The sequence below is a fragment of the Nymphaea colorata genome, chromosome 10 (genome assembly GCF_008831285.2).
Source record: "Nymphaea colorata isolate Beijing-Zhang1983 chromosome 10, ASM883128v2, whole genome shotgun sequence".
Classification (NCBI taxonomy): domain Eukaryota; kingdom Viridiplantae; phylum Streptophyta; class Magnoliopsida; order Nymphaeales; family Nymphaeaceae; genus Nymphaea; species Nymphaea colorata.
The window spans coordinates 7,930,115-8,074,293 of record NC_045147.1 but is presented as its reverse complement, the minus strand read 5'-3'; the positions used below and the strand labels follow the sequence as shown (position 1 = coordinate 8,074,293).

The 144,179-nt window shown below is 39.1% G+C and overlaps 2 protein-coding genes across 11 annotated transcripts; both read right to left on the bottom strand.

The window, feature by feature from the left end:
• Positions 1–55,131: 55,131 nt before the first annotated feature.
• Positions 55,132–96,745, bottom strand: LOC116262245 (uncharacterized). 10 transcript variants are annotated; one of them, XM_050080114.1, is made up of 9 exons: positions 96,419–96,745; positions 95,858–96,027; positions 94,640–94,726; positions 85,441–85,875; positions 76,716–76,831; positions 76,500–76,599; positions 76,350–76,403; positions 57,162–57,913; positions 55,132–56,297 (listed from the first exon to the last, which is right to left on the bottom strand). In XM_050080114.1, the coding sequence occupies exons 4-9, from the start codon at positions 85,477–85,479 to the stop codon at positions 55,790–55,792; spliced, it is 1,569 nt and encodes a 522-aa protein (XP_049936071.1). In that variant the 5' UTR covers positions 85,480–85,875; positions 94,640–94,726; positions 95,858–96,027; positions 96,419–96,745; the 3' UTR covers positions 55,132–55,789. The 10 variants fall into 10 exon arrangements, with proteins under 10 accessions (XP_049936071.1, XP_049936075.1, XP_031497275.1 ...); XM_050080118.1 differs by lacking the exon at positions 85,441–85,875 and adding an exon at positions 83,011–83,380; XM_031641415.2 differs by lacking the exon at positions 85,441–85,875.
• Positions 96,746–100,595: 3,850 nt separating this feature from the next.
• Positions 100,596–116,254, bottom strand: LOC116261942 (uncharacterized methyltransferase At1g78140, chloroplastic-like). Its single transcript, XM_031640897.2, has 8 exons — positions 115,973–116,254; positions 108,409–108,509; positions 108,131–108,271; positions 107,461–107,542; positions 106,594–106,787; positions 106,400–106,511; positions 101,690–101,794; positions 100,596–100,885 (listed from the first exon to the last, which is right to left on the bottom strand). Exons 1-8 carry the CDS (start codon positions 116,210–116,212, stop codon positions 100,751–100,753), a joined length of 1,110 nt encoding a protein of 369 aa, XP_031496757.1. The 5' UTR covers positions 116,213–116,254; the 3' UTR covers positions 100,596–100,750.
• Between the last annotated feature and the right edge of the window lie 27,925 nt (positions 116,255–144,179).

Below are 144,179 nucleotides of genomic sequence, written 5' to 3'. Positions count from 1 at the left end.
ATGTATCCTATTGAAATGTATCTAGGGCTTTGTAATATTTATTCTTTCTAATATATTAGTACTAGTAATGTTCTTTTGTGTTAGTAGATATCCTTCTACATTGAAATCTTATGTTTGAAGTAAAATTCATCCAAAATGTTCTATTGTTGAGGGCTACTTGGCTAAAGAACACATATGTTTTCTTTACAATACCTTGGTAACATGGAGTCAAGGTTGAATAATCTACACAGAAATAATATGAAAGGATAACTATAGATTTGAGAAAGGGTTGTGCATTGGGGAAAATTGATGCAATTACACTAGACAAAACTAGGTTGTGATAAGCACATCAATAGATATTATTTAATTGGAAGAATTTGCTCCTTTTCATAGGTAAAGGAACTGCTTTTGATATTCTAGATGGTTATAAAATCTTGTTATTATATAAAATGATTTTTCATGAAGGCTTCTCCTTAATGAATTAAAAGGACATCATAGAATCTCAGTGCATGAAATGAAGAACATGCATAAGGTCCACTTTCAAGATTGGCTGAGAAAATATGTAAATCTAATGGCAACATTACATTGTCATGCGTTTTTGTTATAATTTTGGTTAATAGTTGTTCTTTATAGGAGGGTCAGTTATTATGTCAACATGTTAATGAATTGAGTGAGGAAGTTAGATGGTTCTCGCAAAGTCCTTAGTCATTAGCAAAGAGATCCATAGTGTTCTCATAAATGGGCTCCACTTTCATACAAAACAAAGAAAAATAGAAAAACTCAAAATAGTGGTGTTGTTGTAGATGCGATCACATCAAGTGTCTCAAGTGCTAGAAATGCTAGGCCCATCAAGAAAAAAATTACATATTATTGAAGACATAATTGAGATGCAATACTATGGGCAATTTAGATATGTGTTGTTCAAATGTCATTGATTCAATGTCCTTAGATCACAAGCCATTAAAAACAATGTTCTCGGGTTTACTCTTGTTAATCAGAGTAGTCAATGTATGCAAGATGAATGTTTTTAGTTATCAAGTTCAACAAGTAAAAATTGATTGGAAAGTTGTCATTAAAAGAAAACCAATAGATTTGTTTCACATGCAACATGATATTCTTGTAAACAACGATGTGAGTTTTAATGTTTTTTAAACGTGTTGAGCTGGTAGACCACTTGTTAACAATGAAGATAATGACATGTTTTTTGATATGGATTGGGTTAGGAGAGGCATGGTTGGAGTATCAATCTACATGCTTTGACTTCAACATAATAGAGGAAGAGAAGGAGAAGACTAGTTTGATGACATGCCAGGACTTCAATGTAACAGAGCAAGAAAAGAAAAATAAGTATTGATAGTTGATAATTTGTGTACCTTTTATTTTTCTAAAAAACATTGTTGTGCATCATTGTTATTCATTCGATGTTGAATATGATGTACAGGGGGCTGCTGAACTCCGTAAGTAGTTGCTCCATTTACATGTTGATTATTGCATAGTATAATTATTGAAATGAGCTTGCCTTTCATCTACTTTTTCATTGTTCTCATCTTGAAAAGACAAACTTTTTTTTACTTAAGTTATCTTATGATTATGATAACTTTTTGATTTTGAAGATGGTACCTCAACAAAGATTTGGAGAGGAAGTTTGCCCAGCAGTTGGTATACCCAACCAACCACATGATGATGTTGCAAGTTCTTATACAGGTATTTTTATTCTATCCTTGTTTTTTTTTATATTTGTCAAGTTCTTCTATAGGCCCACATCGGCTCTTAGTGGTTGCAAAGCTGCCCTTAGGTGAAAAAATCAATGTAGAAATTAATAAGTTTATCACTGTCCTTTGCTCCACTACATCAGTAAAGAATTTGTTAACTGCATGAAATTTGATAAGTTTGGTAAGAGAATCAAACACCATATAGTATGTTGGCAGATGAAGTCAATCCATAAGCAAAATGATCTAAAATTTTATTCCCCAGACATCGTGGGCATGACAGACCAAGTGACAAGCCAGTTTGTGCAATCAATGATTTTGGATCCATTCATGAAACAAAGAAATAAGAACAAATTTTTGACACCTTGGACAAGCCAAAGGCACAAAACTACATTTGGTTGGCCAAGGCATCAAAATAATAGTCAAAGCATCAGCACTACAGTACAATACCAATACATCACCTTTGCATTATAACTAATACTAAGAAAAAGAACTAAGGTTGACATTTTACGCCAAACATCTATTCCATGAAGACCCACCATTCTTCAGGCATGTTTCTTTGTCATTGAAATGTATCAAATGCTAGAAAACAAAGGCTATCAAATGCTAGAAAACAAAGGCCGAGGACTTAAAAATCAAGATACTGATACAACAAAAAGAAAAAACTTGATCCTGTAAAGAAAACTTCCTCAATATATAACCATGTTCACCAAAATCATAGAACCAGTGTCTAGATTTGAAGTTTTAGAACCAGTTAATGATCATTTTTTATAGTACATTCTTAGCTATGCATCTTCACATGTCACTTCCCAATCTCCTCCTACAATGATCATATTGAAAGGCCCCAAAGAATGTCCATGTTAATGTCATGCAAATGATGAACAAGGATTGGGAAAATAAGTGGCCAAGTTCTAAGAAGAAAAGTAGTGTCTAACTCATACTACTAGAATCATGTGCTCAGACATTTGATTGAACAAGTGGTTGGCGTCATGATAGCTTAGGTTTCCCATTCAACATGTTTAACCAAGGCGCTACACTGGCTCTAAGCAAAGTTCAAAGGCAACAAGGTGCCGACAATAACCACTCTAAAAACCTAATTTAAAAGACCAGCATATCATTCCCCAGCCAAGAACCAAAACTGAAAGGCCACTTTTCAAAAGTTCAGCCTAAAGAAGGGGAAATTTGGTTATAGAGTAGGCAGAAACTCAAGATGGAAAAACAATAACAAAAATGAAAATAGATATCCTAAAAATGTCTATGAATTACGAACTGGATCAATGACAAGGAGAGAGGAAGCGGTCACTTACGAGTTCTAAAACTTGGTCTTTTGATGGAAGTGACAGTAGTTGTGCTCTTCACCGGCAGTAACCGACAGAAATGTGGGCACAACTAGGCCTGGGCACCGGGCCTTGATTTACTAACGTCGGGCTTTCGCCTGTTGCGCCCGGCCCGACCCGACATTAAAACGGGCCGGGTCCTGGTTTTAAGTTGGGGCCCGTTGGGGCCCGCCCCAGCGCGATAGTGCTTAGGTCGAACATTGAAACCTATATCTTCTTCTTCTTTCTCTCTCTTCCCAGAACAATGGCAGAAGGCAAGGATACCAACATCGAGATCACAAGAGAATCAACAGCTCCCGTTCCTCCTGCTTCCACCACCCCCATATGGCAGCCTTTCCACCGGTGCCACTGGTGGTCTATTCTGGTCGTGTTTAACGTCTTCCTCCTCCTCGCCGGCCAGACCTCGGCTACCCTTTTGAGCCGCTTCTATTTCGACAAGGGCGGAAACTCCAAGTGGCTCGCTACCCTCGTCCAGATCGTAGGCTTCCCCATCCTGCTCCCCCTCTTCCTCCTAGCCCCCATTGCCTCTACCACTTCCTCATCCTCCTCCACCACCATTACCGCCGCCTCCACCTCCTCCCCCGCCACTTCCACCTCCACCTCCACCACCGTACTCATCTATTTCGGCCTTGGCCTTCTGGTTGCCGCAGATGACATGTTCTATACCTATGGTATTGCTTTCCTCCCTGTTTCCACATACTCTCTAATTTGCGCCACGCAGCTCGCCTTCAACTGTGTCTTCTCTCTCTGCATTTTTAACTTTAGAGTATCATCGGGTCGGGCCGGGCCTCGAACATGGTTGACCCAGCCCGGTACCCTGCCCAGCCCGGCCCGGCCCGTTATTAATCGGGCCGGGTAGCGGGCCGACCATATCAATAATCGGGCCTTAAACAACGGGCATTAAACGGGCCGGGCCGGCCCTGCCCGGCCCGATGCCCAGGCCTAGGCACAACAGCGAAAAGCAAACAGGAAAGGAAAAGGGATCAGGGGCACGAAAACTTATGAGTTCTAAAACTTGGTCTTTTGATGGAAGCGACAGTAGTTGTGCTCTTCACCAGCAGTAACCGACGGAAATGTGGGCACAACAGCGAAAAGCAAACTGGAAAGGGAAAGGGATCAGGGCCACGAAAATAAGGGCAACATTTACTGATGCGAAAAAGCCCATCACAAAAATTTTATTACCAACATCCAGGTTATGCATTTAGTAAAGATAGCTATATTGACGTGTTTTAAGTTAAACTCAGACTTATGACATTACAGATGCCGTTAGCTCACGTCAGTGAACTGAAACATACACTAGAAAGGAAGAAAGAATGTCAGTGATAATCAAATAAATAGTGACAGCCATCCAATGTTTTCAATAGAAGTCTGAAGTTGAAGCTTTTGAATGACTACCAAAATTAACCTAGACGAGCGCTTTGCTTGTTGGCTCCTCCAGAAAACCAAGTTTCCCAAGCATGGGCAATCCGCCCACCTCCTTCAGCTACGGGCCACTGAAGATCTGCTGCTTATTCGCTTGTTTTAGAGAAGTCTAACCCCTTACTGACGTCCCCAACATACAACAATAAAACCATGCCTGCTGGTAGAAGGGAAGGAACACCATTACTGAGGGGCACTATCCACGTCAGTGAACCGGACAAACATTGATGGGTCTGGTTGAACGTTAGGCCACGTTTGATGGCTGGGGGAAACACTGTTGAAGAGGAAAAACATGAAAAAAATGTACGATTTCAACCGGTGTTATCCAACACCGGTAACTTTTCCCGGGTAAAAAGGTTGATCCTGGGTAATTTTTGCCCGTTAGGGCTTCTTCCTCACTCTTGTTCCTCTTTGATCACTTGCCCGACCGCTCACTGTGCTCTCCACCACCGCCGCTGCTCAGCCTCCAGCCGTCGTCGTCGTTTTTCTAACAAGTTGAGTCGTCGTCGTGGTCTTCCGAAGAAGTTGAGGTACGCCAACCTCTCTCTCCCTATTCTGCGTTTTCCCTATTCTATGATGACGAAGATTTTATGTCCAGAGAACAGGGAGGCATGTGATGATGGTGATGAGTCTAACTCCATGCTCGGCATCCCCTTCATGATCATCATCATCATGAAACCGCCCAAAACGCCTTTTATCCTGCTTTCTTTCCATGATTGTCTTTGCAGATAACCCTCGCTATCTCTTCCTCTCTCTGTTCTTGCCTCTTTATATATATCCATTCCCCTCGTTCATTCCCTCCATGTCTTCCACATCCCCCTCTACTCTTTCCCTCTTTTCCTCTCAGAAATTTTGAGCTTGGATTGTTTCAGATAAAAGTAGGTGAAATTGCCATCCCCTCTTTTGCTTCTTTTTGATATATTTTATATTTTAACCGTTCAAACCTCATGGTTCGTTTGTTAACTGCTCTTATTTGTCATGGGCTTTTGTTGTTCACTTATTTTTTTCTTTTCTGATTCTTCATTGAGTTGGGTTGGGTTTCCCTACATGAAGATAATAACTCTTTCTGCCTTTTGGCATGGGCTTTTTGTATACTTCTTTCGTTGGTTTTTGTTTTTCTTTTTCATCTGTCTTAATGTTGGTAAGCCTAACACATGCTTAGCACATAGCTTCACCACATTTATAAAGTCTGTCACCGTGTTTTGGGCTTTTGGCAGATGTAAGAATCTTGTGTGCAAATATTACATAACGCTGTGACAGACTTTATCTAATTTCCCCCGGTGGCATTGGTCCCCAAGTGTGACCCTCTTCTTAAATGAACGAAACTGTCCCCACTAGTATCCATTTTTCTTCTGATAACAATAAAAAAATGTCTCATTCAGCGGTTTGGAGGCCCATTTAATGCTCACTGCTTTTATGAAGAGAAAAGTGCCTTGTTAGAATTCTAATCCTGCTAACTCCCACAATTCAGTTTCATTATAGGCTGTAAGATGTTGTTACAGGGTACTCGAGAAGGTTTTTCTGCTGATATCAAACTAGGTATTTTTTCCCCTTCAAAAAAGTTCCAGACCATCAAACATGGTCTGAAACAAGAAGAAGGGAATTTTACCCTTCTGACATTTTTCCATGGAGATTTTCCCCTAGAAAAAGTTCCCCCTCTAAAAAAATCGGTGCCATCAAACTTGGCCTTAGTGACAATCAACTTCATACTGACGATATGTTCAGCAGTCAGTACATGTCTAGTCTTTACTGATGTCTCTTTACGGAAAGTCAGTAAACACGAAGCATTTCTGACGGCCTTGTCCAGATATTGGTTGAAACTTTCTTTACTATCACCATCATGGTCTCGTTAGGGAAATCGAACTTTTTTTGACGGGTTACCTTGTGCCCGTCAATAAAAGTTGGTTTTTTTGTATTGCTCTAAACAGGTAATATTTAGATTGCACACGCAAGCAGTACTGCTTGGTGTATTGAAGTGTCATGGCCGACATAATGCTTTGGATGTCAAGAGGCCAAAACTAGCAAGCTATTTCTACCCTTATCTAACATGTACGTTCTTCAACATCAATTGAAAACATACTGCAAATGATAGTGCTGGCACGCATTTACATGCATGCACACACATATAAATGCATGCCTGCGCCTTCATAAAGGGTGCAAGCACAACAATTTCTTAATGGATCTTATCCTATTTATATTCAAATATGAAATTTATATAACTGGAGTCGAGTTGGTTGAATTTGCAACTAAAAAATTTATGGTGATCTCGTTCTCCTTCCAGTTTACCTATTACGGCTTCTCGTTTTTGACAGAACTAAGAAACACGGTTTGAGTTTGATGCAAATGGCTAAAATATCAACTAACCAAATCTGCGACCAAAAAATTTATGTAATTACCCAACATGGATGAGTATGAAGACAAATATTTAAAATAGTAATTTGCTTCATTAAACAATTTAAATTGATGGATGTGCTTATCATATTTTAAGCGACTAGAACATGTGTTACATTTGTCAATTTTTTGGTTCATTGAACTGGTTCTGCTATGCTATGACAAAACTAACTACAAGTCAATAAACTATTTTTTGCACAAGTCAACATATTATAGATATAAGTAAATTAACCACTTTTTTGTACAAGTCAATAAACTACTTTTTGTTATTATTTTGCAAAAGATAGAAAACCCAAGATTTGTATTTTTTTCTCTAAAAATTCCGTCCCTTTAAAAATTTCGCATCTTTCCTCGGCCGAAGAAGCTAAAGGGATACTGTTTCAGACTTCACCTTATCTATGAAGAGGTAATAATATCAAACACAGAAATCAAAACCCCCAATTACTTTGACCTTGAGAAAGAGTCCTAGGAAGGCTGAAAATTTATGTCCTGTCTATGTCAGTTTGGTAATTGACACCAAAAGCATTTATTTTTTTTTACATTAAATACCATATTCATTTATTTCAAGCTATTTAATTTTAGTCAATCAGGTTTGTCTTTGACCGAGGACTAAATTCCAAAAGGCTTGTTGAAGCAAAGAGACCACAAATGCGATTGATTGGTCCATCACCATCCCCTTGAGATACGAACGTCGACGTAACTGTTATCTCCAAGCTGTAAGAAAAATATCGTTACGTAACAAATTGAAACCAAGAACATGTTGCCGTCACATGCATTTACCCGGTGGTGAAATTTCACTCTCATTCAGAATCTAAATTCAGCGGCATCTCCATGTAACTTTATGATAAGAGAGTCTGAGTTCCTCCAAACAATGCTAATTAATATTCGTTTGTAACCCACTTCTGATTATTAATTCCCAAACCGATGATATTGGATCAGATGCCAAATAAAAAGGCAACTGAGAAATTTGCAGGAAATTTCAGCAGCTCTATTCGTGCTGAAATTTAAGAAATTTAGGTGTCAGTTAGTGTTCGGTTAGAGTAGAGAATATGGGTTGTTTGGTAGTGACAACAGTTTTTTATTGTTTTATAAATCTGCCTCAAAAATTGGTGTAAATTCATGGACTTTGTGTTATAGCATTTTATGAATTTCTCTCAATTTCTGGGTAGATTGATGAAATAACAACAAAATATTATTATTATCAAACCCCCTTTTAAGTTCCTTTTCGATCACCCCCAAGCCTGAGACTTTTTGAATTAAAAAAATTACAAATCACAGCCTAAAATTCATGACAATAATAAATTTCCGTCCAGTCGATTCAGCCGTTAATGTAACTAAGAGCATGGCCATAAGACACACAAAATAAAACACGCGTCTTGTTTAGTTGACGAACGACTGAACGACGAAGGTATAAATAATTTTTTTTGTCTCGTTCTCTGTTCGGAGACAGAAACTTATCTCCCGCTCCCGACTACCCCGACCCCAACCCCGAGCCCTCGACCTCTGCCCCCATCTCCTTCGCCTCCACCTCCGCCCTCTTCTCCGCTGCCTTTCTCCTCCCCCTTTCCACTGCTCTACGCCTCCCCCTTTCCACTGGTCGACGCCTTCCTCCCCTGCTCTGATTGTTACTTCTTCCTCCATTCCATCGACGACGGGTTGTGCGATCACCTCGTTGCTGCAAGTCCATCGGTGGGTGAATAGCCTTTTCCAGGTGAGGTCTGGTTCTCTTTTTTCTCCCGTTCTCTTGTTTTCTCTCTCGCTCCCTCCTTTTTGTCTCTGATTTGCAGTAACTAGGTTTTTTCCCTCGCCCCATAGCCCCTCCTTGTCTTCCTTGCCCCTCACGCTTCTTCACCCTCCTCAATCTCTCGCCTCCTTCAAGCGTGCAGTGGATTGAATCTGCCCCTCGCCCTACCAACCAAGCAATCTGCCCATTGTCAGGTATGTCCGGGTCTAGTGGCTGCTTCTCCATTGTAGGATTTTGCCTTGACATCTACATTCAAACAAATTTTTTAGGGGCATTTGAATGAAAATCATGTTGTATTACTGTCTACGATGTGTTTGTGTCTCTCGCCTTCGGCATTAGTTTATACTTGTTGTTTTCCTCTTTATTATGTCCGCAAATTATTGCCTGTTCTTTTCTGGTTTTCGCTCTTGGAATCTTGCCTTCCTAAATTGGTGTTGAATGTGGTCTTGGTTCCTAGTAAATTAGGTATTCCTGCCGGCCAACTTGATGGCCAACTTGAGCAGAATAGAAACACCTTTTCCCCCTTTCCTTCAATGGGATTGCATGTGGATTTCTAGTTTCGCCAATCTCTGAAAGTCAAACTAGAACTCCATGTTTCTACCGTCCAACAACCCCCCTCTCTCTATCTCTCTCCCTCTCTCTGATACTCATGGTACTTGTTCATGCCTTGGGAGTTATTAGTTTGTTTCAGTGAAGAACTTCGTATAATTTTTGCTGATCGAATAGTTACGTCGTACTTTAAAACTTTGTATTTAAGTTGTGCTTTAAAACTTCATATAATTTTTGCTGATTGGAATATTTACATCGTGCTTTGAGATTGGCGCTAGATAATTGTCTTCATTGGTGAAATCAAGAGGGAGGTTTGATATGATGCTGTGGCATTTAAACTATTGAGCGCATTGTTCTTTAGATACCGTTACAGGTAGAGTACAGTAATTCCTACTGAATTCTGCAAGTTATACAATTCATGCAAATACTACTAAAATGGAATAATCCCAATTTGGCTCTGGTTTTTTCCTTTAGATATCTCTCTCAGTAGAGTTCATGAAGATCTGAATTGGACCAACTGGTGTTCTTCCTGCATTTCGTCGCCTATATGCAGTTGACATCTTGCCTACGTAATGTGTAGGCTTGTCTTTGGACATTCTATCTATCCGCCTCTGCAATTAATCAATTACCAAGTGAAAGCCCAATTACTTCTTTGCCTAGTTCTTTAGGATTCCCTTGCTTGTCTATGTTGCTCCTACATACGCTTGTTTATGAATGTATCATATTGCATTATGGTACATGCATTCTGCTGTGAACTGATCAAATTAATTCACAGTTTCATTGCAATCACCAGAGAGCAAGCCCATGTCGAAGAGTGTACAACCAATTGAAAGAGATGCATTCATAGTGACTTTTCATTTCAACAGTGGAAACAGAAATGTTGACCTGTTGTTTAAGACTCCATCAATATCGTAAGGAGGCAAGAGGAAGCTTGATCCCGGTTCTAAGGGCAAGAACTTCACCAAAAAAAAAAACGCATCTTTTCTTTCTATACAGGCTGGAGTCTACCAGTTCAAAAGATGGAAGTTTAGGATATATATATATATATATATATATATATATATATTGGTGGCATCTTCTTGTGATGAAGACAGATTCCCTCTGCTCAATTTGCCTAGGAGTGAGAGCAACTTGGTTTGCTGCCCTTCTTACACACGATGTTATCACTTTGTTTCTTTTTGCAAAAGAAAAAAGAATGAAAAAGAGAAAACACACAATAAAGTATTAAATTTTAGATCTCTTTCAACCCAAAGCTTCGAACTTAATTTGCCTTGCCAACCCAAAGAAAAGCAGAATGAATTCGTGGGTACTGCAGATTCAACTCAATGCTGCGGTCCTGCTACATTTTTTTCTGTTAATGATCATCATAGATGACAAACCAATAATGAATTTAACTAGCTAGGTCTTATAGATGGCTTGCTTGGTGCTGATGTAGCTGATTATTCGTATGAATCAAAGGTTCAAAAGGGCTGACAGATACTCCTGACTCCCGTACAGAGACAACCAAGATGCTTTCACATATATTTAGGCCTTTATTGATTGCATTGCATCATCCATTCAGATGAATGTACTGTTGGTGAGCTTTAGCCATCATCTATGTCTAGTTGCAACGGCACTTAAGGATGGCCATTCATGTCATGCTTGAAGTCACTAGAGTCTAGTACTGCTTATATCTATAGATCAGCACGTTTTTCACTTCTGAGATTGAGGCATTTTGTTCACATTCATGATGGATTATAATTTACATTCCAAGATGAGATCCTTCTCCCTGAAGAATGTTGCATTTTTCATATTGATCACATCAGAAAGGTTGTGGACCTGTCCAGGTCATTCCTCCCTTAACTAACGTGTTTTTTTTTTTTCCCTGTTGCGTAGAAGAGGGTGAACACCGATTTTCACATGACCATTTTGTTGATCGGGAAAGAGAATGGAGTAATCAACAATACGGTGGGAACCAGCAAAATGCAGAATCTGAGGATGATATATGAAGGTTGAGGCGAAGGCTTAGACGGGAATGGCATGGTTGGAAAAGGTGGAGCTGTGATCAGCAAGATGGCGATAATGGTGATGATGATTAATCTATCAAACTTCTTCCATCAGACTGGGCTATGATGATTAAAATTAGGGGATGATGGGTCAGACTTTGGGGCATGGGCTATTTGCCGTATTTTACATTCATGTAGAAAACCACCAATAGCATTCTTCTCATTAGACCGTGATCAGGGCATATCCCAACTCAATTTATGAGCTGGGATGATTGGACCAGGTTGTACTACTTAAAATTTTCTTATCTACTACTGTACTTCTAAACTAATTTTCTTATCTACTAGTGTATTTCTAAACTGATAAAGAAAACACAAGCTAAGATATTGATGTTTTACTCTTGAAACTATAGAGGGTATATTACATTTCAAATATAACTTAAACAAATGCCAACAAGACAGAAACAGAACTGACCATGAAAGATACAAATGTTAGATAGGACGGACAGAACACACAGAACAGATATATGTGAAACAAACGTCGGACAAAAGGTATGTATTGTGTAATGAACAAGACGTCCTATCTGTTCTGTCTCAATGAAGAATCTAAGAATAAACACGAGTTACCATAGTGTTTTGATTATCATACGGTTGGATTTTCCCCCAAATCAACGCTCCATCATTTATCCTTTGCCATTCTGAGCAAGCCAACCAGCAAGCTGAGGGTGGACGCAGACACCATCTCTGACGATTTGAGTAGAGATCAAAACCAGCCTTCCTTTCCCCCTACCCCAACAGGGAGATTCGCCCGCTTCGCCCGCTGTATTAGATTTGTCTTTGCTGGCTCTAAGTAATTTTGTTTAAAAATATATTTATGAAATAGCAAATTATGCTTGCAAACTCAAACGTTTATTATTCGTCAAAATAACAAAAATGTATTTAAACTACGTGACACTTTTGTTCAAATGCTTGCATACTGAAGTCACATTTTTATAAAAATTGCGAGTGCGCATGTATACAAGTTTGTAATTACTTGAACTTTTTGCCGAAGAGCACTGACGCGTGATAATAAAATTTCAAACCCTCAAAAGACTTAGACCCTATAAATACAAGGTAAAAAATTGAGGAACACAAAATACAAGTAAACCAAACTAATGTATGGTCCGTGTGAGCAACTGCCCTCACAATTTGACATGTGGCTCTTGCTGGGCCACTATCAATCCTTAATTTGTTACAGTTGTGTTGATGACGTTCTCTCTCTCTCTCTCTTTTCTCATTTTCTCCACACGCGCAGCGGCGCAGATGGACATAATCCATCCAATTTTTTTGGGAAAAAGGGACCAATAATTCCGTCACAAAACTGTCAAAGTCATTAGAAGAGTAACTCCTGTAGAAAACCAACGTGCCCGATAAAACCAACGTGCCCGGTATGCGCCTCCTACCAAATCAATCAGTTAGGCTATGCAAAGAGCAACAAACAATATATATATATATATATATATATATATATATTATACTCCCAGAGCCTTCATCGTCGCTTCTCTGGTGCCTGCTGCCCACCGCTAGCTCCAAGGTATGAGCTCCACCAGAATTGGGAATTGCACCGGCAGTAGGCAATGAAGGAGATAGGGCGGCCCTCTTGGCCTGCCTTGATCAAGTCTGATCCAGGATACAAAGGCGACAGAAGGGGTCAATATAGGCGGAGGAGGAGGGAAACAAGTCGAAGAACAAAGAAGTACCAGAAGCTGCCTGCTGATCGCTTGCGTGGACAGCATGAGAATTGGTTGCCAAGGGCCGCGACAATGACGAAGATCTTGCCAGAGGATCGTCATAGACTTCTTCGGCACCAGCCGACAATAGATATATGCCTCTCGAGGTTCTGATGCTACCAGAGTCCATTAGGGGTCTGAGAATTATGGATGGTGAAAGGTAGCTAACCATCAAGACTAGTGACAAAGACCGCAAGAAGAGAGCGAGAGATAGTGTGAGAGGGGAAGCTTATGATGTTCACGTTCTCAATCGAACAATTTGGTGGAGTTTGGGAGATGGGACGCACAGAGGCAATGAATAAGAGCCTGCCATCGATGGATGCCAAGAATATAAAGAGAAGTATTGGGCCTGCCTTTTTTTGCCCGTTTGCTTGAGAGAGAAAGTGAGAGAGAGAGAGCCGATAAAATGAAAATGCATAACAAAATTTAAGGGCAAGAAGTTCTCCAGATACAAGAACAAACTACAAAAACAAAATAGAAAGAACGAAATATACAAGACAACAATACAATAAAACAAAATAAGAGGGGTGGGGAGAGAGTGGATAGACGGAGCGACATAATCACCCAGCAGCAAATGAAGAATGGCGCGGTAGCCGAATAGCAAAGTGGGCATCCCTTTGCACAAGACTTGCCATAGAATCCAGCGATGAGAATGTGCCCCTAAAGACCCTGTTGTTGCACTCCTCCCAAATGCGCCACCAAGAGGATATGAGCCACAACCTCTAAACACGATCCCAGGAAAAAGTCAGTTGGGAGGAAGGACAAAAGAGAAAAAGAAGGTGAATAGAGGGTGGGTCTGGAAAGCTACTAACAAAAGAACGCGATGCAGAGGCAAAAACACTATAGAAGAAATGCCAAGAGGTAAAAAGGTGAACCTGAGACTCTGCCGCGACAAGACAAAGGGGACATTGGTTAGCTAAACTAATGCCAAGGCACAATAGGTGGTCAAAAGTATTAATGTGGCCAGCAAGAAAAAGCCAAACAAAAACAATGGCATGAGGAACTAAAGAGACTAGGGTGGGAGTGATGCAGCGGAAGAATCAAAAGAGGCTAGGTAGTAAAAAGAAAAAGTGAATCTACTGGAAAGCGAAAGAGGCCAAGATGGAGGGTGATCAATGGGAGGTCAGCAAGGCGAAGGAAAAGGAGAAGGGCAGAAAGCAGGCTGCACTAAAAGTGGGAGGGAGAGGTGTGAGAAATGAAAATATTTCAATCACTAGGGGATGACAGGTCATATTTGGAACAGATGAAAAAAGTGATGGGGGATTTCTCAGTGCCAGATGCCACTACCAAGAATACAAAGAGGACTCACACAGTCGACTAAGGTTGGTAACCCTGACACCCCCAATATGACACAGAAGGACAACCATATCCTAATGTGCAAGACAATCCGAAGGCTGATCACCATCCCAGATAAAGTTACGAATGATATTATCAAACCTTCTTAGTACAACCATAGGAGGTCGAAAGACCGCCAGAGCATGAAGAGGGACAAATGCAAGACAATGTTTAGTAATGGTAATATGACCTGAGAGGGAAAGCAACTTTCTCTGTCAATATTGGAGGTGATCTACAAGCTTCTGCTTCACTTCATTCCAAAAAGAGGATGGAAGATGTGACAACATAATTTGAAGATGTAAGTAGTCCATGGGCAGGTCAACAGCCTTACACCCAATGCAAGCTTCTACAAAAAGTATCGTGGTAAGATTCGCATGAATGAGAGAAATGTGACATTTAGAGGAATTAATAGAAAGGCCCGAGATGAGCTAAAAAAGTCAAAGGATGAGCCAAGTTCTCACAATCTGTTGGCAGGAAGTAGTGGCAAATATGAGAAAGTCGTCAGCATACTGGAGGGTAGAGAAGGCCTATAAGTGGTGAAGCAAATGTGGTGTGAGGAAGCCAACGACTGCAGCGTGACGAAATAAGACTGAAAAGCACTCGACAACTAAGTTGAAAAACAATGGCGATAACAAACAACTTTGACGGAGGCTGCGACCTAGACAGAAGAATTCACCACACATCCCATTGAAGGAGACCGCAAATTGGGCCCCAGTGACAAGCGAAAGGATCCACTATCGAAACGACAGACTAAAAGCAAGGCGGGTGAGGAGGTTAGAAAGGAACTCCCAACTAACCGAATCAAAGACCTTAGAAATGTCCAACTTAAGGATGAATGAGGGAAGACGCAAGTAGTAGAGGGAGTAAACAACATTATTGGATAGGACAACAACGTCCTGCAAACATCGACCCTTGATGAATGTAACCTGGAAGGGGTTAATGATAGAAGACATAACAAGCGCAAGCCACGTGAAAAACAACTTAGCGATAATCTTGTAAGGTGTACCTAAGATGAAGATAGGACAAAAGTGGCTGACGTCCATAAGCAAGACGTAAGTGACTTGATTAAATTCCTTAAGAAAGATAAAGTAAGAAGAAAATTTGTCACAAAACATGAACACATAAACGCTACAAGCCTCCTAAAAGGTGCGGAAAAACTCAATAGGAAAACCATCAATGCCAGGCACCTTCCAGAGCCTAGGGTCTAGACAGTGTTCTTGATTTCTTGGTGTAGGAAGGGCTGCTCAAGAGTAATCGCGCATGAGACAGAGAGGGAAGAGAGGTGAATGTCTGGCAGTGGGGCACAGAAGCGAATAGGCTTAGAGTAGAAATCACGAAAATGAACGTACAAAACCGAGAGAATGTCATCACTAAAAAATACCCTACGCCTAATAACCATGGACTAAAGCAACATCTGACACGCCTTTGAGAGGTGGCAAAATGGAAGAATATAGAATTTTGGTCTCCATACAAAAGCCAACCCAACCTAGAACGCTGCTGTCAGTGGATGAACTCTTTCATCCGCCACTCTTGAGTAAGACACTAGAGACATAGGAGACAAGAAGACTGATCTGCAGAAAAATTGTCAGATGACTGGAGAGAAAAGATCTCCTCATCCCAAACGGTCACCTCAAAAAATTTGCTACTCCAGAAAATATTTTTCTAGGCAATAACCTCCCTCCTGATGTAATGCAGCTTACACGAGTGCCTAAAATAGCTCACCCACCATTGATGGTGCAAGCCCACCACCTAGGGATGACAACCACAAAGGACTTATCTCGGAGCCACCAAAGCTCAAAGCGGAACAATGTGCCCGGTTTCAGCCCTACCCCGAGGAAGTGAAAGGAGCAAGGGAGCATGATCAGACAAGTGTCTCGGTCCTAGAACCAAGGATGACGATGGAAAAACAAAGAACAGCTCAGGCAAGAGGAGACACAGCCCAGCCTTCGGAGAATGGGATGATTCCTATTGTTCAACCAAGTAAACTTTCCATTATTTAAAGACATGTTGGAAAAGCTGTATTCATCAATGAATGAGAGAAAGACAGACATAGATGGATCAAAAGTGATAGGGGAGGAAGAGTCAGTAGGGGTAAGCAGACAATTGAAACCCCCTGCCAAGCCATGGTGAAGAAGCAAGCTCACGATCATGATGAAGCTCAACCCACAACTAGTCACGCAAGGCCCCAATACAAGGGCTATAAGTCACAGTAACTAAGACTGGGCCACTGTGCCAAAGACCATTGAGAATGGACGAGATAGAGTACTTTCTAACATGTACAACAATCCCCATAAAAGGCGGAGACCATGCTAGTAGAATGCCGCCAGTAGCACCATTAGCCGGAAGGTACATAAAAGACGGTTGACACAATAAAGTACGAACGCAGGCATGAGAGACCACAGACAGCTTAGTCTCCACCACGATAAGCAAGGAAGGTCCATGCTGACGAACCCAAGAAAAGGGGTATCTATGCTGATAACGGGCACTCAGGCCACACACATTCCAACATGCAACCCTCATGAGGAAACCATGTGAAACGACGTATGCCTCCGTCCCAGCAACATAGGGAGGGAGGATGGAGGCTACAGAAGCCCTGATCCTATGCAATTCCTACCGCAACCTGGCAAGGCTAGAGTGGGAAACCAACGCAACAATGGAAACAAAAGATGAACACAAGAAATCAATTTGTTCCTGTGAAAGTGAGACCCTAAGAGAGGCAAGTGCATCCGGAAGGGAAATGTCCAACTCAGCATCTAACAAAAAAGAATTTCTATTTGTTTTTGTTTTCAATGAAAAAGAATTTCTATTCAAAACAAAAAAAACATGGAGACAATGTCTTCTCTTTGCCCTTCCTGCTCCAAGACTCACCCCCATCGAGACCTTAGAGCCACATCTTGAGATGCGTCATGTTGATCCAAACATGGAGCAATGTCTTCATTTTGACCACCAAGATGATGTACCTCATGCACCAAGCCCCACTTGTAGAGATGATGTCCAAATCGAACGTAGAGCTGATCAAATTGAATCTGAAATACTTTCTCCCTCTCGGACTCCTACGATGGTTACTTGTTCATAACTAGGAATAGTCAAATCAAAACCAAAGCTACAAGATTTTCAATCATATTCTTCTATCAAATAGTCATTAGCTTTAACATCTATGTTGATTGAGGAAAGTGAACTACCAAGCCACATTGAAGCCTTACAACATGAGAAGTGGAAAGAAGCTATGGAAAATGAATAAAATGCTCTTGTCCGAAATCAAACATGGACATTTGTTTCACCCTAGGATGCCAAGCATGCTATTGGGTGTAAATGGGTTTTCAAGACAAAAAGGAAGGCGGATGGCTCTACAAAAAGGTACAAAGCCAAGTTAGTAGCCAAGGGATATAGTCAAAAGGAATGAATAAACTACATCGAGACTTTTAGTCCTGTCATCAAACCCACCACTATTAGGATCGTTTTGACCATTTCTCTTAAAAACAAATGGAAAATAAAACAACTTGACGTGCAAAACACATTTCTCCATGGAACCTTTATTGAAGAAGTTTTCATGATTCAATCGCCTGGTTTTGAAAATTGCCATTTTCCAAAACATGTGTGCAAATTACATAAAGCTTTGTATGGTCTAAAACAAGCTCCAAGAGCTTGGTTTGCTAGATCGAGTACATTTCTTTACAAAATGGGATTCCAAGAAGCTCGTACAGACACATCTCTCTTCATTTTTAGAAAAGAAAATATCATTGCATATGTTCTTATATATGTTGATGACATTATTGTTATAGGAAATTTAGAAATTTATATTTGAAAACTTATTCTCTCATTTAGCTTTGAATTTGCCATCAAAGTCTTGGGGAGGTTTGCACTTTTTTTTGGGTATCGAAGCCAAACACACTGCACAAGGGTTGATCCTTTCACAACAAAAATACATTGGAGATTTATTGAAACAAACAAATATGATCGGCGCCAAACCCATGTGAACACCTATGCTACAAGTCCTACCTTAACTGTTTCATCTGTAACAAAATTTAACGATCATATATAAAAGTATTGTTGGAGCATTACAATATGCAACCATGACAAGGCCTGACATCGCTTTTGTTGTAAATAAAGTGTGCCAATCCATGCATTCTCCAACTGACCTCCATTGAATAGTTGTCAAGCACATGCTTAGATATCTTATGGCTCACTTCTTAAGAGATCAACCACCATGAATATTAGAGTGCATAGTGATGCTGATTGGGTAGGATGCCCATATGACAAACGATCGATTGGCGGATATGCAGTTTTCATTGGAGAAATCTAGTTCTTGGAATGCCAAGAAAAAAAATGTTGTATCAAGATCTAGCACAGAGGTAGAATATAGATCTATTGCTAACACTACAGTAGAAATCAAATTTCTCAAGAATCAAAACCTGTTCTTTGGCATGATAATGTTGGGGTAGCTTATCTTTCATCACATCTTGTATATCATAAGATATGCAAGCATATTGAAATCGATCTACACTTTGTTCGGGGGAAGTTAGATCGTGGAGAGATGATGATTCAATACGTATCTACTAAAGACCAAATTGCAGATATTTTTACCAAGCCTTTGATGAAGCATTCTCATCATTCAATTCTCCCTCAACTTAATCTAGTCAAGCTCATGTTTTCTTTTAAGATGGTGAACTTGAGGGGAATCTTAAGGAAAGTCACGACTTTACCAAAGAAAGGCTCAATGGTAAAAACAATGAAGATGACAAGCAGCTCCGTGGCAACGGTAAAAGAATTGAAGACAATAAACAAAATGGAAAGAAGACTCAACATCTCCAGCTGATAACAAGAATCCCTCAAATTAAAAACACTGCCGAAAACAAAATAGTAAAGAAATCTGTTTACAACGGTTCAAATGGAACCTTGATAAATACAAATGCATCAATGTATGAAGTAGGATGAAGGAATAAAAATCAGATATGATCTCTCGGGGATGTAAGTCAAATTGACTGAACCACATTAAAGCTGTGTTTGTTATGCTCTTTCTTCTCTCTTTTAACCTCCTCTGATCCCCAGCCAAGAGTGCCTATAGTGTTGGTGTGCCACACATCGCCCAACACTACGTGACTATGCTCGGCCAGTCTCAATTGCTGAGCCATGCTGCGCTGCTCTAGGCTGTGCCATCCCTATCCTAGCTGGCCTCTGCCTTTGCCTCTAGCTCAGCCTTTAGCCACTTGAGGCACTGGCTGTGGACTCTGTCCCTCGCACCTGGCCATCCCTAGCTGTTGCGTTCCTCAGTCCAACGCCGAGCACAGCCCTCGGCCACAACCAAACCATCAGCCTCTCCTAGCATAGCCCGTTCGTCTTAGCCCTACCACCCAAGCCTTCCACTTCCTATGGTAGACCAGCCCTATGGGGAACTGGTAGCACCTCAAGTAGACCAGTTTGAGGCTAACCCCTTGGGACACACTTGCTTCCCTTAGTAAGCAGTCACAAAGCCGATCCCTTTCCTAGCCCAGCCACGGTGCCTACTCAGCCCAACCGAGTATATTCCTTCTTTCCTTCGCTCTCTACGTCCCTCGTTCTCTCGGTAGTTTGCCCGATCACAACATAGATCCATTGCACCATGTAATAGGTTCTATTGTGTTGTGATATCCGTAACGAGGAAGAGATCTTGTACTAGGTATTCTTGCTTCATGGTCCTATCCGATGAGTGCATTGTATTCTGAGACCAACAATAGGATAGTTGTGTACAAGAAATCTTCAGTTAACAAAGAAGACTCATACCAAGAGTGCAATCAGAGCCATCTTGCATGCTTAGCCACCTTATAGCGCATCAGTATGATCGATTAGAGCATGGAGGAACAAGTATAGAATATAGTAGATTTCTTGGAGGTGATGCAAAACACCACTACACAATTGCAGTAGAGAGTAGACAACATGCTCCGTATAGATTACCGCCTCTGTGAATGCAGGCCTTGCAACCTAGCCTGTGCCTAACATCACCACATAGGTACAGTAGGCCATATCACCCATATTGGAACTGATCCACGCTCGACTCTTGTAGCAGCAGTCCATAGAGCAACCAGTGCAGGGTGCTTAGGCCATGACCAAAGAAGGAGACCAAGAGAAGGACAGCCAGGCTTTGGCTGACCAGAGCTCTTCTGGCTGCATGCCAAACTACCCAAGCCTAGAGTGTCAGCACCACAGCCACCTCCACTTGGGCAGCAGCATCCACCAACCAAGCCCTACCCACATTAGTAGGCCACCCCTGGCGAGCACACACCAGCCATCCAAATGACACCTTATCCACCTCCTCGGTAGTCACCACTTCATGAGCACCCGATAGCACAACGGCCACTCAGCGCTGCACACCCACCTTCTCCACACTTCCTTCCTCTACACACACCATGCACATGTAATGCGCACCATCCACCTGAGAATGATATCCATGCACATCATGGGCATCAAACACAAATGCCACCCTTTTCGGTGCTAGGATATCATTGGTAAGATCATGCGCATGGACACGAGCACCCTCTACTCACCCTCCTTCACCTTGTTTCCATGATGCTTATGTGCATGATGATAATGAGTGTGACCTTCAACATGAGTTTGAAGATACCTATGAGTGTCCCTATGTCCCTAGAAGTCACCACTAAGAGAGAACCCCTCCATTACCTTGTGTCAAAAATAGAATTTCTAAAGTTCAATGAGAAAGAGTTCCAAACCTGAACCATCAAGCCAAAACAATATTTCATTGTCAGGCTATTTCCCGTGACTAGTATGTGTCCATTGCTACCCTAACTTTAAGGGAGAAGCCACACATTGGTATAGATGATACTACAACACCACCCCATGCTTTGATTGAGATGATTTGGTATGGGAGATGACAGTTCGTTTTGGTGAGTCTTCCTCTACCATTATAATGTATAGTTAAAAAACCTGAAATAACCGGCTCTCTACAAGAGTATATTGTCGAATTCGAAGACCTAAGCACCATGGCATGAGAGAATCCACAAAGAACCCTGATCAGTTCCTCCATAGGAGGACTCCAAGAAGACATGCAGATCGAGGTCTTGGCCACTCAACTAACCATCATTGAATAATGTTTCCGGTTGACCAGATTTTCCAATAAAAAGATTAAGAAGTTGTCTGCACATAAGAAGTGTTTTTATGAGAGGTCACGCACATACAAACCCAACTCATTTTGGCCTATCACCAGCCACCACCCTGAGTCCAAACCTATGCTAAATTGTCTATTTTGTCCCATCTAGAGAACCAAAGATAGAATATATCTCTAGGAAACAGAGGGAAGAACGATAGTACAATTGCAATAAAAAGTGCTTTATGGGTCAGAAATGCAGAACCCTATGAGTCTTCCTAGTTATGGATTTTGAGGATAAGAAAGTGTTTTCTAAAAAAGAGAGCTCTTCCAAAGAAGAATAGGAGTGCAACAATGGCAAAGAAGGAGAGATCAATGTGATCTATCACACTCTTGCTGGGGCTAACAATCCTGCTTCCATGCAAGTAAATGTTAGAATACAAGCCACATAACTAGTTGTCTTACTATATATCTGGTCTTTACACAAGGACCAGTTCAATGTGGACCTGTATGTGCTCCCAATTAAGGGAATTGATATAGCATTAGGCATGTATTATCTTAGGATTCTAAGAGAAGTCATTGGGATTTCAATAATATGTGCATGTTGTTTCCAATGGATGGGAACAAACATTGATCAAAGCCAGAGTCACTGCTACTCATGTAGAACCCCAAGAAGGCCCTCAAGCTCCTTTAGGCAAGTCTTAAAGTTGCATGCATATATTGTCGATGGTTTGTACAAGTTTATTGAAGAAGATATTCCAGTAGAGTTGGTGCTGTTTTTAGGTGAGTTCTCGCTAGTCTTTGATGAGCCTAACAGCCTAGCATCTAAGAGAACTGAAAACCACCTCATCCTTCTCCAAGTAGGCACCAAGCCCATGAACCTCGTGCCTTACTTCTATGCCCATATACAAAAAAATGAGATTCAACGACTTGTAAACTAGATGCTTGAAAGTGGTATTAACTGATCGTCTTCTAGTCCACTTTCCTCCCATCCTTATACTCAAGAAGAAAAAAGATACATAATGGTTTTATGTCAATTATAAAACCCTCAATGACATCACAATCAATGATACTTGTCATAAATGAGCTCTTAGATGAACTCTACAACACCTGCTACTTCACAAAGATGGACCTTTGACTTGGATACCATCAAATCATAATGGCCCTCAAGACATGGAAAAAATTATGTTTCAAACATATAATGGGTATTATGAGTTCTTGGTCATATGTTGGACTCACAAAGAGCCGACAACATTTCAGATGGCCATGAATGACATCTTTAGGCATTCCTTGAAGAGATTCATGTTAGTTTTATTTGATGACATCTTTGTTTATTGTTCCTCTTTGGATGATCATCCTTAGCATGTTCATGTTATCCTAGGATACTGTAGGACCACCGTCTTTATGCCAAGTGTTCTAATGCAAAGTGTTCTAAATGCAACTTTGGTCAACAGGAGGTGCCCTACATTTGACATATTGTGAGTTTCTATATTGTACAAGTAGACCTGGAAAAGCCTTTGGTCATGGAGCATTGGCCAACACCCAAGGATCTCAAATCTTTGCACATTTTCCTAAATCTTATTGGCTATTATCATCAGTTCATACATCACTATGACCACATTGCTTCCCCTCTCATCAAACTCTTGATTTTTTTTTTAATAAAAAGACCACTACGACTTTCCCAACCTTAAGAAACCTTTGCTGAATGCGTTTGTTGATGCTTTGATTGATTTCTCAAAGATATTTGTTATCGAATAGATGCTAGTGATGTAAGGATTGGAGAAGCCCTCAGTTAAGATGGTCATGTAATTGCCTATTTGAACAAGGTTTTCATGTCCTGACCAAGCCCTTGTCCACTTATGACAAGGAGATGTTGGCTATTGTGACGGTGCTTGACCAATGGATGCCTTATATTTTCAATCTAAGATGGTCATCTAATTGCCCATTTGAACAAGGTTCTTATTTCCTGACCAAGCCATTTCCCACCACTGACAAGAGATATTGGCTCTTGTGATGGCCCTCAACCAATGGAGGCCCTATATCTTCAGTTGTCAGTTCATTGTGTGCACAGACCACTATAGCTTGTAGTTCTTGACTGGGTAACATATCATTATCTCTGTGCAATAGAAGTGGTTCACCAGCATCATGACCTATGAATTTGAGATTTAACATATAAAAGGCCAAGTGAAGAACAGAGTTAATGCTCACTCAAGGGTGGAGAGTGACTATATTTGTGATTGAGCAATCCTAATATTGTCTTGTGTTTTGTTTGACCTATAGCCTAAGATACAGAAAGACTAAAACTCAGACGAAGATAGATACTTGATAGGTCCAAGTTCTAAACCGACCTATTGACATGTCTGAATTACACACTTAGGAATGAAGTTGTTCACGTAAAGGGTAAAATTTGGCTGCCTACCAAACCTGTGCTGATCCGACAATAGCTTGACAATTTCCATTGCTTACACTTAGCAGGATATGCATGAATCCAAAAGACCCTTAAGCACCTCAAAAAATCCTTCTTTGAAAGCACATGAAATCCATGGTCGAGAAGTTTGTGAGAGAGTGTGTACCTTGCCAACAACACAAATATGAGGGCACCAAACCATTAGGCTATTTGTCCCCTTTACCTACACCTGAAAAAGTTAGATGGACTTCTTATGAACTTTGTTGAAGCTTTATTTCACTCTTATCGCAAGAAAACTATCATGACGGTTGTACATTGACTCATTAAATATGCTCATTTTATTTCTTTGTCTCAAACCTTCTTTGCCTCCATGCCGGGGTAAGCCTTTCATGAGCATGTAAGCAAATTACATAGTATCCCACCTAGCATAGTCTCTGATAAGGACTCACACTTATTGAGCAGCTTTTGGTGTTAGCACTTCCACTTAATAGGAGCCAATCTCTATTTGTGTTCAACCTATCATCCACAAAATTGATGAGCAGTCTGAGTGGTAAACAACAGCCTCGAAACCTTCATCTATTGTTTCTAAAGCCATCATCCTAAAGAACGGATAAAATTCCTTGTTTTCATAGTTTGGGGTGAGTGATTGTATCATCATCCTAAAGAATGGACAAAATTCCTTGTTTTCATAGTTTGGGGTGAGTGATTATATAAATACGAGCTTTCACTTATTTATAGGTATGACACCCTTTGGGGCTGTTTACAGTTATTCCCACCAAGTCTAATAAGCTATAAAATGTCTCACAAGATCCCGGTGTGGATAAAAGACTAAAAGAAAAAGAAGAAATTTTGAGGCTTGTAAAGAAAAATTTAATGATGTCATAAAATAGAATGAAACAAATACATGACAAAAACATAAAACAAAAAACAAATTAAGGTTGGTGACAAAGTAATACCCAAGACCCTGATGAGAGGACAAAAGACTTTTGTTGGGCAGCTCTACTCCAAGCTTCTACTAAGATTTCATAGACCTTTCAGAGTTTTATATGTGATAATAAAGGCAGCCTATAGGTTGGGTTTACCTTCACAGTACCAACTCCATCTTGTCTTTTATGTGTCTCAACTTAAGCCTTGTCATGATCAACCCAATCTTAAGAAGTTAAAGGTCAATAGGACGAGCCTTCACCCTTGTGTAATCACCCCAAATTTTTCTAAAAGATTATGATGTTTTATCCAAGCACGAAACTCAAATTTAGATCCAAATTAAATCCAAAATACAACTTCCATATCCAAATTACATTCAAAACCTAAGTTCAGATCCAAATCGATCATTTAAGATTCATTTTCCCCTCCTTTTGACCAAAAAATCTCCTTTTAGAGGGTGATTTTAGTCTTTTTGGGTAGACAAGACCAATTTGTCCTTCCTTTTGACAAAAAAATCTCCTTTTAGAGGGTGATTTTAGTCTTTTTGGGTGGACAAGACCAATTTGTCCTTCCTTTTGACCAAAAAATCTCCTTTAAGAGGGTGATTTTAGTCTTTTTGGGTGAAAGAGACCCATTTGCCATTCCTTTTAACCAAAAAACCACCTTTTAGAGGGTAATTTTAGTCTTTTTGGGTGGACAAGACCCATTTGCCCTTCTTTTTGACCAAAAAACATCCTTTTAGAGGGTAATTTTAGTCTTTTTGGGTGGACAAGACCCATTTGTCCTTCCTTTTGACCAAAAAATCTCCTTTTAGAGGGTGATTTTAGTGTTTTTCGGTCAAAAAATTCAAATTTAGGATTTTGGCTCCAAAATCTTCTATAAATACCCTTCATTTTCCCCTCTCTTGGGTAAGATTGGCCCTTGGGAGGAACTCTAGTGTATTCTCACTTGAAGACTTAGAGTTTCTCTTGAGCTCTCTCTCTCTCCCTCTTCTTCTCTCCATTTCCCTCTCCAACTTGGAGCAAGCTACAACCCTCTTGGAGGCATCATCTTGGAGCTTCACTCAAAGGGGATTTTCAAGTGAATGTGTTTATCTTCCTTAAGTCATTTCTCATTAGAGGTATGTAATCATCATCCCTCTCATTTCTTTTTTTTTTTCTCTCATCTTTATCACCCCATGGCCAAAGGAGATAGCACTCAACCTCTTTTTAGAGACAAGAGGCTATGCTCAAGTGCACCAGGAGCATGAGAAGATGAAATGATATTTTATTTTATGATTAAATCATGTTCTTTCAAGTATTATTGTTGTTGTTGTTATTTTTTACTGATATGTTCTTATTATTATACTATTCCTTTTTCTTGAACATAGTCTTGTTGATTGTTTTCATTTTCTCTTCTCATCTTCATCTCCTCATGGCTAAAGGAGACAGCACTCAACCTCCACCGGGAGCATGAGAAGAAGAGATGATATTTTATTTTATGATTAAATCAGGCTCTTTCAAGTATTCTTGTTGTTGTTTTTTTTCCCTTCATGAATATATTCTTGTTGTTATTGTTATTTCTTTTCTTCAATATAGGCTTGCTCTTGTTATTTTCTTTTCTCTCTTCCTCTTTTCCCCATAGCCAAAGGAGATAATACTCAATCTCTTTTTAGAGACAAGAAGCTATGCTCAAGTGCATTGGGAGCATTGAAGGATGAGATGATCTTTCATTTCGTGATTGAATCATGCTTTCTCTTTTATTAAATATGGCATTGTTTTTCTTTCTACATTTTCTCCTCATCTTCATCTCCCTATGGTTAAAGGATGTAGCACTCAATCTCTTTTTAGAGACAAGAGGTTATGCTCAAGTGCACCGGGAGCATGAAAAAATGAGATGATCTTTCAATTTAATCATGTTCTTTATTTTCATTACTACATTCTTGTTGTTCTTTTGCTTCCTCTTATTTTCCTCTATTCTCTATTTTCTCATGGCCAAAGGAGATAGCTCTCAATCTCTATTTTAGAGTCAAGAGGCTATACTCAAGTGCACCGGGAACATGAGAAGATGAGGTGACATATCATTTCATAGTTACATCATGTCCTCCCTCCTAATTGAACCTTGTACTTTCCGTCATCCTCTTTCTCTTTTTCCTTCATTGAATGTTGTTTATATGTTTTCCATGCATAGTTGGTTGGTTTTCTACTTATATGTGAATGTATGGTGAGAGTGAGAGTATAGTTTGGGGACTCTTTATTTTCATATTAATTTTTGAGGTTGGGACTTGTCCAACCCGGGATAAACCCTCACGAAAATGTACATGTTAAAATGCATTTACATGTCATTTTGTGCTAGTTTCCTTCTCAATCATCCCATTAGGAACCCTAACGAGTGTCTCGTTATATTGCTTGTTTTCTTGCATACCCAACGGTGGAAGAAATATATCCATTACAACAAACCAAATAATAACATTTTATGCTTATTTTCAAAAACATTTTCAAAAGGAACATTCTAACATGGCCTTAGGGACTTAGCTTAGACTCTTACATGAGTCCAAGCTCCCCTCCGGCCCACATAAAACTTGAAGTTGGTAATTTTAAGTTGTTCCTTGATTTCTAATCTTGTGAAGGTATGAATGTATACACATGTTATATACATCTATGCCAACATGATGAGCCCCCATCTTTCTCTCTCTATGCTTTCACTTTCCATTTTATAAATTTTCATATGTGCATGAATACGTATGTACATGTGCTCTATTTCCTCTCTTTCAAATATTTATTCCTCTTTTCTAGACAAATATCTTCTCTTATAAAATTTCTCATACCCATATATACGTATGATATTTTTACTTTCCTCTAAAATCTCTCTTTCTCTTCAAATCAATACATCTTTCTCTCTTAAGCTTTCATATATGTGTATATGTGATGGTATGTATACATATATGCATGTCTTTCTCTATCTCTCTCACTTTCTTTTCATAAGAATGTTTTATCTCTTGTATTTTTTTTATCATTCTCCTCTCACGAACTTTCTATTTACCAACTTCATTAAAACCACAAACCAAGTAATGACCTAATATTGGAATCATGCTTGATGGTCTACAATCCATATCCCTTTTCAAAAACTTTTCCTTCTTATATACAATATTTATAACAACGAAAACTTAGATGTATGTTGTGGTAGGAATGAGTTTAGATGAATGTTGTGGTAGGAATGTTTTACATTCTTTCAATCATATAGGATAAATGCATCCATGCATTCTCACGCACTTTATTTCACTTATGATCACAAGCATCTCTCCAAAAGAACTTAAGCAAGAAGGGATGGAGCTCTAGCTAGGTGGTAACCGAATTAGAACAAAATCTCAAACCTACTTAAAGTCTTAAGAGAACACTAAAGTGATTTCAAAATGATTTTACAAGCTTTTCAAATGATTTACTAGTTCCACTTTTTTCTCAAAACATTTCACATTTTCAAGCAACTCTTCAAGAACCTTTTCAAAAGTTTGAAACTTCAAACTTTCAATATTTTCTACACCGCATATAGAATAAAAAAAGATGTTTAAGTTAAAACGAAATGCATCAATGATAAACATAGCCTTTGGGTTGATTACCCCTGGTGAAGGCGCTGGGAACGGTCGATCCTCGTACCGACGGGCGAGTCCCTTTCTTTCCTCTTTCAAAACAAAAACCTCATTTTTCTGGAGCACTCCAAAACAAATGAAAATTTTGGGATGCAAACAGATGGCGACCGTGATGGGACCTGTCATCGTTTGGCTATGATTATAATTTATGTATTTTCACTCATTTGAACATCTCATATATTGTCAATGATAAAGCATGTCCCCTATTTTGGCCTCGACCTCATTGGCATTTCATTGCATTGTTTGGTGATTGTGATTGTTTTCTTGCACAAAGGACTAATTGAGGAGGATCAATCATGTTCACACATATCTGTGATCACATACCACCCTTCTCAATTTAGGAGTTGTTTGAAAACGATGTTTGCTCTTCTATTTTAATCTTCAAACTTAGGCAACATTGCATTAGAGACAACTCATTTTATATGATTTCTCATATTTCAAAATTCATCATACCTATTTGTCCCGGTCATCATGTTGCCGGGCTTGGTCTTTGGCGGTAGCACAAGACTAAGCCTTACAACTAGACCACACCTTGGGCGGGAAAGCCCCCTCGTTAGTACCATGAGTGGTAATTTATGGTATATCGATGAGTGATCAAGAAGAAGTTAATGAACTCTACCCTTAGTTGCCTAAGGAAGAATCTATGCTCGTACTAAGCCACTTGGCTAAGGTATATAAGCATAACTTGATATCAGATTATCGTGACACAAAATTATCTCAATTAGGTTTCTATACCCAATTTTCTAAAAAAAAAAAAAAATACTTCATGATAGATGTTGATGTGCGTGAAACCTTATGTGATGATTTACAACCTCATTCCTCACATCTACTTCATATTATCTTTGTCAACCTAGTCAATATTTTCCACTAATTCAATCTTTATCTTTTAGAGTCATCATTCAAGATGTATTCTTTCCAACGTAGTGTCACATTCCCTTATGATCACATCCTCTTTGGGGAAGGTCCCGAACGGTCCACCTACATTTCTCTTGAGTCTAAACCTTTGGCTCCCGAATGGTATCGGACTTGGCATCCCACCTTCTCTCGGATGTTTCCTTCTTACTTTGAAGAATGTGGGCTAGAGACAGTGGCAGCTGGAGGAATGCAGTCAATTGATGAAAATTTGGTACATGCAATCGCCGAGCGTTGGAACCCAAGGACCTCCACTTTTTGGTTTCCATGGGGAGAAATGACAATATTACTAGATGAATTTGCCGAAATACTAGACCTCCCTACCCCAACTTGTGACCCAAATGATCTATTGGAAAAACAATTCCTTATGAACCCAACCAAGGTCAATGCAAATGACCTCATTGCTCATTTTACTTGACGAAAAACTTGGCCTTTAGTAGAAAACCATGAAAATCAAAGCATCAACATGAAAAATTTGTATGAAGAATTTGGAACCTATGTTGAACCTTCTACCCTACCTCGAAAAGCCATAGGGAGAATTAAACATTGTATGATGCTCTGCACAGTAGGAGTGACCCTTTTTACCAATGGAAGCGACCTTTTAGATGTCCGTATTACCCAACTTTTCCGAGTATGGGGGTATAGAGGGACCCGACACTTGTTAGTAGTAATGACAGCCTTAGCCTTCCTTTACCCAGGACTCACCCACTTTACCATTGGAGATACCGACTTCATAGAAGGATGCACATATGTTTTACAATTATGGTTCCTCAAGCATGCGGGACCCCAAACCAGTCTATTCAGAACCACTGATGGATCATTGACAACCCTAGAGCATTACCGTCGTTTGATCGAGCAATTGAATGAAGGAGAGATCATTTGGGATTATTGTGATCGTCGGCAGAGCTTACCTCGATACACTCACCATCATCATGGGCGTACCACACTCTTGGGCCCTTACTTCATAGTTGATTATTGTGCTGATAGATGTATGAGGTAATTCTCTCAAAGGCAGAAGATGGTCACTATGCATGCACCAATTGGAGCTATTCCTGAATTCGACCTTAGTTCTCCTCAATGGACGGCATTGTTTGTAGTAGCTCGACAAGAATGGAAGACACAGATATCATACACTTGGTTCACAGGCCCAGTGGTGAAGAAGGAATATCCTGAGTGGTGGGATGCCAACCGACCACCATCTATCATTCCCTAAAAAGTTTTATGTTATCAACTTTGTATTCCTTTTGTCGTTATCATCTTTATTAGTATCTTTGGATGTAACTTTTAAAACTTGTAATGCAATATGAACCTTCATTTTGTCATCATTTCCCTTTAATTACTCTATTTTCTTGTGTCATAAGGTGAATACTTGAAAGCCAACAAGATGGTTGAAACTAGATCACAAGCTAAGCAAGCTCTTCAGAATGAGGCTTCATCTTCTGAACTCCGGCAAGCAGAAAAGAAAGAAGAAGAAGAACAAGTCCTCTCCTACAGATCAGGATGAAGATTATTCGAGTTCAGATTCGGTAATTAGTAAGGAAGAAAAACCTGAACTGCTTCCTTTCAAAAAGAAAAAGACGACAAAAAGAAGCAAAAAGGGAAAAGAAATTATGATAGAAAGCAGCTCACCCAGTCCTAACACCACTGAAAGTTCGGAAGAGAAACCCAAAAGAAAGAGAAAGCCTACCAAGAAAGTCAAAAAGACAAAGAAGTACATCACTAGCAGTAGCTCAGACAGTGAGAGTTCTAAAGAAAAAGTAAAGGAGATCAAGGACAACAAGAAAAAGACTAAGCCAGAATTGGTTGAATCAAGTGACGATGAAAGTCCAACTAAGCGCAAATTCTATGAAATGGAGAAAAGAATGAACAATCTTGAGCTTAGGGGGAAGGAGAAACGTTCATACTCATGTGAGGACTACTACCTTGGCATTGAAGGGAACGAAGACATGAAAGGCTTGCCCAGAGAATTCATCAGATATGATGGAACCACTTGCCCACATGTTCATCTTTCAACGTTTTTTAATGATTGCTACAAAATTCGGACAAATGACAGAGCTTTGTTCCGATATTTTTGAGGAAGTCTTGAAGGCATTGCCGCACAATGGCATAAAGAAAATGTCAATCCAATCGAGCTGAAGGAATTTGACAAATTGATTAACATGTTTGTCAAAAGATTTGAACAAAATGCTCCCATGGCTCCAACCCTCAGTACCATTTGCAGTCTTCATCAGAAACAGGGAGAAAAGGCTCGAGAATTCATCCAAAAATGGAGAATTCAATGCAATAAGATGAAGGAGCCCATTTCTGAGACAAAGCCTTGTCACTCATCAGGAAAAATCTTGCCCAACCCTTGAAAAGTCTCATCCGTAATGCCCCGATCAAAACCTTTGCTGAGTTGATGGAACAAGGAAACTCGATAGAAGAAGGAATTGAAGAAGGAGATTTTGACGGAATTATTGCTCCTAAATACAAAGAAGATGGAAAGAAAGGAGGAAGGGCACAATTGCCCACACACTTCATAGCCAATGCTGGCATTAGAAAGGATCATGGCAACAACAACAAGCATGACAAGGAAGTCAGTTTCAATAAGAACTCGTAGTTTCTCAAAGGCGACGATGAAAGGAAAAACAAACACCCAGGTTGGAGCTACGACCGAAAATTCACTCCTCTCAGCCAGTCTCGTGAGAAGATCCTCAAATACATTCTCGCCAAAGGAACTATCGTCTTGCCAAAACTATCTGAGCCTTCGAGAATGATGGGAGGAAACAAAGAAAAACTGTGTAAGTTTCATCGTGCCCCTAGTCATGACACTGAGGATTGTTTTGTCCTCAAAAATATTATTCAAGACTTCATCAACAAGGATCTCAAGATTGGTGATGATAGTGTCCCTGAGGTGTTGAGGAATCCATTTCCTGACCATGGGAAGGCGGCAGTGGCCATGATCACCACAGGCACTCCACTTCCATATCATCCGTAGGAGCACATCCGACCTTGTGGTGGAAGTAGTTCACATAAAGTCATGGTGACAGATCAAGGTGGGAAACCTTTGGATTTTATTGCTTTGATGAACGGAAAGTTAGAAGGTTCATCCGAAAAACTTCCAATAATCCCAAAGACTTTTATCTTACAAAGCAGTGATGATGAATCATCAAATGACTCTCTGGATGAAGATTCATGCTACTGGGGTAAGGTCCTCCCCTTGGAAGAACATATAGTTGAAGGATATTGGATTCGACCCTCTAAGGACCAGTCAATTACCTTTTCAGAGAAGGACCTCTCAAAATGAGGATATTTTCATGAAGATGCTCTTTACATCGTCGTCCAAGTCAATGGAATGACTATGCCACATGTATTGATTGATGGAGGAAGTGGCTTAAATATTTGCCCCGATCTTAGGGCCAAAGCTTTGGGATTTCGTGAAGACAAATATTGTTTCGATAATACCAAGATCTATGGATACGATGGCCGAGGCATGAACAGCAAAGGTACCCTCGACATGAATGTGATCATTGAAAATACTAGCCATTGCATTGTATTTCACGTGGTAGATGTACCACCATCATACAACTTGCTTTTGGGACGACCTTGGATCCATCAAGTACGAGGGATCCAATCCACTCTTCATCAATGCCTAAAATGGAGTTGTGGTCCATCAGTCATCACTGTCCGTGCTGAGGATCTGGTCGAGAGGTTGATGCAACCCATGCTCCCTAGGCCAATTGATCCGGTGGATGTACCGAGCATAAGAACAACAAAGGACAGAGCTTTGGAAGAATGGATGCAGAACATGGAGATAGGGGAACCATCCGGGAATGCTTATACTATTTCAAGCAATCGTGCAAGTTACCAAGAACACCCATTGTATGTTCATTTCATGAAAAATCCTAAGGGTTTTCAGTTGCTTCTGAAAGGTGGCTACCGTCCATTCACTGGCCTCGGGAAAAATGAAGATGGCATCTTGCAACTGATTAGCATCTCTTTTCAGATGAACATGAGAGGACTGTGATATCATGAAGGAATTTGAAGAAGATCTTGGGGGCTAATAGTATTCACTTTTGTTTCAAAATCCTCCCATGAATTTTGTAATTTTAAACATCTTTTTGTTTGGTCTCATGAGAGGACCCATTCTATGAACTAAGAACCTTTTTTTATATGTATATGCAAATGCAAGTAATCTTTTCTTGTCGATTTTAATTTCGTCCAACTCTTTCCTTTATCCTCTTTATAGGATGTCAGAACTCAATATGTCTCTGTTTATTCTTTTTCCTCGGAAGTCCCCCCAGAAAGCATTTATCGAACAAGCAGTCAGTGAAATGGAACCTATGACAATACCCGAGTCAGAATTACTAGAATTCACTCAGATTCAAAAACAAGAACATCCTTCATCCTTGGTTAATGATCCAATTGAAGAAATTAATATTGGAACCAGTGAAGATCCTAAAATTCTTCAAATTGGCACCAGTTTGTCAGTGGATGAGAAGAAAAGATTGGTGGACTTTCTTATAAGTAACCAAAAAGTTTTTGCTTGGACTTTTGAAGATATGTCAGGCTTAGACCTCCAGTTGGTCGAAAATCGTTTGCCCTTAAATCCTAACTGCAAGCCGATTAAGCAAAAATTGTGCAAGCTTGACCCTCGACTAGAAGGCCCTGTAAAAGAAGGACTAGAGGACTTGCTAAAGGCAAAATTCATTTGTGCCATTGATTACCCCGAATGGTTGGCGAACATCGTGGTGGTCCCTAAGAAAAATGGTAACGTCAAGTTGTGCATTGACTTTCGAGACTTGAACAAAGCCACACCAAATGATGATTATCCTCTTCCAAACATTGATCTATTGGTAGACAGTACTGCAGACCATGCAATGTTTTCTTTCATGGATGGATATTCGGGATATAACCATATCAAATTAGCAGTCAAAGATCAACCTAAGACCGCTTTTACTACACCATAGGGCACTTTTTGTTACACGGTCATGTCATTTGAGTTGAAGAATGCTGGAGCAACCTATCAAAGGGCCATGGCTGCCATCTTCCATGACCAGATGCATAAAATCATGGATGCATATATCGATGACATATTGATCAAATCCAATGTGACAGAAGATCACATTGAAACTCTTGCCCAAGTATTCGAGAGACTTTTACAGTATAAGCTTCGCTTGAATCCTCAAAAATGTGTGTTTGGGTTGAGTCAGGCAAGCTCTTGGGTTTCATGGTCAGTAAGAAGGGGATTGAAATGGATCTTACCAAAGCTAAGGTAATAATCGATATGCCACCACCTACCAATATCAAGGAGTTGCGAAGCTTGCAAGGACGAATCCAATCCATCAGACGCTTCATTTCTAATCTGGCCATGAGATGTGAACCATTCAACCAGCTGTTGAGAAAAGGCGTCAAGTTTGTATGGGGTTTTGAATGCCAACAGTCATTCGAAAGGATTAAGAAATACCTTTTAAATCCGCCAATTCTAAAACCACCAGTGTTGGGTAGACCATTGCTGCTTTACATCACAGTGAATGAGTCAGCATGTGGCGGCTTTTTTGTACAATATGAGGAAGGAAGTCGCATCGAGCATGCAATCTACTACATTAGCAAGACTTTTGTCCAGTACGAAAAGAAGTACTCTCCAATAGAGAAAACTTGTCTGGCATTGGTTTGGATGTGTCAGAAGTTGAGACATTATTTATTAGTTTGTGAGGTCAAGATACTCTTCAAACTAAATCCTCTCAAGTACATCTTGGAACAACCGTTCCTTAATGGGCGTATCGCCAAATGGCAAATTATGTTGATGCAATATGATCTTGAATATGTGTCTCAAAAGTCAATCAAAGGACAAGCAATTACGGATTAGTTAGCAGACTTCCCTCATTACGAAGAAATCAGAACAAATGATGAGTTTCCAGATGAACATGTACTAAGATTGGAAACGGTTTCGACATGGAAGATGTACTTTGATGGGTCTAGAAATGTGATGGAGCAGGCATAGGCATCTTACTCATCACTCCATAAAACGAAATGATCCCGTACTCTTTGAAACTTGATTTTTCATGTACCCATAACATGGCTGAATATGAAGCCCTCATACAAGGACTTCCTTCTTTATTGAGTTTTCAAGTGAAAAGAGTGCATGCCTTCGGCGACTCTCAGCTTATTATAAACCAAGTGAATGGAGAATGGCAAGTCAAAGATGAAAAGTTGGTGCCATATCAAGAAATTGCTACCTCCTTAATCTGTCAATTCGAAGAAGTACAATTGGCTCACGTAAAGAGAGAAGGTAACCCTATTGCGAATGGCCTCGCGAGCTTAGGATCGACCATCACTTTTCGAACCAATGAAGCCATCTGCTCTTTTTGAGATTGGAAGATTAGAACACCCTGCTTTTGAAACGATGGCGCATGTTCATCACATCCAATGGGGGAATACGCCTTGGTACCATGACATCAAAAGGTACATTGAAAGCAGAGAATTCCCGGCTAAAATGCCTAAAAATGAACAAAAAGCAATACAACGTATGTCAGCGAGGTACTTTATCCTAGCAGGGGTATTATACAGACGTGGATTTAGCACTGAATACTCTCGGTGCCTTGATGAAGATGAGGCAAAGGAAGTAATCGAAGAATCACATCGAGGAGATTGTGGGGGCCATGTTGGTTACCAAACCATCACCAAACAAATAATTCGAGCAGGGTATTATTGGCCTACCATGAAAAAAGATTATCACCAATTTGTCAAAACATGCAAAGAATGCCAACTGCATGCTCCAATGATTCATGCCCCAGCCTCTCACTTGCATTCTGTGACATCTCCTTGGCCATTTTCAATGTGGGCCTTTGACGTAGTCGGACCGATATCTCCTGCAGCTTTTAACGGCCATAAGTATTTTCTTGCTGCAACGGATTATTTTACCAAATGGGTAGAAGTCGTCACACTCAGAACAGTGGAAGGACGTCATGTAGTGTCATTCATTCACAAAAAACTTCTTTGCAGATTTGGAGTCCCTCATGATATAATATCTAACAACGGAACTCATTTCAAGAATGAAAAGATGAGACAATTGTGCAGTAGGTACCACATCACGCACCATTTTTCAGCTCCTTATTACCCCCAAGGCAATAGACAAGCAGAGGCTACAAACAAGATCTTGATCCGCATCTTGGAACGAACAGTAGAAACTGGAAGAGATTGGCATGAAAAGATGTAGAACGCTCTATGGGCATATCGTACTACTATGAGAACTCCAACAAATGTCACTCCAGCAGAGCTAGTCTATGGAACAGAAGTGGTTCTACCATTACATGTGTTGAAACCTGCTTTGAAGTTCGCTTCCCTCGTAGAACTCCCTCTTACTCAATATCAGTAGAAAAGGCTAATGCAACTCGATTTGCTAGATAAAAAGAGGCTAAAAGCGGCTGAACATGCTGAAGCTTATCGCCAAAGGGTAGCCAGACAATTTGCCAAGTCAGTTATCGAGAGACAGTTCAAAGTGAATGATTCGGTCCTACGATCTGCAGTGTACCTGAGAGGACGACCACGAGGCAAGTGGGCACCAAATTGGGAAGGCCCGTATGTCATTAAGGAAGCTTTGCCCCACAATTCATGCCGACTAATTGATGTTGATGGGGTGGAACTTGTCGATCCTGTTAATGCCCTTTACCTCAAGAAATTTTATGCCTAGTTCTCTTGTATTCATTTTCCAATCAATGTCAAACATTTGCGTTTCCACATCGACTATTCAATCTAGATTCTTTCCAGTCGTAAAACATGACAATTACACTGGGGCATTTTTTTTATTATTATTATTATCATCGCTCAGGGCTTGAGAGCAACCCATGCAGGCAAGGGGTTAAACCTGCAATGCTAGCCAAAGCAACCTATGCAGGCAAAGGGGTTAAACCTGTGCTACAAGCCAAAGCAACCCACATAGTTAAAGGGTTCAACTTGTGATGCAAGTCAAGGCAACCCATTCAGGGGGGTTAAACCTGAATTTGAAATCAGCAAACCCGTGCAGGTAAGGGGTTAAACTTGCAATTTAAGCTCAAACAACCCATTCAGGTAAGGGGTAAAGCCTGAAACATCTCTATGAAAATGTCTTGCTTGAAAAATTTGTGGCGTTTATCTTTATCACTAAGCACGGTTAACACCGGCTTATTAACAAAGATGGGCATCTGTAATCACCCCAAATTTTTCTAAAAGATTATGATGTTTTATCCAAGCACGAAACTCAAATTTAGATCCAAATTACATCTAAAACCCAAGTTCAGATCTAAATCGATCATTTAAGACTCATTTGCTCCTCCTTTTGACCAAAAAATCTCATTTTAAAGGGTGATTTTAATCTTTTTGGGTGGACAATACCAATTTTTCTTTCCTTTTGACAAAAACATCTCCTTTTAGAGGGTGATTTTAGTCTTTTTGGGTAGATAAGACTAATTTATCCTTCCTTTTGACCAAAAACTCTATTTTAAGAGGGTGATTTTAGTCTTTTTGGGTGAACAAGACCCATTTTCCCTTCCTTTTAACCAAAAAACCTCCTTTTAGAGGGTAATTTTAGTCTTTTTGGGTGGATAAGACTCATTTGCCCTCCTTTCGACCAAAAAATCTCCTTTTAGAGGGTGATTTTAGTATTATTAGCTCAAAAAATTCAAATTTAGGATTTTAGCTCCAAAATCTTCTATAAATACCCCTCATTTTCCCCCCTCTTGGGTAAGGTTGGCTATTGGGAGAAACTCTAGTGTATTTTTACTTGAAGACTTAGAGTTTCTTTTGAGCTCTCTCTCCCTCTCTCTTCATTTTCCTCTCCAACTTTGAGCAAGCTACAACCCTCTTGGAGGCATCATCTTGGAGCTTCATTCAAAGGGGATTTTCAAGTGAATGTGTTTATCTTAGGTCATTTCTCATTAGAGGTATGTAATCATCATCCCTCTCATTTTTTTTTTTCTCTCATTTTTATCTCCCCATGGCCAAAGGAGATAGCACTCAACCTCTTTTTAGAGACAAGAGGCTATGCTCAAGTGCACCGGGAGCATGAGAAGATGAGATGATATTTTATTTTATGATTAAATCATATTCTTTCAAGTATTCTTGTTGTTGTTGTTCTTTCCCTTCATGAATATATTTTTGTTGTTATTGTTATTTCCTTTCTTCAATATAGCCTTGCTCTTGTTATTTTCTTTTCTCTCTTCCTCCTCTCCCCATAGCCAAAGGAGATAGCACTCAATCTCTTTTTAAAGACAAGAGACTATGCTCAAGTGCATTGGGAGCATGAAAGGATGAGATGATCTTTCATTTCGTGATTGAATCATGCTTTCTCTTTTATTAAATATGACATTGTTTTTCTTTCTACATTTTCTCCTCATCTTCATCTCCCTATGGTTAAAGGAGGTAGCACTCAATCTCTTTTTAGAGACAAGAGGTTATGCTCAAGTGCACCGGGAGCATGAAAAAATGAGATGATCTTTCAATTTAATCATGTTCTTTATTTTCATTACTACATTCTTGTTGTTCTTTTGCTTCCTCTTATTTTCCTCTATTCTCTATTTTCTCATGGCCAAAGGAGATAGCTTTCAATCTCTATTTTAGAGTCAAGAGGCTATACTCAAGTGCACCGGGAACATGAGAAGATGAGGTGACATATCATTTCATAGTTACATCATGTCCTCCCTCCTAATTGAACCTTGTACTTTCCGTCATCCTCTTTCTCTTTTTCCTTCCTTGAATGCTGTTTATATGTTTTCCATGCATAGTTGGTTGGTTTTCTACTTATATGTGAATGTATGGTGAGAGTGAGAGTATAGTTTGGGGACTCTTTATTTTCATATTAATTTTTGAGGTTGGGACTTGTCCAACCCGGGATAAACCCTCACGAAAATGTACATGTTAAAATGCATTTGCATGTCATTTTGCGATAGTTTCCTTCTCAATCATCCCATTATGAACCCTAACGAGTGTCTCGTTATATTGCTTGTTTTCTTCCATACCCAATAGTGGAAGAAATATATCCATTACAACAAACCAAATAATAACATTTTATGCTTATTTTCAAAAACATTTTCAAAAGGAACATTCTAACATGGCCTTAGGGACTTAGCTTAGACTCTTACATGAGTCCAAGCTCCCCTCCGACCCACATAAAACTTGAAGTTGGTAATTTTAAGTTGTTCCTTGATTTCTAATCTTGTGAAGGTATGAATGTATACACATGTTATATACATCTATGCCAACATGATGAGCCCTCATCTTTCTCTCTCTATGCTTTCACTTTCCATTTTATAAATTTTCATATGTGCATGAATACGTATGTACATGTGCTCCATTTCCTCTCTTTCAAATATTTATTCCTCTTTTCTAGACAAATATCTTCTCTTATAAAATTTCTCATGCCCATATATACGTATGGTATTTTTACTTTCCTCTAAAATCTTTCTTTCTCTTCAAATCAATACATCTTTCTCTCCTAAGCTTTCATATATGTGTATATGTGATGGTATGTATACATATATGCATGTCTTTCTCTATCTCTCTCACTTTCTTTTCATAAGAGTGTTTTATCTCTTGTATTCTTTTTATCATTCTCCTCTCACGAACTTTCTATTTACCAACTTCATTAAAACCACAAACCAAGTAATGACCTAATATTGGAATCATGCTTGATGGTCTACAATCCATATCCCTTTTCAAAAACTTTTCCTTCTTATATACAATATTTATAACAACGAAAACTTAGATGTATGTTGTGGTAGGAATGACTTTAGATGAATGTTGTGGTAGGAATGTTTTACATTCTTTCAATCATATAGGATAAATGCATCCATGCATTCTCACGCACTTTATTTCACTTATGATCACAAGCATCTCTCCAAAAGAACTTAAGCAAGAAGGGATGGAGCTCTAGCTAGGTGGTAACCGAATTAAAACAAAATCTCAAACCTACTTAAAGTCTTAAGAGAACACTAAAGTGATTTCAAAATGATTTTACAAGTTTTTCAAATGATTTACTAGTTCCACTTTTTTCTCAAAACATTTCACATTTTCAAGCAACTCTTCAAGAACCTTTTCAAAAGTTTGAAACTTCAAACTTTCAATATTTTCTACACCGCATATAGAATAAAAAAAGATGTTTAAGTTAAAACGAAATGCATCAATGATAAACATAGCATTTGGGTTGATTACCCCTGGTGAAGGCGCTGGGAACGGTCGATCCTCGTACCGACGGGCGAGTCCCTTTCTTTCCTATTTCAAAACAAAAACTTCATTTTTCTGGAGCACTCCAAAACCAATGAAAATTTTGGGATGCAAACACCTTGTTGATCCAAATTTTGAATGTGAGGAGGATTACAAGAAGGAATGACGAGGAGGATATTCTTGACAAGTTTCCATTTGTTAGGTCTTGGGGACAAAATTAATTTCTAGGGAGAGGACTTGATACAGACTTCAGTAAGAAGCACACCCTTCCCGTTCTTCAACTTGCATTCTTCAGCTAGCGAGAACCTCAGGATGATGCTAATTCCTTGGTGCCAGCACCAGCAGATAGCAACTTGGCTATCTTGTCCCTGCCCAACATCAACCGATTAGTTTAGTAGGAGCTCAGGCTGAATCCATGAAGCCACCCTCAGCTCAAGCCCACTCATGCTAAGTCCATTGTAAACATGCACCCACCCATGAAGCGGTCGATAAGCAAAGGTGCCATTTCAGTAGCACCCATCTGCAGAGGCGCGCTCTTCACCATGCACACGTAGGAGGCAGCCCTCACTTTGTCAGTGCATGCCAATGAAGGGCAACCACACTTATTCCACATGGGATGCACACAGTTTCCATTCAGTGGCACACCACTTCATCAGTGGTACCTTTAGCCTTCCCTTTTAGTGCATCACCTTTAGGACATGCAGGCACCACCTCAACCAAGTAGGGCCCTACCAGAGTGCACCTAACTTTGGGTAGGCTCCAGTATGGAAACTCCCATGCTTTTAGCTGCCCAAAGGGATCTGGCCAATGGGAGAACTAGATCTAGCATTTTCTTTGGTGTCACCTAGTTCCAGCCGATTAGGATTAGTTATTTGAATTTTATGTGATTTTATTGGTTCAATTTTCATAACTGCACTGGGCGCAAACCATAAAAACTATATTCTTTCTATTTGTTGATTATGCAAGTTGTGGAATGAAAAATTATAGTTTACTAGCCCAAAATATCTCTCTCTCTTCTTCTTCTCCTTCTTCATGCATCCTTCAAGTGGCACCCATTGTTTGCCATGTAGCAGTCACTATCCCCCTATCCCTGCCATTGGTTACGAGTGCAGCCGCTGTGTTGCCTTAGTCACGTCCCTTGCCTCCTTCTAAATTCTCAACTGTGCGCTGACAGACCACCGCCTCACCAACTCCACCCTAGCTGCAAAATTCTCCTGCATGCAAGGAATTGCACAGCCACCTTTCGGCAACCCAGCGCTGGCCACCGGGCTCTCCCACCAGATCATGAATTAGACCCCAATCACCATCTTCAATGCTAGATCCGGCCAATCAGAGAATACCTTGTTTAGCTTCCTAGTCGAGAAGGCAAGTCCCGATTGTCAGGCAAAACCATGGAGACAACAAGCTGGATGCATAGTTCTGGCCCTCCTGTGAGTCTCCCTTATCTCTCTCTCTCTCTCTTTCATCATTTGAACCTTTGCTTGTTGATCCCTGCCTCAACTTGTCTTTCTTGCTTCTTGGCTCCTGTCCCGAGCTGCCAATGCTGGCCACTAGATGCCACTAATGTGAGCCTGGTAGCCTGATGCCTGACTACTGCCAGACTGCTAAAACAGCCCCAACAACCATCCACACCCAGCCATACATGCCCTTGCCTGAGTACTGGCCTCAACCAATCCTCAACTTAGTGCACCTACGGTATTGGACCTGCCACACAATGCCAAAAGCTGCCCAGCCATGCTTGGCTAGACTTGATTGCTGAGCCTCGCCACCCTGCTCCTGGATGTGTCATCCCTGTTCCGGCCTGCCTCAGCCTCAAGCCTAGCCTTCGGCCATTTGAAGCACTAGCCATGGGACTCCAACCCTCACGGCTGGCCACCCCTAGCCAGTGCGTCCCTCACCAATGCCATGAGAAGCTCTCAGCCATGGCCTAGCTGTATGCGTCTTCCATGCAGCTCGTTCATCCAGGCCCTACCGGTCAAGTCTCCCATGGCCTGTGGCTGACCAGCACCTTAGGGAAGTAGGAGCACCTCAAATAGATCAGTTCGAGGCTAACCACTCGGGATCCGCTTCTCAAAGTGCACTGTCACCAAGGCCGTCTCTTTCCCAGCCCAACATGGAGCCTACTTGGCCCAACTAAGTAGCCAATCTTTTTTCCCCATGCTCTACCTCCCTCATTCTCTTGGTGGTTTGTTTGAACACAGATCCACTGCACCGCATGAGAAATCTTATTGTATTGTAAGATCCGTATTGAATTTTTGCTTTGGGGTCCTGTCCATATCAATATGGGTGCGTTATATTCTTAGGCTGATGAGAGTTTAATCACGTGCAAGAGATCCTTGACTAGCAAGGACTCACATCACTAGGTCGAGATAGTTTGTTAGTAAAGTATTTAAAAAATAGAAAAGACAATTGAAAAGAACATGCCCAAAAAATAGACCGAAGGGAAAAAGCCAGGAATTCTACGTATCTTTATAAGATTTCCGTTAAACATGGTCTCACAAGAGAAGGTGAAAAATGTTTGAAAAAATTACAACAAAGTGCCCCAAGAGCTGTTTGGATCACAAAATTCAAGCATATCATTCAAATATTCCTTTTGAAGGCTTACGATTCTATGAAATCCAATAACATGGGTCGCATGTTTAGGAAATATGTACTCATAATTTATTACCCTAAATACTCTTGTTTTTCTCTTAATGCTTTTGAAAATATTACAACACATTTCTGGTGCTTTTACCCTAAATGTCTTTAATGCCTATTATAAGGAATTACCTTCCAATGCATTGTTCTCTCTCTAGAAGGAAAGATTGACATGTTCAGCTTTGATTTTGAAATCATTTGAAGATGCTAAGTTGTCGATCTAACTTAGTAAAGAACATAATAGCATTTCAATATGACATTTCCTGTTTGTGAAGTGAACGTTGTATATGTTTGACTTTGGTGGACAATCAATTGATTGGATTAGAGAGTCGATGTGCAAATAGGTTAGCAAAAGATCTTGGTTTCGACTAGATATATTGTTTCATCAAATAAGTAAGCAGAACGAATGAGATTGTGAAGTAGGAAAAAGTAGTATTTCAAGTAGGGGTGGGATCGATACTCGGTTCCTGGTTTGACAAAGGCTCGAGCCCAAGCCCAAGCCTTAAAATGAGGCACCGGTCCAGCTTGGCTGACTTAGACCGATAACTTATTTTTTAATATTATTTTATTTAAGTATATAAGATTATATATATATTGATATAATTAATTATATTTACTTATTAAATTATATTAAAAATTATTTTTAAATCTTATTGGGTTGGCCAAGCTTCGAGCCCAGGTTGTGGTCAGTCAAGCCAGGCCAAGTAGTGGTCTCGAATTGCGGCCCGACCCGAGCCCAACTTCTGAACAAAAGAAATAAACAAACGAACAGAAAAGCCATTGCCAAGTATGACTACCTGTTCTCATTATTGTGTTTTTGTTCAAAAATTGGGCGCAAATTATAATGTCATATTGTTATTTCAAGTTCAAAAAGTAATTTCCACATTTTCACTATTAGAGATACAATAAAAGGTGCTGGACTTGATGGTTTTCTCATGTGGTAATGCAGAGATAATAAGGCATCAACAACTAGAGGCCAACATTCAACTAACGTTGTCCAACCATGTGGTGGTACTGCATTATGACTTCATATGCAATAAAAATATAGACAACATATTTAATCAGCATTTAAGGAAATTTTTAGAATTCACATCAGCGTAAAGATGACCAAACTTATTGGTCTGCATGAGAACAAATGGTTCACAAGTACAACCTCAAAAATAATATATAATTAGAAATGCTGCATAAATGCAAATGAAAGTGAACATTGACATTTGGGGACAATACTTTTGTACAAGTAAGATAGGCTCCTAAGAGCTAAGAGTATGTGATGCAACACCAACTTGCAGAAGACAACAAACTTTCTAAACTAACTAGTTACACTAGGCGACAAGAAGAAGTAGAAGACGAAAACAGCACAAACGAAAATAAACCTTTTCTTCATTCGACATCAAGTGTATACAAAAACAATCGTCGCCCATTTATAGGGGCGAGAGTAGCAAGGGGTCGGGTCCTGTACAAGTGCCCGACCCAAACAAACCCACATAGATATCACATGAACATACGTAATATCACATGAACATACGTACAAAGTGAATCACAAAATAACATATGTAACTCAAAATTACAATTCAACCCCTGGTCTGCCTCGAGTTTCTACACAGAGGCACCTCCTCTCATGTGTGCTCTGGGTCCACAAGGGATCCCACAGTTGAAGGTTCATGAACTGCACTAATGCCCGAAGGTGGAACTTGAGGCGCAGAACTGGACCCAGGAAAGTGATGGGTCTGATCCTACCCTGCATAAGTATGCATGCAACATTAAATAATTTTCTTTATTCTTGTTTAAAAATCTTTTGTTTGGTGGAATATTATGAATTATATATTGATCATCTAGAACAATGAAGTTGAAGAAGATATGAAAGGCTTGAACACATGCCTCAAAAATGAGGTTATGAAAGTATTGAAGGAAGCTGTAAATTTATATGCCCTAACTGCATTTGAATAGAATAAGAAAAGGATTATTGAAAACATGAATTTTGGGATGCAAGTGGACATGCATGAGAAAAATGAATGAGTACCAGGTGGCATGGGAGGGAGAATTCCCCTCTAAAGGGTAGGACACATACAATGTTGAGGATGAGACATTCCTTTCCAATTTTTGATACGCTTTACAGTTGCACTACTTACAACATCATCCACAAAAGTAGCATTTGTTTGATATGGTGCACCATCCTAAGACTGATGATGACTAACTAATCATCAGCAGAATACAAAAGACACATATTGAGCCCAAAATTTGAAAAGCAATTTCTTAAAAAAGCCAGACAAATGAAAAAGAAAACATGCAAAATAGGATTGAAAATACATGCAGTCTTTGCTAACTCATGAAGGAACTTTAATTCAATTCAATTTCCTTTAATTGTGAATTTTTTATGTGATGAATTTTATTTTTGGAATAATATTTAGAAATTTTAGATATTAAGAAGCACAAATTTAATTCTTGGTTCAATTACCCTTAACAGAAGACACAAGGAGTAGTCAAAACCTCATACCAATAGGATGAGTTTCATCCACTTTAAAAGGTTAATTCCTTCCTTTAAAATGTTTTCATTTTCAAAGGCTGGATATTTGTAGAAGCCTAAAGCTTTTGTACACAAGCAACAGTGGCACTTGTGATGGATGCCACTCAATGTTTTTGCAAAGATCATTTTTGCAAACAAAATTAATTTTTTTTTCAGATGTAAACAAAGTGGGGAACATTGCGACTTGTCTTCAGCTGATTAAGCTTGTGCATCTCTTTATCTAAATTTTCCAAGTATTCTTCTCAATGATTGGTCTTTTACATGATTGACCTTAGGGACCTTAGATGAGAAAACTCAAGCAGTCATTACTTGACCTTAGCAAGATTAAAATTAAGGGGGTTCTTTCCATGTTCACATAGGTTTAGAATCAAATAAAACCCCATTCAATTTAACCAATATATGCAACTTGTTTTCAATCTCCATCTGAGGCAATATTGCAATAAAACCTACCTATTTTTTAATGAGATATTTTTGAAAATTTCCCGTGCCTACTTGTTCTGATTGTCATGACACAAGACTTAAAAATCGGCCCAGAGTCAAAGAGTAAACTTCACAATTGGGTCACATTTTGGGTTACATAGACCATCATATCAGACCATCGGCCATGAAGTTTAGGAATATTGAAAAGCACTTAAGGAGATTGAAGAGTCTGCACCTTTAAAACCCTAGGGAGAAGTGTATCACTATATGTTCAACTTTGATTTGAGCATATAGGCATCCCTTGTGATCTAGACATCAAATTGTTTGAAGAGTTAGCCTTTTAGCGAATTCTATAAAAGCATTATTGCTTGTACAACGTTGCTTGATGTATGTTTGATGCTATTGATATGCATCAGCCGTTCCATTTCTTAAAACCCTTGATGTTTCTAAAACTATTCTTGTTTAACCCTCTAAAACCATCTAATGGTCTTTTGATTTTAAAATCTTTAATGTTTGATGTGTCTATGTACCTTGGTGTGGTTTTGGAGATAAATATAATTTGTAATCTCTTTCAAATCCATGTATATATATATATATATATATATATATCTGTGTGTGTGTGTGTGTGTATAATCAAATATCCTATTGCAATACAACAAGAAACTGCACACCAGTTATATTTGCTGGATTTCACAAGTAGTGAGTTCGGTCGAACTCTAGGGGCAACTGTTGTGTATCAATATATAGAATCGTGAATTCAAATCAAATTAAGATTGACAAAAATTGTAATACTCAAAGAAATACTCATATTGCAACAATTCAACTAAAACAACGAGCACAATAGTGTTGCATGGACACTTTTCACATACAAAGTGTCTTCAAAAAGCACAAACAAATTAAAGAAAAGAAAAGCCTAAACCTAAATGCAGCTCCCTTGAGGATTTAGAGCTCCTTGACCTTCAATGGCACTTCAGTCTCTTCCAACCTATGTAGCCTCCAATCTCGTTGTTGTTGCTCCACTTTCCTCTCAAGTGGGTAGTGAATTATCCAAGAAAGAACATTTTGTTGGACATTACGTTATAAAACAAATTAGCAACTATACAATGTTGCATGTGTACAAAAATAAGGCACTTTCCATGTAGACTCATGTACGTGTATGCTAACCTACTCCTAATACAAAATGCAAACCAATGTTTAGTGTCATACGTAACAAAAGTGTCTACGACTTAATTAATGCCAGCTAACCCAAGCCTAGACTAGTTCTTTTGTTATTTCTTGCATGAACTCAAATGTGCAACTCACTATCATAGGTTGCTAGAATATAAAATGATCTAAAACAAAGCAACTAAAAACTAGAACTAAGTATGCCTAGCTCTAAGCAGCATGAAATGAAAGAATTGAAAGTACATAACTACACTACATGACTAAAGAAAAGGTAGAAAGACGATTTCAAGCCAAGTATAGCAGTTTGATTCCTTACAAGTTCACAAAATTACTAGGAATGCCCTACAACACATCTTACCTCTAATCTAAACTACTGAACACAATACACAATTTAGTGTGAAAACTAGCAACTATGTTGAATTATGGCAAAATTAACTTATGAGGAACCAATAGTAGTTGCTTGTCCATGGCAAGCTAACGGCATGCCATCCTAGCTAAATTAAAGAAAGAAGGGTTCTGGTGGCTTCCTTTTACTTACCTCCTATCCTAGATAACTAAATTAAAGAAAGAAACCATGACAGATAATAAACATAAATGTACTACTATAACCAAGGAAAGTACAAAGAACAGTCTGCCAGCTAAAATTGAATGTCTCCAACTATTGACAAGTAGTTTTCAGTAAAAACTAATTTAACCAATGGATAATTATCTAATCTAATACTTACGACAGAATTTACAGTAAAACAAGCTAAGAAACAAGATAAAACAAGTACGCACTGCACTTAGAACCTGAAAGCAGAAGAAAACAATCTGAAAGCTTAAATCAAGTATAGCTAACAACTAGCAACTACAATTCATACCAATTATAATGGAAGACAACTATTGGTTACAACTAGGGAAGCAAAAATTTAAATTAAACATTGCAATTAACTATTGAAATTAGGTCTATAGTAGTAGACAATCTAGTAAGATTGCTGGCTGAGCTACAACTACAATTTTCTACACTAACTACCAAAAAAAAAACTAAGTATAGTCACAACACAAGAATTTTATGGATATTCTAAATGTTCATGAACAAACTTAACTAAGATTAACCATTTGCAAATAGGCAATTAAACAATAAAGGAAAACTAGGAAAGAAAAGAAGTAAAACATAAACTATTGATAAGCTACACAGCCAGAAAGCTACTGGTGGGTATTCCTTCCCCAACCCCTACACTAAACTGCTTTCAACTGTACAAAGTGCTAAATAACAAACTAATTACATTAACAGACAATTTAATTGCAGAACTAAATACAAAGTTCATGGTAACTGAACTAAAACTAGTTGTAAAAGCTTGTAAATTTATCAAACTACACTAGAACTTATGCTAAGAACAGTCTGACATTTAAACTAACTACAACTCATTAACAACTAAAATACTCTTAAAAGTAATGTAAACAACATTTAGTCATCAAAGAAACTACATAGATATAATTCTACAGTAACCTTACAGATTAACTAAAGCAAAACATGTGTTAAGCAACAAAAAGAGTTCTAAAACTGCTCAATTTTACTCTATCAACTACATCACTATTCTACACATAACCTGTTATATTTACCTAGAATTCAGTAGAGGTCGTCAATTAAAACACTAAGCTACAATAAAGAAGCTAAGAAACATAAATAAACTAAACTAAAACGGCATCAAGAGTGGGATATGTATCCAAGATTTTTTTTTTTCTTTTTTCTTTGACAAATTTGAAATTTAATCTATAAGACATTTTACATTTACTTTTTTCAAGAAATTTTTCTATATTAAAAGACATCTCAAGCTTACGGACTACATTCTAGTAGTTATGCTTGGTCCAATATCAAGTATAATCTAGAAGTCATCCTACATGCCCAATTTAACATAAAATTTGTTCTTCATTCAATGAATAGATGTGTGATGGAATGAAAATTTAATATATGTATGTGAGAGAAAGTAAGAGTGGAGAATGTATGCTCACATGTAGTTTATTTCTTTAACTCATTCATATTCACTTATTTAATCACACATGTGTGCACCATCTTTAGAAAGTAAGTGAATCGATTATAAGTAGCAAAATGTGACCAAATCATATTGCAACAAAGAGTGTTTGCATTTTTACTTACTTTTGAAGAGAAAACACAAGAATCCTACCAATTTTGCTAACAAATATATTTCGAACATGAAAATTTGTTACACCTTTCAAGATCAAATTTTAGTTAGCTATTTCCAAGTTTAGTTAGCTATTTAAGTCGAGTTTAATTTTGTATATGCCTCCAACCAAGTTCAAATCTTTGATCCAAGATCACAAAAAGATTTCAAGTTCATATGAATGAACTAATGCTCTAATTTTCAACTCAAATTCCCAATTTCAAATCCAATTTATCATCCACCAAACAAATTAAAAATCTAATCCAATTTCCCAAAGTTATCAATTTTTTATTTGCCAATTCAGATCAACTTTTGAACAAATATCCAATTTTAAATCTTCAAATTTGGCCAAATTTCTAAAACGAGTTGAATTTTTAAATAAGTTATTAAAACAACTTAAATTGACAAACTACTTGCCCAAAACCCATTCCCATTTATCTAAAAAATGCTCAAGAGATTGCTTGTTCAAAATCAAGTTTAAAATGAACATTGAAATCAACTTTTAAACCTCTATGCATAGCATATAGGATTGCACCAACCGATACATATTTTTAGAAATGTTTAGTCCTTCACCCAATTACCCTTATTAAAGGTGGTAAGAATGGTCGGACCTCATACTGATGGACAAATCTCTTTCTCTTGCAATTTTTTAAACTCAAATTTCAATTTTACTGCTTCATGTGACTCCCGTTTGCAGGAGGGGTGCGAACACGCTGGTAACATGCTGCACGGGAGATGTCTCATCCACACTTGTCTTATAGAGGCTACATCTCAGCATGTCACTCTTTGCATTCTTAGTTTATTGCCTCTTCAGATATGTTGCAGATAACTCTTTAATGTTTTTCTCATTCTAACACCTTCATTGCATGGCGACAAAGAACTCAACTAATTCAAAATTTCTGCAGAAAACTAAAGCATGACACTTTCCACATTGTATATGACAACATAGGCATCTACGTGATATTTGTATATGTTGTCCTTGCAACAGATTTCTCCATGTCACAATTGATGGTTGCAAGAGCTTCAGCACCAATTCGTACAGTATTAGCATGTGCATGTTTGCAGCGTGCATCAACACCTTGATCCAATCTTTACGTGAACTATAAAAAATGCTTTACAATCTTGTTTGAGCTCATTCCCTCTAAGATTCTATATTTCTCAAGAAATTGAAATATTGTTAAACATGAATATATGTTCCTTTTAAGCATTTCATACATACTCTCTGCCCTTTGTTAATTATGCCTATGCATAAATATTGTCGGCCATATGCAAACCCTCATTTATCTTTTTTAATATGTAATTTTCACATGTTACTCATTTCGGTCTACGAAGATAAGACTGACCCTTCATCCTCTGACTCCAAGATGCAGTTTATAGAGGCACTCCTTAAACCTAGATTTCTGGTTAAACATGTGAATTATATTGTTTGCCACACTTTGGAATATGTGCTACAAGAAAAGGCAGTGATGTGTGTTTGGCTACACATGCTATGTAGCATGCTATGGCACCTACAATGGCTTTGTCACTGTCAGTTAATACTGCATATTACTAGACCTCATTCATTGTCTCACTAAACCGTGCAAAGATAATAACGTGTTTTTTATATGTATTAATTGCACAAGTTTCTCTAACAAGTTTTGTTTTGTTTTCTATTATATATATATATATATATATCGTGTGTGTGTGTCACAAGTTTTGTTAATCAATCAATATATGTATATATAATATATGTTGTATATTTATACAGTTATACATTTATAATACTACATATATAACAGCTGCTGATTTAATGCTTACATATTTTTATGAGCAAGATTGTAAAATCTAGCATCACACTCCAGAGTGTGTATGTTACATAAAAGAAATAGAATGCTATAAATTATATCTGCACACACACTTGCACACATCCTCGTACCTACATCCACGTTTTTTTTTTTTAAATTGATGCACCTCACACCAGCCGCTTCCATATGACATAGTATAAAACTTCATTTTTATTGGTCAAAAAATTGAATATCACACACATATCCAAAGAATAGGATGTCATTGAAGATAAAATAATTTTAGTTTGATACTTGATAAAAACGCTAGTTATATCAAAGGCCGACAATCTAACTAGTTGCAAACCCACCAAGGTTAAAAGTAACGGCTTTCAAGTTCACATTGGCATTTGCCATATTCATTGTTGTTTACAAACCTTAAAAACAAGATATATAATCAAGCATTGATACTAAATGCGGCAATTCGCTGCATATGCAGTGCCAACTTAGTGTCCACTTAAACAAAGTTTTTGATGGACATTGGATGATGAAGCATATAGTGAGGTAAGTAGCAGCATAATATAAATGCTTTACGTGAATCTGGAAAACCTGCATGTACTTATGCATCGAGGCCAGTGTTTCCTTGATAGGCAGACCGATGGCCCATTTGGCCAACAGGACCATCAAACTTTAACAAATCCATTGTGGTCCTCATTGTTAAGGAAGAGGAAATTAGGAAAGTTGGAGATCTGCAGCCCATTGCAATTGCTTTGGGAAATCTCTCTCTTTTTCTGGGAATGTAGAGCCTAACACTATGTTTGGATGGAGAGAAAGGAGAGGAGACTAATTATTAGAAAGGACGGGAAAAATAGAAAAGTGGAAGGAATCAATGAGGGGAAAAGAAAAGAAATAAAAGAAAATGGAAGAAAGGTAAGGATTATAGAAGTTTGTTTGGATAGAAAGGAAAAGAAAGAAATCATCAAAATCTTGTTTGTTTACACCACATAAATGAAAAGAGAGAGTTTAAGTTAATTTATAGTTGTGCCCCTATCACTATAGAACTTGAATTATACATCTCTCTCTCCAATCGGCTAAATCAATTGACATGAGGCTACATTTAGTTTTGGCTTATCAAATTATCTATTGAGTCATGAAAAGGATTCAACGAAAGACAAACAAATCCACTATCTGTTTTATGTCAAGCAATACGTGGAGTAACTCCCATTATAGCAGTAAAAGCAAGACGTGTAGGCAGATCGACTCATCAACTTCCCATTGAAATAGGATCTACACAAGGAAAAGCACTTGCCATTCGTTGGTTATTAGGGGCTTCCCAAAAATGTTCGGGTCAAAATATTGCTTTCAAATTAAGTTCCGAATTAGTCAATGCTGCCAGGGGGGAGTGGCGATGCCATACGCAAAAAGAAAGAGACTCATAGAATGGCAGAGGCCAATAGAGCTTTTGCACATTTTCGTTAATCATGTTGACAAAGTCAGGGAAAACCTCTGAAATGATTTCAATATTGGACCTTGGACATATTAATATAATAGTTCTAAATCTCTTTAGAAAGAAGATCTTTTGTCTCATGGTAACCTGCTTCAGTTCCTTTACGAAACTTTCGTTATTGGGTTAGCCATATACTTCACATGTTTCTGGCGATTCACATGGCATCATCATCAAATGATACAAGTCTTGGATAAGAACCTACAACGCACCAGAACGCCCTTGTTGACGATCCTTTACTCCAACAACATCTAGGGTTCCTCGAACAATGTGATATCTCACACCGGGTAAATCCTTAACCCTTCCTCCTCTTACTAATACTACATAATGTTCGTGTAAATTATGGCCAATACTAGGTATATAAGCAGTGATTTCAAATCCAGAGGTTAATCGTACTCTATGTTTGCTTGTAATCAAGCAGTTTGTTCCTTTTAACTTGCCCCATCTATTAGACATGGAAATTGCACCTAGATAAACATATCTTTAGATAAACTAGTAATAAACATTTAACTTTTTGATTTATTAAATTTAAAGTATGATTTAAAATGGTCGATACAAATAGCCCAAAAGAGTGTGTTTTGAAATGAGACAGCAACCCAATGTTCATAACCTAAATTGACAATTTTTTTTATCTAATTCACCTATTTTTCAACATAGATTGACAAATTTTTCAATTTAATTGATCACTACCATTTATTGATATTTTTTTTGGCAAACCTTAGCGAATGCCTTTCATACATCCATTCAATTTCTTATGTTTACCTGCTGCCACTTGACATGTAAATAATTGCTTCCAATAAAAAATGCAGCAACATTATCATCAAAACAAATCTGAGGAAGATTCACGATTGAATATCTTGAGTCCTCTGTGCCATGGCATATCCACCTCCATTGAAATGCCTAAAACTAATTTCATTATCTATCACTGAAGGTCCAGATCATTCGTGAAAAAACATTGATTTTTTTTCCACCCACATAAAACACTACCACCATATTCAAAAACGCATTTGAGAATTTAAGATACGCCTGTCATGTTCAATGAGTTGCATAAACCATCGTGGGGTCACTACCAAAGAGAAATACCACCATCGTGGCTGCTACGTCCTGGAGTACAAAGAGCACGGTGCCACTGGGTAGGTATCATGCAAGCACAAGAGCAAAAAAAATGGTAGCCAGAAATAACTAGACGGCATAGTGGCAACGAGAATATGCCTTTCCTTTCCCTCCTAATCTCTTCATTTTTTGAAGGATTAGAAATAAAATAAGGAGTGCTTTCCCTTCTTCTCCTCTCATTTTCTTTCCTTCACGTCGAAACACAAATTTTCATTCTCCTTTTCATTTCCTCCACTTTAATTAGCCATCCAAACACCGGGCACACCATTCTTTCCATTCCTTTTTCTCCCTTTCCTTCCATCCAAAGGAGGTGTGACTTTAAAAGAAGTGGTTCGGTTGTAAATTCAAAGAAATGTGGAAATCTAGGTGCTAGAAAATTAGTTTCCAAAGTGGCGTGGTGCATATGGAAGGCCCGTAACAGATCTTTGACTGAGGGTAATAAAGTTTCAACAATGGGAATTGAAAAGGAAGTCTGAAGACAATGGTCAGACATCTTCTTAGCCTGCTCATCACAAAAAATGAGTGATCTTAAGAGCTGTAAAATTTGGATGAGGTCTGGACTTTCTATGGGAGATTGGCCAGCAACGAATTAAAGCCAATCTTGCATCCTGAAAGCATCCAAAACAACTGTCTCGCTGCAGTGGAGGTGGATCTTCGTGATGGCCGACGCATGATATTTCCTCCCAAGATTGCTAACTTCAAGGAGACGACCCTGGATCAAATATTGGGGTTAGGTTCAGGTGACCTGATATATAAAATGATCAAAATAGTGACAAACCAAAAAAAGGTGGGTGAAGGTCCTTGCAGCAGGGTTGGAAGGAAGAGGATATCTGCTTGAAGACTTGGATGAAAAGGTTTGTTAATCAATTGTACATCTCGACTGATCTTCCAGCTAGGGAGATTGCTAAACGCTTTTGATTTTCCTTGTACAGGGGTTTGTTCTCCTTTGTTTTCTGCAGGATATGCTGCAGTCCGTTTTTTGGGTTCTTTTAGCAGAAGCAATGGTGCCTCTGTGTTCTTTTATGTGATTCCTCTCTACAGGCATTTTTTTTTCTCTTTAATAACAGGGATGGAGGCCTGACCTCCAGCAGACGTGTTTTGTTCGTCAAACTTTAGCCGCTTCTTCTAGGGACCTTGATCTTTCTGGAGTAGCTAAAGTTAATGCAACCTCCACTTCTTTTTAGTAATGAGTAACCAAATGATCGTCAGAGCACTACCAATGTAACCTTGTATGTAAAACCTTGCATGATCGGCTCGAAAACATCTGTGACGAACAATTTATGATTGGCCAAGGACCTATTTCACACTGTGTCGATGGTTTTCTTCGTCATTTATTAGGAAATAATTGAAAGGAACAAGAGTCCACGAATAGCTATCTGCAACGGAACCCCAAAGTTCGATCCTCCACTTTTAGTGTAGATCTCTCGAAAGTATAACATCAACTCATATCCCAACATCCATACTTAAAGATGGGCGGAGGAAAACCATGCAGATATGTTCAGCTAAAACAGCAGAAAACAGATCATTAATGGCTTCAAAAAGTAGTTATCATATGCTACAAGTTTATATTCCCAGTCACATAAATTTACATATGAGTTGATAAAGCCTGACAAAAGCTACGAATGGGATGCAAAAATTGTTTTTCAGTTTTATCTACAGAAGACTGAAGCTACCTCCGATCAAATACAAGCTTGAACTTTTCATTTCAGGACAATATTACCGTTTATTACATGATAAATGTACAATACAACACAGTAGCCCCGACGCATCCGTATCAGCATTCATTGTTCAGCGACTACAGATGGCTTTGGAAAGGATCGTGCCAGTTAAGGTTTTGGGAAGGAAGATATTATGCAGCAGCGAACCCAAGGCTAGCAGGCATACCTTAAATAGCACATTGTTCACTTAGTCTCATTTTGATGAATTCATATGTAGTAACACCAATGATGCGTTCTCAAAACTCTTCAACTTCTAAAATCAAATTCAAGTAACTACTTCCCCCACATGGATTTATATCAAGGCTAATCAAACTTGGTTGGGTGCATGAGAGAATCCATTCATGCTCAGCAGTGGGACTCTGGCAAGAACATGCGAAAGAATTTCCACTAAGCATAAATTTACCATTTCCTTGATGAGATAGAAATCTTCAGTGAAAGCATGTGGAGGATCATACAGTTCTCACTGCAGCAAGTAAACCCTTCTCATCATTATCATCCTCAAAATTTTCCACTTCATCATATACAAACCTGGATGCCTTGCTTTCCTTTCTGGTAGTCTCATCATACTCCGTTATGCAAATCTCAGAAAGCTCTCCACCCTGAGAATTATCCAACTCAAGCTGCTGCAGTTCAGACTCTATGAATGACTCCATTTGCGATCGGTCACGATCTCTTGGATAGGTGCAGTAGAGGAAACTGTAGATTAGACAGCAAAGTGTCATTGGCGCTCCAATGGCTGCGTACAATGCCTTTGCTAGAGAGGCAGCATTTTCACGGTCAGTCTCCACTGCAGCCTTGCTATTTGATCCTTCAGGAACTGGTCTGTACCCATAAACACGTTCAGCCAAAATTCCAACAACAGGGGGCGCAAATGATGAAAGAATGGACTCAAATGAACGGTCCAATGCATAGATGCTTGTCCTTGATTTTTCTGGGACAATCTCTGCAAATATTGGGCTGCAAGAATCCACCAAGGGGACATCAAATGCTAAATACAGGAAAGAGTGACTAAATTTAAGAGGTCATTCCCAAGCCTGTCCAAATAACAGAAAGATGGCACAAAACAAATTGTAGACAAACAGAACCTCCAAATATTCATATAACAAATTATAAAGAAAAGAAAAAAAATAAGTTCTCCTATGACTTCTACTAGTTCAATAGCTATTTGAAAGATCAAGGTTTTACGTGAACAGAAACCTTTGACTTTCTGAGAACTGCAACACAAAGCGTTCCAGCAAATATGATGCCCGTCAAACCCATGGAAAGCACATGATGAAATTAAAGATCCAACCAGTATGATAATTGCTACACTTGAACATTGAGAAAGCACTGAGTTAACCGGAGCTGTGAGTTGTAGGATATAAGCCCTCACTTCTAGTAACTGCGGGGTTCTGGGTTAGGAACATCTAAATATAGAAGCGCTGTGAAACATGCCACAGCCTGCTGAAGAAGCAAAAGCCAAGAACGTTCCACAATTTCTGCAAAATTTGACCTAGAAGGTTTGTAGTACAACGTGAATACAGGTGAAAATTATTACAAAGTCACCTAGTTTATCCCAGAAGGCTGAATTTGACCGCTGGTAAAAGTTTGAGCACAACAAATTATGCATTATTGAGAACCCTTAAGTCCAACTTCCAAAACAGAGTTGGTGGCTTTAGAAAGTTGTTTTATTATTATACCAGAAAAAAACCACTGCCAATGTCTTCTCAAACTATTAGGCATCGCTGTCAATCACCAAAAATAAGTCTATCTTATCATATCAATCAATCAGGTGACAGATAGCAAACGAGAAATCCATGCAGTTTGTAATAAAGAACATACTTGTTAGTTGCAGGAGCATTCCAAGAAATGCAAAGGCCCATGACGAACAAGACTAAACCATGCATGAAACCCGAGGAGGGATCATCAGGCAGAACAAGCAACAAAATTGCAGCAAGCGGAATGGCTGAACCAGAGCTAATTTGGGAAAGTATTATCCTGCCAGAATTTGGTAATCTTTTGGCAAGAAGATCACCCATGCTGCCCCCAAAAAGCCCGCCCAGGGAGCTAGCAATAACGAATATGCCCATGAGAAGTGCTGTATCCTGGTGAGAAAACCCCATGAGCTCTAACCACATGGGTGCAAATGATAATGCTGACCAAGGGAAAGAACCTGTTACACCTTGAGCTACAATTATTTGGAAGGATGGAATTCTTATCACTCTCTTCGCTTCCTGAATAAGTGCCTTCACTTCCAGCCATGTAGATGAATGTCTGGGTGTGGCATTGCCACTACTACTAACACTTGAATAGCGGGGATCACTGGCAAACAACCGAACCAATAAACCGACAATAACACTCACTAGCGCAACAAGATGGAAGGAAACTCTCCAACCAGGGATGCCCATTATTGTTGTTGAAGCTATCAATACAGAGAGGAAGCCACCCAAAATAGAACCAAGGTTGCCAGTCAACTGCAACCACCCAAAAGCTGTACCACGATTACTTTCATCTGTTAAATCTGCAACTAGAGATTGAATGGCGGGGGTAACAATGGCAAGCCCTATTCCATTCAAAGCCCTTGATATAGCCACCTGCATAGAAAATCCAGAAATCAACTCAGATTTGTATAAGAAAGGTTTTCAATCAAAGCAAGCTCATTGTAAAGTTGATTGAATGCAGAATTCAAGGGATGTAATCCACCCATGATGATGTGGGTCACAATTAAGTTTGTTTACTTACATTTTTTTCACAATTTAAGAGGGGATACATAATGAGTACTATGGCCTTATATTGTCTGGTATTGACAGTTTGGCACATTACATAATTCTTTTGCCATGATAAATTCCATTCCTAAGTTAAGATGCATGAATGTTTTCACCTTGTTCCGAGAATCTTTAACAAAGAATGGAAGTGAATCTTCTGTATTGGGAGAAGAAAACCTAGAATATGATGCAACACATAGTTTTATGGTTTTCTTATATATGATTCCTGTTAGGTGCAAGTTATTTTATTCAGCAACTCTTTAATTCATGTTGTTATTATTTCTGAATGCTTTTAAGTTAGTAATTTCCTTTGTACCGGGTCGGGTCTAGTTAGAGTGTGCAACCCAACCCAACACGTCATGTACTTAAGCCCTCTTAAGTGTTAATCAAACCTTAATGAAGAATAACCTTTGACGTGAAGAGAAGCTGGGCTTCCTACGACTGTGTGTGTGAGTGCTGCAGCGTGTGGCTGCTGTGGAAGTTGGCCAATCAGAGGCTAACAAGGTATCAGAGCTTCAGCGATCATGACGGAGAGAGTCGTTGTGCGTGACGCCATTGCAGCGGTAGAGCAACACCGAAATCAAGTGGAAGCGGCGATCGGCGGTCTGGAAGGGTGGATGCATGGGATGGATCAATGCATGAACACAGTGGATGCACGATTGGAGGCCATGTTGGTGGAACAACAGGCGATGTCCGCACTCTTGCGGGAAAGCCTGCGACAAGGTTCCCGCCAGCAATCGCTTGATTCAGATCAGACCCAATTGGACGAGCATAGAGAACAGGGTTCGCCAAGGAACGGTGGCGCAACCTGGCGCCCAACAAAGATGGATTTTCCACGATTCTCTGGAGATGACCCGATCAGTTGGGTGTTTCGCGCCGAACAATATTTCGATTGCCAAGGAATTGTGGGTGATGAAAGAGTGTGTCACGCGACGGTTTACTTCGAAGGGGCGGTGGTGCGTTGGTTCCGTTCATTGGTGTCGCAGCAAGGGAGACCGGACTGGACGACATTGGTGCAAGAACTCACGGCACGCTTTGGGCCGTCGGCATATCTCGACTACAATGTAGAGTTGTCGAGCATTAAACAATCGGGTACGGTGTTGTAGTACCAGGAATATTTTGAGGAATTGATGAACATGGTGCGTGGATGGCCCCTTCCAGCCCTCATTGGCGCGTTCCTAGCAGGTTTGAAGGATGAAATACACACCGAAGTTCAAGCGATGAAGCCACGAACATTAAGGGATTGCTTCGAATTAGCCCGCACGGTGGAAGAGAAAAACGAACGGCTACACATGTTCACTCGGGGCACTTTTAGCAGGACGTGGTAGGACGTGAAAACCAGCCCGCGCGAGACCTTCCATAAGACGTGGCTAGATGCGAGGACCAACCCACGAGGAGAAGTCCAAATCTGACGTTTTTACACCTGCCCTGGGAAGAAATCAAAAGGGAAACGCGCCGCGCCAAGTGGTGAGACATTTGACGCCCGAGCAGATCAAGGAGAAGAGACGGCTGAACCAATGTTTTCACTGCGATCAGCCGTACGTTCCAGGGCATAACTGTAAACGCCTTCACATGTACCTAGTCGAGGAGAACGACGAACCACTAGAGGCCGATGATACTCCAGCCTTGCCTATGGAAAATCAAACGGTTCCCGAAATCTCACTACATGCGTTGGCTGGAGATGAGGTTCCGCACCTCATGCATGTGGAAGGAAAGTTGCGAGGCCGACCCGTCAGCGTGCTGATTGATAGGGGCTCAACTCACAATTTCATTTGTGAGAAATCTGCCCGGGCCCTGGGCTGCCACATGGAGGTTCAACCCCGCCTTTGATGTGGTGGTAGGAGATGGGAGCACCCTACGGTGCAGGGGTAAGTGTCAGATGGAAAAACTTGAGATCCAAGGCTTCCACTTTCCTGTACAGTTATATATTTTAGCCATGACGGGAGTCGATCTGGTATTAGGCATCCAGTGGTTGCGCGAATTAGGAGAAGTGATTTGGGATTTTGTGGGCATGAAAATGTAGTTTAGGGGACCGGCGAATGAAAGGTTCACATTGGAAGCGAGCCCCAGGCGATCTTGTTCAGAAGCACCGGGTGCCCGCATGATGAAAGGGTTGTCCGCTTCTTTTCTTCTGCTGACCACTCAAATGCAGACGCATACGGAAGAAAAAGAAATTTGATTCGGCTTTGATGAGTTCAAAAGAACATTGCAGGAAATACTACAAGAGTTTGAGGTAGTTTTTAGCATGCCTAAGATGGCAGAACATCGTATTGAGTTGCAACCGGGGGCCGAACGTGTTAAATTTAGGCCATACCGCTACAGCCGAGTCCAGCGAGAAACCCTCGAAGAACTTGTGCAGGAAATGCTGGCAATGGGGTAATTCAGCCAAGTCGCAGCCCCTTTGCTTCACCCGCCTTGTTGGTCAGAAAGAAAGATGGCAGCTAGCGTTTCTGCGTGGATTATCGTGCCTTGAATGCCATCACTATCAAAGACAGGTACCCCATCCCCATTGTGGAAGACTTGTTAGATGAGCTTTATGACGCACGCGTCTTCTCCAAACTGGACCTCCGCTCAGGGTATCATCAGATCCGTGTGGTGAAAGATGACGTTCCTAAGACAGCCTTCCACACGCACGATGAACACTACGAATTCGTCGTCATGCCTTTCAGACTAACAAACGCACCTTCCACTTTTCAGTCGCTGATGAACGATGTGTTTCGCCCATTCTTACGACGGTTCGTATTGGTGTTCTTTGACAATATTATGATTTACAGCAAAGGGGAACAAGAACACCTCCACCATTTACGGATTGTTTTAGTGGCTTTACAGCGACAAGTTACATGCCAAACTCTCAAAATGTGTTTTTGGTACTTCCAAGATCTCTTATTTAGGGCATGTGATAAGTCACGGGAAGGTGAGCATGGAACAAGAAAAAGTCCATGCCGTGAAAGGGTGGAGTACACCTAGAAACGTACGGGAGTTGTGTGCATTCCTCAGGCTCACTGGTTACTACCGTAAATTTGTTCGGAATTACGGTCTGGTTGCCGCCCCTCTCACAGCCCTAACTAAGAAAGGTTGTTACAAGTGGAGTAGTCAAGCCGAACAAGCCTTTCAACGGCTCAAGGAGGCAGTGACTACAGCCCCGGTTTTACAAATGCCTAATTTTCAACTTCCATTTATCGTGGAGTCAGATGCATCCGATTTGGGGGTGAGAGCTGTACTGAGCCAAGAGCAACACACAATTGCTTATTTCAACCGAGCAGTGTGATAGAAATGTAGCACCAATATCTGTAACCCGAAAACAGCACTCACGCAGGAAGAGAGAGAGAGAGAGAGAGAGAAAGAGAGAGAGAGAGAGAAAGAATGAAAACAAGAAGAAACTGAGGAGAAGAAGCCGTAGCCAAAATGGTTTGCACGGCCTCTATTTATAATCTCATTTTCAGAATTCTAAGAGTCTCCAATCCTAGAATCCTAGGAGATTTCACAAGCTCCAAGGACATTAATTACATCATAGAAACCTAAGAGACTTCACATATTACAAGGATATTAACTACAACATAGAATCCTAGGAGACTTCCCATATAACAAGGATATTAACTATAACATGGAATCCTAGGAAACTCTTCACATGTTACAAGGACATTAAATATTTTAACACATTCTACAAGGAGGTGGAATCCTAAGAGACTCCTCTTCAACGTGCTGGTGAAGGATTTATATTTTAACACCCTCCCTCAAGTTGTGCATGGTTTTGCACCATGTACAACTTGCCTTTTAGAAACCAGAATCGTTCCTTTGTTAAACCTTTTGTAAATAAGTCTGCAACTTGTTCATCTGTACGAACATAAATAGGCTGAATTTCCTTGTCTTCCACCTTTTGTCTAACAAAGTGTTGATCAATCTCAATGTGCTTTGTTCGACCATGTTGTACGGGATTAAAGGCAATGTTAATAGCGCTTTGATTATCGCACATTAACATTGATGTTTTAATCTTTTCTCCAATGTTTTCTAACAAATGTCTAACCCATGTAACTTCAGCAGTACCTGCAGCCATGCATCTGTATTCAGCTTCAGTGCTGGATCTTGCTACTGCCTTTTGCTTTCGACAACTCCAAGACACAAGATTACGTCCAATGAAAATACAAAAACCAGAAATGGACTTTCTTTGATCGGGATCTCCAGCCCAATCTGCATCTGTGAATGTCATAAGTTGATGTCCAGTAGTTATATTTTCACTCTTACCATAAACTAAGCCATCTCCTGCTGTCCCTTTAAGATATCTTAATATTCTTTTGACAGCATCCATGTGAGTATCTCTAGGTGCATGCATAAATTGGGATACTTGATTCACAGCATATATAATATCTGGTCTAGTAAATGTAAGATATTGAAGTGCTCCAACAATACTTCGATATTGCGTAGGATCTTCATGTAACTCCCCATCTTGAGCACTTAGTCTTTGATTTAGAACACTAGGAGTTCCAACAGGCTTACAATCAGACATACCTGACTTTTTCAACAAATCCAACGTGTATTTCTGTTGTGTCAATGTGAGGCGATTATTGTGCCTATCAATCTCCACTCCAAGAAAGAATCGTAAATCACCAAGCTCTTTCATTTTGAAGTTTTGCATCATCAAAACTTTAGCTTCTTCTATGTGTTTTTCTGAATTGCCTGTGATAACAATATCATCAACATATATAAGAAGTAAAGTAAATATGTTTTCCTTTCGATAAATGAAAAGAGAGTGATCTAGAGGACATCTCCGAAAACCACATTCTTGAATCTTGCAAGAGAAACTGTCAAACCACGAACGTGAGGCCTGTTTAAGTCCATAAATAGATTTTCTTAGTTTGCAAACCCATGCATGAGAGTCTCCTTTCGTGTATCCTGGAGGTTGTTCCATATATACTTCCTCCCTTAAATCACCATGAAGAAAAGCATTCTTCACGTCCATTTGATGTAGTCTCCATCCATATTCAACTGCCAATGATATAATCACGCGAATTGTTCCCATTTTGATCACAGGGCTGAATGTCTCATCATAATCTTCTCCATATTGTTGTGTAAACCCTTTTGCTACTAACCTTGCTTTGTGTCTTTCTATGCTGCCGTCAGGTTTGTATTTAATTTTGTATACCCATTTGGAGCCCACTACGTTCTTTTCGTGTGGCCTCGGAACGATCTCCCATGTTCCACATTCATGCAAGGCATCCATTTCTTCTTTCATAGCCTTTCTCCAATGATGTGATTTTGATGCTTGATCAAATGAAGTAGGTTCTTCCTCCTTACCAACTTTTGCCATGAATAACTGAAAATCAAGTGATAAAGAATCATAGCTAACCCACCTGTGAATGGGATGACGAATGCGTTGGGATCTTCTAAGGTGGGGCATGTTGTCTTCTTCACTGTGAGCATCTCTGTCCCTTAGTCGTCGACTGTAGATAAGACCCGAATACCGATGTGCATCGTTGCTCTGTTCATTATTGTTTTCGTGATGACTTGATGACTGTGTTGGATCTTCTTGATTTTCACTTTGAGCCATATCCGACGGTTGTATTGCTCTCTCTGAATCTTCACTTTGAGGCACATCATTTTCTATAACAGGATCTGCATTGAATAACTGTGTACTGGTCCAGGGATCATAAGATTCAATGGTCATAGGCATTTCATTTGTATTATCAAAACTATGTTCATCAAAAATGACATTTCTTGAAGTTTTGATACGTTTAGTTGTTGGATCATAGCATCGAAAACCTTTATATTCATCAGCATATCCAATGAATCTACATTGAATAGCTTTGTCTTGAAACTTGTTCCTCAAGGCAGCATCAACGTGAACATAGCATACACAACCAAAAACCTTCAAGTTCTTGTAATCAGGTTGTTTGCCTAAGAGTGTAAAATATGGCGATTTAGACATCAAGAGTGTCATAGGCAAACAATTTATTATGTATACAGCAGTATGGAAGGCTTCAGTCCACAAGGAAATGGGCACATTAGTATCATGCATCATGCTCATGGCGCTTTCAACTATATGTCGATGTTTCCGCTCAACTACACCATTTTGTTGTGGTGTGTAAGGGCAGGAAATTTGTCTAGTTATCCCTTTTTCACGTAGAAATTCAATAAAATCAAGCGAGGAATATTCTCCCCCTCCATCACATTGAAAATGCACCACATTGGATGAAAATTTAGTTTGAATCATGGCATAGAAGTTTCGAAATATGTGAGGTACTTCTGATTTGTGTTTCATGAAGTAAATCCAGGTGAAACGTGAGTAAGAGTCAATGAATAAGACATAATATCTTGACCCAGACATGGAATCAATAGGGGCTGGCCCCCATACATCAGAAAAAATAGTTTCAAAAGGTTTGGAAGCCCTTTGATTTATATTATGGAAAGGTAAAACATGACTCTTACAAAGTCCACAACTTGAACATTTTTTGACACTTGAAGTAAGAGGTAAACTTGATCTTGGAATGAGACTATCTGTGACAAGTTTTTCAATGAAATGTCGACCACAATGTCCTAGCCGACTATGCCACAAATCAGACTCCAAAAATTGGTTAGGGCCCCTTACTTTTGATTGAAAATGGCAAGAACTTGGCACTGATGACGCATTATGAGAAAGAGAAAATGTCTTCAATCCTATATCAAAAGTGGATGAATCCTTGGGTAGACATTCCTTGAGGACGTACATATTCCCTTGACGCTCCCCTCTAGCGAACATTTTCTTCGTTTGGAGGTCCTTGACATAGACAGAAGAAGGTGTGAATTCAACAGAAGAGCTTGTATCATCAATGAGTTTAGAAATGGATATGATGTTCTTTTTTATATTGGGAGCAAGAACAACATTAGACAGTGATAGAGACGAGGATGACAATGGAATATGTGCATTTCCAATATGTGTAATAGGATGAGATTTTCCATCACCTGTTATAATGCAACTTCTACCGTAATGAGGGGATAAGTTAGTCAATTTACCTGCATTTCCTGTCACATGGGTAGCTGCACCTGAATCCAAGAACCATTCTCCCTGTTCATTTTGCTTTATAGTCATCTTTGAGAATGCGGCCATCAATAGCTGTTGCATATCTTCAGCGGTGGATTTAGAACTTTGTCCTCCTTGTTTATAATCATGTCTTACCCCTTTGTTTTTATTTTGAGGATTAAACCAACATTGTGCCTTCATGTGTCCTTTCTTGTTGCACTGAAAACAAATTGGTATTTTTCTTGAAGTATCCAAAGGAGACATACCTTGGTTATGTGGTGTTGGTAGAATGCCACGACCACCATGGTTGGAGTTCCCATGGCTCTTACCAAACTTTACATTCATAGCCAACACATTTTGGGAGTTCTCTTGATCAGTCCTTTCAATGACTCTTTTCATATTCATTTCATGTTGGAGAAGTTTACCTTGTAGTTCGTTGAAGGAAGGCAGAACAGGAAGGACCTCAAGAGCTGTAATAAAAGCATGATAATCATGCCCAAGTCCATTCAAGGTTTGCTGCACCTTTTCCTTATCAGAAATGTTATTCCCTGAGGCAGCAAGTTGGTCTGCGACGGCCTTAATACGCCCCAAATAATCCATGATAGACGTTGAACCTTTGCTCAAATTCTGAAATTCTTTCTTTAAGTACATAATTCGAGCTTCTGATATTTGGGAAAAGGTATCAGCAAAGGTTTCCCATAATTCTTCTGCAGTACAATCATCAGAAACTGAAAGTAACACTTGTTGAGATAAAGTGGACAAAATATACGCAACCAGACTTTGATCACGTCTCATCCACATAGCATGTTCAGGATTGTTGTCTTCATGAACAGCAATAACTTCTCCTGCCTCATTTTTTATTTCCTGTAAGACGGATATTGGTGGAGCCTTTGTTGAACCATCGAGATGTCCAAAGAGGCCTTGACTTCTTATGAAAGGCATGATTTGCCTTTTCCAGATCAGATAATTCTCATGGTTGAGTTTTTCGGTAATAAGGTGAGGAAGAAAACTTGAGGACATGCCAGAATGTGAAAGGTTTTCCATGACAGCAGAAATGAATGGTATATAGGTAGAAGATGAGAGGGAAAGAAGACACGATATAACAAGATGTGTCCTTGGTAAGCAAGAAGAAAAAGGAACAAGAATTGCGCAAGGGAAAAGTAAATTCAGGATAGAGACAAGATGAGAAAAGAGTTCTAACCAGATCAGACCTGTTTGGGCATTTCGTTTGGTAGAGATAACGTAACCTGGCGCTCTGATACCATGATAGAAATGTAGCACCAATATCTGTAACCCGAAAACAGCACTCACGCAGGAAGAGAGAGAGAGAGAGAGAGAGAGAGAGAGAGAGAGAGAGAGAGAAAGAATGAAAACAAGAAGAAACTGAGGAGAAGAAGCCGTAGCCAAAATGGTTTGCACGGCCTCTATTTATAATCTCATTTTCAGAATTCTAAGAGTCTCCAATCCTAGAATCCTAGGAGATTTCACAAGCTCCAAGGACATTAATTACATCATAGAAACCTAAGAGACTTCACATATTACAAGGATATTAACTACAACATAGAATCCTAGGAGACTTCCCATATAACAAGGATATTAACTATAACATGGAATCCTAGGAGACTCTTCACATGTTACAAGGACATTAAATATTTTAACACATTCTACAAGGAGGTGGAATCCTAAGAGACTCCTCTTCAACGTGCTGGTGAAGGATTTATATTTTAACACAGTGGGCCCGGCATTTGCTAGTAAATCAGCCTATGAACGAGAAGCAATCGCCATAGTCCTTGCCATCCTCAAATGGAAGCACTATCTTCTGGGCAACAATTTGTTGTCTTGACCGATCATTGCAGCCTCAAACATTGCCTGCAACAACCCACCCTATCTTCATCATTGCAAAAGTGGATGCTGAAATTGATGAGCTTTGACTTCAAAATCTGTTATCGCAAGGGGAAAGAAAATGCAGCAGCAGATGGCCTGTCCCGATCCCACGACCATCAGGTTAGTAGCTTCTTTTCAATCTCACAAGTCCAGACTCACTTGTGGGCTATGTCACCTGAATGCGGGGTGCGGGTGCCGGTGCCGGTGCGGGTGCCGGTGCGACACATCTCAAAAAAATTAGGTGCGGCGGTGCGGTGAAGATATTTTATTAATATTAATATTATTATTATTATTATTATTAATTTTTTGTAGAAATTGAATAACACAATTAAAATTATACATTTTATGATAGTGGTAAAAAATCAAAAAAGAAATGTTTGAAAAAAAGGCAAACAGATCATTTTATGAAAGCCACCATTCTTTAGTCCTATATCGTTTTTTTTGAAAGAGAAAAGAGAACATATAATATATCTATAGATGTATTAACTTAAATGTAACGGCCAATGGAGATTTGATTTTGTGGATTTTTAATTTGATTTCATCCTGAAATCAGATCCAGATCCAAACCATACACGCAGATGAACTTGGTTTGGATTTGGTTTCGACTCGGAACTAGATCCGACCCCCCCGGGTGCGGTTTGGGTGCGAGCTCATCAGCGGGTGCTGATTGGGTGCGCACCTGGAGCGCACCCGCACCCGCACCCGCAACGCGTCGGTGCGGGTGCGGTCTCAAAAGAAACACACCCAGGTGACTGAGCTTGTGGGATGAGATTCGACAGGCACATGAAAGTGCCACCTCGGTAAAGAAAATCAGGGATGAGTTGGAGCGGCATCCCCTTAAGGTGCATGGGTATGAGTGGAAATCACCATACCTATATCATCGCGGACGCATCTTCATTCCACCTGAGTCCACCCTGCCGCAAACCCTCATACATCATTACCACAATGAGCAAACGGCTGGCCATGAAGGAGTGGAGGGCACTTACCATCGGCTGCGACCTACATTTTATTGGCCAGGAATGAAGAGCCATCATCGATTTTGTAAGGAGGTACGACATCTGCCACGGAACAAATACGAGACCATGAAGCCAGCAGGGCTGCTTCAACCCCTTCCCATGCCAGAGCTTATATGGGAAGACATATCCCTGGATTTCATAGAAGGCCTACCCTCCTCCAGGGGCAAGTCTGTTATTTTGGTTGTGGTGGACTGCCTTTCAAAATATGCACGTTGTGTGCCATTGTCGCTCCCCTATTCAGCAAAGACGGTAGCTCGTGCTTTCCAAGATAATATTGGGAAGCTGCATGGAATGCCTAGGTCGATAACCAGTGATAGAGATCCCATCTTCATTAGTGCCTTCTGGAAGGAATATTTTCACTTATAGGGCACGAAGTTGCAGTTGAGCACAGCGTACCATCCGCAGACCGATGGCCAAACCGAGGTAGTAAACAGATGCTTAGAAACTTACTTACGTTGTTTTGCAGGACAACCACGACTTTGGGCAGAATATTTGTCATAGGCTGATACAACACAAGTTGGCACTCCTCTACCGGTGTCACACCATTTGAGGCGGTGTATAGGCGTCCTCCTCCCACTATACGTCGATATCAGCCAAACACGGCGAGAGAAGAGTCAGCGGACACTCAACTCCGCTGCAGGGACGCCATTTTGGGAGACCTCAAGGCACATCTCGCTGCAGCGCGCAACAGGATGGTAATCCAATACAACCGCAGACACCGAGAACAGCAGTATAATGTAGACGAGTGGGTGTATTTGCACCGTCCGACCCAAGCAGCAGTGCATCGTCGGCCACGAGGGTAATAAGCTCGCCCCCGTTACGTTGGCCCGTTTCGCATCAACAGGCGTGTTGGCCCTCTCGCATATGAGTTGCTACTACCGGCTGGAAGTAAAATACATCCCATCTTTCACGTCTCCAAGCTTAAGCCGTGTTCCCAACCACCAGCTGCAGAAGACATAATTTCAAAGCCCATTACTGAAGACCAAACCAGGGTTGTGCCCTTCCGCCGACTTGCCACTCGCACTATCAACCAAGAGGGGACCAAATCTATTGAATGGTTAATCGAATGGAACAATACCGAGGAAGGCATAGCAACATGGGAAAAGGCAAAAGAAGTTACTACTCGCTTTCCAGATTTTACACCTTGAGGACAAGGTGTTTTCGAAGGGGGGGCAATTGTTAGGCGCAAGTTATTTTATTCAGCAACTCTTTAATTCATGTTGTTATTATTTCTGAATGCTTTTAAGTTAGTAATTTCCTTTGTACCGGGTCGGATCTAGTTAGAGTGTGCAACCCAACCCAACACGTCATGTACTTAAGCCCTCTTAAGTGTTAATCAAACCCTAATGAAGAATAACCTTTGACGTGAAGAGAAGCTGGGCTTCCCACGGCTGTGTGTGTGAATGTTGCAGCGTGTGGCTGCTGTGGAAGTTGGCCAATCAGAGGCTAACAATTCCCAGCTATGAATTCGTTATGTTGATGATATATGTTGGGAGCTTTGTCACATGCTCGTGTCTTCTTTGTATCATTGCAATAGTAGTTATCATTGCATAAATTATTTTAAGTGTTTTAGAAAACAGGAGACATCTTAACAATTATTTAAAGAAAGAGATGAGAAGACAAGAACATGTTGCAGTTTTAATTTTATATTATGTTGTGCATAATTTCATATATTGAAGACATCAGTAGAAAAAGCATATACACTAATTGATTCAGTTATCACATGGCAAGAGGCAAAAGATTAGAGAGCAAACATGTATCACGTAAATAACAAGATAAAGTATCACAATATAAAACATATGAAGGCAACAGATTTCAAAGAATTATGTAATATACTACAAAGTAATGGCAGACTGCATTGTACAACACATTGCAAAGGATAAAGCAAGTTGCTTTCATTCTCATGATGTTATCTTACACATATAAACATCATTCAATTCAATTTTGATTTTAATGTTCAATGGAGACAGAATACCAGCATTTTCACTAGAAGAAAAATTAATTTGACAACTTGATCGATCAACTGTGTCAAATCAAATTTTATGCAGCAATAGATTTTATCTCTATTTTTAAGTAATAAAAAATTCAACCAAGATTTTACATTTTGCAAACTTATAAAATGTTTCTCTTAAAATTGATATTCAAAATTATATATGTGCAATTGATGGAACACATAGAAAAGACTAGCTAGACCTAAAGAAATATGTTCTTTTGACATGATGTTTAACTATATATTAGCTGGTTGTAAAGGAATTGCTTCTGATTCGAGAATTAGAAATAATGTTAACTTTATTTTTGTTAGTTAAATAAGATCATACTTGTTCTTGTTCCTAATCATATGGATAATATTATATGAAAATGCAAAACTAGATTTTTTCCATTGTGGCAGCTGATGAACATTCAAATATAATAAAAAACTTTGTTTACTACAATTAATAAAGAAAACTGCCTTTTTTTTTGGGTGGTGGGGGGGGGGGGGGGGGTAGAGAGAGAGAGAGAGGTACAATAAAATCTAGTATAAGCTTGCCAACCTATTGTAGAAAGGAAGAGATGTATCATCAAATTATATATATATATATATATATGGAGAGAGAGAGAGAGAGGTATATACAATCAAAATCAAGGGTGTTAGAGGCATTATTGTAAAATGTAAGCCAACTTAAATTATCTTGTTTCCTTCCTTTTATGTAGCTAAACAACCATAAATTTTGACAATTCTTTTTCTTTTCTTTTTTTTTTCTTCCTATCCAAACAGCTTTTATAATAGTTTCTTTTCTTCCCCTTTCTTTCCATCTCTATCATTAATTATCTTGACAAAAATTTGAGTACCATTAAAGAAGATGCTCTATATGGTGTAGTCTTGCGACCACGAAAAATCTGCATCAATACACACATAAATTGCTGACTGCATCAAAGTCCAAAGGAACAGGTCGAGGGGAAGGGTGGGAAAGTCCTTTCAGTGGGAAAGCAAATGCAAAGATTACTAAACTTATAGAGAAGAAACCAACGTAAACAGTTCAGCTTTAAAATCAAATGAAAAACAAAACGTTGCCATTAACCTTCAATTTTGATTACCAGTAAATGATAAGTGGCAAAATAATTGCATATGCTGAACTGGGAAAGATATGTTTCTTCAGAAAAAAGAGCTCCTCTAGAATGGTTTACAAAGACACTCAGAAATATGAATCACCTGAAAAATAAAAGCAGTCTTTTGTAACAGATTTTTTATAGGATCATTTCAGGTTTACTTCGGTTCACTAGGGAAACATGTCATAATGTAACTGCATGTGGTGAAGCAATTCAGCATAAACTGAGAACTGTTCCCATGATGTTGTTACCTCAATTCTGTTAACAAATAATTATAAATCACCATTCAGACTTCAGCCTACCAAATGCTTGATAGTTTCTATCTCACGCCCTGTTTGGATGGAGGGAAAGGGAGAAAATGGGAGGGATTCAACAATCAATCCTTTGTTTGGTTGATTAATTAGAAATGAGAGAAAGGAAAGAAAATTAAAAGGCTTGTTTGGTTGCAAATGGAGGGAAAGGAAAGGAAAATGTAATGTAAATCCACTCCCTTCAAAATTGGACGGTTGAGAAGGAAAGGAAACACCTGCCTCTTTCTCCCCTCTATACCCCTCTCAAATTTTTAAATATTTTAAATGTTAGGGGTATTATTGTAATGTTAGGGGTATTATTGTAAAGTACTATAAATTCTATCTTTTCCTTTCCTTTCTATCCAAACAAGCTTTATAATCACCTCTTTCTTTCCTTTTCTTTCCATTCTCTTCCTTTCTCATTCCCTTTCCCACTATTTCCTTTCCTTTCCTTTCCTTTCCATCTCTCCCTTTCCCTCCATCCAAATATCAAGCAATAGCTTGAACAATGAAACAGTCAGTTACGATGCTGGACATGAATTAATTGAGATATGGAGATCCTTTAGTTTGACAGTTCATAGCAAATCATCAGTTGTACTGTAATTCAACATCTAGTATCCTGCATTTTCTTGGATATAAGCATAAAAATAAATCCTTCACTAGATAAATTCGTAGCTGTAGATATATTTCAGCGGTTGGTGAGATGATCCTCCTAAATTTCTCTGACACTTTCATGATAAATGCAATAAACATCCTGAAAGACTGGCATAAAGATTCAAGTGCAATTCTCAGTCGATAGCAGCCTAACAGAAGGAAAGTTGAATCAGATCTAAAGATCGTTCCGTCAAAGTTCATATAATTCACGAGTCCCCATCCCCATAAACCAGCACCTCAGTCAGCCAGCAAAAGGAGAAGCGTATCATAATCACTGTGATTCAAGCAGAATCTGATAGTCTTTAAAGATACTCAAGCACCAGACTGGCGGATCATAACTATAATCTGCTTCATTTTAGCACCTAAAAAGGCAACTAACAGTTACGCGATCATGATGCAAGGCACTAACATTCACTACAAACCAAAGAAACATCGAAAGAGAGTTAGGGTTGAGTTCGCTTGCTAAGAAGCATCGAAAAGACTTCTGTTCAAGCAACAGAAAGAGACAGAGAGTTACCTGCAGGAAAGTAGAAGACATGCCTACGAGGAAGGTGGCGGCAGCCCAGAGGAAAGCGCCGAGGGCGATGACGTGGGCGCGATTGTGGTGGAGGGCGAGGTAGGCTGCTATGGGGAAGCAGGAAGACTGGACGATGGAGCGGAAGAGGGTAAGGGAACCTAGCCCCGTCGGCGACGCGTGCAGCGCCATCCCTACCTCCCTGTAGACACCGGGCAGCAGCGCCTCGTCCGCTCTCTCCATTATCCCAGCCAAGTTTACCAGCAGCAGCGTCACCGCCTCTCCTCCTCCCTCCATCTCTATCATCACCTCCACCACCTCTGGTTCTGCCTCCGGCGCCACGGCCCCGCCGCTGCTTTCCTACTCGGGGGGTTGTTGACCGCGTGCCATTGTCCTCCGCGTGGACCTACGATTTGTCTCTAACGCAAGCCACAACTCCCGGAGGAGAGGCGAAAGCGACGATTCCGTGGAATATTCCAGTGCAAATATGTTGCTCGGGATCGAGTACCCCCGCCGCTCCACACCCATGCGAACAAGTGGTGGGCCTATCACCAAACAAACACGTCGGGGGTGAATCGGGTGATCATTTCTTCGGTAGGTGCTTGATCCGAGTATAAGATCCGTCTGTGCCACCGGCCGGTTCTTCTCGTCAATAAATGCGATTTAAGTTCAATTATCCAACCAAACCGCTTCAAAAAAAAAGTAGAAAGTAAAAATAATAATAATAATCTTCCATGAGAAATTAAAGTGGGTTCAAGCACCAGTTTAAAGTATTTGAATAATTTTTGTTCCTATTTACGTCGCATATAGTTTCAAGTATCTTATATCTAATATCCACTTATTTTAAAAGTTGCGTATATGAACATATCACATCGTGGTTTGGATTCAGTTTAAAGCGCGGATTTCCATCAAATTTGGATTGTGAATTTCTGATATGGTATTAGAACTTTATTCATCCATATTTGAATCCGAATACAAAATCTCTATCTGAATACATGAACATCTGAAAAAACGAATACATCAAAAGAACCATACCAAGAGTGAGATTCAGAAGCAGATGAAGAAAAAGGAGAGAGAGGGACAGATAGAAATGGAGACTGGGGTTTTTACTTTAGGTGAAGAATGCTCATGTGTTCACCTTGCCAGGACGAATCATGGTATCGGGCCGAAGAAAACAGGTTTGAGAGAGGTAGAAAGAGAGTGAGGGTGTGCTTAGGGTTTTACCTCTCCTCATTCTTGAGGAGCTGCCTCCTATCGATGATTGTTTAGGAAGAAAGCTGCATGATGATGGCAAAATGAGTTTGTACAGAGGGCTGCACAAAACGAGAAAGAGAGAAGAGGAAGATGGAAAGCGAGAGAGAGATGGAAGTACACAAACCTGAAGACCACCAAAACAAAATCGCTCTGAGAAATCTGACGGAGCGTCCTCAACTGCACTTTTCCAACGGGTAGAAAGAGAGACGAGGGTGGAGGAGACGTCTCTTATGGGCCGGAACTATTTACCCTTGGAAAAAAGTCAGATCCCCTAGCCTTCGACATTTTTCCAAGGGAAATTTCACTGGATCCATCCCATAAAGCTTGGTATTTTTTTTTTTTAAGCATGATGGACAATGGATAATCCGTATAGAAATGACAAGAAAAGAGTAGTAGCCAATGCCATTGATTTGATTTTGTCGCATTTTGCTTTGATACAGAACAGCTGGGTGGAGGGATCCCTTCCATTTTTATTACAAAAAAAAAAAAAAAACAAAAAAACAAAAGAAGGAATCAAAAGGAACCATAGGAATGGCTTCACAACCAAGGCAGGGGGTCCCAAAAAGAAACAATATTCATAGCTAAATTAAATTATGACTAATTGGCTACGGTAGACCACGACCTCAAAAATTGGGTTGTTGTTTTAGAAGTTGCTGTAACATTTCTATCCCTCCCTCTGCTAGCATTCAGTCTACAATCCCTTCCATTGCTTTACCATCTAGGTGGGCCTCCTATTTAGGGATGTCAATAGATCAAATTCAAATCTTTGATTATCATATCCATTTTTTTGGATATTTATATATTCGGATTTGGATTCATATTCGAATTTGGATGAAAAAAAAGCCTATACCATATCCAAATATAAATCTGAATTCATAATTTGAATCTGATCTAAATCTGATTTTCAGATTAATATCTGAATTAATCTGATTTCTAAACCTAATTCAAACCATAGACATTGAGTATAGGATATTCATCTAAAATTCTATGTGAGCTGAATCCAAATCTAAATCCAGCCAACATTTACTTAAATCAGAATTCCAATCCAATCAAATGTCATTTCTTATATTCGAATCTGACCCAAAATCAGACACTAAATTTCTTTTTCATATCCTATCTTGTTTATATGGATTGGTTAGATATCGGATCTAAATCAGATTTATTGACATCCCTACTCCTAACAAACCAAAGCTGTTGTGACGTAGTAGCTTAACTATGCAACCATTTGACCCACTTCGACACTGAGTCTCTTAGGTTTGTGGATCCTAACCCCATCCCCTAGCAACTTTTGTTCTTTATTTAAAAAAGACCAAAAACAAAGTCAATTAATCACTTAACCAACCCCCAAATACACCAATGAAGTTTTTTAATAATTTTATGTTTGATACTAAACTTTCTTTAATGGGAGGTACATGCATCTACGTGTATGGGCTTCAATTAATCACTTAACCAACCCCCAAATACACCAATGAAGTTTTTTAATAATTTTATGTTTGATACTAAACTTTCTTTAATGGGAGGTACATGCATCTACGTGTATGGGCTCTAGGTCCAAATGTCCAACTTGGTTATGATACCAAAACCCATAACTCTAAGTTGTCTAAGGAGTGTTTTTCTTAAACACACTTCATGAAAGTAATTTTTTGAAGCATTCATTTAACACAATTAGGTGTCATCACGTACTACTAATTGCAAAAACCATCATCTACAAATTAAATTAAGTCCAGTTAACGAAGGCAAGGTGTGGTAACAAAGTCTATGCATGGTATTAAAAAAAAAAAAAAAAAAAAACATAAATATTTTTTCAACATTCCAAAGTTTCTGACGTGAAGCAACGGGGGTCAACCAAAATCTCCATTCAGTCTTTCCAGACACTTGTGCACTACAAGACGAGATTTCGATTGCCCTGCTTGAGGTCGCAACATTCGTTCGACTAGGAAAATCGGACTTCTGAATGAAAGATCTATCATGCACTTTATTTAAGAGTTTCTTGTTCTTCCTCTTCCTATAGCGCGTTTGCCTTACTTCCCCTTCTAATTTATTCTCTTCCTCAAAAGTTTCAAACGTGTTACTAAGAAGTTGTGTTGATTATTCTCCCTATCGTCTCAAAGCTAAATTTTAAGGGGCCGTTTGGTAAGACTAACATTTTTACTATTCCATAAATTTGCCCCACGGAGAATACTTGTTACGTTGTTAGGTTCATGAGACAGTCCTTTGAATTGCACATACAAAGATCTGGATAGAAAGCCTTAGATGCTTGTTCATTGACGTTTATCCATTGACAAGAAAAAAGGAGTTGTGAGCGAATTGCGCAGACATTTGTCATAGTAATGTCTCACTCTATTTGAATGCAGCATGGATAAAAATTGTGCAGACAAAAGTCTAACCGTTACCCTTAGCAAATTCATAATGTCTAACAAGGGAATCCACTTGCACAAAAAATCTGGCTGTTAGCCTCAGCGTATTCAAACTTGTAATGATTGATACGTGAAACAAGAGATGAATGATATGTGAATAATATATAAGAAGCTTCATTGATTCAGAATTTAGAACAAGTGGTTTTAGCTCTCACCAATTTCAACCGCTCAACCTCAACAATCAGAGTCCTCTTTAGCTCTGAGAATTCCTGTACATGAAAGGACGACTCTCCAATTCAGTCATGAGTTGGAGAGATGTAGTGCTGCGGACAGGGGAAAGAGAGAGAGGCAAAGAGAGGGCTTACCTCGAGAGAGAGCGAGAGAGGTGGTGGAGTGCTGGTGCTACGTTCCTTGTCTGCGAATGGGGGAAAAAGCTTTTCAAGAACGCTGCTGAGAGAGCACCTCCTACCCAAACCACAATATGCCATAAGGGCGAAAATTAGTTGTAGTGTTGCAGAGAGGGGAAAAACCGGATAAGAAATATGATGTCAGAACGAGAGAGAGGTAGAGTGAGAGCTTACCTTGATAGAGACAGAAAGATCATTTTCACGAATGCTGTTGAGATGGCGGAACGCTGCTGCTGTGGAAGGGAAGGTGCGGAATGAGGAACGACGTGAAGGCACTCTCTTCTCTGCTGCTGCAAGACAGAAAATGGCAGATCTTTGTCTAAGCATGAACCTATTTTTTCTGAGAGGAGGAGTAGTGGCGTGCACGGTGCATAACCTCTTAAGGCATCGCAATTGTAATCTTGGCCCACTGCCCCTGGTCAACTTTTATGAGCAGGTGGCAACCAGGTTTTTTTTGTGAGTGATGTTGCAGAAGAAAACTATGGGGCAGATAGATGTCTGCCCTCTGCATTGTTGTCTGCACAATTCAAACACTGCCTGAGAGAGCATTATTGTTGTCAAAAAGCCTTCAATTAAGAGTCCCTTCTAATGTATTCCCTTTATCTCTTGTCAAAGGACGATCGACCTTGACTTCTTTCCAGCTCTCTTCAAAGAATCGATCAACCCATCTGCATCTGAATCTCAGGCTATACAACGAGAGCAACATTTGATAGTGCCCTCATACTTAATTTGCTATCGATATAATTCTGCTACCCCCGTTTTCAGCTCAATCTCAAGTTTATACATAAAATGGAAGGGAACATCTCTTTCAAATCCTTGCACAACCGACCTAGTTAAAATTTGAGTATTAGCATCAAGCTCCAATATATCCCCCCTGAAGCACATTTGTCTACTGTTCCAAACACCCCATTTGTTCTAAAGAATTGTTGAAGCTCAGGCGGTCTAATCCCTAGTGGAACTTTTAGTCCGAGGCCAACCTGGTTTCCATCTACTTGCCATAACGACCCTTCCCCCCAAGTTTTTATGCCCAATTCTGAAGAACTACGTTCAATTATTCTTCGCTAGCAATACATACCAAAAAAGAACCATTGCCTGCAATTGAGATAGTTCCTCAAACCATTTCTGAAGTAATTAATTACACTCGATGCTCTTCTGCCGAAGCCCCCAGAAACCAGCACCTATGGTAGACCACTTGATTGGTTCTATCAGTTTCTCTAAAACCTGCACCAGAATACAAATTCTCGGTATCCCATTTATCGACTTCACTCGAATTTCATTAGGCTCCATGGCGTTCTCCACGTTCATCTCATGAAGCTTGTCCGACGTTGAACAACAAGTATTAGACACCCTCACAAGCTCTCGCCCTTCCAGCAATTTGAAGATCCAACAATCAGCAGCAAAATACTTCTCTTGAGGCAGAGGAACGACCTCTCCTATCACCTCCATCTCTTCCTTCCCAACCCCTGCCAAAGCTTTATGGTTCCACCATAGCTGGTCGAGAAGACAGGGTAGGGAGGAGGCTTGGCTTTTATCACAACCACAAGAGGAATGCCTTGTCTCTCTTCTCAAAACCTCGGGTTCTGGTAGGGACGGATCAGGTTCCTTCCGCCAACACTTTTTTTTTTCTAATATAGTTAAATACTCCTACGGACCGAACTAAAATTCTTAGGTTAGATTAGAATTCACACTTAAGATGTTCATTATTTATGGAGGTCAGAGGAAGAGGAGAAAATTGTGGTGGTTTTAAATCGTTCAGAAAAAGGATCTGAAATTAGAGTACGTCAAAATTAATCAAATTCTCTCTCTACTGACATTGATGATAGTGGTCATCTTGGCAACTTCCCATTTCACCATGAGTCGGCATCTAAATCCGATACTATACATATATTTTTCCAGAAAGTTTTTTTTTTTTCAAAAATTTAAGTTTAAATGAACATGATCATATGGTTTAAGATGTTATGCTTATATGTTATCTTTGCTACAATGTAATAATTTAACTACTAAACTTGAAAACATGCTAAAGCTTAAAGCTGATGACACCCTAAAACAATAGACCCTTTTGTTTAAAAAACCTAGGTTTTGTGGTTGTTCCTTTGTGTCTAAATTTGTATTTGCTTACTCTTCTTTTTGTTTACAATGTCTTTGGTTTATGCTTTTGTTTACCTGTAATAGAGCACATTCCCACTATTCTCAAGTGCATGTTAGGGATTTTGTGTTTGAGTTGGTCATCATTTGAATTCTGTAAGAGGCATCGACCATCCTATGTAAGTAAAGTTGAGATTTCTTTTCAAACCTCTTCGCTTACATCGCTCTTGTGATCAATGCAATTTATGTCCATTGCAAGAGCATCCCTCCATTTCCTTACAATCTTTAATTTCCATGTACCCTCGCTATTCTCAAGTCTTCTGCATACTCTTAAGCCCCTTTAGACTTACGATGAAGGAGCTGTCACCAGGGTGCACTGGCCAAGGAAAGTAAGCCTGTGACAACTAGTATCAGAGCCAGGTTAGATCATCTGGCACAGTGGGGCGTAGGGAGCTAAGTTGGTGTCGAACTATCTGACGGTTGGCTGCTATCTGTAGCAATATGGCTGCAGATGAATTGAATTCTGGAGCAGAGGGAGTACAAACTCGTCAATATAATAAACATGTGACGAGTGAGACCGATGGAGGAATGGAAGCTCGGCTGGTTGCGATCAAGACAACCATTGCCTCCTTGAGTCATTGAATGACCAAAGCTGCACAGAGCTTTGAAGAGTACAATGTTGAGACAAATCATAATCTAGACTAGGTAAACTCTCAGTTGGGAGAAATTCTAGCCCGTTTAACTGCGATGGAGGATGAGATGCAGCTCCTCAGGAACCTAAACAAGACCCTGGAGAATCAGATTGCCAGAGGGGGTGAAGCCAGAGGAATAGGTGTTGTGCCTCATATGAAAGTCCGTGAACCGAAGAGGTACAACAATGTTCGAAATGCTAAGGAATTTGAGAAGTTCCTTTATCATCCCGAAAAGTATCTCAAGGTGAACCAGATCTATGATGACGACATGAAGATCAAGTCTGCCTCAATGTTTTTGACGGATGACGCTATGTTGTCGTAGTGGAGGCAGGAGAGTGATGTCGAAAATGGCATTTGCACTATCGACACTTGGGAGGAATTCAAGCATGAAATGCACGAGTGTTTCCTACCCAAAGACACAGAGTATCTGGCAAGATGGCGACTGATGGAACTCAAGCAGACTGGATCAATCTATGACTATGTACAAGCATTCACGGCTAAGATGCTTGAAATTTCAAGAATGTCTGATAAGGATCGACAACCATTTTATGACTGGATTACAGTCATGCACAGAGCAGGAACTCTGGCTGCAAGATCCTAAAGACTTGAGCAGTGCCCTTGCAGCTGTCCAACGCTTGGTTGATACATCAAGGCAGCCAAAGTTTGAATATAAGCCCTAGAGCTTCAAGAATGGTGAAAACGGCAACCATAACAATGATGAGAACAAACAGAGAAGTGGACAAGTAGAAAAAGATAATAATAATGCAAATGTCCAGAAGAACAATGGTGGAAGTAAACAAGATGGCAACACTTATAACCCTTTTTGACCACCACCAGGATTGAAGTGCTCGCATTGTAGCGGGAATCACTTGCGTTAAAATGTCCGAATGTCGAGAGCAGCCAAGCCAACTCTTCCAAACAATCTGCTTATGCTATGTAGGGTCAGGAAGATGAAGCTCCACACATAGGAGCACTCCACTCCTCAATGCTTTGAAAGAAATAACAAACGTGACAACAACAATGACTATAGGACTCATGTATCTAGACATCTTGGTGAATGAAAAGTCCACGACGACGATGGTGGGTACATGTGGAACACACAACTTTGTCTTGAAAAAAGAGGCAAAGAGATTGGGTCTCATTCTAAAGAAGGGAGAGTTACCGCGGAGTGGCCCAGGACGTGGCAATGAAGATTGAGAGTTAGTTGAGAAAAGCCAACTTCTTAGTGGCACCGATGGATGATTTCAATATGATTCTAGGCATAAAGTTCCTTAGTTTGGCAAAAATGGTCCCGATGAAGCATCTATGAGTCAGTGGTATTTTTTATGAGAAGTCTCCGTATATGGTTCCAGCACTAGCAACGAGAAGGGATAGAGGTAAATCTCCAATGTTGTCCACTATTCAGTTGAAGAAAGGCTTGAAGCATAGAGATTAGCCGTACTTGGTGGCGATCAGGGAAGTGTTTGAAGACTCTCTTGGTTCGATCCGAGAGGCGTTTGCGCCTGTTTTGGAGAAGTTCGTTGAAATGATGCAAAATCACCTGCTATGACATCTTATCGGATGGGTCCTGCAGAGCTAAGAGAACTGCAATGTCAGCTAGACGAAATGCTGGCGGGAGGGATCATCAGGCCCTCCAAGGCTCCTTATGGAGTACCTGTGTTGTTTTAGCTGAAACATGATGGCTCAAAGCATTTATGTGTGGACTATTGTGCATTGAACAAAGTAACGATCAAGAACAAATACTCATTGCCGCTCATTGTTGACTTATTCAATCAGTTGAGCAATGCACAAATCTTTTCAAAGTTGGATCTTCGATCGGGCTAACTGGCAAGTCAAAATAATAGAATGAGATGAACCAAAGACCACTTGTGTCACTCGTTATGGTGCTTATGAATTCTTAGTTATGTCATTTGGGTTAGCCAAAGCCCAAGCAACCTTCTCAACGTTAATGAACAAAATCTTCTACTCGTATCTTGACAAGTTTATCGTAGTCTATCTTGATGATATCATGGTCTTTAGTAGCAGCATGGAGAAGCATGTCAGTCATCTACAGACAATGTTCCATGTATTGAAGGAGAATGATCTTTATGTGAAAAAGAAGAAGTGCCTCTTTGGCGAACAGCAGATCAGCTTTCTCGACCATGTTGTTGAGCATGGCCAACTGCGAATGAATTTCAGAAAGGTGAGAGCCATCAAGGAATGAAAGCCGCCAACTATAGTGCTTGAATTGCAGTCCTTCCTTGGGTTGACCAATTACTATACACAGTTCATCAAGGGGTATTCTTTGATTATTGCACTCTCACTGACTTGCTCAAGAAGAACACGGTCTGAGCTTGGACGCAGTCTACCTAAGATGTTTTTGAAGGATTGAAGAGAACTCTTGTGGGAGAGTTTGTACTTAAGTTGCCCGACCACTTAAATCCTTTTGAGGTCCACACTGATGCTTTTGACTTTGCTATTGGCGAGTATTGATGCAAAATGGTCATCCAATCGCCCATGAGAGTCGAAAATTAAGAGAAGCAGAAAAGCGCTATATTGTGCACGAACGAGAAATAATTGCAATCATGCACTGCCTTCTCATATGGAAACATTATCTGTTGGGAGAGCAATTCGTCGTAAAGACTAACAATGTAGCCACAAACTACTTCCAGACGCAGAAGAAGCTATCTCTTAAGTAGGCTCGTTGGCAAAAATTTCTGGCCGAGTTTGACTTCGTGTTGGAGTACAAGGCGGGAAGAACTAACGTCATGGCAGATGTGCTGAGTAGCAAGGCGGTGCTTGCAGCCACACGAGCAGTGACTTTTGAAGTACAATTAAAGGATGATCTTTTGGAACACATTCGTGAAGACATATAGCAAGACTCCACGGCAAAGCACCTAGTAGCTCTGGCTGAGACAGGCAAGACTATGAGATTTCGGCTGCGAGATGGACTTCTTCTCACCCAAAGTGGACACATATTTGTGCCGAGATGGGAAAATCTTTAACTAGAACTATTGAAGGAGTGCCATGATACTTTGTGGATAGGCCATTCTGGCCACGAACGGACCCTAGCCCTACTTGAATGTGACTACTAGTGGCCAAAAAAGAGGGATGATGTGGAGACATATGTGAAGACATGCTTCATCTGTCAATAAGACAAGGGAACGAATCAAAAGATTGCTGATCTACTGGAACCTCTTTTTATTCCAAGTCCATGGAAAAACCTATCCATGGACTTCATTGTGAGCTCCCAAGAATTGATAAATTCATTTCTATCTTGCTGGTTGTGGATTGATTATCTAAATATGCTACATTCATCCAAACCTCAATAGAGAAGACAAAAAAAATGTTCGTAAAGAACATAGTGAAGCATTAGAGAGTGCCGAAAAGCATTGTTAGCGACTGTGATGCCTGTTTCATAGGTAAGTTCTGGTGTGAAGTATTTCGATTGTTGAGTTCAGACTTGTTGTTTTCCACAAGCTTCCACCCACAGACAGATGGTCAAACTGAACGCGTCAGCACCTTACTGGAGCAATACTTAAGACACTTTATGAGTGCAAATAAGAAGAATTGGGTGAAATTACTAGTTGTAGCCAATTCTACTACAACTTATAGACGAGCGAGTCTTCAAGGCATAGTCCGTTCGAGATAGCCACTAGACAACAACCGTTGATGCGACACACCCTTGATGCTCAAGAAAATGGAAGACCAACCTTCACATATCAGTTTGTTAGAAACTGGCAGGAGCAGACGGAGTTAGCCAAAGCCTTCTTGCATAAGGTGGTCAAAAATATGAAGAAGTGGGCTGACAAGAAGCGACCTCCTGCAGAATTCAGAATCATAGATCAGGTCTTTGTGAAGCTCTACCCAAACCATACAAAAATCTTTGATGGGAGACACTAAGCCCTGGTATGAAAGTATGAAGGACCATTCACCATAATCAAGAAGATCGGCAAACTGGCGTACAAGTTAGATCTACCACCCGACTTCAAAATACATCTGCCATTCCATGTCTGCAATCTGAAGCATTTCTATGTCGATGGAGAAGACCCGAAGAGGAGCATGCCACAGCGGGAGCCGATCCTACAGAGAGCACCATCAACAACAAAGCAAGCGGTGGACCGACATATGGAGCAGATTCTTCTACACAAAATCAACAATCTTGGAGAGCTGAATAAGTACTTGGTGAAGCGGGGAGGCAAGGAGCAGCCAATGTGGGAGTATGCTTTTTGATTGAAGCAACGACATCTAGAAGAAATCTTGGACTACCATGTAGTGGTTGACTCCGAGGGCGGTGCATGATTTGAAGGAGGGAGCATGTTCCTAGGGATGTCAACGGATCGGATTCGAATTAGATATACCTTTTACCATATTTGATTTTTTGGATATTCATATATTATTCAGATACGGACTCGGATTTGAATTTGGATGAAAAAAATTTATTCCATATCCGAATCTGACTTTAAAATCTACTTCTGAATCTGATTTTTAAGTTATATTTGAATCTGATCTGAATCCGAATTTTAAGTTATATCTGAATCTGGATTTTAAGTCATCTCCAAATCCGATCCGAATCTGAATTTTAAGTTGCATATGAATCCGATCCAAATCCAACTTTTAAACTATATCTGAATCCGAACCGAATCTAATCTGAATCCGACTTTTAAATTTTATCTGAATCCATCCGAATCCGATTTATGACTTTTACACCATATGTAAATCTGATCCAAATCCAATTTATGTACGAAAAATATATAGTAAATACCAAATGAACTATGAAACCCAATCTTAACATCACACTAGCTCAAACTTGATTGGTGATAATTGTCAAGCTTAAGAGAGGAAGAGAGAGAGAGAGAGAGAGCAAGTGTTTATACATAAACATGTATATATACTACATCATCTAACTTCATTCTCTAGAGCATGCAAATTTAAATTTCCAAAAATTGTACTTGGATGTTGTTTGTTGATGCAACAAGAGACTAAACGAATCATCATTAACATCTTCAATAAAAAAAAAATCACCATATAATACAAGCTTGCAAAATTTTTCTTTCAATGCTTTTATTTGTCTCAATGGATATGATTTTTCTATTTATATTTTAACCATATTGACACTATATTAAGATCCTAAAGATAATGCTATCTAATTTGTTGAAGGCACTCAGGAAAGCCTTCATCACTACCTATAATGGGTTAGTCACTTCCTTTCTTCTTACTACAAGCTTAAGGAAGAAAATGTAAGATTGTAGAATCTAAACAAGGATGCAAAGGATAATAAAAAAAGGTGAAACATAATGCTTGCTTCAGCACTTTCTCTCAAAGCATCTTCCAATATTTTTTTATTGCTAGCATCCCTGTCACTGATGGCATTTGATGGCATCTGCTACTTTTAAGTTGTTACTAGTTCCAACTTCTGACTGCAACAACAGTAACACATCAATTCAGCACAATCAGGCAACCCATCAATGGCAGCCACTAACCGCTTGGCACTGCTAAGACAGCTTCATTATATTTCTCTTCCGTAGCTAAGACTACAAGCATGACAATAAATTAATCGGCTGCCAGGACAGGTTATCCCAAATGAAGATACGAACAATACAGTTTTCAGCTAAGGTACACATATTGGTGAAGCATTGTCCTAAGAAGGTGTGAAAAAAGAGAGAGAGAGAGAGAGAGATTCTTTGAAGAAGGATAACCAAAATTGTTTCATAATCTAGAAACTCATCAATCAAAAAATTAACTGTATTTTGATAGTGTAGATGCAGATATGAAAACTTAATGAACACAACGGCATATGTATGTAGTTGCAACGTTACATCCCGACTATAATCAAGCCACATATTAGCTATGTGTTGGGATGAGATTTCAAGTCCAGCCTCATCTAAAACCAGCTTAAGTATAATATGGGACAGATGCGAGACTAGCAGAAGTAAAATCCATCATAAAATTGACAATCCCCTCCCAAACATGACCGAAACAGATGAGAACAAACACATGGGTAGCCATAAATTTTGCCCACAACAATGAGACACAATATAAAAAGCAGATGGTCTTGAGATAATATGGTTAAAAATGGGAAGCCATTTGATTCTTTCGACTTTTAGAGGAAGAAACACCTAGAAAATATGGAGAAAACTTACATGTAAGGAAAAGGATTGAATAGAGAAACTCCCGAGCATTTGGTGATCTCAGATGTGTCCACTTCAATGGAACGGGTGACTCATTATTTCGATGAATCATTTCTTCGGGCAGAAGAAGATTCTGTAAACACTTACTCAAAATCTCACTTATCAGATTCCATCGTGGAAGAATCGCCCACAATGGAATCTGAAGAATTGACCATGATATATCTGATGCATGCATAATATCATAAAAAGGATACAAATTTGTGACTGCTACTTAGTATCGGCAATGGGTCTGAAACTTGAGCTCTGAAGGTTGGATGTCAAGAAGCCCTCCAGAACTCATGTTTTTTTGCAAGTAGAACAAGAACCCTAACACTTCAATCACTGGCCGCAGCTCCCACAGAAGTGATCAGCTCGACTACAGTGCCATCACCGGCATCTTCCCTTCCCCTAGCCAAAGGCATACAAGTATATCAGCCTCAAGAAGTGTAACAGTGAATAGCCCACTTGGGAGTAAGTAGATGTCAGAAACAGAGGAGATATGAATCAACATGTCACATTTGGCAGTCCCCGCCTAAATCGGCTTCCGCAGTGGAAAACCAGATTTGATGCTAGATTGGGGCCCATCAACAAATCTCGTACGGTCGAGTTCGCCTCAATACCCCCACCCATCATTCAGCTTCAGCCCGCCGAGGTGTGTTCGTCGAGACACAACTGGTTCAATGATCTCCCTCTCTGTCTCTGGTTCTTTTCTCTCCCTCGCACCATCTTCCTGCAGTGGTGCTGCGTTTTTGCCCTTTTCGAAACTTCGAAATAGGGCAAACGAAAGGGGCGGGCTGGGTATTGTGGGTCGGATTTGCGCGGGCCTAAACTAAATTCGGATCCAAATACTATATAGCTAAACTAAAAAAATTTAATTAATTAATTTATTTATTTTTTCAATTAGCTGGGGTGGGACCACGGCCCAGGCGGACCCCCTAGCTCTGTCCCTAATTATGAATTACTAAAAGAACGCTGAACCAGAACAAAGCAGTACCAGCTAGACTATTCACAACAATGCAATAAATGGTTGCTTATTTTATTAAATTAATTAAAAAATATTGCATTGATTTATTAATCAATAAAATAAATAAACTCATTGAATAAAACTTGGGTTTAATTCTTGATTCGGATGTTTTATATTATTTTCACATACTTTTTCTAATCAGTTCTTTTTTTTTTAAATATTTATTTAAAACCCATTTTTCATTTCAGAATATGGTTGTCTTCGAGCATAGCCATAATTTTTTTCTTCTATAATTACTTTAGTAAAAGTTGGATTACTACTTTCTGCATGTGATTTCATATAGTTTTATCCTGAAATTCTTATTAAGGAATTGAATCTTCTACGAGAGTTTTACTCTAATATTATTTTTTGTGTCCAAATAAATTTCTTAGTTCCTATTTATTTATTTTGATTTTCTTAAGTGATACTATAATTTTACAAGTTGTAAAATATTATCGATTTTTATTCCTAACTCCTTTGGATAAATAATTTTATTGTGATCTTTTAGATTTTCTTTTTTTTTTGAATAAATATTTATTACTTAATTTTGATGTATTTGGTTAAGATGTTTTAACTGTTAGCATATCAATTTTCTCAATAAGTTCTTCATACTCATAATTTGCTATATTTGATTTCTATGTCCTTAAGTTATTTAAGGATATGTTATATTATTTTTATGTACATTCAATGACTAATTTTCTTTCTTTCTTTTTTAAAATACTTATCTAAAACAACTAGTTTATCAAGTAAATAAAATTTTTATGAGGTTGCATGTTTGAGCAAATGATATGTTTGAGTAGTTAGACAAATAAACAAGTTTATCAACTAGTTTTCATACTTTTCCTACAAGCTTTTCATATGGTTTGTATATTTTTTCCACAAGTTATTCATATGACTTTCATAAGATATTGAACATTGATTTGTCTATTTTTAAATAATAACATAATTTGATAGAGTAAACTATTATTTCATGATGATCGCTTATAATTTAGTACATAAAATTGTATTATTTAATCAAATCATATAATTTATTAAAATCAAACAATTTGTTGTTTCCTACTAGTTAAAGGTTTTTATTTTTAAATTTATGAATTATGTGTTATATATCAAATACCTAAAACTTTTGAACATATTATATGATTATACAGAATAATTTATTTGATTGATTAAATAAAGAATTGGTAAATAAACAAAAACATTTAATTAGATACAATATTAATTATTAATTAATTAGTTTTATATGATATAGTTTTAAATACTTTAAATTAAATGGTATACATGGTAACTATATGACTATTATTATATGCAACTTAGTAAAAGCCATTAGCTCTTAATAAGATTATACCTTTATATACAATTTATATTCTTCTTACATCATAACTTTAAGTTAGTGTGTTTGGCTAGACTTTTTGCCCAACCATTCATAGGTTGCAACTTCAGAACCTGAGACACCAACTCAAGCTCTCATTTCGGATTCAGATATTGTCGGATTCAATTGGGATATCAACTCACAGTTTGGATTCAGATATCAAGTTGTAATTTGGATTCGGATATACTTGTTAAGATGGTTAATATCCGATCGGATATTTATTTAAAACCAAATCCGTATCCGATCAGATGTCATTTCTTAACTCTGGTCTGATTTTCTTATTCGGATATAAAATTGCTTACCATATCCGATTTTTAAAGGCAATTCAGACGGATATCCGATCCGTTGACATCCCTACATGTTCCCTTGTGTCTAAATTTGTATTTGCTTACTTTCCTTTTTGCTTACAATGTCTTTGGTTTATGCTTTTATTTACCTGCAACGAATGGAGATTTTGTGTTTGGGTGGTCGGCATTTGAATTATGTAAGAGGCCTTGGCCATCTTATGTAAGTAAAGTTGAGATTTCTTTCCAAATTGCTTACATCGCTCTTGTGATCAATGCAATTTATGTCCATTGCAAGAGTTGTCTTCTGCATACTCTTGAGCCCCTTTAAGGCTTACGGGAAAGGAGCTATTGTCGGGCCGCATGGGCCAAAGAAAGTAAGCCCGTGACAGTGGCAGCCTAATTATTTAACTATGGTGCCTAGCTTGTGTGTTTGGGTGACAAGACAAAAATGGGTTTTCTGTGAAAAGCCAGGGGTGCGCTAGGTTGTCTAGCCCATTTTGAAAACGTCCTTTTGCAAAAGCTATGGTAGCGTTTGGATGAATTGAGAAAAAGTTTTTTGTCAAAACCTGGTTTTGTAAAACCATTTTTTCATTGAGTTTTGAAATCCTAGTTTTAATATTTGAGTAACATGATAAAAATCAGGTTTTCAATTTTTAAACCTATTTTTTGTTTGGATGACCAAAAATGGGTTTTAGAGGTGCTTTTAAAAACTTTCAGCTCAAGATATTTGATTACACTTAGTTAATTTAAGTGGCAAGGTTAGTAGAAACTGTACACATTTAAGGTGGAAGCTATACATATATGTAAAACCAAGCTCTATAAATCAAGATATAAAATACAAAGGACATATCTCCTCATTTCTAAAGAAAAACCCGATTTTTCCAAAAGTACGAACTATCTTGAGAAAAATCCAACTCTCTCTCTCTCTCTCTCTCTCTCTCTATAAAAACAGCATTTTCAAAAAACAGGGTATTCGGAAAACTCTGTTTCAAGCGCGCCCAAACACGCCAAAAATGGTGTTTTGGAGGCAAAACACCGGCGTGCATCTAAATGTGCCCTAGGGTTTTTCACAAATCCAATTTCACCCAAACATGTGTTAAAAAATTAGGCTTTTTTGGAGGCAAAACAATGGCATTGCATAGGATTATATATTGCTAATTAACCAAGGAAGTTTTTATTTCATTTTGTTATTTTCAGTAATAATATTAGTGTAGTCATGTGCTAAAATCTCATGATATTCTCTAATAATTAACTTTTATTGCGAGCTATGATATCGTGCCCATAGAAGCCAGTAAAACAAGCAGGATCTGATGTGTTCATTTATTTTGCTAATTACCTGTCCAAAAAGTGAGTACTGCATCTTTTGTTTTCGAGGCCGATTGGCTAAGAATGTTTTGTCATGCCGCCCTAGTAGCCAAGAACCACGCGTGGACTTAGTGTTAGTTGTTTTTTCAATAGAACCAGGATTTGTACTTAATCAACTTGTAAGTTGTAAATCCTCATTAAACAACCATTGAATTTAATCACCATTTGTTTCTATGATCTGCTAATTATTTGGAAATGTAATATAAACAATAATGGTTGTTCGCTGAACAAATTTGTTAGTTCATTTTTGGCCTAAATAACCGTATAACTAAGTCTAATTTTGAATTGAAGATACTCGGGCTCAAAAAAGAGACCAAGTTTGGCTATCTGGATTACGGTACGTTGGATCCAAACACAGGTAAAAAGGACTTGAGAAAATATTTGAATAAGAAAACGAACATGAGCAGGACACCTGCACGCCCTGTGATGCCATCTGATCAGCTGCCCCCCTCTTTCTTTGTTCTTTTCTTTCTTTCTTCTTTTTAAAATTTTTCAACTTTTAACGCAACCAAAAACATATATATAAAATACAGTGGCTGATAGCCTGAAATGTTAGAGGCTTTGACTTGGTCTTATCCCTATTGAAATACGGCTTTCTATTACAATAACCAAGAAGACGGGTTTTCAGCCTTCCGCTTTGTGAGGCGCTATGGAATGTGTTACGGACCCTGCTCTAGGTCCGAACCTAGCAGACACAGATCAGCCTGAGTCCAGTAGAGACAGGCGCAGATTCACCATGATGGACACTTGGGCACCAACAGGAGGTTCGGCAAAGCCTAGAGAGGTTAAGGAAGCACTCAGTCATGTTGCAGTGGGAGGAGTGGGCGGAACAACAAGGTCTGAGTGCGAGATTGATCAGGATGACCCTCAACATTCCTCTAAGCTAGTTGTTGGACTCACCGAGCTAGATACGTTCGAACCCAACGCATGTCCAGTCATTCCGGCCCTTGAGGCGGTCTAAGACCGAAGGTCTTAGGCAAATGGCTAGGTCGACCAGACCTAGCTCTTGATCCAAATTCGAAGTGCGGGCGGATCCCGCACGAGGTCCCCACCCTGGGCTCGCAAGGCTCAGGGGCGATCCAGTTTCATGTTGGGTGCTAGGCCCGTTTCTACTTAGCGCTTTCACTTTTTGCTTTTGGATTTGGATTCTAGTTTAGACCTAGCAGAGCGGGTTGTGCTCGGATTTAATTTGTTAATTGGGTTTGGGTAGCGGAACCGGTTTGAGGCTTGTAAACCGTGTCCAAATAGGATTGTATATATTTGATTGTATCTTGTAATTCGATATGCAATTTTGAGTAATAGAGTTCATTTTTCGGAATTCAATCTCTCCCCTCTCGTGCTCTCTTCTCTCTCGCACTCCCTATCGTGGTGTGTTCTCCTCTCCCGTCGCGTCCCCTACCTCCATGGCGCTTCTCCCCTTCCGAAACCTCACTTAGTGATTTCCGGCGTCTTCAATGGCAACGGCTTCATCTTCTATCAACCGACGGCCTCCTCCTTCTCCTTACCTCGTCTTACCTTCTACTCCCTACCCCTCGGCCAAAGGAACGACGGCAAGGACTCCTCCATTGCTCCGGCGGTGAAGTTCTCCCTTGACCACGACTTTTCCCCACGGATTCACTTGAAGACTTTGACGCCTTCATCCGCAACCCACACGGGTGTTGAAAGGTCAGATTCTTCATCGGAAAGATTGGAGAAAACCGGCAACGGGCATCTCCAATTTCAACTCCAAAAAGTAGGTTAGTGCTTTGAGATTTTAAGTCGAGAATAGGCTCTTTGTTGGGTGCGATCTAGCAGATGTGTTGTCCGTCGGCCTAGGCCTGATTCACGGTGCTAAACCCGTGAGTGAGATCTGGACATTCCGGCGGTTAAACTCCCTCTAGTCCCACTTTTACAAGGCTTAGAATCGGCCTTCTAATGCCTTAATCGAACCAAGAAAGTGGTGAAGATATCGACGGCTATTTGTCTTCAAAATCCATCAAGAAAGCTCTCGGTTCTTCCCCCTTGTACTCTCGGTCCAGCAACAAAAAGATCATCAAAAGGTATCTCTCTAGGCGTGATTTTCATAAATCAAGTATCTCAGATTGTTCGCCTCGGAGAGAGGATCAACATTCCAATTTTGAACACAATCGGACCGCTACAAGTTGGATTTCGGCACTTGGCCAGAATTCCGGATTTTCGGTGGTCGCTGCTACTTTTCCGGCCACTGCTGCACATTCCGGCGTTGAAGACCAGATTACCCTCGGCTCCAGCAAAGTCCCGTTCAGTTTCATTAAGCGCAAAGTGGTCAGATTCGTCTAGAAGGGAAACCCTAGCCGCCGGCACACAAGAGAAAGCTCCCTAGCCGCCGGCTCCATTTCCAGTAAGTCCGCATTACCTCTTTCTCTCCTCCGTCCGTTTCCCCATGTGTCACCCATCCAGCCCCTTGCCATCTTCGTGTCAGCCACCTGTCCTCACCCGAAATCCTGGTCCCAGCCGTCACATCTCCCAGATCCGATCGCTTCCTACGTTTTTGGAAGCAATCCCTTATCGCCAAGACCTTTCCTTTTTGGCGTATTCTTCACCTAGTCAACCCTAAACCGCAGCTCGCCCTAGCCCTCCATCCATCCACGTGTCAAAATCTCACGGATCCTCTTGCCAACTCATCCGCCACCTCATCAGCCACGCGTCCTACCTGGTTCCACGCGGTGCCACGGGTCACCCACGCGGCATCCACCTCACCTCCACGCGTTTTCCCTCTTTCACTCTTGGAAACCCCTTTTGCGCGTCCTTAGCCTTTCCTATTCCATCTCCAAGCTGTCCTTGACCGATTCCCTGGCCAAAACCAATCCTCCTCGCCACCCTACATATCTGCCACGTGTCCCCATCCCGAGAGAAAGAAATCTGCTCGATTCTCCCTGATCCCACGCCAAGATCTCGTGGGTCCTCCACCGATCTCAATCCTAATTTTTAGGAAAGAGTCGGATCTTCTTGCCTTATCGCTAGCTCTTCCTAGCATTTCTCTCATCTGTGGCCCTTCATCGTGCCATGTGGCACCATCCTGGGTGTCTTCCTACTAAGCAAGACGAGCTTAGACCTAACCCTAAGCCAGCCGCCACCTTGGCCCTTATCCGATTAGGAAACCCCTAGCTGCTCGGCCCCCTTGTCCGAATTAGGCAACCCCTTCGGCTGTCCACTTCCTCCAAGTTAGGAAACTCCATTAGCCGCCGTTTCTCTCTTTCCCCTAGCGAAACCCTAGTAGCCACGCACTTAGTACGTGGGCCCCTCATACCCTAGCCTCGCTCATCCTAACCCTAGTCAACCGAACCCACCTAGCACAGTCAACCCGACTTCCCCCTGGTCAACCTTGACCGAACCGAACATAATTCTCACTCATTCGAGCTCACCCCTTAGCCTAGGTTAACCTCTATCCATTCCTAAGCCCTTGACTTAGCCAACCCCCGCCCTTAACCTCTCTTCACCAGACCTAACCTACCTATAGTGCCATACCCGACCAAGCCCACCTAAGCCTTAGATAGGACTAGGTCTTGGCCGATTGAGCTATCCCGCTCGCTAGGTCACTAGGACCCCTCCTCGGCCTACCCCATCTCCGTCGGCCCTCTCCCACGTATGTGGCCGAGCCACATCAGGCGCAAGGCAGGTAGGCGTTGCCGACCCCGACTTCAGCCCCCCTCGGCATTCTCGGCTGCATCCCAGGCCGCGTCCAGGCGACAGGCGATCGCCACTCTCGGCATGCGCTCGCAAGCGCGCTGCTACGTTTCCTCGGTGCTAGGCAGCAGGCGGCTGCCCTATCCACACCCGACACCTCGGCAGCAGGCGGCTGCAACGACCGGCGTCTTCGGTCCTTCTCGGCTCGAGAGCTCGGCACTCCTCGGCCCTCCTCTGCAGGTCCCGACTACAGGCGGTAGTCTTATTGCAGTCGCTACGTGGAGGCTCTCCTCAAGCGGTCTTCTCGTACCGAAGCTGCAACACCCAGGGCTAGGTTCTTCTCCCCGTGGTCACATACTCGGCATCGCCAAGTTCAAACTTGGCCGGTATCGCCTCCTTCTCCCCCTTGTAGATTCGGGGTGGTTGTTCTTGTTCTAGGTTGCATCTAGTTTGCTTACATTTTTTTTTAGCCCGGCTTCGGCCATAGTCCCTGTTCATGGTACCTCGGAGGCGCACACACCAAAGACACGACCACAGGGGGCTTGACCTTCCTATTTGGGAATCGGGCGTGGTTTGGGCGTTAGATCGTGGTTTGCGTGGTTTGTTGAGTGAGTTGCAAGTGTTTCATTGTATCGCTCACGTTTGTACTTGCCTCACAACCCCGTAGTTCATTTGTAGTAGGTTTCGCTTAGATAGGTTTTTGGGTTACCCCTACTTGTACTCCAGTCCTATTGGGTTTGCGCCGGGGTCATGTCCGGCCGCGTAGCTCTCTTATATTAATTTGTTTAGGATTTTTGGTTTTTAGACTTTCCTCAAGTAGGTATTGGGAACTAGGATTCACGATTGGTTCGGACTTTCTAGTCACAACCGGTCGGGTCCTAACAGAATGGCAGCCAAAACGTTTGTTTGAGGTGGAAAGTGGAGTGGAGTCATCTTTCGCGTTAAGCAGAAAGTGCGTTCCGCCAATTCGATCTTCTCGTAGCTCATAGGTTGGCGGCTAGATGCATCTGGGTTACTTCATACGCATCTCATCCACCCATAAAGAACGACCTTCCTTCCCTATTTGTCCTCCTTTGTCCCCTCCCTCTTTCCCTTCTTCCTTTCGTCTATCCGGGACAGGGCATGCAACCCACATACAGGGGCAGAGCCAAGATTTTTTTCAGGGGCAGGCCAAACGATCCAACAAACTAGAATATATATATATATATATATATATATACTCACACACTTTAGATAATATTTACAAACCACAGTATAGTAGAAGTGAACATATGTCATATATAATTGTCCATGTCATGAACGTGAAGCGCGACCTGTCCTACGACACATTTAATAATTGCTTGTGTCATTAGCATAAAGCACGGTCTGTCTTCAGCAGATAAGGTGCTCTATTTCTATTACGTAAGTGTGAGCAGTGAACATAAGGTGGAAATATAAATATCACAATCAAAATATAGCAAACAAATACATTTATAAACTTCAAAACGAAAACATGTTACTTACCTAAAACAAGCAGTTTTGTATTCTTTCTATGTAACACAATCAGTTTTTGCCTCTGTTTTTATTGGAAATAGTTACACATCATCACACCTACACAATAAAATATAAACAAAAACTACATCATTTATTATGAAAATTGGCACTTAATACTCCTTGGTAGGTCACATTTTAAATTGCATGGAAGCCATACTTAGCAGATTCTCCTGCTTCTAGGAATTGCATTCCCATTTCCTAAGCAGTTTTTTGGTGCAAAAGCAACAACTAGAGATCCCCATTGCCTGTCTTTCCAGACAAAGTAGATGCACTAACTTTCCAAAAAACAACAAAGTATCTCAAGATTCAATCACATCACTAGAAAAGTATTCTAACATATGATGGTGAATTGCTAATAAACAAAGTAAAAAAAGTACTCCCTAATGCAACCAACAATGTTTCTGCAACATCAACAAGATAAATAATGTACGTAGGGATCACATAGAAAGAAAAAGAAATATGAAAGGTTCCATTGATAGGAAAGAATACGAAAGGCAAACACAATTTTTTAAATAGATCTGTGGATACAGTATATAATAGGAATGGAAATTTTTACCCTGGATTGATAAAACAAAACTAAAATTCACCATTTTCAATAACACTCTAAGAGATGTATTTCAGAAATATATTGCCTAAAGGCCACGTTAGGAAGAAGGTTGGCTGGTGAAGTATATCTAGGAAAACAGTCAACTACAGAAAAGCTCATTCAAAAAATGCAATTTACTAAAACATCTAACATTGCAACAATTCCCTTAGAACATCTAACGAAATTCAACAGTCTAATACAGAGACAGGAAAAATCATCAAAGAAACAATCAAAATAAGATCCAGTTAACTCATGGATCAAGACTCAAAAGATTAAGTCAGTGAACAAGACATGACACACAATCAACTTCCAGGTAACAGTCCAAGTCAAGAAAATGAATAATTTCCCTTGCAGGAGACACGTAATATTTAACCCAAAGAAATATGACGAGCTTTTAACTTGAAAAGCTTCTTACAATAGGAAGCTGAGACAGTGAGACCTATAGAAAAAGGCAATTTGTTACATGTTGAGAGACAAAAATGACAGAAATTAACACTACATTTATTTTGTCACCACCAGGAAAAAAGGTTAAACAGGTGACTTTACTACGAAAATTGAACAAGGGTCAAGCAAGCAAGTACACTCTAGAATTAGATTATAACCTCAATGCCAACACAAAAAGGCAATTCTGCTTGGTCTCCTTGCTGTCCAGCCAGCCTGTCCTTCTTATCTAAGTGAACAGAATAGCCAACGCACGCATACTTAAAATCTGCCAAGTTGCGACCTTTTTTAGAAGCTTTCAACTCAGATTCACCAATAACATAATTAGGCACTGGTCAAAAAAGTTAAAGATTACATTAGCAACAGAAACATGATAACAGGAGATTGTCTTCTTTAACATACTAGACAAAGCAACAAAGCACATGAATGGGGGAACTTGCAGAACCATTCTTGGAAGTTGACAAGGCAAATAACTCAACAAATGCCTAATGAAAACACTGTTGCAAAGGCATGGCGGAAGTGAGAGCTTACAGTGAAGAGCAAGGGAGTTGGGATTCATAACGCAAATCCTCAAACCGAGCAAGAATGTTATATGTGTGTAAAATTAGACTATATAAATTTCTACAATTTATAAGACTATATAAATTAACAGAAGAAGTTGGGGGAAAATGAATTCCTTGAAGTTCTAGTAAAGGGGTAGAGATTTGTGAGAGAGAACCAACCTGTCAGCGAGAGAGAGGGCCCCTGTGCTGTGGTTGTGGGCCAGGGCAGGGAGGGAGGGAGCCAGCGAGAGAGAGAGGGCCGTGCACTGTGATTGTGGGTCAGGGCAGGGAAGGAGGGAGCCAGCGAGAGAGAGGGCGTGAGAGAGAGGGCCGTGCTATCAATGGTTGTGGGCCAGAGAGGAGGGGAGCAAGCGAGAGAGGGGCGAAATAGGGTAGGGCAGAGAGGGAGTAAGCGAGAATGGTTGTGGGCCAGAGAGGAGGGGAGCAAGCGAGAGAGAAAGGGGCGAAATAAGCGAGAGAGAAAGGGGCGAAATAAGAGAGAGAGGGTCGGGCAGAGAAGGAGGGAGCGAGGGAGAGTGTGTTATGTGTGAAAGTGGGTCGGGCCAAGACGATTCGTGTCGGGCCAAGTCGGGCGAAATTATTAAAATTTGATTTTTTTAATATATATATATATTTTTTTCTGCTCTCTTTCAAGTCATGGCCTATAGGCGGACCCCTTTTTTCCGCCCCTGCCCACATACATGAATAGAAGAAGAGAGGGGTTCCTTGTCTGCTTCAGTCATTCCGTTGACTCCTTGCTTGTTGTCATGCTGTATGAAAGAGATACTCTAACCGCTTACCGCTAAGTGAAGTAGGTAGAGTAAATAAAAGAAAATAGACCAACGCTTTTATAAGAGAAGCCAACCAAAGCGCAAACGGAGTTCTCGGGGCTATGACTTTGATGTGCTCCAAATTGGAAATATATTTTTAAAAATATATTTTAAAAAAAAAAAATGAAAAAAATATTTTCGATTCTCATTTGGAATTGACGCCAAATTTGAGGAGTCTACTCCTCCTTAGCTGCTCAACCAACAGGCCAAATTTCAGCTTAAACGGACTTCTCCCAGATTTTATAAAATTTGGCTGTGTGTGAACGCCTCTGACGGACCAAAAGCTGTTCTTCATGTGCGTTCCATCATCGAGGCCGAGCTTCAACACATCCTCTTATAAGATTTTGGGTTACAAATTTACACTGGTGATTTCAATCCCTCGTTTCCGTCGCTGTTAACTACACTCTATATTTGGGAATTTGCCCCTTATTCAAGCAATGAACTGGGGTCTCTCGAGCTACTGGTGATTGGAGAGAGGGAGGAAGAAGGGAGGCTGAGGAAGAACCAGCGAGGGAGGAAGAAGGCCAGCGAGGTAGCGGTCAAAAAAAGTTTCTGGAAAATTTTTTCCAACTCTCAAGTGAAAAAAATTTTCTAGAAATATATTTCTGGAAATGGCTTCAACGGTCACTTTTTTATTCCCTTGTTTGATGGGGAGGAAATTTTTTTAAAAATTTGAATTTTTTTTTCTCGTTGAACAGTGGATTTCCGGTGCATCAAACATGACCTAAGGGGGGCGTTTGACGGGCAGGAAAAATCCTGTACCAGCAGAAAAAAAATTCAAATTTTTAAAAAATTTCCGGTTTATCAAAGCGGAAAAAAATTTTGGACCCTTACGGTCGATTTCGGAAACTTTTTTCCGGAGAAATATTTTTGCCCGTTAGGGCACACCTTGCTTGCTTTCTCCTCCCGCAGCCGCATCATCCTCTCTCTCGCCCGCAGCAGCACCAACCTCGCTTTCTCCTCTCACAGCGTCTTCCTCTCACCCGCAGCCGCACCAACCTCGCTGTCTCCTCTCACAGCGTCTTCCTCTCGCCCGTTTGCCCTCTCACAGCGTCTTCCTCTCGCCCGTTCACCCACCTGAGGTTTCGCCGGGGAATCCGTTGGGAGGAAGAATGTCTGCTTCTGTTGGGCGGTTGAGGCTGACCTTGTTGCTGCCGCTGATGGTGGTGGTACTGGCGGTTGTGGCGTTGGATTGGTGCTAGTGGATGATGGGGGAGAGAGGATAGATGGGGAATGGGGATTGGAGAGGCCAAGCTTGGCAGGCGACGGTGCCTTCATCTGGGTAGGGTTCTGCATCATCATCTTCTCCTCCTCTTTCCTTTTGCTTCCTCTTCTTAACCCCTCTGATCAAACGAATCGGCCGTCAGCCGTCAGGTGGAATTGGATGTGGCAGAAACCCTTTGAACAGAGATGGAACGCAAAAAGTTGAATGCGCAGGCGGATATGGCTGCCCTAATCCACAGGGAGAGACATAGAGAGAGAGGGAAAGGGAAAGGATGAGATTCCTACACTTCCTCCCTCTTTTCTTGCGGGTGGAGTTCCGTCCCCCTTTTGCTTCCAGTTGAGAAAATCTTCCAGAGTATATCGGTGGTCATAGATCTCGACGGCATCCTCCAAGAGCTATTCGACCTCTCTGCAGAGGGTGTGAGAGTCGGGGCCATTGTCGAGCTGGGCAAACTTCGAACCCACAAAGAGGGCGATGTTTCTGGCCCACGAATGCCACTTCTGCAGGTCCGGGATGGTGGTGGTGTAGACCAGAGGGCGGAGGAAAAGACGACTCGGGGTTTCCTCGGTGATGGCGGTGGTCGTCGTCTTCCTCTCGCACAGAACCGTCGTCCTCTTCCTTCTTTTCCAATTTTTTTTCATCAAACAAAAAAAAAAAAATTCCAGAAACATAATTCCTATGTAACAAACAAAACTTGGTTTTGGACAATTGAAATTTTATTTCCTATTCATCAATTCCAGGAATTTTTTTCTGGAAATTTTTTTCCATTTCCATATTTTCTGCCATCAAACGGCCCTTAAAAGGCGAAGAATGACATCTGGGAACTCGTTACTTTCAAATGCGTTAGGGCTTTGCACAAAGCACTCGCAAAGCATAGGGCTTTTGCACAAAGCACTTGCAACTTTGAATGTTGAAAGAAATCAATTTATACAGCTCAAGGTCCTGCTCATTTGTTCGAAGCACCTTGTTGGTGTCACCAACTAGACATAATGTCGCGAATTCAAGACCGACAAAGTTTTGATTCCATCTGCTGAAGCAGGTTGTACCGCTGAATTCTTACTCATTTTGGACGAGCCGGCAAGGTTGCCCAGGGGTGGAAAAGAAATTTTTTATGATAAGACTGAATAAAGTTTCTAAATTTTAGTTGAATCCTATATATCATTTTTCAAAAAATTTATATAAAATAAGTTAAATTTTCTAAAATTTATATGTAAATTTGAAAAAAAAAATTGAAGTGAAGTGAAGGCCCATGCAAGCCCCACCTTGGCTCTGCCCCTTAGATGCCCTTAGCTTACATCTGTACCTTTGGCAACCTTATCGATTATAGTAAAGCTGACAAGAAAATCATCACGTTGATACTGCTACTGCTAAGCAACTTAGTTTGATTAAGTGGGCATTACTTCTTTAGACTTTGTATGCCACTCCTCACTTGGGTTCTTTTTGGGTGAGCGAGAGGTGTTAACCCCCACCACCCAAGCAAGGCCCGAAGGCACCCCATTCCCCCTGCCTTCGGGGTCCTGAGCTGCGTCGGTGTCAGCGATAGCAACGGTGCACCCGTCAGCTTGGATGCCGCGCCCTACCGCCTTAAGACACAGGAAACTCCTCACTTGGGTCTTAATACATGCAGATAGGAAGGAAGAAAGCTTGGGAGCGTGCAGAAGATAGGAAGGAAGAAAGCTTGGGCTCCCTCCGCCTTACATACAGCGGCCTAACCTGCACTCATCTACCCCTTGGTGGTTCTGTACAAACCAGGTAATCATATGCCCGGAAGAGAGAGCAAGGGAGAGATCATTTTTGCCTCTACTAGCTTCATGAGGAAAAAAAGTCCCAACAGAAAGAAGTCAATGTTTGCATCAAAGAACCATGAGAACTGCATTATGTCAAAAGGCACTGCCATACAACTGGTCATATCTACTTTTTCTTATTATCTTAGACTAGCATTAAGCAGAAAGTTAATTGCTATTTAAAAAATAAAGGGGTGTTCGATTACCTCAGATTTTAGATCTATGATTGCTATGTCAGAAAAATCAGAAATAAAGGGATGTTCGACTATCTCATATTAGATCTATGAATCTGATGTGGCAAAAGAATCACAGTAACAACAAACTAGTGATCTTAGGTCAGACCTAAATATCTTCAATTGATATCCTCATTTTACTTTTTGCATAAAGCTCTGATCTAAAATCAAAGGGAGAAGGTCTAATTGTCAATTTATCGATCTCAAAGCCTGAGGAATTTTTGAACCAAAATAAATTAAAGGCAATCAAACGCTTTTCAAGCGAATAAAGGAATTCAGACCACATAAATAAGCTCATACATATTATATCTCATACTCAAGCTTTTTTGCTTTGCAATATCGGATGAAGCTGTAGGTGCAGAAAACTTCAGCCAGTAGAATTATGTCGAACAAAATGATTACATGCCATGATCGGATAGGCTCCGCAAAATTCAGTTGACTTAGAGGGGCTTGGTGGCAGAGATCATGATAAACGTTCCTCTCCTCTGGCATGTAAATCCAACCAAACCACATGCTCTGCAGAGACCCTCCAACTCTCTTTCAGAAGAGAAGTACTGGAAAAATCGTCCTACATTCTATCAAATAGGAAGAAAGGATATAGATTAACCAAATGATTTTCTATCAGTATCAGCAGACTGACACCAAAATGTTTGATCTACATGTGGGCATTTTTCCTGCCTATAGAATGAACCCATGCAATCATTTGGCCACTAAAGACACTAGATTAATCACTTCAAAGTTTCTATGTTCTTGGTTTCTGCAATTTATGATGAATATGCCCTTGAATATTTAAGTTCAAATTGTAAAAATACTAAGAATACACTCAGTCCATGTTCAGTAGCAAAACTTGGAAATTATCTAAAGCCCATGAGGTGGGTAGCCTCTAACAAATTATTGATCAAGCCACTAAATAACCTGAGAAGCAGGAAAAGTGATCCTAGGAAAGACCCGTGTCATAAAAAGCGTGAAAAAAACGTGATAAATTAAATTGCCATTTAAAACTAAAAAAAAAAACATGTTGTTTTAATAAAAACGTCAAAACGAAAAAAAATACGCGTTATTAGAGCCAAACAGTTTTAACGCGTTTTTTTCAGTTTTTTCATTTTTTTAGTGCCAAACAGTTTTTTGTTTTTAATTTTCTATTTTTTATTTGTTGCAAATCTACTTGTTTTTTGATGCTTGTGTTATTAGTTTCTCACTTATTTTATTTTTTTCTTATTTTTATTTTTTTAAATTTTTAAAAATTTATCCTATTTTTTCATTTTTTTCAAGCTCGTTGTATTATACTCGAGAAAAACCTCGCCGTTTTAGGAAAAGACTGCATTCCCCATGGACAAACTTAGTAAATCATATTTTCACTATTAGCAAAAAAGTAGTACCTGGCGCAGCAGGCTATTGGCTTGTGGTGGGATAGACTCGCCAAGTATAAATGTAGATGCAACAAAGACACCCCCAGGCCTTAAGACACGACTGATTTCAGCAACCTGCGATAACATGCTTCCAGTTCTCAAACATGACATAGTTGCCCATCAGCAACGAGTGATCAAGCATGATATGCCCCATCAAGAATATCGATCAGACTTCACCTTTGCAGAAAATACAAGCAAGATATGAAACCAAACCAGCCAAACAAAAAGCTATACCCAGTGTTACTCATACAATACGTCTCATAGGGGTTAAAAAGATCTATTCGATATGCTATGTCACACGGATACGGCTGGGAAGGTCAAGTACCGGCGTCGACACGCCGACATGGGGATCCCGACACGGGGACACCGCAGGATACGTTTTGGATCGGGTCTGGGTCAGACCCGAACCAAACCAACCCGATTTTCTTTTAAACCTTCGTTTTCTCTTTACGCGACTTTACCCTCCAACAGTCGACCTTCCTTACCTCGACGACTTCCGCGGCAGCACAATTCGGCAATGGTGGGTGACGGCGACGGCGACGACCTCCGGCAATCGACGGCGACATCCGGTGGCGTCCGGCGGCAGACAGGTAAGTGTTTTATCTATTATTTTCAACATTAGAAGTTAGGGTTTCAACTTTCATTTGGGGATTTTTTAGATTGGGTATTTCTTGCCGATTTTGGGATGTTTTGGTTTGAAGATTGGACGGTTAAGGATCCTATTCTTCACTGCTATGTGCGATATTTTCTTTTTTTTGTTTGATTTTGGGATTTGGGGATTTTGCCGATTTGGGGATTTTGCCTTCGTTGTTGTTGATGATGCTAGATATGTAGCCTTCGTTGTTGTTGATGATGCTAGATATGTAGCAGGTTCAGCTACATAGTCAATCGCAGCTAGATATTATAGATGAACTCGGCTGTTGCTGGGAAATTAATGATTCTATTGGCTTCTAGCATGCAATCTAGATGGCATTAACATATAAAATGTTAATTTTAGAAGTTTATAACATGATAGTATGCATATTTCCTCGGCTGTTTTATTTCAGACGTTTTATGTTCATATATGTTTTGTGACTGCATGTTTATGTTCATTATATGTTTAATGTAGTATGGCAAGGAAAGGAAAAACAGTGTCTCAGTCTCAACCTACAAATTGTGGTTCTGGAGGTTTTGGATCAGCTGCGTCTATTGCACAGCCACCATTATGGTCATACGTGACAATAATGGGGAAACCTCCGGGAGGTGGTGGAAATGCTTTTTTTAAGTGTAGTTTTTGTGAGGGAGAGTTCAATGGATCATATACAAGAGTGAAAGCACATCTGTTAAAAATCAGTCAAAAAGAAATTCAACCATGTAAAGATGTCAGTAACGAGACTTTGGCTCAGTTGAAGAAAGAACAAAAAGCCTTTGAGAATAAGAAAAGCACATCATCTGGATCTAGTTACATTGACATTGCTTCAATTTTACATGATGATATTCAGAATCCTCCCAAAAAAAGAAAAGTTGTTGATGTGCATCAGAAATCAATTATGGATTCATTTAGTTTACAAGGACGGCGAGAATTAGATCTAAAAGTGGCGACATTTCTTTATGCTAATTACATACCATTTAATGTAGCTAGAAGTCCATATTGGAGAGACTTAGTTACATCTATTGCAAATTCTAACTTGGCTGAGTATGTTCCCCCTAGTTCTGAAAGGCTTCGTACTATACTACTAGAACAACAGATGACTTGAGTGAACAAATTGTTATCAAAAGTTCACTTGGGATCGACACGGATTGTCTATTGTTTCTGATGGCTGGACAGATTTGCAACGACGCCCTCTTATTAATTTCATTTCAACTTCAGCAAATGGACCAATTTTCTTGAAAGCAATAGATGCATCTGCTGAATACAAAAGTGTTGAGTATTTGAAAGGATTGTTTATGGAAACAATTGAAGAAGTGGGGAAAGAAAATGTTGTTCAACTAATTACAAACAATGCACCTGTATGCAGAGCAGCTGGTATTGCGATAGAAAAGGAGTACCCTCATATCTTTTGGACTCCTTGTGCAGTTCATAGCTTAAATTTGGCTCTAAAGAGTATATGCAATCCACCAAGTAAAGAGCAAGATCCTCATGCTTATGAATTATGTTCGTGGATTGAAGACTTGGAAAAGGATGTGAGGAACATCAGAAATTTCATAGTAAATCATCAACATGCACTCTCCATTTATAACAAGCATTCTGACCTAAAATTATTAAGAGTTGCAGAGACACGTTTTGCATATCTAATTGTTATGGTCAAAAGGATAAAAAGGGTAAAAAGTGCATTGATCAGTATGGTGACTGATGATGATTGGAGTTTCTACCGTGCTGATGATTGATTCTTGAGCAATCAAAAGATTGATTCTTGAAGACAAGTGGTGGGATCAAATCTTCTATTTACTTGCATTCACAGAGCCGATCTGGGAGATGTTGAGAGTTCTTGATTGTGATAATTCAACGTTGCACTGTGTGTATGAGATGTGGGACACTATGATTTAAAAAATCCAAGAGGTTGTTTTTAAGTATGAGAAAAAAAATATTGCACTTGAAGATTCAGCATTTTTTGATCATGTGCATAGAATATTGATTGCAAGATGGGATAAAAGTAGCAATCCTCTTCAATGCATGGCACATAGATTAAGTCCTAAACATTATGGAAAAAAGTGGCTTGTAGGGGGTCTTGGAAGAACCCCACCACATCTGGACCCAGAATTGTCAACAAACAGATTGGCATGTATTAATAGGATTTTCATTGATGCACATCAAAATCGCCAAGCTAATGATGAGTTTGAAAGGTTTTGTACTGGAATTAGAGAAGATGTAGGTGCAACTGCAGACAAAGATGATTTGCCATCAATGTCTTGGTGGATTAAACATGGATGTGCTTATCCTACTCTTCAATACCTTGCTTTCAGATTGCTAGCTCAACCTGCTACATCTTCATGCTGTGAGAGAAATTGGAGTACATATTCACAAATCCACACTATAAAACGAAATAATCTCACAAGCAAACGTGCAGAAAATCTGGTTTATGTGCATTCTAACCTTCGACTTCTATCAAGGAACAAAGCAGAATATAGGTAAATTAAGTATATGATTTATTGAGTTAGATGTTTCTCTTCTTATTCGATAATAATATCATAATAATTACAATTTTTTTGTTTTGTAGGGAAGGGGAAACTAAAGATTGGGACGTGAATGTTGAGGACTTTAACTTAGAACAAGAGAATGAACTTGAAGTTGTTAATTCAATATTAGAAGAACCTTGTATTCCATCAACATCTTCTATTGTGGAAGAAGAGGAGATTCAAGAGAACGATGATTTGGGCATTGATGATGACTAGAATGATGATGAACAATGTTTTGTGATGATTGATGAACAATGTTTTGTAACTTTGTTTGAGACTTTCTTGCTTATGTCTTAGCAGTTATCACTTTTGAGATTGGTGATGAACAATGTTTTGTTTGAGACTTTCTTTATTATCATTTTTAATTTTTTTGAATATAATATTCACCGTATCCGCGTATCCTAAAATTTTGAAAATGCCGTGTCCCCGTACCCGTACCTGTATCCATAGGATACCCGTACCCGTATCCGTGTGACATAGTCGATATGGAATCGATACACAAAATGCTTGTATACATGCCTGTATTGGCCATACCTTACACGACCCTCATATCATACGATACAATGGTTATGGCTCTGTGTTTTTTTTAAAAAAAAAGGAGGCCTGAGACCCCTTTTTGTGGAGTTTTCATTCAAAAGCTCCTCTTCCCTTTCATTTTCAACGTTGCTAAGGAGACAATGCAGCAATGAAACAAGCATTGGAGCAAATGAGAATGAAAATGAAAAAGATGATCATTATCATATTGATTGACAACAATCACGCAGTTACTTAATCATAAACATAATTTCAATTTTCATTGCACAGTGAACAATTATGAACTATATGTTTTGATGTGATATAACAAACTGAAGTTTAATGAATATGATTTTTTATATATAATATGGATTGCTGCATGATTGTTCATTGTGTGTGAAAATTCCTCGTTGATTTGTAATTGACATTCTATGGTTTATGAATTATGAATCATGAATGTTCATTGTGTGTGATGAGTTTTTTATATATAATATATTTCTTGATTTTTTCTTATTTTTTTCTGAATTTTGCCTATTCTTCTTTATTTTTATGATTTTTTTATGAATTAAAAAATAAAGTTTATGTATGCTTACGCATGTAGGTCAGCCTGACCGATGTGCATTACGATACGCCTTTTATCACAGTGGCTATAACCATAAGGCCTAGTGGCATACAACACATTTAATGCTTATCTTCTTACAAATTAATGAAGGAATTTGGATCCTAGAAAGTGTAAAACACACATCGCTTATAAGTTTAGCTTGATGGTGCTTGCAGCTTGAACAACTGAAGAGTAAATCATAATGCACACTGAGCCATTATGCAAATGAAATATATCATATGCATGAAGTTTGAGAACCTAATTCGCCAAAACCAAATACAGCTACACCAGTTGCCTCAAAAACATAACAAAGATCCAAATGCAAACTATGGAGCCAGCATGTTGGGATAAAACAATATGAGAATGTGATGTGTGGAACACGTAAACAAAAATAAAGTAAAAATTCTTACTGCAATAGATGGTGAGGGCCAGGAATGCAAAGCAGCACCAGCATGTACGGCATCTATGGTGTTGGTTACAAAAGGAAGTCTCGATATGTCGGCTCTTACAAGGATAAAACTCCTGGATAAGAACAAAATCTAGGAATTCATGAACATTCCCAATGAAGCCTCGGAAAGAATATGCTGCAAAAAAAGCTACATACTCATCAGCCAGAATGCCCTCCTGCTTGTTGAATTCATCGCACTGGCGTAACATATTCTCTGAATAATCCAAAGCTACCACAAGAGAGTACAGTCTGCTCTTAGCAAAACGCCTGGAAAATAAGCCACTCGCACAACTAGCATCAATGATTACACCTCCAAAAGTTGGCTGCAAGTATTCCTTAGCCATTTCAAACTGTAGATAGATTGCTTCATGAATCAGTTATTGTGTTACGTCCCAGAATACTTCATATAAGAACTCAGTAGAACAAATAAATAGGGACATAAAAATTTAAAGGCAGAGATTTACTTCATATAGGAAGACAAGACCAATGTTCTAAAATCCAGTTACTCAAGATTCCAGTGATCCATTATTGACCTATGAGTAAGTGGATCAACTCGGAGACTTGGGCTGGGTTTTGTTAACTATTATTTTTTTACATGAAAAACAATATATAACTTGACATTTAAACATAAAAAAGTTACAGAATGACCTGATTACTTATATAATTCATAAACAGGTCAAATTAACGTCGAGTAAAGCCATGACCCAGCCATATTTACACATGTAATAACAGGAAATGTAGCTCTTTATAGTAGCATAATTCAACAAAAATGACTATCACTGATAACATCTATCACCGAAATTTGGTCAAGTCATATGAATCCTAGGAAGTCAACGAGTTGTGGGTGAGTTTTCTTGAGTTCTAGGCAAGTCAAACGAGTTGTGGGCAAGTCTTTATGAGTTTTGAATTAAACTGAGTCCCCTTACTAGGTTGACCTAGTAGGGAGCTAAGTTGAATTGAATCAACTAGTGATTGGGTGAGTTATTAAACATTGCACAATACTTACAAAACATAAAGACACACCTCTTTGTTTGGGCCAGGAAAACCACCCCATACAAAATTTTGACGCCATCCTCTTTCATAAAGGAATGAGACGAGCCGGCTCCTGTTCAGTAAAAACAGATGAGCAAACAAGGTTCTCTTCATCTAATAATTCTGTTATAAATTAGTATGAAAATCCAACAACACATGATTAATGGTTTCATATAGCATCCTCTTTCATAAAGGAATAAAACTAGTGGGCACCTGTTCCATAGAAAACAAATAAGCAAACAAGCTTCTCTAAGTCTACACTTAATTATTATCTTAAAAATTAATATGACTGTGATAACAATGTAACAATGCATGGTTGAAGGTTTCATATAGTTAAGTTTCCAAGTGCTTCTGACAAAGGAATATCAACTTTAAGTTATAAGTTTACCTTTTCCAAAACTCAAGCAATTCTGTGATGGACAACACCACCTATATATGTATATATACATGTGTATATACATACATACATACATACATACATACATACATATATATATACATATATATATATATATATATATGTATGTATATGTAATATTAGATATACATATACATAAAATAAGTGCTAAGATGCAGAGGGTCAAATAAGTAATGTTCGATTTGTGAACTACAAATTTTGCAAACACAGACAATAATTGAAGTCAAACTTGTTACTGCATACTGGAAAATCTCTGAGAACAACGGTTGAGATTCACTGAATTCATTTGAATCATTAATAACAGTCAAGTCTAGGAATGCCTCCTTATCAGAATATGCTTTTCTGCAGTTCACGCAATAAGCACCACCTCTTGATGAAGAGACCCTGCGTGACATTCGAAGAACCATTTAGTTAGAATGTTTAACCTAAAAACTCTTCAAACTTGATTTTGGAAATATTGGCAGGAGAAAGGAGAGCCTGTCAAATTATACAAATTCTCTAACAAGGCATCAACAACTTACACATTTGAATCACCATTTTCTTTTCTTTCAAAGCAGCTGTAACATATAGGACAAGCTAGAACATCCATGCTTGGCTTGGTTTTCCCGTTCAACTTCAGATTCTGGATAGAAAAAAATGTAAATAAGAATTTCAAAACAAAATGAGATGTATATGTAAAAGAAGAAAAATAAAACACTAAGACATGCACTTAATGAAGGAAACAGGAAAGTAGTACTGGCCAATTGGAGTTTAGGGTCCCAATTGGCAAGAAAATGGCCTAGGAAGAACATTGTTGACTAACCAGTTTGAACCCATCTCATTTGCTGCTAAAGGCAGTTCAGTAAAACCCCCTCGCTGATGAGCATTATGTACTCATGGAAGAGTAGCAGGAAAGACAGACGACAAAAAGGGAATGAAGCCATAGGATACAAAGCTACACAGACGATTAATGAAAAGAAGAAACATGGAACTTGGATCATGTGATTGGCATTCCTGGCAGCCAATAATAAGTGAAAATACATACTGTGTTTGTTAGAATGTATGTATTCCTATATATATATATATCTATGTGCATGTACATTACATATATTAGTGTGCTAATATGTCTTACATATATAGATATGTGTATATTTTAGGGTACCTAGATCATACTTGTAATTTTCCTTTTTCTTTTATGTATTTTTCTATTTCTTTTTACACCTTTATTATTATTTAAAAGGGGAACTAGCTGTTGGGCCTCTCTCCAACGGCTAGAATTCTAGCCGTTGGAAATGGCCCAACAGCCATTTCCCCTCCTCCTCTCTTTTTCCCTTGTATTATAAATAAGGGACTGTTGTCCCCTTTTAGGTGATGGCTTGTTAAGCCACATCTTGTAGTATTTTGCCTTGTTTGGCTGAAGATCAATATATTTTCCTTATCCTCTTGTTAGAGGATTCTTGTGTATTGCCTTGTTGAGTTAGTGAGAGATTCAAGAGTGATATTCTTGAAGTATTTGCCTAACTTGGGCCTGATTTACATGGTATCAGAGTCTCGTCTTTGGCTCTTTGTCTTGCTGCCATTCAAGATTGAAGGTTCAGTTTTTATTCTTACGTTGGAGCTGTGAAGCACTCCAAGTGTTCGAGATATTGCTTGCTGTAGTTTTACACAAGAAGAAGAGTGTTTTTGCTGGCTTCTTTTTGGTGATTTCTTGACGAAATTTAGCTCCCTTGGTGGTGAGCTCGTGGCTGTTGGAAGGGTGACTGGTTTCTATTATTGTTGAGTTTTTATCCTTGCCGTGGACTTCTTTTCACGTGGCTGCCATCTTCTTCATAACTTGTAAGTGGATCTACCTTGTTGATTGTGCCCATGGATGACAAAGTCTCTTCTCTTCCTTTTCCCAAACTCTCGTCAACAAATTACACACAATGGGCTAGAACTATGGAACACTTTATTCGTAGTAAAAGACTTTGAGGACTAGTTGATGGGACAAAACTTGAACCACAACTAGTCCTTACAAAAGTTGTTGATGGAAGGGCTATGGAATTGGATGCAACCGAAAAAGAGAAAGTAATGGCTGAATACAACAAGAAATGGGAAGAATGGAGTGTTGGTCATCACAAAATTATTACTTGGATCTTGACTTGTGTTGACAATGCTACTAGCGGGCAAATCTCTAAATTAAATTCTGACCTAAAAGCTTGGGAATATCTAAAGAAAACTCATACCATGAGATGTTGCTTATATGCATCATGTTCAACTCAAAATTCACAATCTTCAACAAGGAGATAGATCAATTAAAGATTATGTGGCTGAAATGGATCAATTGTATGATGAATTGAGTATTTTTGAACTACATTGGACACAAGATCTTATTCTTAGAGAAAAGCAAACACAACGTGAGAAGTTTTACAAGTTTATCATAGGTCTTAGACCGGAATTTGATGGTGTCAAAACCGCTTTACTTCATCGTTCTAAAACACCATCTATGAATGAGGCTATTGTAGAGCTTCAAATGGAGGAAAATCGTCTTTGTCTTGATAAAGAGAAAGTCAACAATGTGCTTGCCACATCTAGGCCGGGGGCCCATTTGAGACCTTATAGACCTCCTCACTTCAATCGTACAAATGAAGGAGCAAGAAGAAAAGTTATTTGTTATCATTGTCAAGAAGAAGGGCATACCAAACCAAGATGTTCAAAACTTAGAACTTTTGACAAAAGAAGCAATGTTGCGGCTCCAATCCAAGAAGAAAGAAAAGAAGCAAGCTCATTCCAACTTGATCAACTCATAAGTGCTCTTCAACCGTTTCTAAAGGAAGGAGGCACGCCTTCCACTTTGGGAGCTACCGTGGCATCTACTTCTTCAAGTAAGTATTCTTGGATTATTGATTCGGGTGCATCTTTTCATATGATGCCTTGTGGATCCCTTCTCACCGAATGCACCAAAAATGATTCTTATTCCTTTGTGAAAACGGCGGATGGTACTTCTCTTGAAATTGATTTTATTGGAAATCTTGACCTAGATTTTGGATCCAAAACTTTAAAAGTACCTCAAGTAAGACACATTCCTAAATTAAGCTTAAATTTATTGTCCGTTTCTCAAATAGCCGACCTTGGTTTTGATATAATCTTCTCACAATCCAAATGTTTGATACAAGACCGAGTATCCAAGAAGACGATTGGGGAAGGTTTTAGAACAAAAGATCTCTACTACGTAGACTTTTTGGATCTTTCAAGACCATCTTGCAATATCTCCAAAGAATGTGACATTCAAACTTGGCATCAAAGACTTGAACATTTCAATATAGAAAAAATGTCTCATCTTCCCTTCATGGAAAATTTTTGTCAAAAGAACTTTTGTTGTAATGATTGTATCAAGGCTAAAATGAAAGTCTTACCTTTTGATAATAGAAACTTTATTGCCCAAAAATCTTTTGATTTAGTGCATTCGGATGTGTGGGGACCCGCTCCTATTATGTCGAAAGGAGGATTATTGTACTATGTGATTTTTATTGATGATTATTCTAGGCATACTTGGGTTTACTTTCTCAAACACAAATCGGAGGTTTTCATAAACTTTAAAAATTTCTACACGATCTATACCCAATTTGGCTCAAATATCAAAGTCTTTAGAAGTGATTCGGGAGGAGAATTTATGTCAAATGAATTTCAACAATTTCTAAAAGAAAAAAGCATTGTTCATCAAAGATCTTGTCCTAACACTCCACAACAAAATGGAGTGGCCGAGCGTAAACATAGGCACATTATTGAAACTACTAGAGCCATTCTTTTATCTAAAAATGTTCGCAAAAACTTTTGGGCTGAGGCTGTTTTGACTTCAACCTATTTAATTAATAGAATGCCTACCAAACTTTTGAAACATGTTTCTCCTTTTGAGAAACTTCACCATGTTAAACCTAATTACAATAGACTTAAAGTCTTTGGTTGCAAATGTTTTGTGTTAAGTGACAAAGATGATAAGCTTTCTTCCAAAGCCATTTCTTGGGTTTTTATTGGGTATTCCGAAACTCAAAAGGGTTATAGATGTTATGATATTGAAAAAGATAAAGTTTATGTTTCAAGAAATGTGATCTTTCTAGAAAATGAAGATGGTTTCAAAGATGAACCCAAGGAACTAGAAGATTATACTTTTCTTTGGACTAATGATATTGATGATGATGATGATATTGATGATGATGAATCCGATAAAGTTGTAGAAGTGCCAATTGAAGAAGTCAACAATGACAATTCTACTCATTTGATTCCTCCAAAAGATATCTTAGTTTATAGAAGAAGAGATACCCAAAATCAAGAAACTAATCAATCTCTCCCTAGGAGATCCCAAAGGCACACTAGACCTCCTCAAAGATTTATCTCTTATGAGTCTTTTTTCCCAAAATTTCGAGTTTGTCTTATGGCACATCATTCTTTTTATGAGCCATCTTCTTACCTTGAAGCTAAGGAAGATCCCAATTGGATTGAAGCCATGAATCTTGAACTTAAAGCTCTTGAAAGCAACAAGACTTGGGATATTGTGCCTCTACCAACAGGGAAAAAGACTATTGGTTGTAGATGGATCTACAAAATCAAAACTAGAAGTGACGGAACCTTAGAAAGATACAAGACCAGACTTGTTGCCAAGGGATATGCTCAAGAATATGAGATTGATTATGAAGAAACCTTTGCTCCTGTTGCTCGCATGACTTCTGTTAGAACTCTTATTGCCATTGCTTCTGTTAAACATTGGACTATTTTTCAAATGGATGTTAAAAATGCTTTCTTAAATGGTCAACTGCAGGAAGAAGTTTTCATGGGTGCTCCCCCTGGTTTTGATCTACCTCAAAACAAAGTTTTACGTCTTAAGAAAGCCCTTTATGGTTTAAAACAAGTTCCCAAGGCCTGGTTTGATAAGTTTAGTAGTGTCATGTTTAATCAAGGTTTTCAATCTTGCTACTCTGACACTGCCATGTTTGTAAAAACCACCTCCGTAGGTGTAATTGTTTTATTATTGTATGTTGATGATATGGTTATTACTGGGAGTGATGATAAAGGGATTATAGAGGTTAAACATTTTCTTAACAAATGCTTTCAGATGACTGATTTGGGAAGACTAACTTATTTTCTTGGAATTAAAGTTGCTTATAGCAAACAGGGTTATCTTCTTTCTCAAATGAAGTTTGCCAGTGAATTAGTTGACAGAATAGGTATCTCAGATGACAAAGTTGTGGATACTCCAGAGGCGATGGGAGTAAAAATGAAAATTAATGATGGAGAGATATTGGAGAATCTCACTCCTTTTCGGCAAATAGTTGGCGCTCTCTCTTATCTCTCCATCACCAGACCTGACATTGCTCATGCCGTGCATGTGATAAGCCAATTTCAACAAAGACCCACCTCAGTGCACATGGGAGCGGCAATGCGGATTGTCCGTTATGTGAAAAACACTGTCAACAAAGGACTATTTCTGTCTTCCTCTTCTATATTAGAATTAGTTGCTTATACAGATGCTGATTGGAGTGGATATCCCAACAATAGGCACTCCACCACTGGTTTTTGTGTGTTTTTAGGTGATTCCTTGATCTCCTGGCGATGCAAGAAACAAAATAAGGTGTCATTATCATCAACAGAAGCTGAGTATCGTGCGATGGCAACTACAACAATGGAGATAGTGTGGCTTAAAAGCTTATTGAAGGACATGAGAATTCATATCATGAATCCTGTCAAGCTTTGTTGCGACAACAAAAGTGCAATCTATATTGCTAGCAATCACACATTTCATGAAAGAACAAAACATATAGAGATGGACTGTCATTATGTTCGTGAAGAGTTCCTTCAGAAAAACATAGATCTCTCCTATGTTCCCTCTGAATATCAACTAGGAGATTTCTTTACCAAGGCTCTTGCTGCTGCCAGGTTTCAATTTCTCCTTGGCAAACTTTCGGTTATCACACCGTAAGTTTGAGGAAGGATGTTAGAATGTATGTATTCCTATATATATATATATATATCTATGTGCATGTACATTACATATATTAGTATGCTAATATATGTCTTACATATATAGATATGTGTATATTTTATGGTACCTAGGTCATACTTGTAATTTTCCTTTTTCTTTTATGTATTTTTCTATTTCTTTTTACACCTTTATTATTATTTAAGAGGGGAACTAGCTGTTGGGCCTCTCTCCAACGGCTAGAATTCTAGCCGTTGGAAATGGCCCAACAGCCATTTCCCCTCCTCTTCTCTTCTTCCCTTGTATTATAAATAAGGGACTGTTGTCCCCTTTTAGGTGATGGCTTGTTAAGCCACATCTTGTAGTATTTTGTCTTGTTTGGCTGAAAATCAATATATTTTCCTTATCCTCTTGTTACAGGATTCTTGTGTATTGCCTTGTTGAGTTAGTGAGAGATTCAAGAGTGATATTCTTGAAGTATTTGCCTAACTTGGGCCTGATTTACAGCGCTGTCATTGTGCAAGCACCAAAAAGTTAAGTCTCAAGTATCTATATGCTCAGTTGAAATAGAATCAGCAATTCCTTTATAAAACCTTAAGTATTTTTTCCTCTGGCTATAGCCAAGATGGGATCACACAGACCCCTACCAGGTTATGCCAAGAGGGACACACCGCAGGTTATGCCAATAGAGACATGCCGCAGGTAATTGAGTCTTGATCCTGTTCAACCTGAACGATTTAAATCCAAACCCTCAGCCAGGTAAACAGGTTTTGTTGTCAAGCCCTGAGATTTTTTGGATTATGGAAAGTTAGAATTCAACTAGACAACTGAGGATTCAACATTCAATCATATAATTTCACAAAGAAGAACTAGTATTATGGAGTAAATCATTAGACACATTACCCAAACTTTACCAGAGGTTCAAGCTTACAACAAAGAGGTGAAACATATTTGTCATGAACTCTTAAATAAAGCACGGAAAGCCTAAATTTTAGTACCTTATACAGCTTTCTTGCTATGGACAAAAATGCACCATTCTGTTGGCATGGCAATAAATTGGGCGAAGAAGAGACAAAAGAAAGAGGTTGATCAAGAAAAAAGACTTTCACAAAATACACACTTCAGGTACCAATCAGCACAAATAATTGATAAAAACAAGGCATCTCATTGAATCAGTTATTTTTACTATTCCTCAATGTGAAAAAGGAGATTTTGATTGTCAGGGATATATTATGTGATTAATTCATATGCTTAAGTTAAATTGGGTAGGAAAGTATAAATGGTTGAATCAAAACAATTCCTTGATATGAATGTTCTACCATGTTCTGTCAACACAGTAAAGGGGTTATACGAGATATCCGGCGGAGGAGTAGGCCAAATCATTTCCATTGGCAAATACGGGGTTTCCAAGTGCATGCCCAAGTACTTGTAACTTTCTGGGTCGTAACTTCTATCTTATTATGTTCAGCTGCTATAGCCGTTTGGAATCCACAAACCATCTCGACCACAACTTCTGTGGCATCTGCTACGGGCTTCAGAAACAGGAAGTGGTGAATTCACCACTTCCTCCGATAATATACACTTTTTTCGTGCAGAAACGGGGAGGCCAACTCCCTAAATCCTCATTTACTCTGAATTTCGGGCCTAAAGTGCGAAAAATCGGTTTCCCTAAGACATAATTTGAACATGCGCACGAACCCCAGAAATACATTTTTGAGCCCCCACTAAATTTATATAATCTCAATTGCGAATGGTGCAGGAATTTCGACCACGAGAAAATTGGTTTGGTGGGGAATTCCTAAATCCTACTTTAAAGGAAATGGGAATCCCGTGTCGGTGAGCATTCTATAAAATTCAAATATAAAATTCTAACAGGAATAGAGCGACAATCACGTACATAAACAAGAAAATTGAGAATAAAAGAAAAAAAATTGGAAGAAGGAAGCAAGAACAAGATAGTGAGCAACAGTGGAGACAGCCAATGTAAATTACAGAGAGAACCAATAAAAAAATAAATGGAGAGCTTAAACTGAAAAAAAAGCGAAAGAAAGCCAACAAAAGCCTCGGCAATAGACCGCCATTGACATATTCATGAACAGGAGCAGTAGAAGAAGAAAAAGAAAGAAGAAGAAGAAGACTAAGAAGATACAGACCGAGGATTCCACCGAGGTCGGCGCAGAGGCGCGAACGAGTACAGCGAGCGGATGGTGAGGCGTCGCGGCGCGGGAGAGCCATGCGCGTGCTTCGAACCTCCGCTGCGAGAGACGAAGCAAGGAAAACAATCGGCATGAGTCGGGGAGAATGCGCAACTGACCCACTGCTGCTGCTGTTGCCGCCATTGCTCCCTTTCCGCGGGCAGCACAGCACATCACTATAACGGCAGCTTCGACCATCGTTAGCGTGTGCCGGTCTCCTGTGTTTCAGGCTCTGCTGCGTTTGAATCGGTTTTTTTTTTCAAATATCGTTTTTATGAGAGTTAATAATCTTTTTAAATACATTTTCACATTTTTTTATGTATGAAGTACATGCTCGTGAATTATTTTTAAAATTTAAGCAGTTACGTGTAGTTTTCAAAACGTCAAAATTGGAGGCGTTATTTATAAACTTTTTATTTAAATAATATAAGCATTCGTGAGGGAAAAAAGGATAGTAAGTAGCAGAAAGAGTGCTGAGAAGGGGTAAGTTCTGGATAATATAAACTCATTTTACCCTTACCGAGTAACGGAGTAAGCTGGTCGATTCGAAATGTTGGCGTCAAACTGAGTTGCGTGCGCCGGTTGGTGCACGCAACACCTATAATATATAAGCCAAAAAAAAAAACAGGGTAGATATTGGAATATTTTGAGAATTATTTTTAAAAAGTATTTTATTTAAAATATTTTAGTTATATATATATATATATATTCTATTAATCAGGAATATATATATATTCTATTAACCAAGAATATTTTTGTCATTACTTATATTGGTGCATAAAAATTAGGTGCACCGTACGGCATGCATAACTGGCTTAAAAAAACACAACCGTTTCCAAATGCCAAGTAAATGCACCTTAAGCCAGAGTGATCCGTTCACCTTCTTTGGCATGGTTCCTTTACTCAACAAGTTGTCTCTTCCACTTGGAACAGCTAACAGCCACCTAATCAATTCCATCTCAGCACTCCTTAATATTATAAGGACCAACTTGGCCAACTTGTAATGAAGCACCAAACCTCATCTCCATCGTAAACCATATCCGCTTTCATGTGTCAAACTCAAATACAAGGACAAAAAACTAGTAAAAATTATTACATCTCATCCATTTTCTTTCTTAAGTCAGTACTGATATATGTACACTGCTGTATGGTTTGTAGGTCCTTTCTCTCTCTCACCTAGGAATGTTGAGCTTGAAATTAAGGGTTGTATTATGGAAGCTAAGTAGACTTGTTTTTGTCCCTCTCTCTTCCCCTAATCTCTCTCTCTCTCTCTCTCCGTGTGTGTGTGAGTGTGTGTTTTTCTCTGTACCATACAAGAAAAGCAAAATCCTGGACAGTCCATCTAGGAAATGATGATTGTGAAGAACTCTTACTTGATTTTATTGTGTGACAGTGATTTTGCTGAGTAATTATCCATAGTTTTTCAAACAGTAGGCAGTTTTTTCTAATCAGTAAAGTTATAGATCTATCATATGAGTATGAATATTGTCAACGACTCATAAAGGTAAGGACCAACAAATCAAGGGCCCCAAGAAATAAACTTGTGATGTGTTGCCCAGATTTTTAATTGCTTTTGTTTGTTTTCCGCCACCATTCTTTCCTGGTTAGGACTGTCACACGCAGACATCTACGGCATGGACTCAACGCTCATCATATCCCCTAGTCCACATGAAGGATATGGGTAAATTTCGTACACCCATTTGAGTTGAAATTCTGGACTTTTCGCTGGGGGAAAAGGTTAGGCAATTTAATATTTTATGAAACATAAAAATTGGAGTCACATAGTAATGTACCCGTCGCTTATAATTTTGTTATCTAGGTCACTTTCGAAGTGATTGAATATTATTAATATGTGAGGGAAAGACTAACTCCGTCAGATTGAGGTAGCACAGTGTTCAATGGAAGGCGCATTAGGGACCAGAAGACCAAAGTCTTCCTATATATGTTATTTGTTGAAAGACATAAATTAAAAATAAGAAATAATTTGACGTGGGTTAAAATAATTCTTAATCAACCGAAAGCCAAATTCCTAGTCCCCTAAAAGCCACCATTGTCCTTCGAATGACAGACTAGTTTTTTTATTACATTATGTAGCAGTTTTTGCAATAGGCATTGCTCCTTAAATTAGAGATCTGTTATAAAGAAATTTTCATCAAAATTAGGGTGTGTTTGACTGTCTCTGATCTAAAACCTACAAGATTTGAGAATCATGTAATATGAACAGAACCCCACCCCCACCCCCAACCATTGGAACTTAAATCTGACATCTTTTCAATGCAAAAAGGTAAAATAAGGATCTTAAATATAGATCTTATGTTGACCTAAGATCATTAGTTTGACGAACCATAGGTTTTATCCTAAAGCTTTTGCCACATTAGCAGAAGTATGTCACATTAAATCCATATCAAATAAATTCACCTAGGAATCTAGAGTAATCAAATGCCTCTTAAGAAGCTATATTAAATCATTTATTGCATAGCAATTTTCTTGCTATGTCATATTCGTTATTGATAAGAATAACATGTTGGTTATCCTTGGTAACTATTACATTTCATTTTGTTTTGTTTTTTTTTTCTTTTGGGTGAGCAGGAGGAGTATTTCATCATGCTACCTAGATGACAGCTAAAACCTTCACCAAACCCCTGTGCTTTCAGTGCCTTGGGGATGCCGCCCTTACCACAGTTCAACTTGCATGTCAGTAGCCCCTCATTTGTAGCAAAGAGAGTTGACGCCTCCAGCACCTACCCTGACAGTTGTGTCAACCCCCTCGGGACCCTTTTGTTTTTTCCTTTACTTTTGATATACTCATGACACAATGTTGATGGGTGATCTTCAACATCATCCTAATAACCTAGCTACGTGTCAACATTGCCCTTTTGATTATCACCTTTATCAACATCTTCATGATTATAGTTTTAATCCCCCTCAAATTAAATGGCCAATTGCAAATGCTAGTTCCAAAAATGAATCGAATCAGGGATTTAATATTGAAGAACACAATGATATATTCGATTGATACCTAAATCTTAATTAGCAAGCATTATCATTCTTCATCTTCACAAAATCCATCATAGCTTGTGCCTTGCTTCAAAGTTAAGATTATTTTCTTTTTACACTTTCCATATATTAGTTCATGATGAAGAAATCTTCTTGCTTTGTTATCATCTTGAAAAAGTTGGACCAAAGATAAGAAGAAGTAATTTATCATGGTCCATGTACGGCTACTATCGACCTTGACTGATAAGAATGGTTTTGCGCTTCATTAGACAACAGTTTTTGCAATGTATATTGCTCCTTATATAAAGAACTATTACAGTGGATTTTTCCATCACAATTAATTAAAGAGCTCTACAATCTCATGCTTATTGTGTTAAGATCTTATTACTATATCGATTTATTATTGATAACATAAGCATGTTAGTTATTGTAGCTGATTTGTTACAATTGCTTTTTGTTTTTTCTCCTTTACTTTGATATTCTCATGATAAGATGTTCATCCATGATCTTCAACACCATCCTTATCATCTAGAATAGTGTTAACATTGCTCCCTTGATTGTCACCTTTATCAAAATCATCACGATTATTGTTTTCATTACCAATCTTTTCACCATGCTACATCAACGAAGAAATTTGTGGTTTTGGTAGCATCACATTAAAAGTGCAACACTAGGTGAATTTGTGGACATCTGCTTAATCACATAACGTTCATGCTTCATATCCCCTTATCTGGTTTCACATATTTTATTTTGATTTACAATTTTATGTCTCAATTGCTAGTTGAACCACTAAATTGTTTTCTATTTCTATTTTTTCTAATTGATGGCTACCATCCCTCCTTTTATCAGACCAAGAGTATGAACACGTTCAATTAAAATTCGTTAGTTAAGTACATGTTCAGTATAAACTGAACACAAAAGGAAAAGAGAACTAAAATAGTTCAAAACCATATATATTTTTCTGGAGGAAGGATATTTTAAGTTGTTGACATGTCTTGACAAATCAAAAGACATTATCATTGCAAACTTTCCAATATGCTATTATTATGTGTTAGTTGCCAAGGATCGTTGGATTATCCTTGCCATATGGATAGTTTCCATGATCATGAGACTATCCTTGTCATATAGCCCTTATAAGCTTCCTTGAAGTGAAGAATTGATATTTTAAGAATTAATTCTGTACATTTATAGTGACTGTCTCTAATTTAAAATGTATATGTTGGTATGACATTGTAAAATGGATATCATGGGAGAACATAATTGTTCTGGCTATTATATTCTTAATATCTCATTGTATTAGAGCTAGTCAACAAATCCATTTCTTTTTAGTCTCTTGCCTTCAAGTTTCAAATAAGGATTATTTGCATTCTTCAAAACATTGAAGTTCAAGTTCTCATTACAGCAATATGGTGGAGCTATTTGATACTTCCAAGACCAATTCTAATTTTGAGTCAAGGTAACATGCTAATTGCAGTCACAACCACAGGAACATTTTGAAGGAGATAACTATGGCATTTGAGGTCTATGTCAATGATTTTAAGTGCCAATAATTAGTAAGCAATCTTATAAATGACTGAAAACAGCATATTCCAAACTGCACATGCAGCTTGTGTTTACAAAATGACAATATCTAAAGACACTATGGAATAATAATGCCATCTGTATAACTTTAGCTGTAAATTGTGGAAAGAGCTTCAAGAATGATAAATTCATGCACCACGAATATTTTATATTCAAACTGCCATTACTAAATTGCAGCATAATATATATATATATATATATATATATATATATATAGAGAGAGAGAGAGAGAGAGAGAGAGAGAGAGAGAGAGAGGGAGAGAGAGAGGGAGAGTGTCACACCCCGACCTTTTGACACTCAACATTTTTTTTTTTCTAACATCAAACATTGAGGTGTGACTACACAACAGTTCAAAAAGAAACGAGCCAAGCAATTCAAAACAATGAGGCAAGCTTTCCATTATATAGTATTTCAGTTCAACTGTACATTTGATAAAAATGCTCCAAACTGTATAATTGATGCCTAACAAAAACAAGACATCAATAAAACCAAAATAAGACATGCCGGCACTACAAAAACAAAACCCAAAACCTCTCCAGTAGGACGTGTGTGTAGCCATCCGCTTAGCCTGCTGCCCCGGGTCCATCAAAACCTGAAAAGGGAAACAATTGAAGGCTTAGCCTTCGCAGTATGGCAACAAGCCAGGGAAAAGTCCAAACCCTTTTAGGTAGGGCTCAATTATACAAGCAACAACAGAACAATCTATCATTATGTCATGTCAGGACATGACATGCAGAAGCCACTCAATGGCTACAATAACATAACTGGAGCCTACGCTCCAAGCGCGTCACACAACAGTACCCTGGGGCCTTGCACCGCCTGCGCTCCGAACAGGCGAGACCAGTGGCGAAAGCGGGACAACTCCCAAACACATAGCCACATCTCACTGGCCTCTCATCTCTTATTCTTTCATTCTTATACTTATACTTGCACAAACACAATTAACTGGCTAGCTCATGGGGTTGGTTCACTTCACGAGTGAACCCACACCTCCAATTGCCTTCACACGAGTATTACACATACAACAACAGTTTTGGCTAGCGGTCATAACAAAATGGGTACAACTACCCTCTGTGCAATCATTTAAGTATAAGTATAAGAATGAAAGAATAAGAGATGAGAGGCCAGTGAGATGTGGCTATGTGTTTGGGAGTTGTCCCGCTTTCGCCACTGGTCTCGCCTGTTCGGAGCGCAGGCGGTGCAAGGCCCTAGGGTACTGTTGTGTGATGCGCTTAGAGCGTAGGCTCCCGCCTTCCCAACCTGGGCGTCCTAGAAAAGGCTGAGTATCTCTCCTTGGAATTCACACATCCATGGATGAGTGCTCTACCGCTGCAGCGAATAGATGGATCCATACTGTTCTGGGCCACCACGGGGGTTGTCTCTCGGCTATAGGCCGCCCGCGGTGTGCACGTGCCTATGTTTACACCCACAGAAACTGTAAATTCACTGATAGTAATGAAACTGAAATGTATGTGATTGAAATGTACAGGATTGATGTGCATGTGACTGTTGTGCCTATGAATGCAAGTGACATGTTTGAGCATGCCTTGCATGTGATTAAAATTATGTTATTGTAACCATTGAGTGGCTTCTGCATGTCATGTCCTGACACGACATAATGATAGATTGTTCTGTTGTTGCCTGTATAATTGAGCCCTACCTAAGAGAGTTTGGACTTTTCCCTGGCTTGTTGCCATACTGCGAAGGCTAAGCCTTCAATTGTTTCCCTTTTCAGGTTTTGACAGACCCGGGGCAGCAGGCTAAGCGGATGGCTACACACACGTCCTACTGGGGAGGTTTTGGGTTTTGTTTTTGTAGTGCCGGCACGTCTTATTTTGGTTTTATTGATGTCTTGTTTTTGTTAGGCATCAATTACACAGTTTGGGGCATTTTTGTCAGATGTACAGTTGAACTGAAATACTATATAATGGAAAGCTTGCCCCATTGTTTTGAATTGCTTGGCTCATTTTTTTTTAGTGAACCTACACCTCCAATTGCCTTCACACGAGTATTACACATACAACAATAGTTTTGGCTAGCCGTCATAACAAAAAGGGTACAACTACCCTCTGTGCAATCATTTGCATCATTGCCCGCGGCAATGTGTGTTCAATAAACACAACATTCACATTCATCATCGAGCCTACGCTCCAAGCGCATCACACAACAGTACCCTGGGGCTTGCACCGCCTGCGCTCCGAACAGGCGAGACCAGTGGTGAAAGCGGGACAACTCCCAAACACATAGCCACATCTCACTGGCCTCTCATCTCTTATTCTTTCATTCTTATACTTATACTTGCACAAACACAATTAACTGGCTAGCTCATGGGGTTGGTTCACTTCACGAGTAAACCCACACCTCCAATTGCCTTCACACGAGTATTAGTGGTCGATCGGAATCGATGTCGGCGCCGGCCAGAATAGCTATTTTTCCGGCCACCCATATTGCTGCCCCTGTTTTTGTTGCTGCTTCAGTTCTGTCGAGGAGGAAACTCAGCTTCACAATGGCTACCTCATCCTCTTCTAACGTCACCCAAACCACTTCTGCTGCCACAGGTACACAGTGGAATGCCTTCTCAAGTCTACTTTCAGTTAAGCTTGATCGATCAAATTATCTTCTTTGATGTTCTCAATTTAAAAGTGTTATGAAAAGTCAAAATTTGTTCAAGTATGTTAATGGGAAATGTTCTGCTCCACCTGAATTCCTTGATGAAGCTCACAGACAAAAAAATCCTGCCTATGATTTATGATACTGTGAAGATCAACTTGCATTACGTTGGATCAAAGTCATTGTTACCCAACCAGTCATGTCACAACTGGTTCGTGTTAGTACAGCTAGAGATGCTTGGTGCATTCTTGAAAAACAGTATGCCTCTCAAAACAATCTTCGTATTATTCAACTAAAAAGAGAACTACAAAACGTCAAAAAATGAGGAATGCCCATGACTGATTATCTTCAGCATATTAGTTTTCTACATGATTCTCTTAGCACCGTGCAACATTTTTTCTCAAATACAGATCTTGTTCTCTATACTTTGAATGGGAAGAGTTCTGAATATGAATTTTTCATCACCACCGTTACTGCATTTAAAGATCTGTCGTCATGGTCTGAACTCTATGATATGTTAATTACTCAAGAGCAGCAACTTGGAATGCTTTCCTCACCCCAACTGACTCAGATTGAAACCACAACCACTGCCTTTGTTGCTCAACAAGGGCATGGGCGTGCCTTTGTTGCTGACCAGGGGCGTGGCCGTGGCAGCTATATTGGTGGCAGGGGTAGAGGCCGTAATGGAGGAAGATGAAATTATAATGGAGGAAGAGGACTTTGGTAAAAATAATAGTAGTAACAAGTTTAACCAATGAGTAACTTGTCAATACTGTGGAAGAAGGAATCACACTGCTCGACAGTGTTATGATATTCCAAAGGCATTTATGGCCATGACTCTCAACATGGGAAAGTCTGGCATTGCATGTAGCAGTCATGAAATTGTCAACAACACTCACGACTCAGCCTGGTATCCAGAACACAGGTGCCTCTCATCATGTGACAAACTCAGATGAAGATATGCAATGTAAAATTCCCTATCATGGATTTAATTCTATTGTTGTTGGCAATGGTAGTGAGATGCCTATCAAAAATATAGGAAACATATCCCTACCTAGCAAAACGTCATATTTTATTTTGAAAAATGTGTTGCATGCTTCTAAGGCACACAATAATCTTATGTCAGTTGCAAGGTTTACCAAAGACAATCAGTTCTATTGAATTTTCTTCTAATGGTTTTGCTGTTAAGAATGTGCAGACGGGCAGGATTCTTCACACAGGGCTGCTTGAGAAAGGAGGACTAAATAGATGGACAAGAGAGAGAAATGACTCAACTATCAGTGATGAAGAAAAGATTGCTAATATCTCTTTAATTTCACAAAACTCTTGCTCAGATTTTCAGTTTTGGCATTTACGTCTATGACATGCTCATTTTCAGTTATTGAAGTTGTTGACCGTAGCTGGTTTCATTTTCGTTTATGACAAACATAAATTGAATTTTTGTTCTTCATGTGTGCTTGGAAAAATGCATCAAATTCCTTTTTTTAAGACTGAATTTCATGCCACTAAACCTCTTGAAGTATTACATGCTGATCTTTGGGTCCCAGCACCATGTGCTTCGCGAGAAGGGTACATGTATTATCTATTAATAGTTGACGACTATTCTCGCTTCTCATGGATCTTTCCCTTGTCCAAGAAAAGTGATACATTTCAATGTTTTAAAACCTTCTCAAGCATAGTAGAGCATCAACTTGAGACAAAAATTAAAATTTTCCATTCAGATGGAGGAGGAGAATTCATGAGCAAAGAATTTACCACATTTCTTGAAAACCAAGGTATTTGTCGATGGATAACATGTCCTTACATATCTCAGCAGAATGGAGTAGTTGAAAGGAAACATAGACACCTGGTGGAAATGTGACTTACAATGAGTATCCATGCCAATATGCCACAAAAATTATGGTTTGATGCTTTTGAAACAGCTGTTCATCTTATTAACAAGTTGCCTATTGCAGACTTGAAAATGATGCCGTATGAGAAGCTCTTGCATGAAGTTCCGAAATATAGTCATATGAGAACCTTTGGATGTACCATCTATCCTTTGAGGGGGCTTAGACATGCTTCAAAACTCGAACCCAAAGTTTAAGCCTATGCCTTCATTGGCTATGGAAGTTGTCATAAAGGTTATATCTGTTACAATCTAGTCTCCAATCGGGTCATCATATATAGACATGTTATTTTTGATGAAGGAAGTTTTTTATACTCTCATTGTGGTTCCTCTATTACTGCATCAGACATTTCAAAATGGCCAGATCTGAGTGCAGTGAATCCAGACTTATTGACAAACCAAAAGTGAGTTCGCCTCTTATTGAATTGCCCATAATTATTCCTAGCCTTCCAAGTTCCTCAGCTGTCCAAAACGGTGCTAATCCCCTTGAATCTTCCTCCAATGATGTACCTAACAACCAATTAGTTGAGCCCACTAGATCACACCACATGATAACAAGGTCCCAAGATGGAACCTAACGGCCTAGAGTCTTCACCCTACTTGACCCAAATCACTCCTGAAATTGAACCTAGCTCTCTAAAAGAGGCTCAACAGGACCACAACTGGGTTAATGCTATGAATAGCAAGATGGATGCTGTTTACAAAAATGACACATGGGATCTTGTGTCGAGACAACCTCACTTTAATGTCATTGGATACAGATGAGTCTACAAAATCAAGTGTCATTTTGATGGTACTGTTACAAGGTACAAGGCCAGATTAGTGGCTAAAGGTTTAATCAAAGAGAAGTGTGGATTACTATGATACTTTCAGTCCAGTTGTCAAACCAACCACTATTCGACTTGTTTTGTCTATAGCCTTCAGTCGTGGATGGTGCATTCAACAACTTAATGTCAATAATGCTTTCCTTCACAAAACGTTCTTAAAAGAAGAGGTTTTTATGACTTAGCCACCCAGGTTTAAAATGCAGAGTTGCCTAATCATGTTTGCAGACTAAAAAAATCTCTTTATGGACCCAAACAAGCTCCCAGAGCTTGGTTTGACAACTTGAAGTAGTTTCTTATCAATGAAGAATTTTAGGAATCACAGTCTGATTCGTCATTTTTTCTTTGCAATTCCAGTTCCAGCACTATTTATTTTTTGATCTATGTCGATGACATTATTTTGATTGGCAGCTCCAAGAAAGGACTACACAAGTTTTTAGAGAAGGTTGGCCAACATTTCTATATCAAAGACTTATGGAAAATTCACTACTTTCTTGGAATTGAGGTACACTTTGACAAAGATCATCTTGTTCTTTCACAAAAGAAATATATCCTTGATGTGCTTAGCAAAGCTGAGATGGAGAAATGTAAAGACATTGTTACACCTGCTACTCTCAACTTACAACTCTCACGACATGAAGGGGAGAGACTCATGGACGCTATGCTTTATAGGAGCATTGTTGGAGCCTTACAGTATGTCACTCTCACTCGACCTGATATTGCTTTTGCTGTTAATAAAGAATGCCAATTTATGCATGATCCTACTGATCTCCATTGGGGTAATGTCAAACACATTCTTCGGTACCTACAAGGTGCAAGTACGTATGGTCTTCAAATTCAAAGAAATCAGTCTATGACGTTGGAAGCATATGCAGATGCCGATTGGACTGGTTGCCCAGATGACCAATGATCAACCAGTGGATTTGTTACTTTGCTAGGAGGAAATATTATTTCTTGGTGATCAACAAAACAACATACTGTAGCACGTTCAAGCACCGAAGCGGAATATAAAGCCCTTGCGATTGCCGTTTCTGAAATTATTTGGCTGAAATCTCTTCTTAAAGAACTCAAGGTTGCCATTACGGAACCACCAACACTCAGATGTGATAATCTTGGAGCTACTTACCTTGCAACCAATCCTATTTTTCATGCAAGAACAAAACACATTGAAATCAATTTTCATTTTGTTAGAGAGAAAGTAGCCAAAAAGGAAATTCAAATTGAATTCGTCACCTCACAAGAACTGTTGGCTGACATCTTGACCAAACCACTAGCTGGACCACGGTTTCTATATCTAAGGAGCAAGCTTAATCTTGTTGACACCAAGATCATCTTGAAGGGGAATGTTAAGATCTATGATTATGGAATGGATATGGTCTGTTACAAAGGAGAAGATATTATTTCTAAAAATCAAGAAATATATTCCTTTATCATCTCTCCTGTAATCCTGCCCAAGATTGTTGTGTGAATCTAGATCCTAAAATCAAGAATCTAAGCTGTTCAAAATGACTATATATATCTGTGCTCTCCCTTGTAACAGTAATGTATTGAAGAGAGTGTCTTTGGTGTGGATGTAGGCTGATTTTAGCCGAACCACTTTACGCTTGTGTTCTTCTCTTTCTTGTGTGCTCTTTGTGCTTTTCTATTGACTAGAAGGGCCTGGTTAATATATCAACAACTTGATCATACATAAAGATATATCAGACTTGAATTTATCTTCTTACAATCTTCTCTCTAATGAAATTAACATCAATTTCAATGTGGCAGAGAGGATTAGATGCAAGATGAGAGGCACAGGCACTATCACACCATAGAGTTGGAAGTTCAACATTCTTTTCACCAAGATCACTAAGCACTTATTGTTGAATCCAAGACACTTCAGCAACTGAATTAGTAAGGGTTCTACACTCAGCATCAGAACTAGATCTGGATACCGTAAACTGTTTCTTAGAGCTTCACGACACTAGATTTGATCCATAAAAAACTGCATGTCCCCTTGTGGTGGTGAGCTACCCGAACAACAACAAAATATATATTTAAGGATTTCTTTCTAGTAGCAGTAAAGATCAATCCATAACCAACTGTTCCTTTGAGATAATAGGATTTTTTTTATGTCCAATGCTTGATCACTTTTCTTTGCAAGCTATTGGATGAGACCATAAATATAGTGACTAGAATTCTCTATCGCAATAATGTCATCTACATAGACGAGCATATATAGAAATTCCTTCTTTGTTTAACACAAAAGAGATGTACGAGCCTTTGATTCAACAAAATAATTCTTTTGAAGAAGGTACTTAACCTTGAATGTCATGCCCTAGGTGCCTTTCCCTCTGGGGATGCATTGTACTACTTATGTAAGAGCAGACTAATTGTACTACTTATGTAAGAGCAGACTATCTTCATAGGCTGGGTTTCTTGTTCAACAATGAACTGAAATATAGCCAGTCAAGTGAGGATCATCATCGTTGTTATATTGTAGACCAAACTAGTCAATGGCTCTTCGTGGGTGCAATATCCAATTCAAACTATGCACATGAAGCTCTAGCAGGTGATCTTACTTGTGATCATGAATAAAAAAGTGTGAAAAAAAACAATTGATAAACGATTGCACACAACTTTGCACAACACCTACCTACATTACAATTGTCATTTTGGAAAAAGCCTAAAGGTGAATGCATGTCCAGTGGAGGCAATGAAGGTGACTATATGCCCGATTGTGCTTTCTGATGTATGCTTTTCAAGCTGGCAAATGGAAGGGTTTCAATTGTGTATACAAATATCAGCTAAATTGTCAGAGAGCTTATACGATTAGTTGTCGATCGAACATATCGTTTGGAAGAGGCGAAGGACAATTGTGTGTCTGATTGAGACCATTGTAGAGCAACCCCAAGTTCGACTCTATTTTCCAGTGCTTTTTTACATACCGAATTACTTACATAAGTACAAACAGTCATCATAGATCAGGTTCTTGTTCAACAATGACCTAGAATGTTGCTGGTCCAGTGGGGATGATCCTTGTTGTTAGGTTATGGATTAGTCAAGGACTTGTGAACACTCAAAATGTTTATAAGTTCAAATGACCATTTTACCCTTCACCATGAGGTTTTCAAGTGACTTTCAATCACCAAATTTCAAGAACAAGGGGTTGTTTCAAAGTCAAAAAAGCACTTTTCGCACCAGTATTAAATACCTAGACCCAGATCACCTAAGTTGTTCATATTAGAGATTACCATTTTGCCCTTGTATCCCAACATTGCACCAAAAAAGTAGGGATTTTCACCAAAATTTCTAAGAATTGCCCAACATTTGAGCAATTAGGCAATTTTTCAATTTTGTGTGAACCCAAAAGTTGTTAGAGTTAGCTCACTAGAGTCATTCCAGTTTGAAGCAAGCTCCCTTGCAGCTCAAAACAACTTTCGCAGCTTAAATATGTGATCTTTAGCTCAACCAAGTCAAAACAAGTTTACCTTAATTGGTTCAATCAGATCAAGAAAATTCATCTGAAACTCCAAAAGTACATACATGGATAAAATAGTCATTTTCTTTTTAAGCAATATTCTTCTACATAATCATAAGGTATAGGTTACTTATACATTGGTTTATGATTTTCTTTGATTTCAAATCCTAGTTCAAAGCCCACCTGTTTGATTTTCTTTTGATTTTAGATATACGTTGGCCTTTGATTTTCTTTTGAACCTATTTCAGCCCACAATCACACATAAGGGTATTTTGGTCATTTCCCACTATACACATATTTTTCATAAACCTAATTTATGGACTACATGAACCTAAGTTAGCTTCTCACAAACATTTCATGGATCTGGTAGGCCTAAGTCCAAGCACAACATATCTCAATTCCTCATCAAAATAGAATTTTCCACATACTGCACTTAGTCTGAGCCTGTGGTCTGAACACAGTTGTTTTCAGAAACTGAACCTAACCTAGGTCCAGCCCATGTCATACAACTTGAACCTACCTAGCCCAGCTCCAACTACGTTCAACTCCTTGCTAATTTCAGATCTCCATTTCACACTTGTAATCTAGATCATATATCCAAGTCTTTTATGTCTAGATCTTATAGGCAAGTCTCATATCTAACTATCTTTATAGATCCAGATCCATTATTCTTATTTTAGGTCCTAGATATTGAATCATAATCTAAATTCTAGTATTATATCTAGGTCCATCTTCTATAATTTTCCTTGGATCTTGACCAAGATTTGGGTCATAGCATCAAACCTAGATCCAGGATCCACAGGTGAGCTTAATGCACATTATATCTCAAAAATGTTTCGTGTTTTTTTCACTTCATGATTAATGTAAATTCACATGTAAGTATTTGAAATATGGAGAATTCTTTGTTGAGTGCCCCGACATAGACGGAATCAGAAATAATATCTGTATGTGGCTGGGATGAACATTTTTCTGATTTATATCAAGTTTTAGAATAAGGTTTAAAAGTTTGTTTTCTCCTCTTCGTATTCTTGTTCATTATCTACACTCAATTTCAATCCCAATGTTTTGTCAAGAATTGAAGAGCACTTCTTCATAAACGTGCGGCCTTTTGCGGAATCAAATTCAAAGTTACAAGCAAAATATGATTGAAAATACAGTTTTAAGCTATGGTTTGGAGTGTCGAAGAAGAGAGAAAATGCCAAAAGTTTAGTCCTAGATCAAAAAATCTCAAGGGGGTTTGCCCCTCCTCTCTCCTATAAATAGGGCCTCATACCCCCCTTTGAACACACATTTTGAGCTATTTCTTGAGAAGCCCAAAAAGATGGTAAAATTTGAACCAGGTACTAAAAAAAGGGTCTAGCTCAAACCAAGTTAAATTGAAGAGTCTTGGTCTAAGTCTTGGTTCGGGTTGCACTAGCACTCAACCTAGACCCAATGAAACTCGGTGTGGGGGTTGTGGAGGGCTCAACCAAGGTGCCAGCTTCATGAAATTTCCTTTTCCCTCTTCTTTCTTTTCTTATTTGCAGTTTACTTCTTTTTCTTATGCATATTTAGTTTAGTTTTGCTTTTAGCATGTCTATTTTAGTGTTCTTTTTGCTTTTAGCATGTTTAGTTTTCTTTTTGTTTCTAGGATGTTTAGTTTAGTTTATTTCTTCCTTACTTTAGCATGTTTATTTTCTAGATTAGATTTATTTAATGTTTTGTATGGTAGGCATAGGGGTCAGGTATGTCACTATCTTTTAATGAATTTGAAAACCTAGGCAATGTAGGCATGGAGTCCAAACCTAGCTCAGACCAGTCTTAGATCCTGCAACTTCTAAATCTAGTCCCATAGACCACGTTTAGACAAATATCTTCAAACACTCATTCTTATGAAATGAAGGAAATATCTATCATATATCACATGGTTTGACTATGTCCAAACACATTTACAATCAAACCAATCCCAGTTCAAACTCAGTGTAGGCAAGACTGAACCCAATCATTTTGACCAGCTTATCCTTAGGCTATTTGGATCTTGAATTTCAGTTCCTAGTATTGGATTCAAATTATAAACTTTATCTTGATCTAAGCCATGACATTAACCCAAGCTTACCTACTTAGATTTGGATCTCAAGTATTAGATATTGGATCTTGGATTATGGATCCCACATCTTAGATTTTGGATCTCAGATTTAGACTTTGGCTTTCGAATTAAATTTCACTTACAAGCCTCGAATCATACATTTCAGATCATGGATATTAGATTTTTGGAACTTGAACCTTAGATTATGGATTTTGAATATCAGATTTTGGGTTTCAAAACTTTGGATTTTGTATCTTGGATGTCATGTTTCGGATTTAGAATTTGGATTTTGGATTTAAGATGTCAGATTTTGGATATTAGATTTTGGATATCAATTATTAGATCATGGATTTTGTTTTTTAGATTTTTGATCTCAAATCTTAGATCCGGGATATTGGATTTCACTCTCAAACTTTGGATTTTGGATCGTAAATTTCCATAACATGATATGACCTTTATGACATATCTATTTCAAATTTAGAACTAGAATCCCTTAGACATAAATCTCATTTTTTCGATTCAGATTCAAATTTTCCTGCTATGTCCATATCCTGCACCCGAGTCTCACTAGAGACTCGATTCCATGTCTACATGACTTAGTTTTGCATGCACACAACATATTAGATTTAGGATATCGATTTGAATTGATCTATGATGATCTGAACATGAACAGACATCAAATTAAATTCTCTTTGTCCATCATTATACTTCATTAGATTTTAAAACATGCATGATTTCAAAATTAGGGCACGTTTGCTTTCTTAGGGTTTGGACGACATTTAGATTTAAGAATTGAAACATTTGGTCTAGTCTTTGATCTAATTACCCCTGATAAAGGTACCAGGAACAGTCAGACCTCGTACCCGTAGGTCGAGTCCCATCTCTTAGAATCCCACACAAGGAACAGATGCAAGTACAAGTAATAATTGTCATTTATATAGTTTGCATATAAGATTTGACAAAAAAATTTACATATAAACAAAAGTGGCGACCGTGATAGGATTTGTCACTGTCTAACTAGGAAAAATGTTCCACTTTTCTAGGTTCCAAATGTCTTCTTAACTTAGAGTCATCGAAGTAACCTCATTTGATGTATGTACATACTTTTGATATGCATTAGGATTAAGAATTGAGAGAGATTTTTCATGCTCACATAGATATTGCCACGGGCTGACTCTTTCAAGCCTATTTGGCTTACGCGGTGCTGAAAGTTTCCCCAAGCCTTCGGCCAACCTGACTCAATCTTAAGTTAGCGGAAGCTTTCATCAATCTTCTAGGACCGTGGACTAGACGAAGAGTGCTATGCACTAGGCACACCATCACTCAGTTTATCCTATAGTGAACGATCAGCAAGCCATGGCCATGAGGCCCTATCAGAACATCGTCATTCCTCCAAGCGTCTACCTACTTCCATACGAAATCTGGGTGCGGGTAGACTTCCCTTGTGAGGAAGTCCCTAGTGGAGCCAGTTGATGACTATATGTCATTAAGTAAGACGGCCGACCATCACCTTACTCGACGACGAGCATTCACTTACTCGCCCCCACGTGACTCTATGCAGTTGTGGATGCAACATATGCATCCACTGGGGGAATTGCCTCTAACCCACGTGCACTTTCGTGCGCATCCAAACCTTATCCGTGGGGAACCCATTTGATTCCCCAATGACGGACTTGCACTTTCAAAGGCACTGACGACCATGTTGCACTTATATGTTTTGTCGCTGCACCACCACGTTGCACATTCTATGTGCATTGTTTTCTGCTTGACTTCATGTTCGATTAGATCCCACATGCTTCCCGAGCAATGCCTAAACTGACCAAGCAACATCCCATACTGCTAGCCTGGCCGGGCCAGACATAGTTGGTTTGCAACATTCTCCCACCACCAAATCATCGTTGTCCTCAGCGACTTGCCCCGGGCGAGAGAAACTCTACAGCCATCCCCTTCATTTCTTTTCAATTGAGCCTAAATCTGTCTGATTGGTGCACCCACCACGTTGCGGCGACCTGCCTTATCAGCTATTTTGCCTCTAGTCCATCCTTAGTTCTTCTTACTTTTCTGTCATTGTTTGCACTTTTCCTTAGTAAAGTCCGGGACATATCCAACAACTATTAAGTATCAAATTTCTGAGATGTGTTGCCAACCTGTGCTCTATATGCTCCTTTCCTTGAGTGATGTCAACATGAAGGGCCCATGCCCTCTTGGACAATCCTTTTTCATGTCGGGCCTCTCACCCTATCTACCTTAGCGAGCGGCTCTCCTAGCCTTTCTGCTCCTGATACCCAGGTACCATTTTCGAAATGTGTGATCTCCATCTAACCAACACCAACACAGTCACTTGAACTAGTGTCCGACGAACATGTCCAAACTATGGGGCACCAATAACAAGCCAATGTTTTTCAGAATCATTTGTTGATTATATATTTGCAGTATTCTCATCTTTTAAGTTCTTTATGAGAAATCATTCTGCTCTGATACCACTTGTCACAGGCCGACTCTTTCAAGCCAATTCGGCGCCGTGCGAGCCAAATAGGCTTAAAAGAGTCGGCCCGTGACAGATATAGGGTTACATATTACCTCCCAATTTTGGAGTTGTTGATACAATGTTTGCTCTTCTCTTTAGTTTTAACCCTCATCTTAGGCCACATTGCATTAGAGCCAATTGTTTGCGTATGTGACTGCTTATTTCAAAATTCCCTTCACCTATATGTCTTGGTCATCATATCACAGAATACTTTCTAAATGCATTAGCTCAGGATGGTTAATGGTTGGACCAACTTACTGGAGGTTGGCATTGGCACTCCCCTCACATGTACTAAGGCATTAGCTTGATATATTGATAAGAGATCAAGGAGAACAAAGACACTTACCCTTTAGAACCCCATGTGGAGGAGTCTATACCATGTACTATGGAATTATTGTCCATGCATATATGCAAATTTGGTATATGGAAAAACTAAGGATTTGAAATCCTAAGATATCCAATTCTATGTGATCAAGCTAATTTCAATTATTTGCATGATAGAGTCATGTCATTAAGGGGTGTTGTTTGAATGCAATCTTTGTGTGTCTAGTTTGATTACATGTTTACTGCTATGCACTTTATTTAACACTGTGCACCAAAGTTTTCATTAAAAACTGGACAAATTTTTCAAAAAGCCCTTGTTGTCCTTCTGTCAAATAAGTGTCATCCTATAGGGTCTCTTCAGGCTATCATGGTCAGAATTGTCATTCCAGTTGGAACCTCCTATTGGCGATTTTGACAGGCACACTTTCATCACCTAGAGTGGTCATTCTCTATTTGTATGTTCATTTGCATGTCTATTGTCACCCTCACCATGTCATTTTTGCAATTTCCATGAGTAGGACGTTTTCTCGGGGATACATTGTATACTCTATTGTTAGAGGTGACACAGGCACCAGATCTATTCCCATTGAAGACTCATGCCAAGCTGGTACCCACAATGGTTTCAGCAGTTTGTTGAGCTTTTCTCTCTTCACCTAGATAATTGTGGTCTCGAGACAGTAGCATTATTAGCAGGTCGTTACATCAACAATCATTTGATTCATGCATTGTGCTGATAGGTGGAACCCATACATGTCTACCTTTTGTCTTCCCTTTGGAGAGATGACACATCTCCTGGACGAGCTCACCTACATTTTGGATCTACCAAAGCTAGTGGAATGTCAAAGTGAACCAATCAATCATTAGTTTGTCACCAACTTCAAGTTGGTCAACTACAAAGAGCTGTTGTGTAGAGTTAAGGACATCAGGAGCTAGAACTTCAAGGAGGGAGATCATAGTTTCCTCAGACTCATAAATTTTTTCGTGCACACTTTAGAGGTACAAAAAAAAAAATGAGAACCAGGTCACCCAAGCAGCAACACAAGACCAGGGAGGTGATCATGATCTGCACTGCAAGACTCTTGGTCTTCCCCAATGGACATGGTACAATGGATCTACTCATTATATAACTACTCAGGATGGGGAAACATCAAAACTTTCACTCACTTTTGCTGGTCTTGTATTTCTCTACAAAGGACTTACCTGAATTGTCATGTAAAATTCTGATATAATTGAGAGCTGCCTTTGGTTTCTATAAGAGTGGTTTTATAGGCATGTCGTTCAAGAGCGTCGAGATTTCAGGGCCACCTAGTGGAGGGCATCATCTATGACTTTTTCTACATGAAGGAGCAGCTAGCCTACTACACTGAACAAAAAGAGAGGATAGAATTTCTTCTACCTTGCCTTTTTTTTTTGTTCCATATCATCTACAGTGATGCTGTGGGCAGATGGATGTCTATATGATCAGATGCTTCACTTCAGCAGTCACGGATTTTGTTCTAGACAATAAAACATGGTAGGGTATCCGTAGTTTGTCTAAGAAAGGGTGATCCTCATGGATTGATCTTTATATATGTATGGAATGAGCTGAGTCTAGAGTGTATATAAATTGGTGGGAAACTATCCATCCTACTCCATATTGTCACTGAGTCCTTGTATTAAAAAATGTTTACAGTTTAATGACATTTTGACTTCCTTCCAATGTTTCAAATAAATGCATGTCTTTAGCTCCATTTTCAAAACCATGATATTCTCATCTCTCTTTTCAAACTAACATGTCTATTTCCTGTGGAACTTTGTCAAAGATTTTCTGCGGTTACTTGTGCGAGATCACAAACTAATTAGGGAAAAGAGCTTGAAGTTCAGGATGAAATGGAGAACCCACATCAGGTAGATCCCACTATTATGCTAGCCATTCAGAAGATGATTCAGCAAATGATGGATCAATGAGTGATAGTCTGACCAAGTTACAAGAATTTAGAAGGCTCCACTCGAGAACAAAATTTGAAGTCTTATAGATCCTATCCAGTTCTGCAATGATGAATAAAGAACCATCCATCAGATTCAAAGTAAGGGCAAAACGGCCAACCCCAAATGGGATTTTTTGTAGGGCTCGGTGATGAAGGCCTCGAGGGACTTCCATGAAAATTCAGCAAGTTCAAGGGGATAGAAAATTGCCACACTCATTTGTCAATGTTCTTTGCTAAACGTGGAAGGTTTTGTGACAATAACAAGGCATTATTCATTTGTTTTCCTTGAAGTTTGGAAGGCAAGGTGGCGCAATGGTACTTGTGGACCATTGACCCCACTCAAATGGCGGATTTTGTCAAGGTGGTCAATGCTTTCATTGAGAAGTTAGAACCCAACCTCTCTATGGTGCTAACCATTGACACCCTTATCAATCTTTGCCAAGAGTAGGGAGAGACTGCTAGAAAATATATCCAAGGATGGTGAATGTCTAGTTTAAAGCTCCGCACCCCAGTGCTAGAAAAGCATATTTAACCATGATCCTCGAGGGTTTTTAAGAGCATATCCACCATCATCTCATACAAAATGGGTATGAGAACTTCTATGATTAAAAAGGTAGAGTGAATAGACTTAGTCATCAAGTATGGCTATCTTCAAACAGATGTGAGGCAGAGAAGTGGTGGCAACAAGAAGAAAAATTTCAAAAAAAATCCAACATGACGAGTACATGCTCTATTTGTAAATAAAAAATCAGCCAATATGCAATAAATCTAGACAAATCAGCATGAAAACTACAAGGACAAGAAAGACAGTAAGAAAGTGCCATAGTCAAATTGCAACAATGACAAAAATCTTAATTGGACATGACACAAGAAGTTTACTCCTTTGGAGCAGAGAAAAAAACAAATTTTGCTTGCCACATGTATAAGATCCCCTTGAAAGGAAAAATGAAAGATCAATCATGAAAATTTCATCGTGGTCATTACACCAAAGATTGTATCATGCTCAAGCAAATTGTTCAAGAGTGTATCAACAAAGAACTATTAGTCGAGGACACTACTCCTGAAGTCCTCAAGGATTCATTTAGAGACCATGGTAAGAATACTATGGCAATAGTGGATAACATATCTTTCTATACATATGACCATATTCGGCCATGCATAGGAGAAGAGATGGTTGTAATAGCCATCCATAACAGATCCATGCATAAGCCATTAGATTATATTCAAGGCCTTAACAAGAGAACTTCAGGTATGAAAGTCCAAGCTGACAAGCTTGAACCTGTCAAGAGGCTCGTATACAAGGTGAAAGAGGAACCCATAGCTACCATCTTACAATTCACTCCTCGAACGACTATGGATACACAAGGCAAATTTTGTTCCCTATACCCTACACTAGTGCATCAAGTGGAGTCATAGGGCTGGTATTACTACAATCTTGGTTGAAAATGCTAAAGAAAGGCTCCCACATCCTATGGTTCATCATCCCACATGCACCATTGAGACACTGAGTGTCCAACGCCCTGATAAGGTGTACTTGCAAGATAGCCTTGATTTGGGCATGGATGAACCCAAAATTATGGAGCAAATCAACATAGTAGAGTGGAAAGGTCCAACCTTCCATAAGCTTGGTGGGTGAATCATTAAGGCGGCCATCAAAGACCATCCTTTATACAAATGCTTTGCAGAACTATTGAAAAGGCTTCATTTGATGATCAAGATGGGCTACAAACCATACACCTGCTTGGGGGTTAATGAAGATAGCATTATCGAACTAGTCAGCAGTGGAGCTGGAAACAAAGGAATTGTAGGTCTCGGCTACAAAAGGAAACCTAACAAGAGAAAGGCCAAGAAACTGTCTAAGAAGAAGCTAGGAGCTTAAATAGAAAATTGTTGTCATTGTTCCACTTTTCCTTATCTTTTCTCTAAACTTTTGTAGAGACTTTAAGGTTCCCATATTTCAATGTTTATCAATAATTTTCAAGTTTTGCACATATCTATGTGTCTATCTTTACTCTCTTATTATTATTTTGTTTCACTACACATACTAAATGCATGCCGAACTTATTTCTTCTCGTCATTCCTTTCTTCTCATCATTCCTTACAGGTTCAAGATGACATTCAAACTCATCTGCCAGCTAGTCATTAACCCCAAACTTATACAACACAAGAATTCACATGTCTGTGAAGTCAGAAAACAGGAAGAGCCAGTTCCACAAGAACCAATCCAGTTATAAGAACAAGCAAAACCAAAATTGGACCTGTAGTTTTTTCTCAATTATAGAATGAAGAACAACCACCAGCCTTGCTTAGTGATCCTATTAAGGAGTTGAATATTGGCACCATAAAAGGTCCCAAAATTATTCAAATTGGTGTCAACTTGGATCTGAAAAAAGAAGAAAAATTGGTTCAATTTCTTCAAAAATACAAATAAATTTTTGCATGGACATATGAAGACATGCCCAAACTAGGCCCAAAGCTAGTAGACTATAGGTCAATTCTCAAATTAGGAAGCCACGCTCAAGTAAAAGCTAAAGAAGTTGGATCCACTAGTTGAGGATAAGATCAAAGAATGGCTAGAAAATCTACAATCCAATTTATTACAACCATTGATTACCTTGAATGGCTTGTCAACATAGTGGCCATATCAAAGAAAAATGGGAAGGACTAGATCTGCATTGATTTTTGAGGTCTCAATATAGCCACGCCCAATGATGACTACCTATTGCCCAATATCGACATACAGGTTGACAATAAAATAGGTGATGGAATGTTCTCCATCATGGATTGATATTTCAGCAACAATCGAATCAAGTTAGCCCCTAAAGATCGACCCAAGATGTCATTCATCACTCCTTGAGGGACTTTTTGCTAAAATGTAATGCCATTTAGACTGAAAAAAGCATGAACAACATATCAAAGAGCCATGGCTACTGTATTTCATGATCAAATGCACAAGTTCATGGACACATATGTTGATGATATTCTAGTCAAGTAAAAAACAAATCAAGATCATATTGAGGTTTTGACTTAAGTTTTCAACAAGTTGTACCAATACAAGTTGAGATTAAATCCTAAAAAAATAAGTGCTGAGTTGAATCAGGCAAACTCTTGGGATATATGCTAAGTCTATGGGGTATTGAAGTATATCCTACTAAGGCAAAAGAAGTCATTGATATGCCACTCCAACTACTTAGAAAGAATTACACAGTTTACAAGGTATGATGCAAGCAATCTAGCGATTTATTTTCAACCTGGCCCTCAAATGCGAGCCATCAATTAGTTGCTCTAGAAAGGCATCAAGTTTGAGTGGAGTCCACAATGCTAGGAATCTTTCGAATGTATCAAGCATAATTTACTAAATCATCCAGTTTTAAAGTTGCCAGTCTTGGGACATTCCTTACTCTTATACATTTCTGCTAAGCACTCTGCTAGCAGAGGAGTTTGAGCATAGTATGAAGAAGGTTGCAAGATCAAGCATGTAATATATTGTGTCAGCAAAACCTTCATTCAATATGAAAAGAAATATTCAATGATGGAGAAAATGTGACCTTCCCTTCTTTGGATGTCAGAAAATTGAAACCACATACTCACATGTGAAGTCAAGATGGTTTCAAGATTAAATCCTCTTAACTATATCCTATAGCAGCCATTTCTCATGGGAAGAATCTCCAAGTGGCAAGTGCTTCTCATGTAGCATGACTGGAGTACATTTCTCAGAAATCCATTAAAAAAACTTTAGTTGATCAGCTAGCATATTATCAATTTGTTGAAGATCTGAAGGCCAATGATGATTTTCAAGAAGAACAAGTCTTACACATTAAAACCACTTAGCCATGGATGATGTTCTTTGACGACTCTAAGAACATGAATGGAACAAGTATTGGATTCTTCTACTCACTCGTGAAGATGAGATGATCTGTTATTCTCTGAAGTTGAAATTCATATGCACTTACAACATGGCTGAATATGAATAATTCATACATGGACTGAAAATGTTGTTGAGTTTTAATCTAAGAAAAGTTCATGGTTATGGTGATTCTCTATTCAACATGAACCAAGTTAATGAAGAATTGAAGGTAAAACATTCTAAATTGGCACTTTATCAAGAAGTCATGTAGGCTTTTGTGTAGTAGTTCAAGGAATTCTAGCTATTTACTACCAAGAGGAAGTTCAAACAATTTGCAGATGGTCTGGCTAGCCTTGAATCCATTATCATGTTTAAAAACAATGAACCATGTAGACCTTTCAAGGTAGGAAGGCTGATTCAACCAACATGTCATCCTCTAGAATCGATAACCACTAATTTTTGACAAAGCTCCTTGGTATCAGAACTTCAAGGATTACTTGGAAATAGTTGAATTCTCTCTAGACATGCCTTAAAAGGAACAAAGAGCATAAACTTATGTTAGGTAAATATTTCATTGTAGCAGGGATATTGTATAAACGTGGTTTCAGTTCAGAATGTTCATGATGCCTTGACAAGTAGGAAGTTCAAGAAATGATCTGAAAAGCCCATAAAGGAATCTGTGGAGATCATGTTTGATATCAAACTTTGGTCAAATAGTCAATTTGAGCAAACTACTATTCGTCAACTATTGTCACAAGTTCATCAAGAGATGTGAAAGGTCAAATCCATGTAGATGCTTTGCATACTATCATAATGTATCTAAATTCTGTTGTATCACCATGGCCTTTCCTGACGTGGGGATTTGATGTGGTAGGCCCCATTAATCCTCCCGCATCAAATGGACACAAATATTTTCTTACCACAATAAAGTATTTCACCAAATGTGTACAAGTCATCACCCTAAAAATCATCGAAGGCAAGCATGTTGTCTCTTTCATTCACAAGAACATCTTATGCACGTTTGGAGTGCTGCATGACATCGTGTCTGACAATGGAACACATTTCAATAATGAAAAGATGTGCAATTTTTGCTCAAAGTTTAGGATCAAGCATCATTTTTTAGCACCCTACTATCCACAAGAAAACAGACAAGCAGAAGCAACAAATAAAATCCTGATTTGGATAATGGAAACGGCCATTGCAACTGGCCACGATTAACATAAAAAATCGCATGATGCAATCTGGGCTTACATGACTGCAATAAGAACTCCCACTAATGCCACCCCAACCGAATTGGTATATGGAATAGATGTGGTCCTCTCTTTACATATACGAAAGTCAACTTATAGGTTTGCATCTATTATAAACTACCCATAGACCAAAATAAAAAATGACAGATGTTACTCTTAGACTTGCTCGATGAGAAAAGATTGCAAATAGCAGAACACGTAGAGTCATATCAGCAAATGGTAGCTCAATGTTATGCCAAGTCAGTGATCGAATGAAGTTCCAAAATCAATGAACTAGTGTTAAGATCAACCATCCCCTGGAAGAATTGTCTTGGTGGAAAATAGGCCCCGAATTGGGAACACCCTTATGTCATCAAGAAAGTTTTCTTTGGCAATTTGTATTGATTGATTGATGTTGATAGGGTCGAATTGTTTGATCCTGTAAATGCTTTTCATTTGAAGGAATTCTATGTATAATCCATTTGTATCAAAATTTCACTCTTAATACAGTTTCTTTTAATGGTCAGACTAGTTCTTTTAATGGTCAGACTAGTCTCGTGGCCACAACAAGTTTTTTCAACAAGATGTGTTTCAAATTTCAAAAATTGGAGAACAATTGGTCTATAAGTCTTCACTTCCAAGTTTATGCATACATGGTTTTTCCAATTCTACACTTTGTTGCATATATATTTTCAAAGTTTTCACTTTAGTGCATACAAGTTTTCAGTTCTATATTTCAATACCTATAAAATTTTCAATCGTATATAAATGTGTAATTCCACACAAGTTTCGTGCTTTTGCACTTGATTTTGGAAACGAATTTCACAAGTCATTGTGGTCTTGGGCACAATTTTTGTGCTTTGATGCTTTAAAGTTTTTCAAATTTTGCACTTCAATGCATACAAGTTTCTCAAAAATTACACATTAATGCACAAACACATGCAAATTTCTAAGTTTTGCACATCAGTACGTAAAGGTTTTCAATTCATTCAAAAGTACAAACAAGTTATCAGTCTCACATTTTGCTGCACTCATATTTTCACGAATTTCATGCTTTCACATATGGTTTTGCATTTCGATGCAGCCAAAATTTCACAATTTTTCAAAATAATTGTGTGTTTTGGCACAATATTTTCCATGCTTTGGCACAACATTTCCGTGCTTCAGTGCACACAAGTTTTACAAGAACATAAACTGGTATAAGATTTCGCAATTCGATACCCCCAAGTAAACATGCATTGGCAAAAGATATCACACTTTGGTATACTCAAGTAAACGTACCAGTTTACACAAGTTTTCAAACTCGCATATTATGGTATAAGATTTCATGCTTCGGTACCCCCAAGTAAACATACCAGCGCTTAATTTTCTTGCCTTTTGTTATAAGATTTCACAATTTAACCTACACAAGTAAATGGGCTTTGCTTCAAGATTTTGTACTTGGGTGCTACCAAGTAAATGTGCTCTAACATAAGATTTAAGCACTTAAGATTTCGTACTTTGGTACTCCCAAGTAAATGTACTAGTTTGTGTAAGTTTTCAAAACATGTGCATTCTAGTATAAATTTACACTAACTTACACTTTGGGACACAAAACCAAGTAAATGTACTTTGGGCATCACCGAAATAAGTGTATTTGGGCATAAGATTTCACACTTTGGTGCCTCCAAATAAGTGTACCAATACATAAGATTTCAGGTTTTGGTGCACACAAGTACACACACCTCAACACATATTTTCGCACTTCGGTGCACATTATTTTACTTTGCTGCACATTCCCACACTTTAAGTCAGATAAATATTCTGAACAAGTTAGTACATCGTATCTTGCAGGGACTTAAGGATTTCAGTTTTTCTAAAAGAGCTAGAAAATTTCAGCCAATTATTTGATGGTCATCGAAAAGCACAAGTTTTAACAGGAACACATTATAAGCTGTGAAGAGATCTCAAATAAAGTGAGGCTATCAAAGTTTAGAAAATGTTACTGACTTTGACCCCCTAATAAGAACAAGAGCTTATCAAGAATCAATTAGAGAGCAAGAGATTGAGTTGACATGAGAAAAACAAGCTAAACATGGAAAAATGAGCATTGAGAGATGGGCTCAAGGAAAATGTAATTGTTCCACTAGATTAATACTTGAAAGCGCTAGGTAGGCGTAAAGTTACTTTGTGTCTTTCTACAAAATTGTATGATCTATGAATATTTGTCTAGTTGTTTTCCAAAGCCTTCTAAGCTCAAGTAAGTAAGTTTGAGGGCTGTTCTACGTCTGGTACCGTAAGCCATGTATTTGATTCAAATCATAAACTTTATCTTGACCTAAGCCATGACATTAACCCAAGTCTGCCTACTTAGATTTGGATCTCAAGTATTGGATTTTCGATCCCAAGTATTAAATTTTGGATGTTGGATTAGGGATCTCACATCTTAGATTTTGGATTTCAGATTTTATACTTTGGATTTTGAATCATATTTCACAGACAAGTCTCAAATCATGAATTTTAGATCATGGATATGGATTTTTGGATCTTGAGCCTTGGATTACATATTGTGGATATTAGATTTTGAGTTTCAAACTATGGATTTTGGATCTTGGATTTCAGGTTTTTATTTTGGATTTTAGATCTTGGATTATAGATCTTGAATTTTGGATTTAAGATTTAAAATTTTGGATATTAAATTTTGGATATGAAGAATTAGATAATGGATTATGTATTTCAGATTTTGAATCTCAATTCTTAGATTCTGGATATTGGATTTTGCACTCAAACCTTGGATTTTGGATCGTGGATTTTCATAGTGTGATATTATCTTTATGACATTTCTATTTCAAATTTAGAACAAGAAT

Coding starts and splice junctions, on each gene's coding strand:
- LOC116262245 (XM_031641413.2), bottom strand. CDS start 96,255: ATGAATCCCAACTCCCTTGCTCTTCACT. Junction 96,028..96,227: donor CAACTCCCTTGCTCTTCACT/GTAAGCTCTCAC, acceptor TTTTTTGACCAG/TGCCTAATTATGTTATTGGT. Junction 57,914..76,349: donor AGGTTGAGCGGTTGAAATTG/GTGAGAGCTAAA, acceptor TTTTCTATGCAG/GTGGCTATATCAAGGGCTTT.
- LOC116261942 (XM_031640897.2), bottom strand. CDS start 116,212: ATGGTCGAAGCTGCCGTTATAGTGATGTGCTGTGCTGCCCGCGGAAAG. Junction 108,272..108,408: donor GAAAATGGTGATTCAAATGT/GTAAGTTGTTGA, acceptor AATGTCACGCAG/GGTCTCTTCATCAAGAGGTG. Junction 106,512..106,593: donor GAGGGCATTCTGGCTGATGA/GTATGTAGCTTT, acceptor GTTCTTATCCAG/GAGTTTTATCCTTGTAAGAG.